This window comes from Dermochelys coriacea, chromosome 14 (assembly GCF_009764565.3).
Source record: "Dermochelys coriacea isolate rDerCor1 chromosome 14, rDerCor1.pri.v4, whole genome shotgun sequence".
NCBI lineage: Eukaryota > Metazoa > Chordata > Testudines > Dermochelyidae > Dermochelys > Dermochelys coriacea.
In genome coordinates, this window is record NC_050081.1 from 13,752,684 (window position 1) to 13,861,862 (window position 109,179).

General features: G+C 49.2%; 2 long non-coding RNA genes across 2 annotated transcripts; both read right to left on the reverse strand.

Annotated features, from left to right (window-relative positions):
• Window positions 1–46,666: 46,666 nt before the first annotated feature.
• On the reverse strand, window positions 46,667–50,515 carry LOC122456715. The gene is made up of 2 exons (XR_006275739.1): window positions 50,461–50,515; window positions 46,667–47,402 (listed from the first exon to the last, which is right to left on the reverse strand). It is a non-coding gene; the product is annotated as an uncharacterized LOC122456715 (long non-coding RNA).
• A 652-nt stretch (window positions 50,516–51,167) lies between these two features.
• Window positions 51,168–103,391, reverse strand: LOC122456714. The gene is made up of 3 exons (XR_006275738.1): window positions 103,308–103,391; window positions 66,666–66,804; window positions 51,168–51,273 (listed from the first exon to the last, which is right to left on the reverse strand). It is a non-coding gene; the product is annotated as an uncharacterized LOC122456714 (long non-coding RNA).
• Window positions 103,392–109,179: the final 5,788 nt, after the last annotated feature.

Genomic DNA, 109,179 nt, shown 5'->3' on the forward strand with positions numbered 1-109,179 from the left:
CAAACAATACCATGTGTCTTTTGTGACCCACTTAAGTGCAATGACACCCTCACTCCCACATGGGTTGTCCAGAGGGTTTCATTCTAGGATATTTGGCACCATAACACTCCACCACTTAAACTAAATGAGTCACTCCGTTAGCTAGTAACAGTAGCAGGTTGTTTTCCTTTGTGGATCAGCCACTAGATGAGAAGAGGACGTAGGTACACAACACAAACAACAGCCTGAATTCCACATAGCAAGCCACAGGGAAAATGAAATTTGAAAAATACTCTGACATATTTTAGAATATATTGGGGGCAGGGAGAAACCATCAATTCAGACGTTCCTTTAACAAACAAAGGTTTATCTAGTACCTTATTCAGAATGAATAATTCAATCTGGTCCAATGGCAAAAGACTTGGGGCACTGAGTGCCTTGATGTAGTTTAGGACACATACGTACTATTATTGTGTTGAAGACCTGGTTACAACAATTGTTCACCAATGAGGTTCTCTGTTGTAGCATAAACCCCTATAGGCTTTAATAGAAAATTATACACTTTATAGCGATTTTTTTAAAAAGTCCTATGATATCCTATAGCAGGCATATAACTTTTGATAGGTGGTTGGTTATTTTTTTTTAAAATCACCCTACAGAAAGGGTAATTACCCTATGGAATTTAATAGAAAGTTATATCCTTGCTATAAGACATAAAAGCATGGCTAACATTATATAAAAGGATTTAGGATTATAAGATTTTTCCAAAGGGGCTTACACTATAGGGTTCTATAGGAATTACTCTAAAAACCTATTTTATTTTTAGGGAAACCCTTTGATTTCATGGCTATTAAGTTCTACAGGACTTTGCCAGAAGCACACTTGTTTTAATGGTGCCCCCCCAAAAAATATTGCTGTCTTGTTCAAGGGAATACGGTCATTGCTTGTTTACATGTGACAAGAAGCAACAAGCGTAGCAGTTTTTGTAGCAAAGATGGGATCTTAGTTTCAGTTCATTTCATTAGTCTGGTTCGTATTCAACTCATGCTGTCTCTGGGCCACCAATCTTATTCTGGTAGGCAGCAGTCTGGAGTGCAACCAGCTCAAAGTGAGCTTGGATTGAGCCTCCTTTAGTATTACTTGAGATTTTCTGATCAGGACATGAACATGGAGGCTCTTCAAAATAAGCATAACCGCCGTGAGCAGAGGATATGAAGCTGCCACTGCAATATGCTATCACCACCCAAGTGAAACGGACAGAGAACGAAGATCTCACACCGGACCAGTACATTTAATGGCCTCACACCAGGAAGAGTTCCCAGATCAGAGACCAGGAGAAATGTAGGACTCGATTCTGCTCTCATTCACACTGGCATAAATCAAATTTCCCCAATGAAGACAAGGGAATGACATCAGTGGAAAAAAAAATTCTAGTGAGTGCAGAATCCGATCCATTATCTCCACCGGTATCATAGGCAGTTACCACAGTTTTAAAAAAGAAGAGTTTCCATAATACATTCTCATCTCTTTAGAGTCAACCACAGATGAAAATGCACACAACACACACCCCTCCAGTGATGATAACCTACACAAATGCTTTTCAGAATTCAGAAAAGAAGGAGGGGAGGGAACAACAAGACAGACGACGGGAGGAGGAGGATCAACAATGCTTGCGGAGATGCCAATTGAAAGAAGTTCCACACATCTCCCACTCTTCCAGTGCTTGCTACCGCAAATATTAGATTGTTTTAAAATAGATAAATCACTACACCAGAAATGACCCCCTGTCTCTACCACAGATCTGTGATAAAAAGTTTCCTTCAACTGTTGCCATAGAGATTTCTTGGCTCAGCCCAGGATACCCAAATCATCTCTAAAAAGGAAGAATTTAAGATTTTAATCAGGCAAACACAGGGGAGGCCACGAGCATCAATTTGTGTACTAGCTTGAATGGTGTCCACTTACAAAGTACGCTGAGAAGTTGGAGGAGGGGGCGGGGTGGACAAAAAGGTTGAGTTCAGACAGCTGAGTATCTACAGCAACATCCCTCTTATCCAGAGCTCAGAGGGAACTGGGAAAAAAGCATCCGACATATTCAGCCAGAATGCAGGTTTAATTTTTCCTCTAAGCTCCTGATTTAAATGCACCACAGACAGCCTGGCTTCACTAAATCAACCCTACTCTCTGGCATCTGGACTCGATTATTTTGTAGTTGAGGTGAGGAGGTAGATGGGACAGGTGGCTCAAGAGAACCAGTGAGAAGATTCAAAGGTGCCTGAGGGAAAAAAGGGAAAGCATTGCCTTTCAGGAAGGGCAGAAGATGGAACAAGGGAAAGAGAAAGGAAGGATTTTTTTAAAAAAAGGCAGAAAATGAGGACAGAAATATTGGAGAGCTACTCCCGTGCTGAGCTGCTCCACACTGCTCCAGCCCTAGCTCAGTGTGCTCGGCTGCACAGATAAAACTGCCTCTCAGCAACCAGGTCCCTCATTAGTATCCCCACTACTGCTTCCTAAAACCACAAGAGAGGGCGAGTGGCCGGCTGCCCTCTCTGCCGCAAGCTAATCATTCTGGGTAGGGAGTCGCTGGAAGGACATTCCAGCCAAGCCACAAAGCCTCAGTGAACAGTTCTGAGATTGTCTAACATACAGATTACCCCTCTCCTCGACACACACACACACACACACACACACACAGTGTTTCTCCTGGGGCGATATGGATGCAATAGTCAGTGCAGCTCAGCAGACAGGGCACGGAGCTAGGAGCAGGGTTAAGCTTGGGGCCCAGTTTTGTTGCCCTGTTACCGTGTGCAAAATGGGCCTACAGTGACCCAATCAGAACAGCAGCATTCTACCCTCACCAGCTGGCATTCACTTTGCAGTGGTGTGAGGGAGCAGAGAAGGTGCAGGGCAACAGCAAATCCAGCCCCTGGGTCCAGTCCCCAACTCTGTCGCTGACCTGCTGTGCGACATGGGACAAGTCACTGTGCCTTTGTTTTCCCATCTGTAAAATAGCGATGTGATTGTAACACACTTTGAGATCGATCGCTGCACAGTGCGAATATTACCACCAAATTAGCTGTAATCCCAATGTGCTAAGGGCTGCAGGGCCGGGACCTACGTATCACATCCTGTTACCACCTCTGCCTCATCAGGAGGGCAGGATGCACATGTTAATTGATTGAGAAAACCTCTTGGAAATTAACAAACCAGCCCTTTCACTTAGATCCTATGGTCTCCACACCTTGCTCATGGCATCACTGTGCATGCCATTGCCCCTCTTGTGACATTTCAAAGATAATTGGTTTCATTTTCCCCTCAAATGGTTTAAGCTTCATGATATCATCTCTGTTTCTAGCTATCCTGCCAAGACAAGCCTCAGGCATCAGACTATCCCACTTGCAGACAGAGAGAGGTAAAGTCAAGACACGGGGGAGGTCTTTCCTTAAAGGGGCAGGGCTTGCCTGGGAGCCTTAAGCTTCTCCTCCTGTTTTCAGTAACTGGAGATGGCTTTTCAACTTAGCTAGGTTTTAGTCCTGTTTGTTTATTTCTCCTTTGGCATTTAGCTGTCAATCATTCCCTTGGCATTTCCAAGTCACTGCTTTGATGTCAGTGACATTAGTTTAATAGCAGTGGTCATCTCCAACTTCTCAACATAATCTCCCGGTGTCACTGGGGCAGCACCCTGACGACAATACTTACTACCCCGTGGTATCAATCTAGCTTAGGGGGTTATATGGCTGCCCATCTCCTTTGTATGCAAGCAGTTGCCTGGTGAAATAGATAACGTATCCCTTTAACGTCATCTCTAAGCTCACGACATTATTGCCCAAGATCTCTTCCTGCCACTTCCATCTGCTTTCTATTATTAGAACTTTCACCATCTCTTTCCCTGTTCAAATACTCCTTCCGACCAGGGTCTCTGCTTGTGCATGACAATTTTAACTCTGGGGAGGCCTTTTAACAATGGCCATTTATAATCCCTTCCCCCACAAAAAAAATAGTTTTTAAGCATATAAGGGGGGAAAACCCTTGTTTGAATCTATCCCTTAAAAGAGCCTGTTGCTGGCATAACATCTGGAATCAGGGCCTGCAGCTGAGCCAGTCTCTGGGCAACCTAACCAGTGTAACTGGCCTGCGGTAGGCTGCCTGGTTGGCTACCACTGCCTGCCTCAGAGAAGAGTCAACAGACCAGCACCAGCAGCTGCTCAAAGCATTCGCCCACGGCTGCAAAAGCGCCTGCTTGTCCCAGCCCTGCCTCACTCCAAGTAACACAGCTCTGATGCTCGACTCCGATTTCTGGCTACCAATTCCTGCTCCAACCACTAGGCCTGATGCATGCTTGAGCCACCATCCCAGGCTCTGATAACAGCCACCTCCTAACCTCAGGCAGGGAAAACTCAACTGCAACATCTAACACTAGCTATTTCCATCACTGACTTGAAATGGTCTTTTCACCACATCTTCTGCATTTGCACCCCACCCAACCGCAATCACAAATCCAGCCACATGGCGTAAACTCACCAGTCTGGCAGTCTTGTTGTTTGACACAGCCCCGGCTTCAGCAGTGGCATTCAGCTAAAGTAAACGTTTCCGGAGTTACATTTGGAGGCTGTGTTTTCAAAGCACACACGCAACACAAACACAGCACAACAGGCCGTGGCGGTGGTGGAGTGTATTTTAGAGTGAAAAGAATGTCATTGTGATGCTGGAAGAGCAGGTGCCAACCCATGCCAAGGTCCCCATGTCTCAGCGGAATCCTGACGAATGCAGAGCTGGGATCAGTCTGGCTCACCTGTGTGTTACTATTGGTAAAATGGTTGCTGGGGTTATAAAAGCATATGTTTGGATTTTATTGAATGCTTATGAGTTGGTGCATGTGTTAATCTCACTTATAACCTCTGTATCCCATACTGTAAGGCAATATTTAAGCATTTGTATTGTATGCCTCAGTGACTGTGTAAGTCACCAGACAGGAGAGAGACATTAACAGGTGTAAAGTGCTGGTCTCCAGCAGAAGGGGTTATGTTCTGGCCAACAAGGAAGGCCCATCAACACCAGGTGGACTATTGTGGAACATTACAAGAGAACAAAAGACGTTGTTGTTCTGCTCTCCCCACCCCCACCCCACCCCCATGAAGACGAGTCATGCAAGTGAATTTCTCCCATCAGCTGAGTTTGCAGCTCAGAGCACCTGGGAGGGAAAGGAATAAAAACCTTTAACAAGAAAGAATTGTATCTCTATGCTGCTTGGACTCTGTGGGGGCAAGGTTTTTTTAAGCATAAGCAAGGGATCCCCAGCTGCTTAGCCTGGGTTAGCCCTAAAGGATATATAGAGTTTGCTTATTATAGAAGCTTTTATTACTTTTGGAAACTTAAGATTGTAACTCAGTGGCGTACATATATTTACCATAGGCGCCGACTCCATGGGCGCTCTGGGGCTGGAGCACTCACAGGGAAAAACTGGTGGGTGCTCTGCACCCACTGGGAGCTCCTGCCCCGCCCCCCCACCCCACCTCCGCCTCGTCCCCTGAGAGCACCATCCCTGCCTCTCCTCCCAGCGCTTGTCACTGTGAAACAGCTGTTTTGTGGCGTAACGAGCTGTGGGAGGGAGGCGGGCTCAGGGGAGGAGGTGGGGAAGAGGCGAGGCTGGGGGCGGGGATTTAGGGAAGGAGTCCAATAGGGGCAGGGAGGGGGTGGAGTTGGGGTGGGGTCTTTGGGGAAGGGGTTGGAATGGGGGCAGGGCAGGGGTGGAGTCGTGGAGGGACCGGGGGGGGGGGTGCGAGCACTAACTGGCGTCAGAAGTTGGCGCCTATGATGTTTACCGACATTAACCCTATAAATAACTCATTTTCTTTTAAATAACTCTTTACATAGCTTATTTGAGGACTGGCTACAAGCATTGCCTATGGTGTGAAATCTAAGGTTTAACTGACCTGGGCTAAGTGCCTGGTCCTTTGGGGCTGGGAGTAACCTGAATATTGCTGTCATTCTTGGTATAAGAGACCATCTGTCACAAAGGCAGGCTTACCCTGTGTGGCAAGACAAGACATTTGGAGTGCCCATGGGGATTGTCTGCAATTCCATGGTAAGGCTGTCATAGTACCTGAGGACTTTACACTTGATAATTCGTTGGTGAAATCTATGTGGGTTTGTGTCCTGGCTCTTGTACAGTCAGCCCCGAGGTTGGTATTCACATCTGGGAGCCACTGCAGGACAGCTTGATAATCCTCTCACCATAATTTAAGACTTTTGGCAACCTCAGAGGCTGGTGACTTCTGCTGAAGGTCTTGAGACAAAGCAAGACAAACATCCTGGCTGAAGTGCTGGTGGTTTAACGGGATGCCTCATTGTTCAGAAAGGTCTTACGTAGAAGCTGTTCTGGGATGTTAGAACTCCTCTGGTTCCCATTAAGGAGGAGATTCCAAGTTTCTCGGCAATGTCACACATCATGCCCAGGAATGTAAAGTTTGAGAAATATCAAAACAAAGAAACTTGGAAGGGGGAGAAATATTAGCCCCAAGGAATGGTATTGCATGAACTAAGCGTGTCTGGAGTAATGGAATGAATCATCAACCTGAGAATAGCTTTTCAGGGGAATGAATATCTCATGGGACTAGCAGTAGACTACAGAGTACCTCTCTTCTACAGGGATGGTTTGAGTCCAGCTCGGATCAGTAGTAACTTAAAGTTGCTACCCTCTGTCAACTGGCCTATGTAAAGAGCTGGGAATCTCTTATTCCAAATGCACTGGACTTGACATTACAATCATTGCTCATTACCATCTTTGCTGGCATGCTAAGTAGGCAGGCCAAAGATTGATTCTGAGGACTGAATTATTTGCTCGCTCCTAGAAGCAGTCTCCACAGGGTAGGGTTGAGGAATACTGCTGCTGAAGCTGCACCTGTTCTGTTGACAAAGACAAATTTTGTTCTCTAGAACTGTCAGCACAAAACCTTTCATCAACCTTAAATTCACATGTGCTCATCTGCTCAGCCAATCCACCCACAGTAAGCTAAGCTGAGGCTCCTTTATCTTCGTGTGCACCCATTGGACCTGGAAACCTCATACAAACTCTTAACTAACCTATTCCCTCTTCCAGAGAAGCTCCACCTTCAAGCCCCTCCAAAGAGAAGAGTTGGGTTCAGGTCCAAATTGGGGGTCACAGGGATACTGAAATTTTTTTTGTCTCTAAAGCCCCCTGCACTATCAATTTGGAGCCAAGGGAACTTGGGCCCAATGTTCATTTGAGCAATGATCTTCCCAATTCTGTATTGATCCTTAGGAGTCTTTATTCAAGGCCCTGCCTTCCAAGGCAGAGACTTCATTGTCACACACTGCTGCCATGTACAAGATCAGGGTCAGCCAAAGTGCAGTCATGTCCACAGAGATCTACAATGCAGCCTACTGCCCAGGCATTTAACATGGAGGTGTGGCCTGAAGAGACAACGGTCTCATTGTTTCGGCAGGCTGCTCCCCCTTATTAAAAGAGGAAAACACATGCAATCTAAATGTGGCTTTGAGGCTCCAGGCTCCCTCTTATTGCCAATACAGCCCTCAGCCAGGAGGAGTCTGGCTGCCCCTGCTCTAGGCTGAAAACTTTGACAACCAGTTGGCCTTGAGTTTTGGGGTGCATGCGGGGAGGGAAGAAACGCCAGCTTGTGTCCCTGATTAAAGGAGGAGAATCACCTCTCTGCACACCAGGCAGAACTAGTGCAAGGCATATCCTTCCAGCTCAATCAATCATCCTACCCCAAAACTGGAAGGAGTTTGCAATTACATCACTTGCCCTAAATCTCTCCCAATGTCACACAAGCAAGCTTGCTCTGTCCCCAGTGGCACATGACGTTCTCATGCCTTGACTCAGCCATTAAGGGGTCAGAAAAGCATGGGTTGATCTTGATGTTAGGTTGCTGACATTGCTCAGAGCCATGCAGACATGCAGCCACTGCTGCTCACTTCCAGGGGCTCCCAAGTTTTTTAATAGGGCATTGTCCCCTTTTCTTTTGGAATCTTGAGCTATAAGCATGTGTCCCACATACTCACCCATCTCCTATCTTTCCCTGGCATTTCATTCTCTGTGACTCTCCCCCAGTGCCTCCCCGCCCCAACCTCCCCATCCCCCTTGAGTCTCTGTCTTTCTTTCTCTCCCTCTCTTGCTGCGTCTGTGTGTGGGTGTATTTGGAAACGAGATCTTTCCAGCTGAACTGCAAAATGAAATGCAGAGATCACAACTCCTTGAATAGATTCATCACACACACCCCAATCTCCATTCTGTCCCCAATGTAAAGAATATTAATGGAAAACCAAGTAAATAATTTAAAAAAGCATAGAGCTGGAAAACAAGGACATTAAAAATACAATAATTGAATGCAGTCAGGGTATTTGTGTGTGTATGGAGGGGGGGGAACAGTTACATTTGTCCTTCTACAGCAAAAGGTTATGATTTTGAGAGATTTTCACCTTGACTGTAACTTGCTCATCCATTTTTAAGATTGCAATCTACAATCACAGGTAGCTGAAGACCTAGTTTTGTAAACAGGAGGTGATGACTGTTTGAACATCCGCTCAAAGACAGATTCCATTTACAGGGACAAGAGGTGATAATTCAAGGACCCTGGATTGTTCTTGTGCTCTTCCATTGTTTCTGGACAGGTACCAGGCAAACCTTCCCATGCTACATCAAAAGCAGTTTCTTAACAAGAGGGGCCTTTGATCATTCAGATTGTTTTGAATACTCACATGGGGTGGTAATATCAATCTGTTAATGTTTGGACAGTGCTTTGAATATGTAAAACACTATATTGAGTGCTATGTATTCCTTGGGGGTATCAAATTAGAGCTACATATCTAAAAGGGTCAAGGATGCTAGAAGAGAAGAGGACATGGCCCGTTCCACCTTAAGGGAAGAGGTTACTGGAGGAACAGTGATGATAAAACAAAAGCCTCCTAGCAAAGACTGTCACCATAGCAACATCTAATAAAAGGTAACTAAATGCACCCAGAGAGGTGGAAATAGATTGGGAGTTAAACAGGAAACACAAGTGAATGGTGATCGTGTGTCATGAGGTTATTGATTCACTCTTTCCTAACTAAGGGAGTTCAACACACCTTCCTGCCAAGAGACTGCTTTTCAGAGGTTGTTAATTGCACCAGGGAGTTGTGCTTATCTGAGGTCTTTGGAACTCACCGCATCCCTAGTTTGTGTACATTGGAGCTGATTTCCCTTGCGTCAGAGGTGTAGCTCTTTGGTTCAGGATGGAGTATGGCCTGCTGGGACCTGTCATCTCCATGCACCACACCTCCATACCTGAGATGGAGGGCAGCCACAAGACACACTGTAAAAGCACGTAGCCCACATTTAGCCCATCAGATGCAGCCATGAGAGGCTTAATCAGCTTTCGTCGCTTTCAGTTCAGAGTAGAGTATGTTCAGCAAATGACAGCTGCTAGGACCTTGTGTGTGCCACTGTCAGAGCCTGAGCCAAAAGGACACTGCAGTCAGATGGTGTCTTTCCATTGTCTTCAATTAGCTTTCCACAGAAACATAGAAATTACTATACTGGGTCCGATCTCTAGTCCATCCTGTCCAGTATCCTGTCTCCAACAGTGGCCAGTACCAGATGCTTCAACAAAGGAGCCAGAAACCCCACAGGAGTCAGAGGTGGGGTAACTCATCCCCCACCATGAAGATCTCATCCCAGCCCCTGATAGAGATTTGGGTGAGCGAGTGTCATTCAGGCTCCTCATGTGGGAGCAGAGTCCTTTGTAAGCTCAGACCACACTCCACACTGGCAGCTGAATTACCCTCCCTTAAGAAACAGCATTGGGTTCCCCACTCCTCCCTAACTTGCCAGCAGACTCTCAGTGCCACCAACTCCCAATAAACACAACCATCCAGGCCAGGACCTGAGACCAACCAGACAATCCTGGGAGGTTCTAAGTGCTACAGGTGAACTATGGTGTTCCGTGCTTAGCAGAATGGGTCTCAGAAAGCACGTGTGTACATGGGGACAACCACCCCCTGACCTGAGTACTTTAGAGAGAGAGAAGATATGCAGGCGTTTTCCTTTTCCTGCGTACAGGCCTTGTTACTGGTTACCTGAGCAGCCTCTCCGGGCCTATAGAACAAACACAACCCTCTGCCAAATGCCTCTTGCTCTTTAAATCTGGCATTTGGTTGTTTCCAGATGCCCATGCCCCACCTTGGGCTTGTACACCAACGAGAGCCTGGCTTGTGCCTTGACATGAAAAGAAGGGTTTTAATTCAAAACCAAAACAAAGGCGTGCCAGCCGCCCCCACACCATACATGGTCCAAGCCAGCTCTGCAACGGCAAAGCCTCTTCTGGTACCTACACAGAAGGCCAGCAGCCAGCACACATGGTGTCTTGGCCACAGCAGGGGAGTAGATAACCTTTCCCCCATCACACCTGATAAAATGGCAGAGCTTACACTGCACAAAGGCAGAACACGCCACATCAATTCTGCCTTGGAGAGAGAAAAATAAAAAGAGGGCAATTTCTTGTGACTAGACAAAAGGAGATTGCAAACAGAGAGCCAGTAGGACGCATTTAGAGAAGGGAACAAACCTTCCCTTTGGATCTTTCCCCATATTTATTAAAGTTGCTTTAGTCAGAACGAAGGAAACACCATCCACGGTCTTTAAGCATATACTGCTAAGAGAGCAGACCAGTGTCTCCTTCCCTCAGGGAAACAGAGAACTACCAAGTTCCCAGCATGTGATCAGGAGGATACATGAGCACAAAGAGTTAATCCTTCCTCATGCTAACAACCCACAGTTGTTACCAGATGCCTTTACAAATGGCAGAAAGAGATCAAAACGTGCACAGAGGATTCCACTTGGAACAGGGGATCCCAGGAAGGGACCGGATGAAGGAAGATGGCAGAGGAAGAGACAGCTGTTAGCAGATGGCAAATCCCCAGAACGGCTCTGAGTGGGGAATGCAGAGGCATGAGCGGCTGGGGGATTCCCCCAAGAAAAGATCACCATGGCCTTAGAATGGGGATGCAACAGCACTAGCAGACGAGGAGGTGGGGCATTCTACTGAAGGGTTGGAGACACACACACCCCTGAGAGATTTGGGAAGTTTGGGGCTCGCCCCATTCTGAGGAGACAAGGTCAGGTTTCCCTTTCATCCACAGTTGATAAAATTTAATGCAGAAAGTAGAGCAGAATACAAATCTCCTGCTATTGAAACAGACATAAGCCTGTGTGAATGGGCATGTCTAAGCCCCCTGGTGACCACCATGTCCAGCAGAGTAAACCTCCCTTGGAGATGGTGCCTGAGCATTTCTTATCCCAAGCACAAGAAGAGCATGGGCCAAGTACTCCCCTGCAGGGGGTCCGTCGCCTGGCAGAGAACCGGCATGTCTTCCCCGAGTGAACAAACACGCAGCGAAGTGTCCAGCGAAGAACCTGCAGACAGGCACAAAGGTCTCCAGCTGGAGAGCTCCACTGCTAGGCAGGAGCTGAGCTGGTTGGAAGATAGCGATTGCATTACACTGCAACGTCCCAGGTTCCGGCATTTGTTTTCATTCTGCATTAGAATGAACACAAAACCCCTCACAAAAAAGGGAGCTGGGGCAGAAAGGGTGCTTGTCTCCCTCTATAGCCTAGTGGTTAGAGCACTCACCTGGGATGTGGGAGATCGAGGTTCAAACCCTTGCTCTGCCTGAGTTGGAGCCCAGTTTTTCATCCCAAATCAGTCGCTGCAAGTCTCCCACGTCCCAGGCCAGCAACCACCCTCAGCCACCCAGTGGTAGAGTCCCTCTCTCCTCTCCCTGATCCAAAAAATCTTTCGGATGAAGTCGCCATGGAAATGAGATGTCCCCGCTAAATGTGTCCGCTTCAACAGAACAATACTTTTCATTTTGGTGGAAACGTTCCTGCCGGCTCTACCTGGGAAGCCCTGCAAAAAAGCAGACACTTACCAGTCTGTGAGCGAGTAAAAGGCATGATCCTGAGCATCTCCAACTTCTACTGAGATCATGCAAGATGCTGAAGTCACTGGTGGTTCTGGGTGCTCAGCAGCTCCCAGGATCAGGCCCTCACCCCAGAGCTCAGCAAGCTGGGAAACACAAACCCCAAAGTTGTGACTGAACATCCCCTCTTAACTGTTAACCCTGAATTCTTTATGATCATGAGTAGTTACATTATATTCATTTTAACTTTGAATTCTCTACCCTATAATTTATGCCACAGCAACATGTCCCATTTTTCAGGTGTCCATGACATACCTGCAGTGGCAATGCAGATTTACCAACAATGCCTTGCCAGGATTGCTTGTAAAGGATGAGATATTATTTGGCATCACCAGATGCTGCTATTACAGACATTCTTATGAGTTCTGTTTAGCTGAAACTATAGGCAGTTAGATCTTGGGGGAAATGCTTTGATGCAGTTCTTTTTATATACAAGTAAAGTTGCCTCAGTGCATCAATAATTCTGACCAAAATCATTTCTTCGGTGTGAAGCTGCTGCCTGCTAGATATATCCACCCAAACAAAACCATCGCATAGAGTCAAATGTTACAAAGAGGTGAAGGAAGTTCAGTCTCCATTGGCTCATTCAGTTACGGGCCACTCTGCTGGGATTGCCAACAAGGTTTCTGGCCACTAGGAAGTGGACTGAGATCACCTAACTCAGTTCCTAGAGGCCATGGGTTCTCAACCTTGGAACAGGTGTCAGAGATTGGTGGCTTCTCATCGTACTACATGAGATCAGAATCCCAGTACAGAAACCTCCAGATGCTCTAACTTATCTGGGCTGCAAATGAACCATAGACCTAGCACAGAAAACCTCAGTCTGTCCCTGAGCCAAATCACTCCCACATTCCTTTCAGGAACAAGTCATCCAGTTAAGGTTCTAAATGATAGGTTATGCAAAAGAGATCTCCAAGATTTGTGGGACAATACCATACCGAGGAACATACTTATTCAGATTTACAATTGGCTAGATACAGAGTTCAGCTCTTTGCTGAAAGAATTGGCATTCTGACCCTAAAGTTTGTAATAAATCTCGAAAGAGCTTCAAAATGATCCAGAGCAGAATATGATCCTAAGTTTATGTCCTTAGATGTGCGTGTTCCTATAGCATGAGATAAGTCAATAACCAGGTACAGTAGCAGTCAGAAGTCAGATATTAATTTAATTCTACCCCTGCCTGCCTACCCAAATAGGCATTTATTCAACAGAGCAGGAGGGCTAGATAATTCATCATTTTTACTGGGATTTTTGCTTTCTCCAGTTAAGGTGGAATCATTGCATCAAACAGCTAGTGTTCCCAACACTTGGAGGGCATCTGAGATGGAAGAAGGCTGAATCAAGACACTATGTGTGCAAAGCCTCTGGTAGACAACGGTGGTGAGAAGGAAGCTGAAAGTGAGAAAATCACAGAAGCTGAGATCCTGTACAAACATCATACCCCTCCACATGGGGACCCTTATGGATAGACCCACTCAGAAAGAACAAAGATACCCTCTGATCTGCAACTTGGGTTAAGGTGGGGAAGAAGAGCCTATTTCATTCATCTTTAGGGGCACTGTTCCTTTAGAAAGCGAGGGACGGGGAATAACCAGATGCAGTATTAGGAGCTACCTTGAGTACAAGCAGTCCAATTCTATGGGCAGGGCTTTGCAAACCATTTTAAACTGCTTGATCCGGAGAGATGCCAAGCACCCTCAGCTCCCATCCAAGTCAATGCTCAGCAACACACAGCATCAGGCCCTATATGCAAGAAGCTATATTATTGGCCTGGTCCTTGGATGCAGTCAACCCCCCTATAACATCTATAAATATCCCCACACTCTGTCTGTGCTGGAGTGGATTGGGGCTTGGAAGGAAGAGGAATTCGGCCACCAGACCACCCAAGGCTCAGTCAATGCACATTACATCTCAACATCTGCCCCCATCTTTAAACACCTCCCCTACGATCCCATGGCCCCTTGGTTTCTGCTCTTGGTGAGCACAAGAGGAAAGGGAGAGGAAAAGGACAGAGGAAAAAAAACCTAGTGGACGAAAAAGTATTAGGGAACATGTTAAATTCAGAGAAACTCAGAATGACTGGGGAGCTGGTAGGCAGAGCTGAGGCACTCCGGGGCCTGTTCTCGAACAGCACAAGGTTAAAATGGACAACCAAGAACTCCTCCGATGATCTTAACATCACAAGTTCCTGCGCACAATTCTCCGCCTCCATGCGCATGTGCGTGCCTCCATTTCAAGAGTTCACGAGCAACCCACTAGGGAACATTCAGCCTTTGAAATGCAGGCCAGGATGGTTAGTTACCTCAGATGCGTTGTATTGTTTCTGCTCACTGATCGGATAATGTGCCATCTGTAAAACACATGCACTGTACACAACCCCGCATTAGAGACGAAGATCGCGTCTGAAATTTGCTTGCAGTGAATATTCAAGCTTAAAAAAACCCATGCATTTTGGGTATTCGCACTAATGGAGCTTGTTTGCTAGAAAGTTTGTAGGCACCAAATATGAGCAGGGTCCTAAAGACTGATCAATTGAGATTCATTCGGTTCTGTATACAAATAAGTCATGGGAATTTTCCTCTTCCTTTTTTCTTAGTGCTCGGCCAAATTCACAGATGAGGGTCCAATCAAAATTTGCTAGTAAATCCGAACAGATGTGCAAGGACATTTTCCTCACCCCTTTAGCTGTAGCTAAAGACTCAAAATAAAGTCGAGGCTCCCAGCAGCACTCCCACTGGGAAGGGAAAGCACTGGTCTGCCCTCTGTGTCAGAGTGGGCCAGAAGACACTCTAGCCTACTTGGGTCACAGTCAGCTAGAAGTCTGCCCCTTGCAAGCCACAGTCATCCCAAAAATCCCTTCATCTCAATCTTATGGGATCTCTTCAGACAGCTTCCTACGCCATAAACCCAGGCTCCAGGATAGGCCCCCAGGGAGGGGTGATTCTAGTTTATGCATCATCCCATGAGTGGATCAGGGGCCTCTTCCCTCAGGGGCAGTCCATACATTATATAATACATTAAGGGGGCGGAGGAGGTGTCCTTAATTTTGCATTTGTTTCGGGGTTACAAAGTGCTACAAGAGAGGGGGCGGTGGATCTTGAGGGGGGGCGGGAAAATCACCCAAAACGTGTTACATATTTATGGACAGCCCCTTAATCCCTGCTTTTAGGCAACGAGAGCAGGGACGACCCCTCTGGAGGTAGAGAGAGAATTCGGGGGGCCAGTAGATGCAGCTAAACATTGCTATTAGAGCATTACCAGCCCTGGCTGAGTCATGAGAATGGCCATTCCGGGTCAGACCAATGGTCCACCTAGCCCAGTATTCTGTCTCTGACAGCAACCACTGCTCTTCCTTCAACACAGGGAATGAACAGGACAGGGCAATTTACTGAGTGAACCATCCCCTGTCATCCAGTCCCAGCTTCTGGCAGTCAGAGGTTTAGGGACACCCGGAGCATGGGGCTGCATCCCTGACTACCTTGGCTAATAGCCATTGATGGACCTATCCTCCATGAACTTCTCTAATTCTTTTTTGAACCCAGTTATACTTTTGGCCTTCACCACATCCCCCTGGCAAGGAGTTCCACAAGTTGATTGTGTGCTGTGCGAAGAAGTACTTCCTTTTGTTTTAAACCTGCTGATTATTAATTTTATGGGGTGACCCCTGGTTCTTGTGTTATGTGAAGGGGAAATAACACTTCCCTATTCATTTTCTCCACACCAGTCATGATTTTAAATACCTTTATCATATCCCCCACTTAGTCATCTCTTTTCCCAAGATGAAAAGTCCCAGTCTTATTAATCTCTCCTTGTCTGGAAGCTGTTCCATACCCCTAATCATTTTTGTTGCCCTTCTCTGCACTTTTTTCAATTCTAGTAGATCTTTTTTGAGGTGAGGCAACAGGACTGCATGCAGTATTTGAGGTGTGGGCATACCAGGTATGTATATAGTGGTATTATGATATTTCCGGTCTTATTATCTAATCCCTTACTAATGCTTCCTAACATTCCATTAGCTTTTTTGCACAGTGAGCAGATGTTTTCAGAGAACGATCCACCATGACTCCAAGAGCTCTTTCTTGAGTGGTAACTGCGAATTTGGACCTCATCACTTGATATGGATAGTTGGGATTATTTCTTCCAGTGTAGACTACTTTGCACTTATCAATACTGAATTTGATCTGCCTTTGTGTCACCCAGTTTAGTGAGATCCCTTTATAACTTTTTGCTGTCAGCTTTGGACTTAACTGTCCTGATTAATTTTGTATTCTCTGCAAATTTTGCCAGCTCACTGGTCACCCTTTTTCCAGATCCTCCATTGTGAAAACAGACAATTGATTCCTACCCATTGTTTCCTTTCTTTTAACCAAAAAGAAAAAGGAGTACTTGTGGCACCTTAGAGACTAACAAATTTATTAGAGCATAAGCTTTCGTGAGCTACAGCTGTAGCTCACGAAAGCTTATGCTCTAATAAATTTGTTAGTCTCTAAGGTGCCACAAGTACTCCTTTTTCTTTTTGCGAATACAGACTAACACGGCTGCTACTCTGAAACCTTTCTTTTATCCAGTTACTGATCCATGGGAGGTAGGGTGACCAGACAGCAAATGTGAAAAATCGGGACGGGGTGGGGGGGTAATAGGAGCCTGTATATAAGAAAAAGACCCAAAAATCAGGACTGTCCCTATAAAATCGGGACATCTGGTCACCCTAATGGGAGGACCTGCCCCCTTATCCTGTGACTGCTTAGTTTGCTTAAGAGCCAGCCTTTGGTGAGGGAGCTGGTCAAAGTCTTTCTGAAAGGCCAAGTGCCATTTTGACTGGATCACCCTGATCCACATGCTTTTTGACGCTCTCAAAAAATTCTGAAGTGGTCAAAAAGCCAGCACTGTGTGATCTTTAAAGATCCCCTAGCACCTCTCACAACAACAAGAGCAAACATTTTCACAGAGCAAATGGCTGGGCTGGTCAAAATGTATTCCTTGAAAAATTTGCCCCAGTGGAAAAGGGCTTTTTGACCCAAATGAAAATTTTCACAGAAAGTTCTCATTCTGGTCAAAAATTGCGAGGTTTTTTTTGTCAAGAGACCAGAAACTGAAAGAGAAATATTGGTAGGAAAAATGGAGGGGTGGGTGGGAAGGTTTTTTTTGTTGTTCAAATCAAAAACATGTTTTTTTTTTTTAAAAAAAAAGTTTTTAAAAAATGGAAACATTTTCAGTTTTTCATCCTGAAACCAAAACATTTTTGTGGGGAAAAACAAAACAAAAATAAATCTTTGAGATTTTCCGTGCACAATAACTGGCATTTTCCCAATCATCTCTAACAACCAAACCTGCCAAAGCACAGTTTAAATACAGCAGAGCCTATAGACTGGTTTGGCCAATCAGCATAAAACATGGCTTTGAAACCTGTTTAGAACAAATCAGCTCCGTCTAAAAGAGCCAGCCAGACCAACCTGGGTCACAGGCGTGTTTAAGTTCTGCAGCAGCTCGCTTGCTAAACATGGTGGTTTGTCCTGCGCAGAGAGGACTATAGAGTGCTACTTTCAGTGGCTTGGCCAAATTCCAACTTGGTTAATTACAATCTGCCTCTCTCAGATCTCCCTGAAGTGTCATTTGGAGACTATTCTTCATTCTCACTCCTAAGGAAACCGCAAAAAAACCATGTCTATAGCATTGGTGCTCCGGAGCAGCTGCTACATTTCTATGGAGAATGAGGAGAGCAGGCATGTGCATGTGTTTAGTTATAAGCACACCCTTTCTCTCCCATCGCTGAAATGTGGCAGCTCTTCTGAATCACTACCACATACACATAGAAGAACCTTTTATAGTCAAGCTACTTTCCCTCCTCACTCCTCAAAAAACTTAATTCTTGTAGAGAGCCATCGTGGGGCTTTGGATACTGGCTGGGGCCCTCTGGGCACTATAACAATACAAATAATTCAATCATAAATAGGAACTGCAATTTGTACATTGCAATGCGCTGGAACATTTCAGAACGTTCAGCTTACTTCACTCCCAGCAGAATGTCAGCAATAGCATTTGCTCTGTCCACGAGCCCCTGTAGCATGTGACTGTATTTAACAGAAACACACACGCACAATCTGCACAGTGCTAAGTGCTCTGGGACGAAAGTCTCTATGCAGATTCATCATTACAAGTATGGATGGGAGTGAGCACAAGAGGTATCTGTCTCCCTGTCAGGGAACGCTCCAGGGCTGTGCAGCTAAGGCCCTGTCTACATTAGAGAGGTTGCACAGTATAATAACTCCAGCGATGCAGAGGTCCTGCGCGGATGTAAAGCAGGGTCCATGCCAGTAAGTTACATCAGTGCAAATTCCTTCCATGTCGACAGGACCAACAAGAGGCAGGAATAGGAGCAAGGGGTTCCGAGAATCAGGCAAGGGATCCCACTCCAGGAATTCCTCTTACTCTTTTCCAAAATTAAAACCAGGCCTCTGGAGATTCTGCCTTACTCACATCTTGTGGGAATCCTTGTTCCGGATTTCCTACAAGGAGGCAAGAAATCAAGCCAGACTGTCACCGACTGAAGAACAAAAAGAAAAGGAGTACTTGGGACACTACTACCTCCTTCAGCTGGAGGAGCCACTAGCCTCCTCTGGGCTCCGCCCAGTACCCCCCAAAACAAGCCTGCAGCTGCTAACTCTCCCATCGAAATCTCAGACCATTAAGATGCCAGCCTGCAACACGGGACAGGTGAGAGCAACGTAACCACTAACTGCATTTGAGTCAACTCTTTGTACATGCACTATTAAAAAAAAGAAAAAGAAAACTTCTGGAAGTCATTACAATTCCTCTGCTCCAGCCTCCCCTTTGGCAGACAATCCTCCCCCCTACCCCTGTTCGAAATGCCAGCCTGTGATTTTTAAATGAGAAAAAGCTGTACTGTACTCCAGCGCTTGGATAAACTCCTACACAAACTTCCAGATGTGACACAACTGCCTGGAAGAGGGAATACACAGAAGGATTGCCTTAAAAATATGCACACACGCACAAAAGGCAAACAAACCATGCTCGCGCGCTCGCGTCTCAGCCATGTAGTTGTGTCTGCATGATACAGAGATGAGGAGATACTTGTCGAGATGCAGTGCGTTAGTTAGATTAAGATCGCACCTCTGCTGGCTTTGCTTGGGAAGCAGTAATTAGAGCTCTGTTGACTGCAGTGTAGTATCACAGGAAGCAAATACCATTCCCCCCTCATCCTTTCCCCACCTTGAGGGTTTTCAAACACCATGAGATGCCTCATGATTACTTGGCTGGTCCTCCCCTGGAGCAGCACTTTGAAAGAAGTTCCATCTTCTTTACTGGGGTGGGTTGTCCATCTTACCCCCACCCACAGCACAATTCACGCAGAGGTGCCCCACCCAATGATCAGCACGGGGCTTGTTCCAGGAGTCATGCTTGGGCAGACCTCTCCTGGCTCCAGAGTCTGAATTCATTTATGCTGACCTGGATCTAGAGAGACTTCACAGATTTCAGTGGCGTTCCTCCATATTTACCCCGGTGTAACCCAGGGCAGAGTTGTCTCTCGTGGCCCTTTGCTGTAGTTTAGCTACCCAGCATGCCTTCCAACTAGACCTGGGTGATCAGATGTCCCGATTGTACAGAGACAGTCCCAATATTTGGGGCTTTGTCTCAGATAGGCGCCTATTACCCCCCACCCCGTCCCAATTTTTCTCGCTTGCTGTCTGGTCACCCTACTTCCAACAAGTTGCACCAGGGAGCTGTTGATGGGAACAGACACCACCTTAGACAAGCTTCTCTCTTTGTGAATGGCCCACAGGTCTGGGTGTGGGGGAAGAGGGGAGAGAGTGGGAATGAGCAGATTACCTCTCCTCACGCAGCACAGACAGGGAGCTGCCCATTGGCTTTACTGCAGAGTTTCGCTTTGGAATGGGCCCTATAGACTTCACGGCTATGAAGTGCAGAAGGGAGTAAGGTGGGGCAGAGTCAAGGATGGCTCTGCAGCGTACTCCCTCCCCCCCAGTACCAACCCCTTTGCTAGGAGGCTGCAGAATTGAAGCCTCCCTTTCAATTCCACATGGTCGGGGCTCTCTACCCAGCATAGTCCCCTAGGTAATGATACTCAAAACAGGACAAGAGAGGTTAACTTTACTTAGTCCCCTGGATAGGGAATAATAAGCAGGCCTGGCAGAGGTAACCATGACCTCTTAGGGGATGGAGGTGGGATTTGGAGATCAAAGGGAGTACCTAGAACCCCTAGGCCCGGTTCAGGGCCCCTTGTGCTACGCATCGCATAAACACAGAACAAAGGTAGTCCCTGGAGCCAAGAGCTTACATGACTCCCACCTCACCATCTCTACTGTATTTATCCTCACAACCCCTCGGCCAGGTAGGGCAGGGCTCTTATCTCCATTGCAGATGGGGAACTGAGGCACAGAGAGGCTAAGTGACTTGCCCAAGATCACAAGCAAACTCTGTGGCAGAGATTTTGGGAACTGACCCTACATCTCCCAAATCCCAGGCTAGTGTCCTAACCACTGAACTGCCCCTCCTGCTCGCCTTTCAGTGAACCGAAGCAGCCTCAGGCATTGCTAGGAGAGGGTTAGAGGATAAAAGGAGGCACCGGGGTGGATTGGATTTTGGACTAGGGTCAAGGAGGTGGTTGTTCTACACCCCACCAGCTTACCCTTTGCACCATCACACAGGATACTTCAGCTGTAGGAAACTTTGGCCACTTTCCCTGTCTGTTCTTTTAAGCGAGGCAATTTAAGCACTGAACACAGAACAGGCTCAGCTCCTCATGGGAGTCTGGCTGCAGCACATATAAAAGCTGGGTTTTGGCTCAATGCCCTGACAGTTTAGGGCCCAGACCTGCAAGAGGCTGGACACCTGCAGCTGCAAAGACTTCCAGGGAGAGCTGAAGGCCCTCGAGCACCTCACCAGGACAGAGCCTTTGTACGGCAACGTCTCCAATGGAAAGGGTGCAGAGCGGTGTGGAACTGCCAGAGGGGAGACCCCCCCAGGCCAGGTCAAACTCGCCTGATTGCATTAAAAAGCCAAGGCTTGGAATAGCTTTGCCAAGGCTCATGAATCTATTGGTGAATCTGGGCTGCGTTACGGCAGCACTTGCAAGATTCTGTGGTATTCCATCTGGTTTTAAACCCCCAAACCCTGGCAGAACTCTGATTTTCCATCTGGGTTTTAGGCGCTATAAATGGATCAAAACCAAAACCAGCAAAGCCAAACACCGCCCTTGAATCTTGGGGGTGGGGGAATTTCAACACTTAGATCTGGGTTCAGATGTAGCCAATGGCGCCCCCATTTTTACAGCAAGCAATTACCAGGAGAAAAGAGACTGCAATGACCAGGAGCCACCACAAGCAGGACTCAAAACATTTCCCTTCTGTGCAAGCCAATTCACAGGCTACACCACCACGTGTTTTTATCCTATTTACTGGGAAGGGATGGGGGAGCTGTTAACAAGTTACAGTGCCTATCCCAGAACTGGCACCTTCTCCACCCCTAAGCAGTTAAGGAAATACACTTTCCTTGTCTTCTTACTTCTATGCACACGAGCTTCACTTTCCAGACAAATGCTATCTGGACAGGGTGAGGAGAGACTAAGAACTTGCCATAACAAGGGCCCAGGGTCCCCTTCAGATATGCTCTGTATTATTTTCCTGTGCAGAGCTCTTTCAACACTAAGCAGTTTCCATCCTCCTTATTCGCTCCATGCCTGCTCTTCAGACACTCCACAGCTCTTGGAAAACATCCTAATTCTCTGGCTCCGATCAGCAGAGCAGCCTTGTTTAGCCTCTGTGACTGGCTCTCATCCTTCCAAGCCTGCATGGTAGATTCAATTTCACTTAAAAATAAAAGTTAAGTAACTGGGCTTTTCTCCCCTTTTTGTGTGTGACAAATACACATCTCTGTGGTGAACTCTCTGTTACAGAAGGCCCCTTAATGCAACACACAAGCCCTAGTTTCTGTACTGGAGGCTTTTCTTAACTTTTTTAATGTCAACTGTAGGTCAAAAGTTCCAATACAGTACTTTGATTATAAGCCTGTATGAAACACAAACATTTGGCCTTCTCCTGCCTTTAAACAGACATTCCTCACACAGAACAGAGTGGATCCTTTTATCACAGTGACGAGGTCAGGCCTCAGTAGCACCTTCTCATATACAGACAATCAGACAGATGCCTCCAGTATGTCACTCATGCTCCAAAGCACTCTACCTTTCCCTCCCTTAAGCTCAGAAAGTGCCTGTGCATCTTACCCTCATCCCAATGCCACACACAGCTGATTTCTCCTATGCATGCTGCAGGGGCCCTGCATCACCCCAAAACCCCCTCCCATGTCACACAGAATCCCCTTGCCAGAATTTGACACAGCAAAGACACACTCATGGAATCCCAGAACTCCAGTGAAAAGCGCCTCTCTCCCTCTGACCTCACGTGGACGCAATGATCTCAGTAAAGGGAGCTGCACTCATCTTTGATGCAGGCTCGGTTGGGGACACACAATTTGGAAGCAGGTTCTGCTGTACAGAAGACGTGCCAGATTCTGTCATCATTGAGTAATACCTGACCCCTATCGAAATCCATGCTGGTCCTTGCAGGGTCAGCTACTACACAGTACAAGTAAGGCTGGCAGAATTTGGCCCCTGAATTTGGATACTTTAAAGTAGAGAGAGATGGGGACTTAAATAGATTTGGAATCAAGACACCAGATCAAAACAACCCCCAGCTTTGAGTTGTGAGATCTGGATCAGTCCAGACCTTTCTAAATTTGAGAGAGAGAGGAAGAAGTTTCCTCCCCCAACCCAGATATAACAACTTTGCTCTGAGAAACCAAATATAAGCCCTTATGGCCCAGGAGGTGAATGGTTCAGACTGAAACACTACAGAGAACACTGTGGAATCATTCTGACATGGAACTTTGCATCAGTGCAGGATTAGTGCTAAACACTCAGCTGATCTACTATTTCCCTGCTCCTTCCCCCACCCCAAATCCCTCTCATCACCTCGAATATCAAGGTCATGTAAACAGCTTGGAGAGACAGGCCAACATCTTTTGGATTAGTGGTACTTCAGCCTCGTGTGCAATCACAGGCCACGCCAGCAAAGGAAGCTTTGTTAATTCAAGCTCTCTCCCTAGGGAGAGAGGAGAAGCCAAGAGCACAGGACCAGAATTGGCAATACACAGTGATACCCCCAGTAAATGGCAAAGTTTATCAGCTAGATTAGTGCACCGCAAACCCCACGTTGAAATACAGGCCCTGCCAAGTCAGGACTCGGTACCTTTCCACAACCTGTCCTCATCTGACAAGTACCAGGACTGAATTAATTGAATTAATAAAAAGGGCACTTGGGAATTGAAGAAATAGGAAAGGAGCAGACACAATTAAACAAGAGTCCAACCTTTTGAACTTGCATATTCAGTGACTGCCAAAAGGTAAAACAAAGATAAAATACTGAACCACACTATCATCCCTCCCCTGTCAAAACCACTGTGGATCGGAGAGGATTTTGCCAGCCATGTGACCCAAACCATTGTCACTCTATCAAGAACAGCTGGTGGCAACAAAGAATTTGGCCAGATGTGATCTGCTTTTCTGATGATCATGGGGCCTCAGTTCTTAAAGGTGTGATAAGTCACTTTTCTGAACAACCAAGCTAAAGGAGTAGAAAAAATGTCAACAGGCAGACAACTAAACTCCCAACACTCCAGCAGCAACCAACCGACCATAAAAGCAAAATAGAAGCAAGCTTGTTTAATAACATCTATAATGTATTGACCCTCAGCAAGTGATCAAACTCAGCCAGTACTCCAGGGTGAAGAAAATATCCCTTTCACTCACTGTTTAGCAGGTTGAGTCACATTTTCAACTCCCTGGTTTCTGGGTCAGCAACACTGAAAACATATTTAAAAAGAAAAGAAAAACCAAAAAACACACCAGAGGGCCACAGCACTGCTACCCAGTGAGGACCTATGGCTCCAAGCCCTGTTGTTTTTTCTCTCAGTATTGAATAGAGAACAGGTAACCATCAGTGGAAATTCCAGCTTCCCAAGCTGTGATTAGTGGCTGAACTCCTTTTGAACTGGTGCCTGCAGGTGCTTGATGGGAGATTTTTATTTTTTTTTTAAACAACACTCATTTTCCAAGGACAAAAGTTAACCTGTTTGCACTGGCAGACTTGTGTACTGAGATGCTTTTCAGGTTGAAATAGACACCTCATGTGAGCAAGAGAGGCGGGAGGATAAAAAGGAATCCACTGAAAACACCTGCACATTTTTGAAATGCCACCTGTCTCAAAATGATCATTAAAAGAGGCTAGAAAACACAGTGAGATCAGCAATTGTAAATAATAATATTCATAATGGTAGATAATAAGACCATTCTGTTTGGCAGGCTGACATTAGCAAATATTTCCTTCCCAAAGAGAATGCTTTAGCAAGTTTCAAGATTTCCTAAGATGCTTAAATAAGTGCAGCTTTGAACTGCTCAGTGAGTGTGAATGAGATTTAGGGAAACCACTGGAAAGTACTCTTGTGATTGGAAACTGAAATCTCCTTTTTCCTCCTCGGGGATAGTCTAAGAATGAGACAGACTGTTTATCAGATAAATGATCCTCATCACAAAAGTAAAACTGCAATCAAGACTATAGAACAGCCCACTTTTCTCTGACACACCAGACTTAACCCTGATTTAACCCCTCACTGATTAGCCCGAAATTGGGGCGGGCTAAGGGGAACCAGACAACAGATGTTAATCACCTAATCCCTCCCCTCTACACTACAGCCTCAGGTATTGGACATGTGTGTAACTGACTAGCTCTCTCGCTGGAAGATCTGAATGGATTTAATAACTTCCTCCTGTTTACTCAGGAAGATGCTGTCTTTTATGTACACGACTCTGCTGGCTGTCAGACAGCTCTGATTAAATTGAGTTTGTGTTTTTATTATTTATTTTAAGATACATGTAATGAGTTTGGAGGCGGTAAAGCGTCTATAACGCTACAAAGAAAAGCGTTGATCGCAGCTCTGACACCAGGGAGGGTTTTTAAAAAGGGGCTAAGAAAGAAAGATCCCTAGCTAACAGTGCTATTTTCCCTCCTCTTAGAGGATTAGACTTGACCAAAGCAACACAGCTCTCCCGCAGTCCTGGACCAGGAAGAGGGAATGCAAGCAAGCAGGTAACTGATATGAATCATGGCTCACTCTGATGAGTGACCTCTAATTTCTTCCATTAGACCCTGAATAGTCTCTGATTTTTAGCGGAATGCTGCAATCTATGATTCCCCAGGGCCCAATTCTGTGTTCTTTCTAAACCCCACACTCAAACGACTCCTTAATGGTCTTTTACATCCAGCACAAGAGAAAAGAAAGCAGCTTTTTAGAAGAAACAGGCCCTTCCCCAGATCCCCTTAAAGTCAATGGAGAAATCTCCCATTGGCTTCAATGGGCTTTGGACCAGGTCCTTTGAGCTCCCATTCTTCATTTCCAGTAGTGATTGAAAGGGGGATGGGTGAATCATCATGTAGCCCTTCAATAAATGAACAGAGAATAGTAGGAAAAACTTGTAAATCCCATGGAAGGCTCCTGGAACATTGCAGTAAAGCAACCACCCCTAAATTAAATACGAGGTTCTGTAATTACACTACAGCTAAGGCACCTGGAGAAGAGCATAAGTGATTGATTTAGAAGGATGGGTTCCTCCCGGAGTAGTCAGCACAACCATCATCTCCGACTGTCTGGAGGCTGCAGAAAGCACCAGCACTCAGGATTGCATGAAAAAGAAAGGGGTTTGTTTGTTTGTTTGTTTTTGGCCACCACCTGCCTTGCACAAGCTAAATTATTTAAGAACACCAGAGCCAGGCTCAAAATCTACAGTAAGATTCTAAAAATCTACAGTAAATCTCCCCTCCCTACCCCCCGCTTTATTTTTGTTTCCTGTCCCTAGTTAGCGTGTCTTAGCCATGCCAGATCTAACATTTCAGTAATCTACCCCCCTCTTTAAAGGCTTGCCATTGATTCATTTTTTTGTAATGTAACTATGGCATAGAAAACAGGATGAGTGAGAAATGAGCTGCCACGAGCATAGATTTGCAAGAGAGAGGCTCCTTCTGTGGTTCTTTTTGTCATGCAAATGTTGTAATTATGCATTTAAAGTATAAACCACTCTCCCGTCACTGTAGTAGATGGAGCGGTCTGCGCTTTCCTAGAGTCTCCTATCTAATCTGCGCACAGGAGCGCTTTAATAAACACCCAGTATTGCTCCCTTTCCTTTGTTCTTTTAAACAGATGTCTGGTCGCTGAGAGAGAGAGAGAGGATGATTCTATCTACTGCTTCCCCCCCCCCCAGTTTAATTAGGGGTGAAGGTGTCTGAAATCTGGCAATGTTTGTACAATAGATGTAGGGTTAGGGTCCATTGTGGTATCTAAGCAGCTGCTGAGCTGAAAAGGATGTGGGGAGAGAAATCCCAGGCTGGGTTAACAATAAATGCAGGCATACATCCATGCAAACATCTCTCTTGGGGTGATCTCTCAGTGGCTTTGGAATATGGGCCTAGCAAAGGAAGTGCTAGCCAGGGGGCCTGATCCAAAGCCCATTGAACCCAGTGGGAGTCTTTCCATTGACTACAATGGGTCATGCACCTAGAGGGGATGGGGGGAAAAAGAGGCTAAAGAACAGATTCCCCCACCCTACACACACACCCCTTCGCCTCATCAGGGCCTCCAAGTGGAACTTGCACCAACCCCTTGTGTGGAGGGGTCTTCTGGGACAGCGCAGTCCAGAATTATCTATGTTCAATTTCTTTTCACCTCCTCAACTAAAAGACGGGAGGGGGAGCGGGGTGAGTGCAACTCCATCCCACAGACAGACCTGCTCGGCTGGTCTCTCCAGAGCGTTACATATTGTTTCCATTCTCTCTAGTACTTTTCTGGAATCCCATGTTATGACTTCAACCCCGGAGAAATCCCTGCCTACCAAGGGAGGAAACATTGAGAAACCCCTTCAATAGATTCTGGAAAAACTTCCAAGAAATGAATTGGAGACAGACAAATGAAACCGAGGGAGCTGAGCGGCAGGCACACACACGTCCACCCTCCAGCCCCCTCCTCCTCCACGGGAGGAAAAGCTGCAAACTTTGGGAAGGAACGCGGGGAGAGTCTCCTCGGAGCCGGAGTCCTTAGCGCAGCAACTAGCAACTCCAGTGACTGTTTTCGTCAATATTCCTGCCTTTGTTTTATCAATATTTGCGTCGCATCTCTGCTTTCTCCCCCGCTCCAAGTTCCTTCTCCCTTCAACCCGGAGTCTCCGGGTAATTTTACAATATTCACCAAGTCCAGGCTCTTTTTCAAACAAGCCCCCCCCCCCCGCCCTCCCCGCCAGCCCTTTCAGCATCTGGAGAGCTTCCAGCTCTGCAACTGCTGGTGTCCAAGGGTGCTCCCTGGATCTAATAAGCCTTGGCCTTGCAAAGCTGCCTTCATGGAGATAACTTCTTGGGATGGTGGCAAAGAGGTCCAGGGAGCTCTCTAATCTGCAAGCCCCGTGAAAGGGAGGCAGGGTTGGAGAGGGATGCCCAGGCTTACCTTGGCAGTTCCACCTGCCAGCTTGCAAAGGATATGGGTTGCACACCACCCGGAGGCACCAGCTCCTGGGTCTGCTCTCCTGGCTCAGATAAAAGAAGACGACCGGGGCCAGAGCCGGGTAGGGGAGCCCCTCCACCTCCGAGTCCCCACTTCCTGCGTCCTTGTCCCCTGGACCCGAGCGACCTCCATTCCCGGACAGGTCATTAAGGCGGATGAAAGTCTTGGATTTGCCCGGCTCTGGGTCCTGCTCCTCGGCTGCTCTCGGTCCATCTTCGTCCATCCTCCGGCCAGCAGACCCGGGTCCGAACCGGGAGAAGGAAGAATGTGCCCGGGGACGGAGGGGTTTATTAGAGGGTCAGGGATATACAGGGGACAGCCATGCCGGCTGGGGTTAGGGGAACTGCGGGGGGTGGGATAAGGTTCTGGCTCGGTTCGGTGGTTCGGCTCAGGGAAGCTTCAGACCCAGGGCTGCATCCTCTCTCCCCAGGTGGGCGGCTGGATGAGCGCAGGTCCCCCCTTTGCAGGCATTCGGAGCCGAGCCGGGACCTGGCTGGCCCGATTCTCCTTCCCCCTCCTCCGGTGCCGGTGGCTCCTCCTCACTTTGCTCTCCTCTGCCTGCCTCCGGGATCCCGCTCCAGCCCGGCTCAGCCCCTGCAGCGGGGATGGATTCCGTTCCCCCGGCTCCCCTCCCAACTCCAGCGCGCACCAGCCGCGCAGGGGCTGCTCCCAGTCCAGCCTGGGCTGCGTTTAGCGGGTCCGCATCTGTCCCTCCAGCCTGCACATCTGGCCGTGCCAATGGCAGGGCAGGGCAGGTCCTGGAGGGCGAGAGTCGGGGGACCCCCCCCGGGGCAAGGAGGGGGCTTGGGGTCCAGGAGCCTCCTCTGAGGGCTGGGCTCCTCCTGCCCTGCAAGGGTTATCTGGGGGGAGGGGGTTCGGGGGGGGGAGCCCGGGGAGGATGCTCCTCCTTAGCGCTGCCTCTCGGACAGCAGAGCGAGCGAGGAGCTGAGAGCTCCGCGCGCCTCACAGCTGGATCCCTCACTCCAACTTCCAGCCCGGGCACCGCCTCCCCAGAGCCACCGTGGCAGCCAATCTGGGCTCGCCTCTGGCCCCTCGGACCTTCCCCATTGGCTCCGGGAGGTGGCAATTAAGGGATGCAACGGCGGGGGCCACAGCTGGAATCTGAGACAGTTACTAGCGCGCTGGGCACCCCTCCCACCCCAGCCCCGGCGCAGGGGCAGCCAATGGGGCTGGAGGACGGGGCGAACCCCTCTTCGGATTGGCTGCCTGCCTCTGGGACTCCGAGCCCGAATTGCACGGGGAGCGCGCGAGCTCCGGCGAGTTAGCAGAGCGGGGGAGGTACTGGGGCGGGGGGCCTGCACTTGGATCCCCGCGCCGGTTTTGAGCGAGCCCGGGCCAGCCCGTCACACACGGGGACCCTCCCCGGGCCGGGCAGCGAGCAGAGGGGCCGGCGGCGCGGAGCTCCCAGAGCCCCTTGCGGGGAGGGGCGCTGCACTGGGGGTGCACTGGGAGGAAGGCGAGGTTCTGCAGCGCCCCAGCCGCATGCTGGAGGTGGGGCCCCGTGCCAGGGAGCGGGCAAGCAGTGCACCCCTCGGGGCTTGGGGCACCCAGCAGGGGCCTGGGCGGATCTGTGCGTCGGGGGGCAGAGCCTTTGGGGAGAGGCCCGGAGAAGCCGAGACGCGCTGAGCGGGAAAGGAGGGCAGAGGTGAAGAGAGCGGAGAGACCGAGGGCCCGGTTTGTCGTCGACTTCAGCGCTGGCTGGGTGGGGCGGACGCTGCCCCGCCCCAGCACCTGCCTGGAGCTGGAGGAGCCGGCTGGGCTGGGACCAGGCAGCGCTCGCTCTCCCTGCGCTGCCAGAGGAGGAAGCTGCGCAGAAGGGGGAAGCGGAGGGTGCAGTCGCCTTTAGCGAGGCCCCCCAGGGCGCGTGGTCCCCGGGCTCTCTAGAGTTCGCGAGAGCAGCTTCGGGCTCTGGCGAGCTTTACCATAGACTCCGCCACATCTGGGCAGAGACCCCGAGCTGGCTCCGCTCTGACTCTAGGATCCGCCTTGCGCTAGGGTCGGTTCCGTTTCTCCCCTGTTCCGTCTCCTACTCACCCCCACGGGCGAAGGAGATATTGCTTTGGCGGGGGGCTGCCCCAGCGCACCCCGCTGCGCTCGCTTCGGCCCCCCCGCCCCCGCCCCTGCACAGGTGCAGCTGCTCGGTGCGCTCCCCTGCGTGCTCACGGGCGCCCTACAGAGCCCGTCCTGCAAACACGTCCTGCCACACGCCACGGCGGAGGTACCAGTTTTCCTTCCCTGCAGTGACTCCTTGTGCAGACTCAGGGCAGCCCTGGGCAGGAGCTGACACGGAATCGACTGGGGAAAGCGAGGCGTCCAGGGGAGGTTTCCAGGGTTACAGACCCCCGGGTGGTGCAAGGGCAGAGGGAGGCATATGTCCTGAGCAGACGGCGCAGCTGGGAGGAGAGGAAGGGCTGGATCAGAGGTGAAGCGGGACTACAGCCTGGACCAGAAAGTGGCGTGGAGGAGCGTCTGCGAAGGAGAGAGGTCAAGCTCTAGGGGCGCCCTTCCTTTGCCAAGACCAGGGCAGAGCTCCCGTCACTCCCCTGGTTTGGGTAAGCCCTGCTATCCCCGCGGGTCCCCCTGCGCCCTGGCTGGTGCGGTGAGAGCGCCCCCTGCTGGCTCGCTGTGCTTTCACCACTCAGGAGGGCTCTACAGAGAAGCCAGGGTGTGTGGGGGGAGGAACTGGTTATGGGAGCAGAGGAGTGGGCGGGGAGGAAATGCCACTTGGAGAGAAAAGGAGTACTTGTGGCACCTTAGAGACTAACAAATTTATTAGAGCATAAGCTTTCGTGAGTGAGCTGTAGCTCACGAAAGCTTATGCTCTAATAAATGTTAGTCTCTAAGGTGCCACAAGTACTCCTTTTCTTTTTGCGAATACAGACTAACACGGCTGCTACTCTGAAACTTGGAGAGAGACACACAGCTGGGCTGGGGAAAGCAGGATAAGCACAAGCCTGAGCAAAGCAGGCTCCAGGGCAGGTAACTGACAGGTGAGGCGGCTGGGATCTTTCTGATGGGCCAAGGAAGTAGGGGATTAGGTCTCTCCGCCCCAGAAGGGATGGAACAGCCAGGGTTTAAGGGGGGCATAGTGAGGATGCAATGCTGAGGGACATGTGATGTTGGGAGGAGAGCAGTTATGGGAGTCTGCCAAGGGACAGGTTGTGGATGGGCGTCTGGGAACTGGACTGCTCTGGCTTGAGAGGTAACAGGAGTACCTGGCTAGCGCTGTACAGTAAACTGATGAGAAGGGGGAGAAGCTCGGGATTCTAGTACTGATTTGCACTCCAGTAGTGCCAAGATGGGGCCTCCTGCGGTACAGTCACAGAGTAAGAGACAGTAACTGCCCCAAGGAGCTTACAGTCAAAGCAGACCAGACAAAGGGTGGGAAACCAATGACTTTCCCAGGGGTACACTGCAAGTCTCTGATAGAGCACGGAATAGAACCCAGGTCTTCCAATTCCTACCCCATTGCCATAGCCACTAGGTTCTCTTACCTCTCCCATAGGTCTGCTGAAAGAAAACAGAAGTAATGGAAGCTTCTGACTCCCCAGACAGGGCTGTGTCACAGGGGTGGCTGCCAGGCACTCTGTGGCAAAGAGAACTAGGACAAACCATGATGTATTGCACCCCAAAGTAGTGATGCTTTCAAACACTCCCCTTTAAACACAGCTACCCGAGTATACCTGCAAAGCTGCAGACCAGGTTGAGTGAGGATCCCCTTTTAAAATTCGCTCCTGGAGGCTTTTAATTGTTGCATCCCCTCACCCCATCTCTTCATCCAGTCTAGTCCCCCTGTTTTCTTTTAATCTCCCAGAGTCCTTTCCCCCTCCTCATGTCACATTATCCTCGCCTCCATCATTGGAAGGGCTGATTGCAGCCCCTTATAGAGCCTGCCAGCAGCATGCCCTCAGCAAGCCAGAAGCCACCACTAGAGAGCAACAGGCAGAAGTTCTCCCTGACCTAGCACCCCCCTTTGTGCTCTGAAGACTGCTAGCATGGGAGCAAGCTTGATCTTGGATTCAGAGCTTGTGCTGTCGTGCCTAGGACAGAATATTGCATTTATTGGCAAAACTCCAAGGCAAACTAGGCTCTGTTCCAGAATTTGCAGAGGGAAAGTGTCCAAAGAGGCAGAGGAAAGTTAAGTCACACTCAGAGCCATGCTCTTCCCTCAGGTGCACCCCCAAAGCTACAGTCCCATGGACATCAGCCAACTTGCCCCAAGGAAACTCATGGAGTTGGGCAGCTGTAAGGGAGGGGAGTGTGGAAGAGGTGGGGGAAAGTGTACTGGAAAGAGGAGATACTGATTGCTCAAGTATATAGGATGGAAATCTGGATCCTTTCCCACATCTGGGACAGTTTGAGGGGATCACCCCCATCTGGGACTGCTTGAGCGACCCTCCTGCCCCAACTGAAGGCCATTTCTCCCCCACCAGTTATACTGGATTGGGGGGGAGGGGGGAGGGTAGGTTGGGCTGTCTTTGCTGATCAGATCCCAAAGAAGGTGTTCTCAGAGCTGGGTGGGTGGGAGCTGGCTAGTAATACACTAAACTTCTGGGTTACCATCCTGGTGTAAAATACCAGACTGGAGTCCCTTATCCACACCACACACACAACACCTGCAGCAGCTGTGTGTGCTTCTGCTACCCTATTTGCTAGGGTGACTAGGCTGATCTGCAGAGAGCACCTCAAGGGCGTGAAAGAAAGTCAGTCACTCTTTGGCCTCTCTACGGAGCCTTGTGACAAGCCACCAGTGAGTACCAGTCACGCTATGGGGCTTGTGACGGGAATGCCTACCTGCTAAGAAATGGATTGCTAAATCTCTTCCACACAGGCCCCTGGACAGCAGTCAGACAGTAACAAGTGTCGCTCACTAATGGCCCAGTCTGGCGAATCGAAGAACGAGGCTCGGTTTTAAAACCCACGGCAGCAAGCCTCAGAGGCTGGGTTTACAGGGCTCACTCTACAGCACTAAAAAAACCAACGCCCACCACAGCTTCAGAGCCCAAGACCAAACCTCTACACAGCTATTTTTAGCACCATTGCGCAAGCCTGAGTCAGTAGACTTGGGCTCTGCGACTCACTGCCATGGGGTTTAAAATGCAACTGAGACATACCCTGTTATCCTCCCTCTACCATCAGGGCAAATATGTTTACACTCTAGATAAGGAATGGTCAAACTGTGGCTCAGAAGCCACATGCGGCTCTTTTACTGTTAAAGTGCGGAGGCCCCCCCGCCCTTCCCATTTGCCACCTACCAGACTGGCAGGGGAGCTTGGGATCTCTGTCTTGTAGTGGGGTAGCGGCTTCTGCCCAGTGGGGAGGGGATTCTCAAGGCTTTTGCCCAGCAGAGTGCACCTTCCAGGGCTCGGGGCTTCAGCAGGAGTGGGCCTGAAGTCCCAAGCTCTGGCAGGCACCTCCCATGGGGCTGAAGCTCCGAGCCTTGGAAGGTGCGCTCTGGCTCTTGAACATCTGAAGATTGTTGTATTTGGCTCAGAGGGTAAGTCTGCCCACCCCAGCTCTAGATGCACACTACATGCGATCCCATTGCATAAAGCTAGGGGGAGAGAAAAGCCACACATGCCCCTCCAATTTCATTGTTGGCTCAAAACTCTCTGTGCCTGTTAAATAGCAAAGGTGCAGTGTCTGAGGAGCACTCCTCACAGCACCCAGACACCCCTAGTTGAGAACAGGGCTCTATAGTGCTAGGCTCTGCACAGAGATGGCCCCTGCCCCAAAGAGCTTACATTCCCAACTGAAAGGGTGGGAAGGGAAACAGATACAGAGGTGACTGGCCCAAGGTCACACAGCATGTCAGTGGCAGAGCCAGGAACAGAACCCAGGTCTCCCAGTGCCCTCTCCATTGGCCCACACTCCCGCCACCCCTCAAACACGGACTTCCTTGAATAGTGTAAGATCTGGATTTGTGTTAGTGCTAACACAACCCTGGCTCTGTGCCTTTACGGCTCCCCAGTGAATGTTATTCCAATAACACCATTCTAGGTCTTTATACTAATATTGTCATTTACAGAAAAGGTCCACAAAACACATTTACATGCGCAAGGTTAGATCAAGTGATTCTCCACGCTCTGTATGGATAGATGGGACACATGCTTTTGATCTGATTCTCTTTGTATATTGATAACGCACAGAGGACCTTTGTGTGTCATGGTTTGCTCCAAATCCATTTAAACAAATATTTTTAGGAGATGAGGCTCAGAGCCTTTAAGTGGGTTACCAGATTACACGCTGCCTCCATTTTAATTACAATTGATTCATTGGATTTAATTTGTACATTTTGTCAAATTACGTTTCTTGTGGGAATTGGAAAATTTTGCTTTTAAAGATACGTTCCCAATCTGTTACCTAGGCAGCCCTGCATCCCCCTGTCTCTCGTGGAATGGGGGAAACTGCACATGCAGGAGGTCTCTCACTATTCCTGGGACAATCCAGCTATTTATTTTTTTTCAAACAAGAAAAGGAGTGCAGGTCCAGGCTGTATATCACAAGACACTGAGTCCGGGGGAGGATGTAGGAGGAGTTGTGGATCAAATCCTGAAACACAGCAAAGAGCATAGCAGCAGCAGCAGAAAGTAACAGAACCTGGAGATGCATGTTAAGGAGATTTCAGATGTAAATGAGAGGACATCATTTCAATCCTGCAAAAGAAACTAATGAGGCCACGTTTGTCTCCCCTACACAATTCTGGCCACCTAATTAGAATAAGGATAGTGCAAAGAAGGAAATGGGAGAGAGCAGAGGGCAACCCAGATGATACAGGGCCTGGAGCACCTGAGCCATTCAGAGCAACTAGAGAAACTAGGTCTCCGCTCTTTAGAGGAGGAAGAGGAAGCCAGACTCGGCGAGGTATTGCAACATCTGAAATTAACCAAGTGAAGAGATGCCACATGTGCCCTACAGAAGCAGCATGGCCCCATAGGTAGAGCAATGGACTAGGACACAGAAGATCTAGGTTCTATTCCTAGCTCTGCCACTGTACCTGGGCAAGTCGCTTCTCCTATCCACTGTAAGCTCAACAGGGCCCTGATCTTGGTTGAGGCATGCAATGTTAATGTAACAAGCAAGCTTCACCTACAAAGGTCAAAGCTTGAATTTAGAGAACAGTCCATGAGCCTGCAGAGTTTATTTACACCAAAGTCCGCTCCCTTCACTGCACAAACTCTTTTGTGCTAGGAGGTCTAGGAGCTGCACACAAGTACAAAACCAAGAATGGCACATGATGCTCACAGAGCTCGCTAAAGGACATTCTCACAATGGATAAAAATGTGTGTACATCTCAGTATAACTTGCACATACTTAATGGGGTCTATGTGGTGGGGCGGGGAGGTTGAATGAGCTCTCAATCTCAGCATAGACATTGTACGGCTCCTGGATTTCTTCACACATAGCAAGAGACCGGCTGTGCCTCAAAGAACTTGCAGCCTACACAGATTAAGTTCAGGAAGGGAAACAAAGGCAGAGAGGGGTGAAGTGACTTAGCCAAGGTTAGTCAGCTAGTTAATGCCAGAGCCAGAAATAGAATCCACATCCCCAACGGCCAGGAGGCCATGTTGCCTCTTGAGATAAGAGCAGGTTGTTCGTTCATGTTCCCTTGGCCAATGTTTCCCTTTCACTGCACTTTTCTGTTTAGTTCTGGATGCCTATTGTCCAACTGCTGTCCAGCCCAGAGGTGGCTGGATTTCAGCAGGGAAGATGCTATTTGTTAAACCTTTTTGGCTTCTTATGGGTACAAGTTATTATTGCACAAATGTGGATTTCAGAAGAAAAATTGCATGAGCCGTGTTTCATGTTCACGGGGAAGCTTTAGATGAACAGATATTTAACAAAAACAACAGGAGTACTTGTGGCACCTTAGAGACTAACACATTTATTAGAACATAAGCTTTCGTGGGCTACAGCCCACTTCATCGGATGCATAGAATGGAATATATAGTCAGATAGATAGATAGATACACACACATACAGATAAGTTGGAAGTTACCATACAAACTGTGAGAGGCTGATTAGTTAAGATGAGCTATTATCAGCAGGAGCAAAGCCTATTCTGGTTCTGTGATTGGATTTGGAATCAGATATCCAGGAGCTGCACTAGCTTGTAATGGCAAAAAAAAAATCTACATCTGTATCTATTCTAGCAACAGTAATATTGACCATACGTTAACAGAAAGACTCCATTCCTAGGAGAGCTAGTCACTGTTTGTTTTCCTGTTGACATGCAGCTGCGGAAGCTGTGGGTGATTTTAATAAGACAGGCTAATATTTCTGTCATCTCAGGAGCTATAGATTGAACCTATATAGGCATCTGGCTCAGCTGCTGAATGATAAATCGCATCAAGATATGAAGTTCATTTCACGCCTTAAAAATGAAAAGAAGATGAAATTTCATTTAAAATGTCACACTTTGTCCACAAGAGCAGGACTCTCATCACCACTTATTCAAATTTGGCTATATTATTAAGGAGCTATTTGATGCAGACAAACTGGCCTTGTTCTCAGAACAATGCAGCGAAGAAGACAGTAAATGCCACAGAGATCAGAACTGCTTTTGCTTCACATAGATGCTCCTGGTTGTAATAAAGGTGTGACACTCAGGAGTCCTGATAAGGGGCTTGACTGTCTTTCTTGGTGCGAGTCACCTGACCTGGGACTCAACATCTACCTTAAAGGTGACTGACTGCACAGGGAAGTGTTATGGAGAGAGAGGATCCGATCCGTTCCATCTTCAGACTAACACTTATGCCAGTCACAACCTTTGATCTCCCTGCCACCTGACCTCATTCCCTCCATCACTCCTCTCCTCCCTCTACCCCATTCCCTCCATCACTCCTCTCCTCTCTCTTTAGCGTACCTCACTCCATTAATCAAGCCCCCATTATCATAGTACCGAGTGCCTTGCCATCGCCAGCATGTTGATCCACACAGAAACATACTATTATCCCTATTGTAAGAAGTAAGACAGAGAGACTAAGTAACTCACCCAAAGTCACACAGGCAGAACAGGGAATTGAACCCGGATCTCAAGTCCCACTGGACCATCCTTTCCATTTTCCCTTCCCACATCCTCATCCCCTTTCCTATGACCCCGCCCTGTGAGAGACAGAATACAGCCCCAGACAGCAGGAATAACTAACCAAACCAGCCATGCTATCATCTCAGTAATGTCATACTTGTCTATCCATTCCCCATCTCTATGATCCATCTGCCATTGTTATGAAGAGTCTTAGTCTGTGAGCAATTTGGGACAGGTAATGTGGGCAAACAATTACATGGTACTGTATCAGCATAGCCAGTAAGAGTGCCAGCAAGCTGGAGGGAACATAAGGCTTGCAGCATGAGGCTCCAGGGTATTTACATATGCTAATGTCTACCACTTAAGGAGCACATGATTAATAACTTATTAGCACATTCTCTTAGAACACTATGTTAATAATCCTCTTGGAAAATCACCAGGATAGACACCCGTGTTCTATGCAGTGCGTGTGATGGCAGGCATCTCCCTGCATGCAGATAGGCACATCCAAGCAACAGGCCCTTCAGAACTTAGCTCATAACTTCTTTGGAAAGGGAGCTTATTCCCCTCCCTCGCCTCCTAAACACATATGATAGCACAGGCACTAGACACACAGTCTGGCGTGAGTGTCTCAGCCACAACATTCAGATCTAGCGCTCCGAGGCCCCTGTCTGACATTAATGTCTCAGGGCTCCATGATTTAATGCTGCATTTTCTTAACCTTAAGCATTCCCTGGGTGTTTCTTTGTGGGAAGCATTCTGGGAGGCTGCCATGAAAGGCCTAGGAGAAGTAACAGCAATTGTTTGATGGAACTAACTCCCAAGGGTAGCAAGTGGGGTTAAATCATTTGCTCTTTTGAATGAATATTTTTATTGTACCTCAATCATTTTTTAAATGAAGAGCTAGATAAGTAGTTGGAGAAAGAAAACACTCTAGATGGAGAGCAACCACTAACTCGATAGCAGGAAGGTTTGCTGCCTATGTAGTCTGTGGCGCACAGAGTGCAACTGCTCATTAACCAGAGGGGACGTTTGCTTGGCATATAGTCTATAGCCCAGATTTTCAGGAGTGACTAATGACCTCAATTTGAGACATCTTAAAGGACCCTGATTTCCAGAAAGTGCTGAGCACCCATCTTCTGAACACCAGACCTCCTCAAGGTGTGTCAAGTCGCACACCCACTTCTGAACATCTTGACTAGGATTCTCTCACTGAGAAGGTGGAGCGGCCCCTGGTTCGATTCCAGGAACCGGAGGTGTTTGGGTAGAGTGTGATTCATCATGAAATCTATAGTCTTTGATTTATCCCCTTAAATAAGACCTCGTTTCCCTTAAAGGCTGCTGACATCTCCAGAAGATTTACAAAAAGAAAGTCACTCTCTTTAAAAGAAGAATTCTGGTTTATTTTGTATGGGCCAAATTCTAACATCATCACCCCGCAACAGGAGTCAAAAGCACATTAGTGAGCAAGGCATCTACCTGTAGCTGATAGAACTCCCATCCATTCCAAAAGGGAAATCTTACATTTCAGCAAATACATATGCACTGTGAGACATTCTGAAAAGCCTTTGGGTCCTCAGACACAGCCCAGCCTGCAGGGGTGCTGGAACAATTCTGGGGGTGCTGAGAGCCATTGAACCAACTATAAACCCTGTATATAATGGAAACCACTTCAAACCAGAGGGTGTGGCAACACCCTCAGCACCCCTAGTTCCAGCACCTAAACCAGTTTGCAAAGCATAAGAGGCATGCCTAGAAACCTAAATAAGAACAAGTCATTTGAGAAGAGATTAGCCAGATGACCAACTTTTGTTTAGATTTATGAGATGGTTACTCCTGCTACTTTGCAGACTTTAGGCTTGATCCTGTGCCCCTTGCAAGGTCCTGGGGACATTTCTTTCTCCCTCTTCCTCAATCAAGTTAATGGATTGAAGACAAAACTTCAGTGGATGTTTTGCCATATTAATTAGAGAATCTATGGCACTTTTTGTTTACTTGTTTTAGCCGGACATACGGTCAATTACATCCTAATATACAAATTTTCTTTGCAGCTTCAGTTGCATATAGTATCCCTTCCATTTCTAAACTGTTGCTGTATACCATTTAACAGCTGTTACGCTTCACACCAGAGGTGACTGCATTTCACTATCAAGGGAAAGGTGCTACATAAGTAAGATACAGATTTCTGTATTACTGCTGAAGAATGAGAGAGTGCTTGTGCAAAAACACAGCACAACTTTCAAGAAGGCAGCACATTTCAGGTACATCTGATTTAAACACAACCTATTGACCTGCTGCTCGTTGGAGAGATAGTCCTGTTTGAATTATTTGCAAATTATTAGGAAGAAGGGTTTTGTCCTCAGCTTCTCTTCTGGCTCATGTCTGCAGTGACTCTATAACAGAGGAGAGCTCCCAATGCACAGCTTAGATCTGGATCCATTTTTATTACTATTGTTTATTATGTGCATTGTGGCAGCCCCTAGGAGCCCAGTCGTGAACCAGGGCCCCATTGTGGTAGGTGCTGTACAAACACAGAACAAAAAGGCATTCCCTGCCCCAGAAAGCCTACCTCCACATCTGGACCTCAAGGTCTCCAGGATTGGCTTGTACTCAGATCTATGAATTGGAGTCAAGGAGGAGAGAGGCCATTGACAGTGTTCTGATGTGGGTTTAGAGTCTGAATATTCCCACAGATTGGGTGCATTTGGATTTGCTTATACTATGAGAGATGAGCCTAGAAGTATTTCTGAACTATGCTATCCACCTGTCCCCCGACATATATCCTGTACCATCAGCTGCTGCTTACATCTGTGGGAGTCACTTCCAGAAAGCTCCAATATATCCAGGGAGCCCACTGGATCCAAATGCATCTGTAAACCTCAAGCTACTCCTCGTGCTTCCTGGGACTGACTCAAGCCCTTTAAACCCTGAAGGCTGCATCTCTTGCCTTTTTCTCCTTGTCCAAGGATTCCAGTCAGTGGAGATTCTCACTTCCCACAGTCTTTCTCTCCTACCCCATCATATCACTGTAAAGTTTAATCTGGTTCCCATGTAACACAGATGCTACAGCTAGTTTGCAGTCTGCGAAAAAGCAGAGAGCCAGCAACACTTCTATGACCAGCTCCCTCTATAAATGAATCTTCAAATCCGCTCTGACAGGAAGAGACAAGAGAGAAACGAGCTCATTGCAGGAGCCCTGGATGCTCTAGCTGCATTACAGTGAGCTGACAGAGCTCGACACAAGCAACTGGGGTGTCTCAAAGCAGTACCAGGCTGCATTAGAAAGCTGCTCTACAAGACAAACGAATGAGCCCCCTCCTGCAATGTCACCAAAGAGTTTCATACCCCTAGTTCATCGGGCAAGCACTCCTCCATAGCTGCCATGCCTCGCCGTGGTGATCGCAGAGCAACGCAGCAGAGGTGCTAGCAGAAGAGCTGACATGACCCCTGTGACCACGGAAACCATGTCTGTGGGTGACAGCGAAGTCTCACTACAAGCATCAGCTGTGATCACTGCCTACACTTCCAGGGGAGGATTTGGGGTTTTCACTAGAGAGTGGGCCCGCGCCACAAAGTTCACACCTAGAATAGATCTGATGCCTAATGCCCTCTCTCCCCATCAGTTTGGGGTTGTTTGGAGCTGGGTCCCAGTTTGCCCTATTATTGAAATGTACATGAGCCTCAAAGTTCAGATCCAAACTTCCCCAAAGCTCCAGGGGACGGGGGAGTGTCTGGGTTGGGGGCCCCAATTCTCTATTTTCTTAGCACATCAAGCTTTGCAAGAAAAGAACATTGCAGAGTTGTACAGTAGTATATCCATGACAATTCACCCCACAGCCCTGCCATGCCAGGCTGAGAAGGTTAAATTCTCTCTCACCCCAGGAAGGTGCTGTGTCCAAGGATATCATTCCACTCCCACTCCCCAATCCCTGCAAACAGGAAGTCCACCAACATTTGGACTCATCTACACAACCTAGGACCAGGGGCCTACTTGAATTCCCTCGGCAGATTGGACCATTCAACTACACAAAACACTTCCCTTCAGACCCGCAGCAACACTTCTTGCAGAAGCCGTCCGGTACTGGGTCTTGCTTCTTAGTGGCATCCTAACAGAGAAACACCTACCCAGGGACTAGCCACGGAACTTCAAGCTTCTTAACGGTGGAGAGAGCTGGGTTACTTCCAGAAGGGACAAGTGGGAGGCTAGCAGTAGAAATGCAGGTAGGTAGGACACAAAGGGGAAGGGAGATGAGAATGGTAAGCAGGAAGAGCCAGCACAAAGGGAGAGCAATAGGAGAGATGGGGCATCACATGTCTGGTGGGTCACAACTTGGGAGCAGAGAAGCACCATCCGTGGGGCTAGGCATCCAGATGATTTCTTGCACCTGGGTTTTTCAGAGTCCAGCCAAAAAGGCTCTATTCAACCTGGCTTTTAAAAGAAGTTTGCCCACTAGTGCAGCTCTATGTAACCCAGAAGGGCTTTTCCACCTACTCATTTCCACCTTCCACTCAGGAGGGTCTGGTTCTCACAGCCAGCTGGGGAATCTCTTCATTTACCCCGGCTGAGCCCTGCTGCCCTGGCAATCCCCCTACAGGTGCAGCCTTTCTTTCACTGGCAAAGAATATATTAACCCTGTCCCTGCTGGCCCTGGGCAGGGCCTTGCTCTGCAGTGAGACAGAAAGCGGAGGCAATAGGAAAGCCTGCACCGCTGGGTGTGGGAGAGACCTCATAGGAGGAGAAGAGAAACTGCACAGGAAAAGAAAGACAAAAGGTCCAAAGAACCCACTTCCCCTAGCTACAGCACTGGGCAATTTGCCAGTTGTACTCCGGAGATTTGTCACTTTCCATCACGTGCTAGCCACTATTAGGCTGGACGGACCACCACTCCAATCCCACATGGCACATCCTAGGCACAAAGGAGAAGGGGTTAATTGCCCAGGACTGGATGAAGCTGTGGATTTGGTTCCCCTTGAGCAAAGTGGGTGCATGATGCTGCCCAAGCAGAATGGTTGTGTTCTTACACCCATTTGGTGCAGGTTCCAGTGACACTACATGGCGTGAGACAGGGAGGAACCTGGCCCTAGGTGAGTCCCTTTGCCTAGGGTGTGGCCTGCTGTTACAGCTCAGCTGTGTTTGTAAAGCAAAGGGAGCAAGGGCCTTAGCAGTGTCCTTTCCTGGTGACTAAGCAGCATATTTCACCCTCCAGTTCTCTCACTTAAAATAAATGAGCTGAATGTATGAAATGAATGTTAAGTGAGTGCATGTCACTAATAAGGGACATTGGTAAACAAGAGGTAACTATTCATACCCTTTCAAGGAACTCCAAGCTGCTGCCAGGGCCAGAGGACCCACAAATGCAGCTAGAGCAGGTGACAGGACAGTGAGGAAAGAGGGTACAGTGGGGTGTGGGAGGAGATGTGTGGGGAACTTCCACAAGAGAAGGATCACGTCTAGAAAGAGAAAGGAAGCGCCACTGGCAAAGCTCAAGTCTGTCTCGTAGGAATTCACAGAAACGTGATGAATCAGTACAGAGCCGACGTTAGTGAGTCCATGACAAAAGAGGGCTCAGCCCCAGGCTGGGTTAATACAACAGAGACATATTCCCCAGCTCCCCTACCCAGAAATAGGGAAGAGAGTCTGGAAGAGAGGGAGGAAAATGGTCTCTGGACAACTAAAAATACCAATCTTTTGCCCTCCTATGACGTCTTTATATGAGGACCCCAGAACGCTTTCAAGAAGTCTCTGTGCCGGAGGAATTATTATGCCCATTGTACAGATAGGGAAACTGTTAAGTGATTTGTCTAAAGTCTTATCTCAAGTCAGTAGCAGAGGCAGGAATAGTATCTAGAAACCCTATTCCTCCCGGGGGTAGCTCTGTCCACATCAAGGGTTTAGGGGTGAATTTGGACTTAGATGTTCTGACTCCCAGGCCCAAAACTCTAATCACTAGGGCATCTATTAGCAAAGAGCTTGGGCCCATATTTAACAGTAACCACGTGTTTAAGTCTATCCCCATTCAGCATTAAGTCCCATTGAAATCAAAGGAAAGAAGCACCCAACACCCCAGGCAGTGACTCTTCAGATGCTGCAGGCTGCTGGTAAGTGCTGTTCATCTTTATCAGGTCCAGTTTTTGCTCCTTGATTGCTCGAGTACCAGCTCTGCCTGTTTGAATACTGCTTGATAATTATTCATTTTTCAGGCTCCCTGAGACAGCCCTTCATGTGGAAGGGTTTTGTTTTGTTTTTTAAGGTCTCTTCTGGGAAATCTTGGTAATTAATGGCCCTTTAAAGTAAAATATAATTAAAAATCATGTGGACCACGTTGAACTCCATTTGCAGATTGCAGAGTCAGAGCTCAGAAGATTGCTCTGAGCTGGGGAGGGAAGGGACTCAGCAGAAACTCCAGCTGAAGACTCACCCTTACTGATACGTGCCCAGCAAGTAGACAGTGTGGGACCTATTCATTGTGGCCCTGCTGCAGGGAGGGGGAAGGGCCCCCTCTACTGGGAATGCCCCCAGAACAGGATAACCCAATGCCCAGGTGCCAGTTCTGCACCGCTGCTACAGCACTTTGGGGAAGACAGAGGCAGGACTGGGGAAGAAGGAGACGTAGCCAGGGCCATTGGTGCTGCAGTATAGCTTGGGGCAGTCGTGAGAGCGGCCCCAGCCTGGGCCAGAAGCAGACACAGTCCCTGCAGCCCCTGATTAGGGGAGAGGCCCAAGATGCCTCCTCTCTGTGTCTGCCTTAGCATCCGCGCAGGGATGAATCTAGCTCTGTGGGTCTGCTCTACATACAGAGGCGTCTTCACACTTGCAGAGGCTTTGGCAGGCAAGGACAGGTCTGTACTTGCATATTCTCACACAAGCCAACACCTCCAGGCTCTGCCTCCCTGTATTTTTCTTCGCCTGCCTCTTTCCCCATCCTACCCCCTCCCCTGTGCCCTGGGGCCTAGATTTAAATATCAGCTCGGTTGATGGTGGTGCCCTCCTTCGCACTCTCTCTGGCCTCATTTGGATTTTAAAACCATTTCTAATTCACAGAAAGCGTCAGGAAAAAAAAAAAAAAAGAAAACCACCCGCAACTCGCTCCAGCTCTGTTTACATTTCCCTCCCAAGGGCCAATCAAATGGCCAGACACCTGCACAAGGCTGAGCGCTGAGGTTTACATGGGGAAATTTTTGTCTGGGTTCCAAGTTCTCTCAAATATCCTCAGTCACTATTCATGGCACCCTTTCGGTGCCCTTTTCCCCATTCAGTTCATCGCCCATGGACAGCCAGTTTGCGGGATGCTCTGACTCCCTTGGGCTGCACACCCAGATCACGGTGTAACAGTGCTTCCAGGACAGCAGCCTGCATGGGGCTGATATGTCTGTGCTCCCCCAGGGTGGGATATGGCAAGGAGTGGATGGAGCCTTGGCTCCATGCCCCCAACATGCTGGATAGTGTCACTACACCAATGTGCCAGGACAAGTGCCTTGCACTGGATACAGACCTCGGGCAGGGTACTTCCCCCTCGGAGCAAGGGGAAGCTGGAAGGCAGATTGACACACTTAGGACGATTGAACCCTAAGCTCCAGATCCTCAGAGGTATTTGGGTGCCTAATTCCCATTTATTTTGAGCATCAGGTGCCTAAATACCTTCTGAGGAGCTGAGCCTAAGATACTGAATTGTTAGGCCTTGCTGACACAAGTAGTCCTTACTCAACATGACAAATTCTTTGAAGTCAATGGCATTTCCCAATGAGTAAAGGTGCAGGATCAAACCCTCTTTTCCTGAGTTGCCTCGTCCTTCTATGTTAAGAGCTGGGGGAGAAATGCTGGATGCTCCGGTGCCATCTCTTGGGCATGACCAGAAAGGAGCCTCATCTAGGGAAAGAACAGGGGTCAATCTCAATGGTCATCGGTCTTGGGCCTTACCCATGCTGTTCCCAATGGACATCAATCCTGCTTGAGAGTGAGCTTCCTCCTCTCCTCATTAAAGAGAGGATTATGGAAGGGACATTCAGTCTGGGTTCTGCAAAAAATGACCCAGGGCTGCTCCAGCGACACATAATGGGGTTCCACAGGTGTAAAGAGAGAAAAATTTGGTCCATTGAATCTTTGGTGGAGTTACTTTGTTCCCATACTGGACCAGTTCCAATGGGAAGGATGGCACTGGTCTTGGCCTCAGGAGATCTGGATTCAAATCCTGCCTCTGCTGCCATAGACTCTCTGTGTGACCCCGAGCAGGTCCCCTCATCTCGCTGCACCCTCATCTATAAAATGAGAGGACCAGCACTTCCCCCACCCCATCCAGGGGTGATGGGAAGATAAATATAGTGATGCTTGGGAGGTGCTGAGATTGTGATGGGGTCACAGAGATAGGCAGACCTTTGCTCGATGGGGACTGAAATAAACTTATCTGAATGGATGGATTCTTCTAAGTATTATTTTATTGCTTTTAAAAATCCAGTGTAGGGGAACATGCTTCCTGCACCTCGGTCGACATGTTCAGTCCCAAGTTACCCGTTTACAGAAATAGAGCGCCACAGAAATATGCAAATGAACGATGGCTCATTTAAATTTAATGCTGATGAGAAGATCTTCCTTCTCTTTCCAGCAGAGAGCAGATGTTCTCATTTCACACAGGCAAAGTGCCTCTAAATCACTACCCCAGCATTGAGGTGGACAGGGATGTCATTGTATATAGGGTATTAGTTATTATTCTATAGACAAACCTGACATTTTGCCTTTTAAACACACATGCAGCTGGAGCCTGGGCTTCTACCACTGAAAATATCCTGGCAATCCTGTCATTAGCCTCCTTCCAAGCTTCAAAATGCTTTTTCTCGTTGCACATAATTAAAACAGCACTTTGAGTTTTCAGCAGCTTGCTACGGCTTTATGATATAGAAGAATCAAGGTGACACTTTTCACTTCAGTCTGGCTCAGATATGAACCAATCCTGAGAAAACTCATGTGTGTGTGTGTATGTGTGTAAGAGAGAGAAAGTGTGTGTGTAAGTGAGAAAAATGCACGTGCAAGAAAGAAAGAGGATGTATCTGTAGAGGAAATGAGGGGTGAACGGATGGACTCTGCATTAAAGGCAAACACAGTCCACATTCCATCAGGTCAGCTATTGAGACATGCATTTGTGTTTAATTTCTGGCTTGCTCCCTTGCTCCAACGATTCATGACTCAAAGGTTTGTTTTCCAGAAGCCAAGGTGGTGATGCACCTGTTTGCACTGAGATTTTGAGCTGCTTCAACATCATTCAGCTGAATTGCACAACCCAACCCTGTATCTTCCAAAGCATGAATCATAATCACCTTAATGAATTCCCTTGGAAACACAGGAACAACTTTTCCTTCTGTGTTTATAATGTGCAGACTCATGACACAGTGGAGCTGGCGGTGGGTTACAGCTTTGACTAGAAATACAAAAGCAAATGCTTAAATGGTGCTCAGTACAGAGTTGGAAGTGTGTCTAACAGTGGATTTAGGCTAGACAGGCAGGCAGGGGATGAAAGAGAATTAACATGTCAGGGAGATGCTTTCAGTGAGGACTAAGCAACTGAAGTGGCAGCTTTTACTTTGTTTGGAAGCTCTGGGACAGGGACCAGCAGTGTCCAGCACCTGGCACAATGGGTCCCTGAGCCCTGACAGGGATCTCTAGATCCTACTTCAATACAAATAATACTGTGTAGAATCTTTATTTTACCTTTGTAGAGGCAATTCCATTGATAAGGGGCCAGAATCAGGGTCCTTCTATAGAAATATATGTCATTAAAAGGCTGAAGGAGAGGAAAGTTAAATGTGGGTTGGAAAGGATGGGCAACCTCCTGGCTCTATATGGGTATGCAGAGTGGGTGAAATTACCCTCTGAGCAGAGAGCCAGCAGGAGGGCTTCAGTGGGGTTGAAGTGGTGTATAACCCTGGTGCTAGTGCTCTGCACATGGCAGAGTTTACTCTACAATAGTAAGTCTGTCTGCATGTCTCCACACGTGCCATGATACAGTGAGGCAGAAGCAAAAAGAGATGCTGAAAATCCCAGCTGTGCAGAGAAGGCTGGGTTTTTTTCTGTCACTCACCCCCACTTGGCAGCTCCTAACTCCTACAATAGACTGTGCAACAGTCTATGGATTCACCAGCCTGGTATCCAACACTAAAGGGAATGGTCATTGGAGGTTCCACCCTAGGTTATCCATCAGCCCTGCCCAGGAGCGTGATGCTACTGCTAATTGCTCTGGATGCATCCCACAGCAGTCATAGGTGCCTGGGGTGGCAGAGAGAAGGGATCAGCATTCCAGGTCCGTTATTTCTCTTCTCAAAGCAAAGCTGCTCACTAAAAGCCCCAGCTGCCAAACAAGATTAGGGCTTTTGTACCTCCCTGCCATGCAGCAGAGGCAGGAACCCTATAGGCCCCTAGGAGAGCTGTTCTTGCTCTCCTATAATGGTCACATTCCGTTGGTTTTTTTAAAGGTAACAAAAGTATTTGGTAATATCTGTGGAAATGTGACACTTTCCCTTGCTGGAGGGAATGGATCTGGAGTGCAGATCCAGCCAGGAATTTGGAAACAACCCCCTGCCCAAGGATTCCAGTGGAACAGGGAGTCCCACCTTCCCAGTGCCGTTTGTTGTGTCTGTTCAGTCTCGGAGGAAATTGAGAGGAAGATGTGAAGTGGTTCAGCCAAACCTTGGACTCTGCTTTGACTCAGAGCCTTTTCTTTCCTGGATGTGAATCCCTCTGGACTCTCTAGCTGGTAAAAAGGGAAAAATAGGAGCACCTAGAGTAGTATTTCAAATCCCCAAACCACATGAGATCACCTGGAACCAACTTACAGGAAACTTAAAACACCTGTGAGGGAATTGATTGGCTCCAGACCCACATGGAACAAGAAGGAATTCCATGACAAATCCAGAGAAACCTGAACAGAGTCCACACCCTAAAACCAGCTGCAACAGCCCGCCCCCCGCCCAGACATGGCAAAGTTCAATGGAGCTATGCCAATTTACTCCAGCTGAGGATTTGACTAATGCACACTTTCAGGAGGTGGGTGAGACCAGAAAGATGGTTGTGTATCCTCATAGCACACTGAGTAACTGACAGTCATAGCAGCCAGTGCTGGCTAGTTGTCAGGTGTGTAGAACCCGGTCGATAGGTCTGTGGTTCAAGAACAGGTTGTTCTATAGAGCTTTGTCTTGTAATAAAAACAAAACAGTTCTAGGTAGCCTTATCCAATGGCAAACCTGGTCCAGTTGGTTCTGGGTGGCACTTTTATTTTAATAGGTATCTCTGATTTCTGACATGCCTGCAACTGGAGAACCTTCAGCAGATGCGGGGAGGGCACATCAGAAAACATCATTGGCTGCATATTAGCTGGAGCTTGAGGAGCTCCTGCATCAAACTAGGCTTCATTCCAGTCTATGTGCAAGTCTGGAGCAATCACTGGAAATGTTTGATATCGATCCTTTGGTTCAATTAACCCCCCCTCCCCCATTAGCTTCTGGTTGTATTTACTGTATGTGCCAAATCAGACATAACAAGCACTGACAGCTGCTAATGGTGTGGTTCTCCCTCCCTTGTCCCTGCTCTCTCCCTAGCTCAGTGCTATCGCTCTGGCTTTACAGACGCTCCTGGTACAGCAGAACTGAAAGTGGGGGGGAACTATTTAATTTCTGGTTCTTTTCTCTCTTTGTGGAAGCAAAGCATGTCTGATTACAGAAAACGCCTGGCATTTGAGTTTAGTCACCTAGTTTCTGGGCCGTAAGACGCTAATGACTCTTTTCCAGGCTTTTAACATTTTATTCAGCCCTAAGCCCTTGTCTGTTCTCCCCTCAGTTCAGCAGCTGAATGGGAGACAGTCCAGACTGTATTTCAGCAGAAAATGGACTCCACTAGAGTCTCTTTTCAGAGTAGCAGCCGTGTTAGTCTGTATTCGCAAAAAGAAAAGGAGTACTTGTGGCACTTGTGCATTCCACCGAATGCATCCGATGAAGTGAGCTGTAGCTCACGAAAGCTTATGCTCAAATAAATTTGTTAGTCTCTAAGGTGCCACAAGTACTCCTTTTCTTTTTACTAGAGTCTCTAGCTCAGTGGTTCTCAACCTGTGGCCCATGGGGCGCTTGCGGCTCAATCAGCATAGAGCTGCGGCCCATGTGACATCCTTGGGGCCATAGAAGTAGTAATGGATGAGAACCACTGCTCTTGCTGCTCTGGAGCAGAGAGCAGGCCAAATGCTGGTAATACTTACAATCTGGGCAAAGAAATAGGCACTGAAATCTGCAGGAGAGAACAGAATGTAGGATTTGCCATAACAGATCAAACCAGCCAGTCCATCAAGTCTGGTATCCTGCCTCCAGCAGTGGCACCCACTCTGCTTCATTGGAAGGTCAAAATAAAATGAGCCCCAAATGCACCTGGCCCGTTGTGCCACACTAAATCGCACAGTTAAGCTGCCCATTGAGCCACCTGTGTTTCAGAAATAGGCTCAGCCTGTAGGAGACACTGGACTGGATCAAAAGTCAGGTGCTTGTTGCATCAGCTGCATAAACAGGAGCCCCCGCTGGCCGACCAAGGAGCTGCCTTCGTTGTTCCTTTTTGTTCTGAGTTCTGTTTTTTCATTGTTTTATTTGACTATGTCAGTGTTTCAACAGATGTGCTCAACCACCTGCCACCTGTTCTTTGGACTCCTGCCTTGAATGGCTCATAAAAAAGAGTTGCCGACTCTATTGGATTGATCATTATGCAAACATAAGCTTCTCTTTGACTTCTGGGGCTGTTCCAAGTGCCCTCCGAGACTGCAGTTGTTATTCCTGCCTTGGAAAAGCCAATTTTCTCACTTGACGATTCTGCTAATTTCCATCCCAGCGTCTGTCTCGTCACTCCTGGCGAAGGGCCCTGGAAAGGCTGTTCCTGAGCAGCTCATGACTTATTTACAAGATGAGGAATGTGATCGGTGTCAGGCAGGGGTTGGATTAGGCCACAATACTGATATTGTCTGGATTTCTCCTGGCCAGCAAAGCTCAGCATCTTCATTGGTATCCCTGGCTCTATGAGCTGCCTTAGAAACCCTAGACCAAGAGGTCCCAGTGAGGTGTCTTGATCATCTATTAGGAGTACTTGTGTTTTAACATTGCTGAATTCGTCTTAGGGCTATACAGCATCTAGATACCATGGTGATGGACATCTTTAGAAAAAACAGATATTTTTACGTCTTGCTTTGTTCACCCTTTTCAGATACATTAGGCTGTTCCTCAGGCCCATTACTGCTCTCAAATTATATGCTGCCTCTTGCTTAATTTTTTCCACCATACTTACAATAAAATGTATATCTATCCGATTGTCCGTTGAGAAACAATTTCCCTCCTCCGCCTTGTCATGTGCCATTCAGAAGCTTGTGAGCTGCAGATGTTGAATGTGGCTTTGGTTTTTCCATCTCTGTTAGCTGGTGACCAACTATTATGGTGGGCAGATCATGAGGATTCCTTACTGGCAAGGAGTTGGTTAACTTCACCTGAGTGAAGAAAGTCATAGGGCAGCTTGGGATGTTGGAGTTCTCTACCACACCCCTGTTCTATTTCCTGCTTTTGGTGGAAATAGCTGGAATTGGATTTTCTTGTCATTACTAACTCAAGTTGCTGCTGAAAAGGTGGAAAGGAGCAACCACTCAAATACACAACCACCATGTACTGGTCTGGGCACTGCCATGCAGAGATGCACGCAAAATAACGGCACATGACGTGTGCTTGAGATGTCGCCTGTCGTTTGACAGGTCCCCAGCTAGTCACAGTATAATATGCCATTGTCTTACCTTCACTACTTGACTATTCCTCTTGTCCAGGCCTGAGTCTTCAGCTTCATCTTTACTGCAGCACATCGGGCAAAGGAACTCAACTGAGTGGCTCAGAATCATTTGTCACTGAACGTGAGCAAGGCTGAAAAGTGGCGTCTGTGTGTTGTGTTCACAACCACCACCTTGTGTTCCGTTAACTTCTCACCAAGCAGACCACTGAGAGGTCTCATCCATACTCCACATGCTCCACTCAAAGCTAGGGTTAGGTCAACACATGGTGTAAATCAGCATAGCTCCACTGAAGTCAATGGGCCAGATCCCCTGTTGGTGTTAATGGGGGTCACACCATTTACTACACATCAGTGACTACCCCACGTCAGCTGTTGGAGCCTTGCTCAGTGAGTGGGAAAGCGCAGCCAGAAGGAAGCATGTCAGAGACAGTGGGGTGGTGGACTTTGCTCTAGTCTCATCCATTTTGGATGATCATAAATCTTTGCTAGCTGAATTACATGGCAGTGAGCTCTCAGGGCTTCAGCTTGTTCAAACAGCTGCAGCCCGGCTACAACTGACCCATTCTACAGAATCCTGCCCCCTCCACCCCCACCCCCACCCCCTTCACCCTGGCTGGCTGGTGGCGGCTGTTGTTTTGAATGCAATCAGGTGGCAGGGACCTTTTCGGTGCCCACAGTATGCTCTTGCCCTTCCAACAAAGAAGAGATAGGAAATCTTCCCTCACTTGGTTGGTGCCAGACTTTGCCAGTCAGCATTTTCCAGCTGCAGGCCCCACCTCTGCCCATCTTTCCAGGGGCTTGGAGCAGTCTCTCTCCCTCTCTGTTAGGAACGAAGCATGGTGCGAAGTTTATCTGTAGTGTGATATATTCCTGCTCACCTGAGACAGGCTATTTTAATGGCAGGGGTGGCTCTACCAATTTTGCTGCCCCAAAAGCTGCCGTGGCGGGAAGAGCAGTGGGGCAGCTGCCGAATTGCCGCCGCGGGCCACAGACTGCCTCCCCAAGCACCTGCTTGGAAAGCTGGTGCCTGGAGCTGACCCTGTTTAATGGTCAGCCTAAGCCTTGGCCTGACCCGCTGTGCTGCGTTGTTTCTTTGTAGTCTATTGCTTCTCCCACAGCACACTCACCCACCCTCCGAGCACTTTTCTTGTCAGTCAGGAACACGGCTTATGTTTCCTTCTCTTCCTGGAGGTCCGTGCCAGGGTGTACTGAAGTTCTGACACCCCTGAAGAGGGCTCCAAAGCCCTGACATGCTCCACTTGAGTCATATCCCCTGCAGAGACCAGCCAACTTTCAGGGGTCAGTTCTCAGCCAGGATTCAGAGGCAGCTCATCTTGATACTGTGGCTGGGAGCTAATTAAGTGCTGCTGAGGTTTGTAGGTTCTCCACTTTAAAAGGGAGTGTTACTTAGAGACCTTGTCTCCTTGTCCCCTTGCTTCTCCCCCGCCCCGCAGATTTCCTACCATTGCTGGAGCTAAACCAGTAGGAGATCTAGTGTAGACAAGGTGCCAGAGGCTGCCTGCACCAAGCTGGTTAGACCTGAGCTGCATTCGACAACACACTGGTGGCCCCAGAAGCTCTGTTTTCAGTGGCTTTCCTACCCACAATGGCATTAACTGTTGTGTTTTTTTTTAAAAAAATCTGATTTCCGATCTGTCATGAACATCACATTGCATAACCGGGGATAAATCTGAATGAAGTTAATACCCATGGAGCATGATGCAGAATATTCATGCGCTGGGAGCCAAAGGGAGGCAAATGCAAATCTTTATTACTAGTGGAGCCTATTAAATATTTATATTTTCTGTTTGAGACATGCTGTGACACATGAAACTCAATTATAATATAACTAAAAACCATTCTAAATTATAGATAAACGGCAACAAATGAAGGGGAGCAATCTGAACTTCACAATGCACAATCCTGGGGGAGGAGGGGATAATAAACTTGCGGAGAACAATGAAGTGACACCTGTCAGATAACATTGTCAGAGTTGCCTTCATTCTTCAGTGACAGGCCAATTAGAAATAATTAAGTGCAAGGCATCTTCAAAGCAGAGGTGTGGTACATTTGTGTGCACTCGTCCCTGTAGCGAGAGGCAATGGAAACACTAAGGAAAGTGCATAGAGACAGCACAGACTTTAGCAAGAGCCTAGGCTGGTGTAAACTGGTGTTGATCTATCGGCTGCAGTGGAGTCGCACCAATTTACACTAGCTGAGTATTTGGTTCCCCCCTCCATATTTGCTGTGGAAGGTCTAGGAGACACCCATTCAGCAGTGACACGAGACCTGGTCCCAGGTTTAAGATCCAACCGTGGACAGGTTCTGTTCTCCCACTGATGCATTTTCCATATCCTACATGGAAGCCAGATGTCCTCCTCAATTTTTCCCCTTCTTTGATTCAAAGTCCAACATCCTGGGCACCAACTATTCTGGTGTGAAAACTGGAGGAAACGACCTTCAGTGCCCAAACAGTGTCAGTCTTTAGTCATTGGTAGGAGTCACTTCTAAGTGTAAAGATGCCCCAGAGATGAGCAGGCCATCTCCACAGCTCTCCTAGCCCCTTCCTCTCCAATGGGAGGCCAGCAGTGGGTGAAAACCCAAACAGATAGTGATCGTGGTACCTGGGACACCAACTAGATGCATACAAACCAGGGTGCCAAATAGCAAGGCTACACATGTCCAGATTAGACTGAAAACACATTCTGGTTGATCTAGGTCCCAAACATGCAAGACCCGTAAAAGCCTCATCCGGTTCAAGAGAAATGGGTGTAAGTTTTTCCCAAGGTAATTTCAGGTCTCCAGATTCTGCAATGGAATTGGATCCTATCAAAATCCCAATTCTTAATCCAGAATGGCCAATCCAAATCGGTTCTGATTTAGGTTTTACCCAATTGAAGCTTGTTTAAAAGACCTGCTCATGCCTTTGGAGAAAGGCATTCTGTTGAGAAGGGAGAGTGCTGCTCTGGCATGCTGTAACAATGCATCCCCTCTTGGAAAAGCAGTAGATCATGTGTATGGGAATAATGTGCTTGCTAAAATACAAGAGTAAGAGATACAGTGCATCCTTGGTGTGATTCAGGTTGTTTAAAAATTTGATCTGGTCAATATTTTTTTTGCTTGAAACATTTTTCTATAAAAAATGTGAATCTGTCCAAATTTTCCCTGGGCAAATGTCACTTTTGATGATTTTTTTTTTATTTTGATTGGGGAAAATCAAAACAAAAGATTTTGTTTCAGTTCAACGTTTCCAAATGAAACAAAACATTTGGATTCAAAATGAAAATGTTCATTGCAAATGTCCCTATTTTCAGTCAAAATGTTGATTCAAGACAAAATCGTTCATTTACTAATGAAACTTTTTGTTGACATTGAAAATGTCAGTTTATCATTTTGACATTTGCTAATGGACATCTTTTTGGAATATTTCTTTCTGGAAAAAATGTTGATATTTCCTTTTTTCATTCTGAGGCACGATGAAAACAAATGCTGAAATATTGGGATTTGCCACAAATATTTTGCAACCAGCTCTATTAATTGGGAGATGTATGTGGCTTTTGGGTTGGGAGCCAACTAACTGTATGAAGAGCAGCCTTTTCTTGTTATGCCACCCCCTTCTTTTCCAACCCTACCTCAAATAGAGTGCCAGAGATTCCATGAAGTCCCACTAGGGAATTCACTATTGCTATTGATTGTACACAGAAGCTCAGATACCATGGTGATGGACAGCAGTATAAAACAGAGAGAGAGAGAGAGACAGACAGACAAGGGAGAGGGGCCTGGGAGAAAGCTATGGAAAGAGCCTTCTAGGAGTTTGGTTGTTGTATAAGCTGAGCAGTTTGTTTTTGTTTTTTTTTTTGTTTGTATATAGAAAAACATTCTTTTAATAGCTGGTTTCTTTCCTTTAGGTGACCCTGAGAAAAGCCATAGAGACAATGAAATCTGCTGGCACGAACAGGGCTACATGAGATGGGCAAAGATTGCCATTTCTGGAGAGTTTCCCACCATATGACAAGTGGGAAGCCCTTCCTACCTCCCCTTCTCATGCTCATCTGTTCCCTCTGATGAGGGACATCTGCAGGAGAACAGGATCCTTGTTTCCTGAGTCTCCCCCTGGGCTTCCTGCTGCTGTTGCTTATTCCTCACATGCAGTCACAATCTTCCATGATCACCGTGATCACACAGACAATTGTGATGCCAGATGGGGAACAAGCAGAGAAACACCAAAGAAAAAAAATCATGGTTTGTGTTTATTTTTAACACGAAAGAGCCTAGTAGTAAAAACCCCAGGGAAAGAGAGAGACAGACATGAAGCAGAAAACATATTAGACCCAATGCATCCCTTCTGGAACTCCACTGAGTCCCTTACGGATCGTAACATTGACCTCACTGGAGTTGCACTAGGGATTGGTTCTGTGCACTCTCTCTAAGCAGAAGGTTCTCCACAGGGACGCAGCAAAGCTTTAAAATAAGGTTCTGTCCACATGGGGAAAGCCTGCTCAAACAGAGCACAGGTAGACAATACAACTCCCCTGCATCTGAATCACGACTCCCCTTTCCTACCTCCAAAGCACCAAATGCTACCAGAATTCATCACAGAGTCATAAAATTTAGGGCTGGAAAGGACCTGGAGAGCTCAGCTAGACCAGCCCCTTGAGCTAGGAAGGAGCAAGTATATCTAGACGATCCCTGACAGATGGCTTAGAGAAATGCATGTTGCTCCCGTGGTTTCCTGAATTCTGTGGGTGCAATGGAACCCATGAACCTGTGCTAAAGCTGGCCCTGGTCTTCTCTAGAACTGTCTGAGGATGTTTAGATGACACAGAGATTTACCTGAATCTGGTCTACACTAGCGCTCCCTCCATTGCTACCGCTAGGGGAGATACTGCACTGGTGGCAGTGCATGGTGGGAAACTTGCCCAAAATTGCCAGGACAGACATAGCTTCAGTTGACTGGGGAGAGGAGGAGCCCCCCCCGGCCCCAGCAGCACAGAAAAAACAGTGAGTAATCTACCACTGGACAAGACATGTGAATCCCACCCAATGTGTCTAGATAGTTGTGTGATAGAGGCACTAGGGATCTAGACAATGGGGGAGACAAGCCACCCCCATATATACACACACGCCCCTTTGTACATGCCACCTGCTATCAGCCAGGCTAGGGTTGCTAATTTGGATTGGACATATTCCTGGAGGTTTCACATAACATAATCTTTAATTAAAGATTAATCTTTAATTCCTGGAGACTCCAGGACAATCCTGGAGGGTTGGCAACCCTAGGCTCACCTGCTAAAGCCCAGCTCTTCTCCAGCACTACATGCATCAGTTCCCTGTCTCCATCTGCAGCTCACAGCCCTGAGGTGATGGGACCAAGACATGCTGATTCAGGGAGGACTCCACAAATTACCATGGGTTAGAGCAAGGAAAAATGGATTTCTATCTTGGCTGTTACAATCACAAGGGTGGGCCTTAGGTTGTTCCCCCATGCCCTCAGAAGGATGAAACTGCATTAGCCCCATTTCCGTCCTCTTGCCGCACAGCAGAGCAGGGAAAGGAACTCAGCATAAGGCTTGGAAGTGCTAAACCCTGAGACGGTGCAGCTCTGCAAATAGGCTCCCTCTGGGCTCAGCCTGTGGCTATGAAGATTGGGATTAGGGGGCTGAGGTGGGTCCGGTGGGACAGGGCTGCAGACATGAGCTGAGGAAATTGGATGCTAAACTAAAGCCCTCCATCTATACCCCCCCATTCACATACATGCATGTTCATTCACACACATACATCCCCCCCATGTCAATCCATGTACATGCTATCAGCAGTCAATCTGCGAGGCACATTGTTACAGGACAGGCTGTTAGAAGGCTGCGTCAGCCACAGCTCAGAAACTCCTCTCTGATACCCAGCCCAGTACAGATTTCCTGCAGGGAGCACCTGAGATTCTTACTGCTCACTCCAGATTGCCCAGAGGCTAGAGAACTCTGAGCCTGGAGGCACAGTTCCTTCAATATTTGCCCCCAGCTCCCTCCCCACCGGCCTGCAGCTCATAACTCAGAGCTATGGTGCCCAAAGCAATGGCCTGCAACACAGGGATGGGGAAGCCATTTCTTGATCTCAGCTTGTTCTATTGCTTTTAAATGCACCCCCCACCCCAGGCAGGTCCATGCTATCTCCATCGCGCCCAGGCACTCACCTTGTAGGAAGCAGGCAGTAATTGCAGAGTAAATTATATTTGGGAACTAGAGGCTACATCAGCTCATCAGTCACCTCCCAGGGAACAGCCACATTGCGGTCTGCTCCTTCCCCTTCATCATTCTGCTAAGAAACAATCCCAAGGGGCTGGGGGAGATGACGCTAGCATTTGTGGGACCCTCGATGAAGAAAGACACATGGGGCTCCATCCCTCTCCAACCCCACCTTGCGACCCACCCAGTCTCCACCCTCCCACAGTACCACATCAATTCTAAAGGCTTTGGGGGCATAGCCTATCAAGAATGCCAAGGACTTGACAAACACAGTGGGGAAGAAAGGCGCTCTGACGGGGGCCTGGATGGCGCCAGGCCTTTGGTGGGTGGCAAGGAGCAGGGAGAATAGTTTATACGCTGCAGAGAGAGGAGCACTAGCCAACCAGGGTTCTGATGCTGGAGCCGTTGCAATCTGGTAGCTGGGCCTGGATGCACGGAGTCCTTTACGAGCATGTGGGTAGCATGGGGCTAAGACTGCCACTGAGAGTCAGAGACAAAGACGAGCTTGGCATGTTTCTATCATACAGGGTCTGCCGCACACGTGCAAACCCAAACATCAGCCTCCGTTCCTGTGCCAGGGTCCTGGAGCAAAGGGAGAGGCTGCCAGACAATGCCTTCTCCAGTCACCTCCCTGTGCAGGTGGGCCTGGAAAGCACAAGTGCTGACACTACATGGGTTCTGTCCCCTCTCTGCAGTATTCCTGCATCATCCATCTCCCGCTCAGAGTAGCAGCGCTGTCCCTAGTCACCCCCACATTAGGTGGCCAGGTGCCTGGTTTTCACCCTGAAAGTCTGGTCAAAAACTGGACCTGATAATGTCCAGTCAGCTGTACTTACCGGACACCCAAAGTCCTGTTACTGCAGGTGGAGGAGGCAGGGAGGCACTGGGTCATCACCTACACCAGCCCCTTTCTCAGCCAGGGCTGCCTCCTACCTGAGTCAGGCAGCTGCAGCTCCCAGCCCTGGCAAAGCAGGCGAGTCCCTCCTGACCCAGGCAGGAAGGGGGTGGAGGGGAAAAGCAGTGAGCGACATGGGGAAAGGGGAAAGAGGAGTGGATGGGGGCTGAGCCTGGGGGGAAGAGGCAGGGGTCAGGGCAGGGGAGGTTCCGGCATTCCTGCTGGAGTGTCCGGTTTATAACTATTACCAAGTTGGCTACCCTAGCCCACATGCAGGGGTGCAGTATCAGAGAGCCGCTGCCCCAAGAGGTGAAGAATTGGGGGGCAGTTGTCACATGATACCAAGGACTATGCTGAACCATGCACTTGAGGAAACACCCCAATAACCAGCCTCTGGTTTGCACTGAAGCCCAGGCCCAAAGTAAGCCATATAGGACAAGTGGGGAGACAGGGAAGGGCAGGCAGCCTTCTCCTCCACCTCGCAAGGCCTCTGACAGCTTCCCTTGCCCTCCTTGGGAAAGCTCTCCTGGAATCCATCCCCAGGACCTTCTCTTACAGCCCTTTGAGAGCCCCCAGCCCTTCCCCTTCCTCTGTTAGTAGAGCACCTCTTAGGCCTTCCCCATTGCCCCTACAGTCCGCTAGACCTCATCCTTGCCTTACAGTCCCACAGGGCAAACCTGGCCTTGTTCCAGTGGAAGGGGCCGCTCCGCTGTCCCAGTGGCCCGGGCCGCCAAGGCTGGGATGGGGCGGTCAGGCAAGCACAGCTCTCGGGAAAGCAAAGTGGCTGGAGCCAGAGAGGGGAGTTCACGTGTTGCCAGGGTCTTACATAACAGCCCTCCCCTTCCCTCCCCTCCGCCATCACAGACAGCTGCTGACAGATAGGCTGACGCTCTTAGGGGGCCGCAGGGACTGGGTGTTTAATTCCATATTATTTGCTCTGGGAGAGATACTTGTAATAATCACTGTGAACGAGCTGGGGGGCCCGGGGGCCGTAGTAGCCCAGGACGGGGATCTCCCATTCAGGCTGAGATCAAGGGTGGTATGTGTGTAACCTCTGCCATGGCTTTGGCCAGGGGAGACCAGGCCACCCCAGCCAGCGAGCAGACAGACTCCAGAGGCTCAGATGGCTTTTCCAGCTCTGCCGCTCCCCCGCGACGCTAGGCCCATGCTGGGCCAGGGGTTCCCTGCCTCCCAGCCTGTGCAGAGAGGATTCCCCTCAGCCCCGCAGTGCTGTCAGGTGCATCTCAATGAGCAGGAGGCTTTTCCTTCCCTCCCCAGGAGGCTCCACCGAGGGCTCGCACCATCAGCCCACACACAATGGAACGTTGCCATAGAAACAGGGCTCTGAATAAATAGTCTATGCAGTTGTGCACCTCTGGAGTCAGAGCAAAGGGACTAAAGGAAACACCCCCGCACCCTCCGGCTGTGACAGAACCAGCAGCCCTTGCCCCAGCAGCACCTGCCCCACTGGACTCCCAGCTCCCCACCTCTCTGGGGCTGTGGCAGAGCTGGTGGGAAACCCCCTGCCCCTCCCCATCCGTTAGCCAGACAGCCTTGAGGAGTGGCTGCCCAGTCCTGGACCTCTGTACCATGAACACAGCTATGCTACCATCCTTCCCAGGGCAGCTGAGTAGCCTGAAATCACTTGAGAGCCCCCGGTGAACAGAGGGGAAGGCAAAGCATTAGGCAGTGTCCAGAAATAAACCCCCATCCCCTGCCTGACCAGCGAACTGCACAGCGCCAGACAGGAGGTGCTTTCCTGGGGAAGCAAAGCAAAGGCTCACCCCCTTGGACACACGAGCACGTGCACCATGTGTACATCAAGCCTGGGCACACAAACTACCTGGGCACTCAGGCAGGCTTATGCTCAAATAAATTTGTTAGTCTCTAAGGTGCCACAAGTACTCCTTTTCTTTTTTGCGAATACAGACTAACATGGCTGCTACTCTGACACACACCACCCTACACCATGTTCACATTTGCCACCCGGATGTTCAGACAGGCACCCCGCACATACATGCATACGTGCCACCCAAGCACTCACACCTCTTGTGCACATCCCACCCTTACACACGCCCCAGGGACCCTTGTACACCTGCCTTGTGCACATATGTCATCAGGGCATCATTGCACACATGTGCCACCCACATGTAGCACCCAGGCACCCTCACACAAGTGCCTTGGGCACTCGCCCTTCATTGCACACACCCAGCACACGCATGTGAACATGCACTTCTCCTTTGTTTGACACAGCTCCCAGCTAGCCAATCACACACCAAAACCCTTCCAAGCATTTCAACAGGTCCCACACCCTTCTCCCACCCCTCTCACGCGAACACAGACCTAGGGGGCTGGGAATAGACTACAGGCAAGAACCACACCTCAGATAGTTCAGTCCTCCACCTCGGCTGTGCCCAGTATGCGTTTGCCGTGGGGAGGGAGAGGCCCATTCGTTCATGCCCTTCTCTCTGTTTTACGCAGCCAAAATACCTTTAACATCTGCATCGAGTCCCTTAGCCCAAATCTGCTTCCAATTTACATTCCAGCTTTGAGATTTCTATCTAAATACTTCAATGCAGTGGAGCCAACGCACTGGAGTGACTTAGCCAGCGCCTCGCTCACTGCCATTGTTTTCATACCCAGGGCCAGTCACGCAAACCTCTCCTCCGCCACTGCTTGTCGGGGCAGTGGCCACTCAACAATCCCACCACAAGGCAAACCCAGGGGGAGGTTCCGAGGTTCGGCTGTCGTCAGCTCCAGCCAGATGGCCCAGCAAACATGGGCAGTTTGCAAATACACGTATGCCTCACCCCCAAGCACCCACCAACGGCCGCACGCCCTTCTATTATTCAATTGCATCTGACTCCACATCTGGACTGGGTGCATTGGCTGTGGCTCCCTCCATCCCATTCTCTGCACTGCCTTCTGCTGGCTGGGAAAGAGATGACTGTCTCTTGTGTTGTAGAGGCTGGTCTATCCCTGTCTGTGCCATTGCTTCTGCCAGCCACCCTGAGACTCCCACGTGCCACAGAGCTCTCTAATCTCCCAGCCCTCCCGCACCTGCTCAGGCCAGCGTGTGCCGTTTCACCAGGCCGCTCCTCTCCTCTCCTCCTTGCTGTCACCCATGGCCAGAGTGAGGAGCTGAACGTCAAGTGGGAGAATCATTCCTGGCTCCACTTAACCCCTGGGCTCTCAGCGACTGGCACTCAGCTCACTGCTCTGGCCAGAGGTGTGGGGCAAAGTGGGAAGGGTTTCTCATTGCACTGGCAGAGAGAGAGGAGCTGGCCAGTGGGTCTCAGATATGCAGCGCTCCCACCCCATGGGAGGTTGAAGGGTGGTGAAAGGAGGCAAGAAGAAAGCCAAGCAGAATACACAAAACTATATCCCTTTTCAGCACCACACAGCAGACCCTCAGCCTCTGCCTGTCACCAGGCAGCTCTACTCTGCTGGCCTGAGTGAAGACTGCTTTGTCTCCAGTGCAACCCCATCTGCCCCTTCCCTGCAACACCTCCTGCTGGCTGGGACAGATGCTGAGCAATGCCCTGTGTGTGTCCTGAAGCAGCTCCAGCTGGCTGGGAATAGAGACTTCCGTGTTCCCTCCTCCCCCTTCCCTGCAGTGCCTCCTGCTGGCTGGGCTAAGCACTGAGCTATCTCACGCACTCTGTCCTCTTTCTATTCCCTGCTTTGTCCTTGACAGAGTAAACAAAAATCAGTGTCAGATGGAGGGCAAGGGTCCCTCAGTGCTGCGTTTGGGATACCCACCCTAGATTGTAAAAGGGGCAGCCAAACCCCTGCTCCTCCCGCCCCTCCCCACATGCTCCTGTTTTTATTTTCACTAGCCCCAGCTCTGAATCAGCCATTTCATTGTTCACTGGGGGACTTCGATTCTGGAAACAGCTCCATCTTGTTCCAGCAGATAAAAGTGATCTCGGGGCTTCATTAATTCTGGAAGGAACTCGATTAGAGACAAGAGCATTTGTTTAAAGCTCCTGGGAGGAGAGCTGTCACGCAGCCCCTCTCGGGCTATCTAGACAATCATGAAGAATCCATCTCGGCTGGCCAGTTAGTGAAAGTCATGGTCCTTCATTAGTGGCAGTAACTGGGAACGTCATTAAAGTCTGATGAGGAAGATTCAAGCAAAAGGACAGAGATAGAGAGAGTGAGCGGAGCAGGAGGGAGAAAGAACAGCTGCTTTGAGATGGATTTTCTCCAGCACAAACCTCAGAGCCTATGCTACTCTAAGGGAAACTTTTATTTGCTGTCCTTGGAGATTTGTCACCTCCAAACCCCCTGGAGCCTGGTATCTGCCTTCAGCAGCAAGTGGAGAGTCAACTGACAGGGAAAAGGAAGAGAGGGAGTAAACCGGCCACAATTCAGCAGGGTCCCTGCCAAATCTTTAGAGCAGAGAGGGGGCTGCGCAGTGCAGCTGGAGCTCACTGTTCTAACAGGGTGTCCTCTCTTCTAAGGCACCAGCAGAAGGCTAGGTGAGTCAGGCCCTCCCTCCTGACAGCTGGGGAGGCAGGAGCACACATCCCTACATCTGCCACGTAGTGATTATTAAGCATAGGGTTTGGAATACATCAGACCTAGTTTGTTGTTTAATCACAAGTGGCAGGGGGAGCTGGGACCAGAGTTGTTATAAACATGAGTTGTCAGGTCAAGGTGCTCACAATGAGGTAAGATCAATTGGCATTAATGTGAGAAACAGGCTTCTCCCTACAACCACAACTGGCCCACTCCGGCCGTTCCCTGCCCCTTACGGCCAACCACCTGCTCCAATCATCTGCTTCCACCCCCGGCCCCCAGGACGAACCTGCCCACCGGCCATCTCCACTCCCTAGAGCCTGCTCTTTGCTGGACATCATCTGACTTCCCTTTTGTGACCGGAAAGCCACCAGAACATCTGTTTCACATCAGCTGATAATCAGCAGCTGGTCGTTTAGGGCCAGGTCACCTCATCGGTCCATAAGTGACACAAGAGATACTGATAAGTAGTAGTATACTCGCACTCCCAAGCCCTCTCTCCACTATCACCAGAGCCGACACCCAGCTCACTGACTTATGGGTCGATGGTTCAGGACAATGCTACCACCCTTTGTCCTGCATGGCCCTATAGGAAAGAAGGGAGGCTGAGACACATCAGATCTTACAGGTGTCAGGTTTGTTCCTCCCTTCAATTATTGAAATACATCCACAACTTATCCTTTCTGAAACCAGTAGACACAGTACTGGATGAGAACACATACTGGACAACTCTTGTCCCTGGACATAGGCATGTCCCCAAGATCCTACATAGTTCAAGCTGATTCAAGGTGCACCACTGATTCCAAACAGCCAAATTGCCACATCACTCTGGTAGCAGCTCCGCGGCCTGATTGAAGGGCGATGACACTGCTGAGGAGAGGTCTAAGCAGACTGAGCAGGAGTCTACAGCTTGGTTCTGATAAATCCAATGAATCAACCTGCCAAGACCAGAAGATACCGGATGTAGCTGAACAGCAAAGCCAGCGACTCATCTGGATCTATAATTTGTTGTTAAATAAATATTTATTCTTGTTAAAGACTGTTAGTACAGGGGAAAAGGAGGGGGTAAGACATGCGGATGCATGGGCTGTTTCTTTAAATCTGTGGCAGGAAGCCAGGCAAGGGGGATCTGGGAAAGGCTCTTGGTGGAAGCTCTACAGTGACGCAGAGAGTGCACGGGTCTGGGGAGAACACCATTTCCCCCATTTGGATAAAGTTCCTTGTTCAGTGCTAGAAGAAAGTGATTCCCTCGGGGGTTTGCTGCCCAGTGGTTTCTGCCTTTGTCATCTCTCCCCACACAAGCAATCCGCACTCAGGGCAATGACAGCCCTGGGGGGAGGGAAAGGTCACAGATGCGCTCCGGAGTGTGACAAGGCGTCTGTTCAACCCACCAACAAGCTAATGGTTTTTGGCAGGAGTCGTCTGCTTCTCCAGGCAGCTCTGCCCACCTCCAGCCCCCAGCCTTCCCGTCCCATGGGACTTTTCTTTCACAGCCAGCACTGTTCTCATCTGCCTCTCTGACCCTCTGCATCCATTTGCCCCTCTCTCCTCTTCCTATCCCTTTAGACACCCTGGCTCTCTCCTACACTTCATCTCCCTCTTCTCTTCTTTCCTGTCTTCCCCTTTCTCTCCGGCTCATTCACCCCGTCACACTCTGCCTTAACTCCAACAAATCTCTCGCTTTCCCCTGTCTCTATCCCTCACCTGCTGCACCTAGCGGAGCTAGGAAAACACCAGTCTGGGACAGGTCTGGGCATGTCTTCTCTTCGCTCTCCCATGCCGCAATGTGTTAGCAACTAGCAGAACCTGCCAAGCTGTGGAATAGAAAAGCCTCTGCTCTGTGTGAACGGAGTTGCTGTCTTGGCTCTAGTTCGTACAATCTGAAACACATTTTAACACCGAGAGGCCGACACCTTTCTGCGAAGCAAGGGAGCCAGGGAAGGCTGCCCGGCAAACGCCTGGATGGCTTTAGATGGGTGGCTGCTTGGCAGAATGAGGCAAGATTTGCCGACAGATTATAATGTACAATTTATGGAAGAAAACAGCAATACAGGGGGACAAAACCTCTGGAATGTAAATTAAAGTTAAATTACAGCTTCGCTGAGGCTCATGACTGGAATCCATTAATCCTGTCTCTAGGTACATCCCTCTCATAGCTATCCTGCATGCACAGCCCCTAGTTCAAGCTCCAGAGCCCAAAGGATGTTGCAACAGACTGGGACAGGTCAGGACGTTGGAAGCCCCAGCCTGAAGTCTCTGCTTATGCCAGTGAAATGGGTAATGTTTGCATAGTGGCTGGACAGCTGAACTCCTGGGTTCTATTCCCACCTCTACCACTGGCTTCTTGTACAAGCAGGAGCCTCCATATAAACTTATAAATGCTCCATGCCTGTAGAATGGAGGTGATGCTCCCAGGGGGCATTGTGGTTCAGCCCTTAACTTTTGCCTGGGGCTTTGAGACACTCAGATGAAAGATGCTAGTGGAAAGTAAAGAGTTATTTGGTAGTGCCCAGGTCACCTGTGCCTGCCTCCCAGGAAACAGCTGCACTGGCAGCATGAGCTCTACAGCTGCGTCTAACCTCCAAGTAACCTCACACCTTTAAGAGACGACTTGCAGCCAAGACAAACAAATAGCAAGAGCAGCTGCAGAGCACGTAGCTAATGCAAGACGTCCAGCGGTGCAGAGGACCTGACACCCATGGGACGGTCCCAGTTAAGGCATTCCCCACCCCTAGTTTGTGATGTGCCATGAGGAGTTATTACCAGGCCCCCTTAGAAAATTGCGAAGTGCAAAAAGAGCTGGTCCCCACCCCCAGACTTCACACTGCATCCTGGCTTCTGGGAGCTGACTCCTGTGCAAAGCCAGCACTCCTCCCCTGAGCAGCATGTATACTTGGGGAGAGCCTCAGCACAGAGGAGGCCAACCTTAGCCCATACCCTCAGAGGGAGGTTGGGTGTGACCAGGTGCATCTTGAGGAATCACTGGCTGGAGAGGGGAAGGAGAGGAGAGAGATGAGCAAAGGGGGAGAAAGAGACAAGGGGGGGGAGGAGAAGTGGGAAGGGAATCAGAGAAGAAGAGAGAATATTTATACAGCACCTTTTGTCTGAATGAATCCTAAAGCAACCACTTCACTGAAATGCAGCCACCTCTGGGGTTCAGCACAGCAGCTGTCTGGGAACTGTACAGCCAACCATGCAATGGTCTGAGACAGAAAATGAAGGAGGATAGTGGATCCAGGAGAAAGTGGGGAGAGAATTTCCATATGTTAGTTCCCAGAATGAAATTTGAGCAAACTGGAACTGCCCCCCTCCCCCCTGCCCTGTCTCGCTCTTGTGAAACGCAAGCCAAGGCCCTCAGGGAGAACAACCCCATTGCAGTATGTTGCCTTAGGGAGTCCCATAAACACAAAGGCCCTGATTCAGGAACGCACTGCCACTCATGCTTTCCTGAATCGGGGCCTTCACCCTGGGATTCACATAATGCAGAAAGAAGATGAACCTGTCTCGGGAGTTTGCATGCCGTGGGAACGATGGATGGTGCTTGGGGAAACAGAGAATGATCCTCTGTGGCTCATCTCATGCTCCTCTTGTAGCAGAACAGCTCCTGCCCCCTTCCAGCAGGTACAAAGGCAGCTAACAGCGCCCCCTGCAGCCTACATTCAGGAGCATCTAACTGCCTGATGGCTGTCACAAATCGCTATGCTTCCAGGAAAGCCAGACTCAGCCTTGCCAGTGCTTTGCCCCAACAATTCACCTGGAATTGTGCGTCTCTGCAGCCGGTGAACCCTTCTCCCGAGGACCATGACCAGAACACACATAATTTTTATAAAGTGGTTTTAATACTCCAAAGAGGAAACATTTTTCATCTTTAAATATTGATGCCTTATATAAGAGGCTGTCTGGAGACTCCAGCTGCAGCTTGGCCAGAAACAGGAGAGAAATGGTCTCCTGGGTCTCAGGAGAGCTTCTGTCCCATCTCAGTGAAATCGGTTTTGCAATGTGTTGGCTCAGAGCCAGAGGGGTTGGACTGGAGAAGGAAGGACCAGCCCAAAACTCAGTCCAGCTCCTGAGCTGGACCTTAATCTTAATTTGTAGGTGCTGATAAATCCATGCCCAATGCAGACAGATACCTTGACCTTGGCTGAGGTCCATCTCAGTGGAACTAGCTACCACCTTCAACTCACAAAGCTCTCCTGGCCACTTCCCCACTCCACTCCACCCCACCCCAACCCCTGGCCTTGGAGAAGCTCCAGAACATATCAAATTGGCCCAGGCAACCTAGGCCAAGCCCAGTAATGAGTGTGCCGACCCATGAGCCCTCTTCTCCAGTGGAACACCACCCAAAGGAGGGGACTTGTTTGGGCAGGGCCTTCCAGTTGGTGGGGGTAGGGAGAGGGAATGGAGGCTTCTTTGGGGTTGGGTTTATGGTATTCAGCTATCCAGGGAAGGATCTCCTTGGTATGGAAGGAGGGAATAGAATGGGAGGTGGAGAATGGAGTCAGTGTGGATACAGTCAGAGAAGTTCTACATTTTACAGGATGGATTTTAACTCACCAGGAGTGAGTTCTCCCAGACACTGGCATGGCCCCGTGGGACGGTTCTCCCATGCACTGTGCTGCATACCTGGGTAACTCCAGGCCTCGGAGACAGGTTGTTGTTTCTTCTTCTGTCTGTTTTTGAGCAATTATTCTACCTGGAGTTGGAAGGGGGAAAAAAAAGTCACAAGGAGGAAGAGAAAGGTAACGAGTTTTCCTGCTAGAGACTGCCCCAGCAAATGTGATACAGTACATACACACACACACACACACACACACTTCAGCTTGGACCTGGGAAAAAAATCCCACCAAGCCAATGCAACAGCTCTGGTCCTGCCCCACATGGTCTCTCTGGAAAACAAGCCCGCACAAATGGGGAATTTTTCAGCTACTCAAACAAACGCTGGTCAAAGCATTTTTAATCAACATTTTCTCTTACCCAGAAAATAAAATAAAGTAAAATAAAATAAAATAAAATAAAAAGGGGGGAAATATTTTAAAACATTTTTGCATGGGGGAAAAAAAATAATTTTTTAATCAGCCCTGTTCATTACATCCACCTCTGTCCAGAACCAGCATATTGCTCCAAACTAATCAGATTTCACCCCTTCCTCTCAGCTCCTGTCTGATTCCACCAAACCCTGCTCAGGACCCAGTAGTTCTGCCCAAACTCTGCAGATGAGCTGGTTCCACCGAGGGCTGGGGACAAAAGCTGGGTTCTAATGGCTGTTGAGACACCTTGGCTTTTGCATACTGGCCAGTATGCATCCTCCTTATCGTTTGAGGGCTGGTCCTGCCACCAGTAGAGTCAGTGGGAGTTTCACATTTGACTTCAATGAGAGCAGGAATAGGCTCTACGTGAGGAAGGGTTTTGTCTTATTAATTAAGGTTGGTAAAATGCTTTGAGACCCTCATGGGAAAGGCATTATAGAGAAGTATTATTAATTATTATTATTATTATATGGCATATGCATATAAAGTAAGAATTTAGGCTGATATTACAGCCCCAATCCAGCAAGGTATGTTAGCACATCCCTAACTTTAAGCCAGGGGTGGGAAAACTACGGCCCATCAGGGCTTTGGATCCAACACGCAGGATTGCCACCCCCCATGGCGCCGTGGGCCCCGTGCCGCTCCCAGAAGCAGATGGCATCAAGTCCCTGTGGCCCCTTCCCCAGGGAGGGAAGGCCATAGGGCCAGGGCAGGCTGGGAGCCTGTCTTAGCCCCGCTGCGCGCCGCTGCCACCCCGGAGCCACTCAAGGTAAGCGGTGCTGGCCAGAGCCCACACCCCTACCCTGAGCCTCCTCTCACACTCTGCACCCCAACACCCTGCCCTGAGCCCCCTGCTGCACCCCTCCTGTGCCCCTCCTCTGCCCCAACCCCTTGCTCTGAACTCCTTCCTGCACACCACACCCTGCACTCCCTCCTGCACCCCAACCCCCTGCCCCAGCCTTACATTCATGGCCTTGCATGCAATTTCTCCACCCAGATGTGGCCCTTGGGCTAAAAAGTTTGCCCACCCCTGCTGTAAGCACATGTGTAATCCCAGTGGGACATCTCTCATGCTTTGAGTTAAACACTTTACTGAATTGGCAATTCAGATGCTTGGTGATCACAGTAACTGCATGCTTGTATTCGTATTTACAGAGTCTACCTAAACTCGCTATACAGGCAGAGATGAAGACACACTCCTGGTGACACCAGATCTTTGTCATGTCGGCTTTGCTGACAGCTTGAGTCACAGTTGAGATAAGGACACTTATCTTTAGCTACAAGCTGTGGAAAATGCTGTCACCTCTGCTTACCAAACAGCGCCTCACCTCTTGCCTGATGCTCCCTGCCACTGGGAACCTAGCGTACATTGGGTGTTTGAAGGACAAGGGAGTTTGAAATATGAAACTTCCAGCAAAGGGAGAAAGACCGTGCTGTGTGGGGATTTGGAAGAGTCAGTGCTGTTTTAGGGTATGTGTGTATAAGAGAGAAAAAGAGAACTAGTGTCTATTGCTAGTGGCTTTACTATAATTTTCTGTAGTATCTGGCTGGTGAATCTTGCCCATATGCTCAGGGTTTAGCTGATCACCATATTTGGGGTCGGGAAGGAATTTTCCTCCAGGGCAGATTGGAGAGGCCCTGGAGGTTTTTCTCCTTCCTCTGTAGCATGGGGCACGGCTCACTTGAGGGAGGCTTCTCTGCTCCTTGAAGTCTTTAAACCACGATTTGAGGACTCGAATAGCTCAGACATAGGTGAGGTTTTTCGTAGGAGTGGGTGGGTGAGATTCTGTGGCCTGCGTTGTGCAGGAGGTCGGACTAGATGATCAGAATGGTCCCTTCTGACCTTAGTATCTATGAATCTATGAATCTATAGTTACTGGAGTTAAAAGTCCATTGAAATTAGGGGATACCCCAGATGCAGGCTCTGTCTAAGAGCAGAATTCATCTTTGGGTTGGATATGTAACACTGTGCTGCTGGGTAGGTCATTGGCAGTGGGGAATCAAACCTGAGACCCATAGATCTTAAAGCATGCCACTCTACTGCCTGAGCTAAAGAGCCAGCTCTGGTAGCCAAGCCTATAGCAGGTTCATCAATAGAGCTGGTGAAAAATGTTCCATCAGAAAATGCTCAAAATGCTTTGGGAGAATTGAAAGGTTCCAAGACGGTTTGCCAGGTGGGCTGCCTGGTTCCCCGCACCGGCCAGCTCTCCAGCTAAGCAAGGCATCCAGACATCTGGAAAGCCAGCTTGCCCACCCAGAAATTTTTGAAAAATTCCATTTAGTTCTTACAAAAATGGAATTTTTAAACATTTCCATCCTGCAGAAAATTTCGTATTTCCAACTTTTTGTTCTAGTTTGGAATGAAAAACGTCTTGGAAAAGCAAAAGTTTTCAAGGGACCAAAATTCTGGTTCCTGCCCAGCTGTACTCCTCAACCGTTATGCGTGGCCCAGCCACCACTAGAGGGTGACAAAGCACCACACTGAGGGACTGGGTTACATATACCTGTATGTCCCAAAAAGGTTAAATGGCAGAAAGTCTGCAGCTAGCCTGGAAGTCTTATCAGAAGGTGCGGCTCACTTACTGCATTTTATCCCTTCTCTGCCTGATTTAAAGACACAACCTTGAAAAAAAATTATTAGAGCTGGTTAGAAAATGGTGTTTTCCATGAAAATTTTTGAAACAAAAATATTTCATTAACAAAACGCACAGAAATTTTCCATTTTGCAGTTAGCAACTTCACCCCTCCCCCCCCAAAAAATCCCAAAAATATTGGTTTTTGAAAACTGAAAAATTCATTTTTTCAAACAAAAAATAGAACATTTTGAAAGAAGCAAAGAGATTTTCTGCAAAAAATTTGTGTTTGGGGAAAAAAAGGCCATTCCCCATCACCACCAATTCTATCCTGCTCTAGTCATGAGGGAGATAAAAAGTAATCAAATTATTGGAGTTTGGGACAAGAGAGTTTGGATTGTTACTTATTCTATCCCAACCGGTTCTCTACTCCTCATCTGTTAACGCTGCCAAGTCTGCACCCAAGGGTGTGTTCTACCCCTCCCCCATCCCTGCCTAAGTCTCTCTGGTCTATTTAGATTGTATTTTTTTGGGGTAGGGACCATCTGCTACTCTGTGTCAGTACAGCGCCTTGCATCATGAGTAGGGGCTTATCAAATTCACGGCTGTGTAAAACGCATCACAGACCGTGAAATCTGATCTCCCCTGTGAAATCTGGCTATTGTAGGGGAGACCAGATTTCACAGAGCTGGGTGGCTGGAGAGCAGCGACTGCTGGCCAAAAGCCCAGCTCTGAAGGCAGCAGCACAGAAGTGAGGGTGGCATAGTATGGCATTGCCAGCCTTACTTCTGCACTGCTGCTGGCGCTACCTTCAGATCTGGGACCCTGACCAGCAGCTGCCCTCCGGCTGCCCAGATCTGAAGGCAACAGCACAGAAGTAAGGGTGGAAATACCACGACCTCCCTACCCTTGCCACACACCCCGCCCCACGACTCTATTTTGGGTTGGGACCCCCCACGGTTACAATACCATGGAATTTCAGATTTAAATCTCTGAAACTGTGAAACTTATGATTTTTAAAATCCTATGACTGTGAAATTGACGAAAATGAACCGTGAATTTGGTAGGGCCCTAACCATGAGGCCCCATCTTGGCTGGTCCAGACATTACCATAACAAACTAGACAATTAATCATAATGTCAGGATTTCCATTCTGGGCTTCTGTCGGTAGAGGTTAATTATTCAACTGTGACAGTTCACACCAGGCTGAAGTATGTTAAACAAATCTTCAGCCCAGGAACATGCTGATCATTAATCTATTGTGGAATGAAGCTCTGTGGTTGTGTTCAAGTAAGAAGGAGGTCAGAAATTGCAGCTCATCAGCACTGGGTGCTGCTCTCCTTAGAGACACTGTAGCTAAAAAAGTCCACAAGCGCATGATTCAAAATCAATTGTTCAGACAGCAAGCTGGTCTGTAATGCAAAGAAACCTCCAAAGACAGCCCACACGAGAAGGCTTTTTAGGAGGGCCAGGGTTATGTTTTTGGTGCTATGGATGGTCTTGGGGCTCAGATTTTCCCTGCACATTCTGTGTCTGGCCTGCAATGCCTAGGACCTGCCATAACAAAGGATTTAGAGCTTGGTCCAAAGCCTCCTGATGTCAATGAGACTTTTCCCATTGATCGGACCCTATGGCTTTGCACTGCATTCATCCTGGGAGATGTCTCTCAGCAGTTCACAACACAACGTGTTTGATACCAGCAGGGCAAGCCCAGGAGCCATCAAAGGCCAGACTTTCCCAAGAGCTCAGTTCCCATTTAGGAGCCTGTAGAGGAGTGGACTCACCACTGGTGCCCCCCTCATGGTCTCCTCGTCTAGCACCCCCTGCTGACAGGTGCTCCAGCCCTGCAGTCGTGCCTCTTGTCACGACTCATCCCTCTGGCCAGGTCACTTTAAAGTCTCCCCCTTCCAGGATAACAGAGTCCAGAGTCCGGTGGCCTCCCGTCAAGTCTTCAATTGAGTTTGGACCTGCTAATACTTCCACCCTTGGTCTCTGGGGTCTTCACCCCGCCGAGTTCAGTGGGACAGCATGGCAACCAAGGCCCCCCTCTCTGTGTTCCAGCACTGGGACCTTGGAGCGAGCAGGCAAAGCCTGGCTATTCCGACTCCCCTCGGCTTCCTCCCTGGGCTTCCTCCTCCCTCAGCCAAGCAGCAGGCCTTTCCCTAGCGCCCTCCTGGGCCCACTATGTACCTGTATTCTTCTCGGGCGCCACTACCCTTCTATCAGGTCAGGGGCTCCGTTCCCAGACAAACCTCATATGAAAATACAAACTTCAACCACTGCCTCACCCATTCCCAGCTGCGTCCAATCATTGCAATTAAGCCACCCGGCCGGGATCAGCTGCGGGATAATTGATATATCACAGGCCAAGCTGAGCCTGACTCCCCTGAAAGGGCCAGCCAGCCTGAGACAGCCCCAAAATGAGTAGCTGACTTTTCCAGAGAACTCAACATGTTGGGGGCCCATGGCATGCTGAGCACTTTGAAAGTCCAGGCCCAGTTGTGGGTGTGGAGCCCTTTTCTGACCTAAGTGCTCAGCAGTCGCTGACATACCATTTGGGAGATTAGGATTCATGTGCACCAAGAGCAAGTGCTGGCCAGGTCTTTATGGTTAACCCATACTCAATTTGCAACCTGCCATATCAACTGAGCAATCAGAAACATGCCTGAGGGGCCTCAGTTTAATGCTTCATCTGATGGACAGCATGGCTCACCACCCAGAATGCCACACCCTCACCCTCCACCCCAAACTAGCATTGAATCACAGTAGCAGCATTAAGCCTAGCTGCTTGGGGCACAGATGTTACCACCTGGCCTATATCTAACAAAGCCTTTACACCAGTGGTTCTCAAACCTCATTGCCCAGTGACCCCCTTCTGACAACAAATATTAGTACATGACCCCAAGAGGGGGGACCGCAGCCTGAGACCATCTGAGCCCCACTACCCTGGGAGGAGGGGAAGGGGGGCCAAAGCCCAAGCTCAAGGGCTTCAGCCTCACTGCCCAGAGCTGAAGCCCTTGGGCTTGGGCTTCACTGTGGGTGGTGGGGCTTGGGCTTTGGCCCCGGGCCCCAGCAAGTCTAACACCAACCCTGGTGATCCCATTAAAATGGGATCGCAACCCATGGTTTGAGAACTGCTGCTCTCTACCAACTCTGTTCTCAACCCCCGCATAGGAAGTGGATGCGGGGGCATCAAGAGGGGCCATTGAAGTGCATTTCATTATGGCTACTCTCTGCTACCCCCAGGCCATTGGGGACCATCAGAAATTGAGCAAAAGCTAGAGCATTCCTTGAGGCTGCTCTAACTTACACCAGGGACCAGACTGGTCACTGCACAATCACAGGTGGCTTGAATCCCCCTTTTCCTCCCCTCCTTGCCCCAGATGCAGGTATGGAGTATCTGAGACTCAGACCTGGTGTGCTGTGCTCTGTTAGCTGCAGTGTGTGGATTTGTTCCATTCTGTCTGAGTTTCTGGTAGGGAAAGAGACTCTGTCGAGAATGTCTCTCCTTTTAAATTACATTTTGTTTCTCACTCTGCTGTGCCTACCACACTCTCAGAAGCATGACAATATTTTTTGCCCCTTCCTCCCTTAACAGTTTTGTCCTTTTTTTCCTTTCGGCAAACACTGATTTACTTGCTTGTCTCCCTTCCTCTTAAAGTGTGAGACAACATGCCTGCGCCGGGCTCACGCACTTCCAAGCTTATTAAAACCACCATCAATGTCATGGCAGCCTGGGGAAGCAGATCTGTCAGCTCACTTGTGTTCCTTCTGCTGGCAGGATGGATAGCTTTGCAGCAGGACAACAACATTGCATGGACATGCACTAACTAGCTATTGGCTAAATTCATTCCTCAGCAACCGTGTTGTGGGTTTTAGAATATACATCTAGTAGACAGACGATAGACTAGAAGAGATGGAGAGAGATGCAATGGGAGACAGATGTAGGGATCTTGCTCTTGGTGTAAACCTGCAAGAACTCCACTGAAGTCAATGGAGTTACACCAGAATACATCTATTGTGTATGAGATCAGACTCTGGTCCTCAGGGGAAAGTTCTACATGGATCAGAGTCAGTAGAAAAAAGGAGGCATGAAGCAAGGGAGCGATGCTGAGATCCGGATTAGGTTTGGGGTTACGTCCAGGATTCAGTCTACAGGACAAATCAGGGGTCAATTTAGCTGCACCAAGGTTGCACAAGCCATTCCCAAGTGATATTAATGCCACATGGTGGAAATCTCACATGACTAACAATATCCCCCAGCAAATACAGCATGGAGGAAATGATGGTGAGCTTACTGACAGCAGGAAGTGTCAGAGGGAATGCCCCATGCCTCTCTTCCCCCCCACCCAGAAGAACTGGGACCTGATCATTGTTCAGGATGCAGACAGGAATCCTGGGCTATTTGGGGTCTGTGTTTGTACAGCCCCAGCCCCTTCAAGGATTTTCTTCTACTTAACTAGAACTCCAAGGAGAAAGGGGCCAGGTGTCCCTACTTCACGGGGAACAAAGGAAAAGGTAAATCTCTGCTGGGCTCAAAACAACAGCGAAACCATGCCACATCCCCAGGGCAGCACCGACCATCTGCCAGATCCCTTCTTGGGAAGCAAGGGAAGATGTGTGGTAAGGGAAGAGGCAATGTTGTCTAGTTGGCAGAGCAGCGTACGAGGAGCTGGTACTCTTGGGTTCTATTATCAGCCGTTGGAGGGAGTGTCATCTAGGGGTTAAAGCAAGAGACTGGGGATCTCCCACTTACAACGATCTCTTAATAGGACCAAGGGGGTGACTCGTTGCCAGTCAGATTAAGGTAGGGTGTACGGAGATTCAGGCTGTGCTAATAAGCAAGGGGAGGAGGTCTCACTAGAGGTCCTGTGTGTGAGGATGGCAATTCCCCACTCCTGGTTTTATGGTGCTGAGTGGCAGGACTTTCTCTCTGTCAGCGTCTGATTGAAATAAAGCTCCTTCTCCATTTGCCCTGTAACGTCACATGTGAGGTAGCTTTACCTGGGGACCCTGCCTCAGGATCTATCGTTAGGCAACCTTGAGCAAAGCGCTTTCTTGTGAATTTTGCAGAAACAAAATAGGCACAAACTATGAACACGCTGGGCTGCAAAATCAGAGGCAAAAGAACTGCACCCTTCTACATAGAGAGGCATCCTTGTGTTTTGAGAAGGTGCTGCTTAATTTGAAGCTATGCATTTACATCCAGATGCCTCTGCCTGGAGTTGCAAACAGTTCCCGGCTGCCATGGCGCTTTGGCTAGGGTGTGTGAGTACACACAGGTAGAGGGATGGAGCCAGCCCTGCTTGGCTGGATAAGCCAGAGCCTCTCGTAACGAATAATGGTGGCCAGCACTTCAATCACACCTTGGCCACAGCTCCACGCAACCTGGTATATGACAGCAGAACAGGTGGGTGACATCAGTGTCACTGTAATAAGCATCCTGGATCTATCCAAGGCCCCATGACTAATTCTAGATGTGGCAGACATTTTTAATATTCCCCCATGAATATTCATGGGCTGTCAACGATGAAAAAGGACCCTGGCTCTAGCCACTCTCCCCTGCCTGAAGGGATTGGTGGGGAGAAGGAGAGAAAAACTTCACTAGCTGCACAGGGAATGCAGAGATTACTGAAGTCGATGGAGCTTTGCTGATTTACACCAGCTAAAAATCCAGTGTCAAGGAAAGTCAGACTGGTCCAGGTCCAGTAACTGACCCAAGTCAGCTGCCCTGAGATGCAAACCGGAACCGGGAACGTTTGCCGCCCTTCAGAAAAATTTGAATAACCTCACTGATTAGTTTTCCAATTGAAGAGATGTACTTCTGGGCCCATGTACAATTTGCTGTCAGCTCTCTATGGGATCGTGCCTTAGAACAACGCTGCCTGCGACACGGACACTCCCCAAACACGAGCAGAAACTCAGCCCCCTCCCTAGCCCAGGTCAGGCGAAAGCCTGGATAAATAGGTAGGCCTGAGGTCAGTTCACTTGGACTGAGTCAGGACTGGAAGGGGCAGGGTGCAGAGGGGGAACTGAATCCTAGAAAACTTCACCCGGAAAACATCCTGCCCCAGCCACCAGACACACAGAGCTAGTGACCGACAGCGCAAGTGGCCCAGCTGATCTCACCGGTTGGGTTCAAATGCAAGGAGACAGGCAGCGTATGAGATCATAGGAACTGCAACACGCAGGGCTTTACAGAGTAACAAGCCAACAGTCTCAAGCTGAATCCCCATCCCTTAACTATATACCAGGAATGAGGCTGGCTCCTTGAATCCCCCCTGCTATTTTCTATTTACACAGGACTTGCTGCTTGGAGCTGGGGACGGACTTCCCGGATGGAGGAGTCAGGTGCTGTGCCACGGTTCGGCGGTTCTATTCCATCCCCGGCCTAGAGGAAGATCCAGCATTTCATGTTCATTTGGATCCTCACAATGCTAACGCTCCCTGGAAGGCTATTTTGGTCTGGATAGGTTCCTATACAGCGCTCATCGCCGAAGTCTCCAAGTGCCTCACATCAACAGCCACACTCCCATTGGCTTCCATGGGAGCAGGGTCAGTCCCACAGATAGTAAAACCATTTAAGTACTGGATTGTCAAGCCATTTATGGCCTGGTCCACAGCCCATTGAAGACAATGGGAGTCCAAAGGGCTTCAGACCAAGCCCCTAATGAGCAACACTCCCAGCAAATCCACAGTCCTCTTGGCCACGGTGTGTTCACTTGATGATGAAGAACAAGAGAAAAGGATTTGCTATATTCAGTCACGTCTAGTATCATGTACTGGGGATACTGGAAACTGTGTCCTTAAGGACTGAGCTTCCCAGATAAAGAGTCTGGGTGAGATTCTGTGAGCAATGTCTCCCAAACACCTTAAGCTCTGAGGCCCAGATCCTCAAAAATAATTAGGCATCTAAGAACCCCTAAATCCTCCTTTGAGGATTTGGGTCTGAGTGATCACTGGATAACAAAGTCAGTAACCGGGGCATCAAACCCCAAGTCACAGCCAGGCCCTCCAAGCGCCCCAGAGCACAGAGCATGCAGAGGAGTGGGTGGGGGTTACAACAAGGCCTGTTTATAATTGATTTTGCTGCCACCGCTTCCTGGATTTCCACCATTTGTGTCAGTTGCCTGGGGACAATCTCCCTGACTTTTGTATTGGGCTGTAAAATCATAGCGTGTCATCTAGAGCTGCTCCCTAGTTACAATCAGGGTGGGATTACCCATGAGGAGTTCCAAGGGTAAGGGGCATACAGACCAGCCCTTTGATTTATTGCTATTTTCTAACTCCTCATGCCTATGGGATCATTCCAAAGCGAAGGAGAAAAATAAGCAGGGCAACTATTTAAGCGGTCAGCCAAGGAAATGAATGCAAAGGCAGCAATCTGTGCTAAGTATTCTGAACGGAGAAAGTATCCACACTGACGCTGACTCCAGATAAACTGCTCGTCTGCCTCTGACGGGCCACACTTACACCTCCAGTAAGTGCATCTGCAGGTAACCTGGAACTAGCAAGTGCTTGCTTCTCCCAACCTCCTCTGCTGATTTGCTATTCATGATCCCATCCCTCCCTTTCCAGAGAGATGCATGTGACTGGGGACTCCTCCCCTAGAAGCCTCCTGTGAAGTGCAAGGTTCTCAGCATACAATCCAACAACCAGCCTCTCTGAGCCGACACTTAAAAGATGCTTTATGATGAATTGCATCTCCGATTTCCTAGCTAACTATCACCTCGGCAAGTGCAAAGACACCCACGGGACATTCCATCACCTTTCCCCCACTCTGATGCTCTCTGCCCAGCAGCCCTCAAGGCCAGAGGGCCAGGAACTGACCACTGAGTCAAGGTTCTTCCACCTTTCCCATGCACAAAGAAGCCCTGCTTGCCTGTTGCTGTGGCTGGCCAACTCCACTTTGACATGGACCCTGCCTGCACCTTAGGGGCAGCTGAGGATTCATTCGCCTCACCTTGAAACAGTCTTTGCACATTGGCTAATTACACAATACATCTTTTACTTCTGGAAAGCTATTGATTTCCCTCATATATTTTGCCTCAATCGATTGATTTGACCAGCCTCCGTAACTCCCACTAAATTAGTCGCTATTAGTCTGTCGGTAATTTGCTGCGAACCAGTTATTGGGTGGTTTAGATTTGCAGAAGCGTATGATTGCTGGGGCACTTACAGGCTCAGTGGGAAGGAAGCCCAGAATGCAGTGTTGAGTTTTCAAAAGAAAAGTTAAGGTTCAAAATCTTAGCAAATCACGTGCCAGTCCTTAAATGCAGGGGAAATCAGGTGCAATAAGAATTGCACCAAACTCAGTGCAACTCACTGCACCAGGCATAACTGATTCCTTGCAGTGGTTTTGCTGAGCAGTGGAGGCACCAAAAATTAGCTCTTTTTTACCTGGTATGGCCCCTTTTTCATAAGCACAACACGTAGCAGTTTTCATATTAGCACACTTGTCCTTTGGACTGAGCAGTTAGCCAATAGTTGGGGCTTTGCAAAACATGAATGAGCGGCCTCTACATGCTATTGAGGCAATAACTGAGGCTTTATGATGTCCATTGACCCTTCTTCCTCGTCTCTGAGATCAGTCACAATGGGAAGTAGGACCCTGCTGCTGTGTCTCTCTCATATTGTCCCTGGCTGGTTTAATGGGGCCATTCAGAGTAGCAGGGGCTGCATGTACTCCAGCCTCAGATGTATACCAGCAGTTTCAAAGTATTTGCACCCCACTCATGACCCAGTCTGCTTCTGAGAGCACCACATGGTTACGGGTTACAGGCCACATCCCCAACACTCCTCTTTCCTAGCTGGTGCAGTTTTTAGCACCACCTGCACTGTCCTCTGAAAGTGCCCAAGCAGGCATCAATTCCACTGGCACCTGTTGTCCAGGGTGCTGCGGCATGAGCCCAAACCTTCAGCAAATGTAGCACTGCAGCTCAGTGGAAACACACTCCTGGAGCATGGTGCAGGAAAGGAGGGGCTATTGTCGGTGGAAGTGTGTGCTATTGTGGGGGGATGCACCCGGCAGGTAGGGGAATGTCCTGCATGACAGGTGACTAATCATAGAACAACGGATGTGTGAGATGGAGCAGGCCTTGTCAGGCCCGGCTCAGCAGCCATGTAGGACTGTACTCTAGGTTGTGCTTTCTAGCCCTGGAACGGGGTTCCCATCTCTCTCTCGGGGACAGTACTTCATACTTTAATAGCTGAGGAAGGACAGCCTTGAGGTTAAGATATTGGACTGTGAGATCTGAGTCTGCTTCTTCACTGGACCACGTAGTGCCTGTGTGACCCAGAGTTAGTCACTGCATCATTCTGTGCCGCCATTCCAGTGGAGATGGCAAGAATACTCCTGAGGAAGGATGGTCCAGGGGTTAATACTATCCTGGGACTTGGGAGAGCTGGGTCCAGTCTCCTGCTCTGCTACAGCCTCCCTCTGCAGCCTTGGGCAAGTCGTTCAGGGCCAGATTGTTAAAGGGATTTAGGTGCTAAAGATGCAAATAGATGCTTAGTGGGATTGTTAAGTGGGAGTTAGGCACCAAGCTGCATCTTTCAGTGCCTAAATACCTTTGAACATCTGGCCGTTATACCCTCCATTTCCCATCTGTAAAATGGAGACAATGGTGCTTCCCCCTGGAACCGGTGAAGTGCTCAGATGCCATGGTGATGTGGCACAAAATCCTTAGATAACCCTCTCCCTGCCATGAACATTTTCCTGATTCTCAGCCTCAATCCATTAATCCAAACTAACCCCCCTAAAATAAAGGGGGCAGATCATTTGGTGAAACATCCTAATCATGGCTGAACATCCGGCCTGGCAAATCATTTCATTGCTCTCCTCTGCCATGTGTAAAATGGGGATAGTCCCAACCCCTGCCAGACGGGGTAGCTGGGAGATGAATTAATGTCTGTGAAGAGCTGGGAGATCCTCGGCTGGCAGGAGCTATAGAACCCCAAAGCAGCAGAAATACACTTGCCTACCTTGTAGTGCAGCTTAGTTAATCGTGTGTGAAGTACTTTGAGATTCTCAGATGAAAGGAGCGAAGTACAAAGTGTGTTAGAGGAAGGACAACACAGAGTTTAAAAAAAATCCTGCCATACATCAAACCACCAAAATCCCCTGGTAAAGAAACAATGGCTGAGAATCTCTCTGACCATGCAAAGGGATTGAAATGCAATTAAGAATCTGGTCCATTAAGTGTCTCCTAAAGCCAGGGGCCCAAGCTGGACAAAAGCAGTGCAACTCCATTGACTTGAACAGAACTTGTCCAGTTGACAGCAGCTGGGGATCCGGCCCAGGAAATTCACAAATTTGAGCCCTGATGCTGCTTTCTCTGAACTCAGTGGGAGTTTTGCACTGGATTTCAGTGAAAGCAGGACTAGGAACTAAGCAGCCGTGACACATTTAACTATTTCAGTGCTGCCTAATGGATAAGGCACCAGGGGCATCCTCACCTCTACATTGGTGCCCCATATCCTATGCCCTGTCTGCGATGCCGTCATTCCAGCAGCACTGTAATTGAAATACCTTCCCACCGCACAATAGGCCAGACCAGCACCTATAGAGTTAACTCTTTTTGATTTAAAATATAGAACATAGCAGGAATGAAGACTTGGTATTGAGTGTAGCATCCCCTTCCTCCCTCCCAAGCTGCAAGCCTCAACCACACACCTCGGAGTCTTTCAGATCCTTAAATAAAAGGGAGCCTTTTCCATTCTGATTAACAAGAGAGTCTTCCCGGGAGACTTCACTGCTGTTTGTTCTCTGCCACTGGCTTGTTTAATTTATCGGCCCATTATAGCGGCTAAGAGAATGAAACCACTCGGCTCCCTGCGGCCCCCTTGGCACACACCTGAGCCCGGAACAAAGCCACCAGCCGCCTTCCCCGAATCCTTCGGGTTGTGACATCTCAGAAGATTGGCCTGTCCAAGGCATTTGTGGCAAACCGCATTCTCCGCCGGCGCTTTCACAGGTAGGGAGAGAATTGGCCTTCGGAGTAACAAGGGCTGCACCTGCTACTCCCTCCGCTCGCTGAGGCCTTTTCATTTCCAGCGCCGCGAGAAATGGATTGTGTGGTTGATTGAGATGGATAAAGACCACAAACTAGCGGCGCTCGCACAACCGCCCTCTCCCTCCTACGCCCCTGCATGGCTTTATTGCTTCCCTCCCAGCCCCCCCGGTGAATGCGGGGGCTGGGCTGACCAGAGGAGAGAAAGGGAGACAATTGTACCAGAGCCCCAACCTCAGGGCCCGCACCCAACTTCTGCAATGTCTGCGTACATAAAGCGAAATGGGAAGGGGGGAAGGCCCCAACAAACATGATGCGTCAGGGCCCCACACGTCCCTCAATGGGCCAGAGCGGGGATTGGCTCCAAGTGCAATCACACCGCTGGCACCAGTAGACATCATCTTTCCCTTACAGCAGGGGCTCTGTAGGAACCGGCAAGATCTGCCAAGCAAGATCTGCCCAGATTTGTTGGACCACCCCAGCACCTGGGTACCACGATCCCGCTGCCTTCCTGGTGGCTTCTGGGCCTGCCTCTGGGCTCCCAAGCAGGGCTGCTGCCACGCTGTCCCCTCCTGGCAGGCTTTCCCCCACCAGGCATTGAAGCCTGGGGTTTTCCAGCTGCAGTGACTCAAGGGTCTGTCATTCTGCCCCACTTCTCCCCACTCCCTCCCATCGGCAAAGAGGCTCTTGTTCTCCAGCTGGACTCCTCTCCATCACTGGCAGCTCTCTGGTCGTCGCCTAGCTGCTTAGCCCCATGTGCTTGGCCTGGCTTTTTGCTGATGCTCTGGAATAGGCTTCCCCTGTAGAGCCTGGCGGAGCAGCTGGTCTCTCACCTAGCAGTCCAGTCCAGTAGCCACCCGCACTTGTGTCCCCCAGCTCCGGGTGCTGGAAAGCCAACTGGGAGTGGCACTGGGCACTGCGAGAGGGAAGGTGCTGAGTCACCCACCCCCCTGAGATAATGCCACATGTGGATCCTGCTCAGGCTCCAACCTCGCCCTCTGCCTGTCTCCTGGTGCACACGATTGAGCTCAGCACACCTGTCCTGTCACCTGCACTATGGATCGAGCGCCATGCGCCTCGGAGAGCAGGAGAAATCTTCCCAGAGCAATAATGCATGTGGGACATGAAGGCCAGAGCTGTTCCCATGGATAGCACAGAACTGCAGGCAAGGCATTGCCAGTCACCACCCCCACACTCCTATTTATCACCTTCCCTCCCAGTTCTCATCCATTCCATCCCTTCTCTCCCGCCTCACATCCTTCCATCCCTTTTCCTTCTCTCTTCACCCCCTTCTCCCCCTCCTCCCATGATTCTGCTCCTGCAAGGTACCCAGCACTGTGGAGGGATGTCCACCCCCTCTTAGCTCCCTCTCAGAGACGCTCAGCACCTTGCAGGGCTGAGCCCTGCGCTCCTTCCACCTCACTCTCCCCCTGTCCCTGTCCTCTCTCATATACCAATGTTCCCCCCACAAACATAACTCTGCAGCACTGCCAGGAAGTCTCTAAATAGCGCATTTAATCTGGATTCAATACGGCAGTTACTCAGAGCTGGTAAACACCAAAACCTATTTAAAGGGGATTAATAGCTATGTAATAGCCAAGTGTCTACTGCATGGTTGCTCCCACAAGGACCCAGCTCCCCACCAGCCCACGGCCACCTCCCTCCCTGCTCCCTTCTTCTCTGGCTGTCAGGACTTGACCCACCTCTTGCAGTCTGTGCCCAGTGCCCCTTTTGTGGAACTAACATCTTGCTGGGTGCCTTAAACTGTTGTTTTTGTTTCCATTGAGTGGCAGCCAAAGCTGCCAGCCCTGTGATAAATTAATGAGATTGCCGGGAAGCTCCCGCTCAGAAGATGGAGACCTTAAAGTATTAAAACTAGTTAAAAGCATCAACCTGTACCTGCAAAAAAATAAAAAATAGCAGGGAACCAGCCCTGGGAACCAAGCCTCAGGTCAAGAGGCAAGGCTCTCACCGCCTCGGTGAGTTAGTGGATGCGTCACTAACCAGCGGCTTGTTATCAGTAATGAGCTGAGCCAGGCATTCCTGGCCAGCTGACACCAGAGACAGAGTGCTGATGTCCCCATTCCCCCTCCCAGAGAAAAAGACATCCCTTGCCACCTAAATCCAGTTATCCCGGATAATGTCCCACTTCCTCAGCCCTTCGAATGTGGTCCCACATGAGGAGATGATCCCGTGTCTACCCCTACTGAACAATACAACGTAGCTCTCAGATAGAGCCTTTCATCAATGGATTCCAAAGGTCCCTGTCTGCCTCAGTTTCCCCACAATTGCCCCTCTTTGTGCTTCTGTTTCCCCTCCTGCCCATTATCTCTTGCTGTATATGTACAGGTCCTAGTACAGTGGGCCCAGATTCTACTATATCAGAATACTGAGGGTACAGGGAAGCAGAACAACTACTCTTCTAGAATGGATCTCAAAGCACTTTACAAAGAAGGACAGTGTCATGATCCCCATTTTACAGCTGGGGAAACTGAGGCACAGAGAGGCAAAGTCCCTTGCCCAAGGCTACCCAGCAGGCCAGTGGCAGAGCCAGGAATAAACCCCAAGTTTCCCGTGTCACAATTCAGTGCTCCATGAAGCGACACTGCTCCCTCTCCCCACCAATGTACATATTTACACCCTCCCAGGTCACAACTTCATGTGCCTGCCGTAAAAAGCAAATCAAACTGGCCAAAGCAATCAAACCAGCACCACAGCACCTTGAAATGTCCTGCGACAGCGAAACACACATAGTAAACGTCTCCTCTCTCCACCATTAGCGGCACTAGCTAGTCGTTGCCTCTCATCAATACACTGATCGCAGGCACAAATCTCTAGTGACACCACGGGGATGTCCCAGTCGCATGGCATCATGGCTCACATCCAACCCGCATCAGTCATTCCAACGTCACTTTTGAGGCGCAAGCCTTCCCCAGAGGAGCTCTCCAGCCAGTCGCCCCTGTAGCCATGAGGAACTCGCCAGCCTTGGCTTGTCGATAAATGCCAGCCAGTCCTAGAACAACGTGTGCCTTAGGGATCAATGAACTTAAGCTACAGTCAATGAACCAGCTAAACTCTTCCTGGGTGACAGGGAGAGGCGAAGGGGGAGGGGAGATGAAAGAGAGAGAAAGGGGAACAAATGGAAGTGGAAGGGAGCAAGAAGCAGTGTGTCCTAGTGGATAGCAGATCAGCCTGGGAGCCAGAAAACCTTAGTTCAGTTCCCAACTCTGCCACTGCTGTGCCAGTGGTCACGCAGCAAAGCACTTCGCCTCTGTTTCCCTTCCCTATCTTTGTCTGCATGGTCTACGTGGATTGTAAGCTCTTCGGGGCCCAGATACTATGTGTTTGTACAGGGCCTATTGCAATGGGACCCTGATTTCAGTTGTGCCCTCCAAGCATGACTAGAATATAAAGAATACTGCTAAGTGGTGCAGAAGGTAAAGGAAGAGGAGAGAGGGAATTCCAGCTCATTAAACTGCTCAGCCCTGGCTTCCCGCTCTCCAGTCCTGACCATGTTCTCTCTTTTTGCCTGGCTGATAATTATTACCGCTTCCTCACACAGCACCAGCAAACAGTCCCCTGTGCCTGCCACTTTCTGCACAGATAGGCAAACTGACGCAGACCAGGTTAGAAGGGACGAGCATGTTCGCATGTCTCTTAATGGTTCCCCTGCTCCCCGCACCAGGGAGAGTTGTATTAGAATGTGTTACACTAAATGTGCCACTGCAGCTCCTAACGGTTCCTGCTAATGCATTCGGTTGTCTGCGGCATCACAGTTCACCTCAGACGGAGCCAGGACGATCCACCCCACGCTCACGTTTTCATGGCTTTTAACAGGCTGGGAGGTTGGAGGTTTTTTTAAACTTTGGCTTGCTGCAATCATTGCTCTGGCTTGGCATTATTGGGTTCTAGTCTTGACTATCACAAACTCGCTGCACAAGCTCTGTGCCTCAGTTTCCTCATCTCTGAAATGGGGATGTTGACTGTCATCCACCTCAGGAGGGCCAGGGTGGGGTGGAGACCAGATTCTGTGAGGATACACTAATTACTGCATATAAAGCACTTGGAGATCTTTGGGCGAAATCATAATGGTGAGTGTGACAGCTGCTATCCTGGTCAACACTGAGGATTAAGCAATAACCTCCAGAGCTAGACAAGTGTAAAAGCCAGGCTCTGTAGCTGGGAGCTATACACCCCTGTGGATCAGACACAGATGGGATGTGATAGAGAGCTAAGAGGCCCACGTAGCCTGGTGCCTAGCACCCCCAACTTCTGGTCCTTTGCCTCTGTCAGGTCAGTGGAGGTGCCTGTTCCTGATCTTAGGCCAGGACTCTTCAGCTTTCCACCCACATCTGGGCCTCATCCTTATGGGCATGAGGTAGGGGGACCTGGGCCCTTCTTCTGCATCTGGTCCCAGCCCAAGGCCCTGTGGGAGGTGACCCTGCAGCAAGTCCAAGTTCGCTTCCCTGAGCTACTTCCTACCTATAGAGCCCTTCAGTTTGGGGCATTGCCCCTATAGCCCAAACAGTCATTCACTCAAAAAGAAAAGAGGGGTCCACAGAGCCCCGCCAGACCTGCTGGTCTCAAAGGAGGCAGTGATCAGAGAAGGCTCTGCCTGGTGCCATACCTGCTCTGTGGTCTCTCCTCAGGCTCCACCTCCTGTCCAGCTTCCCATAGAAGGGTTCCTCTCTGCTGCAGCGTGCCCACCCCCCTTTACCGGGGCTCCTGAGCTCCTTTCTAACCCGCTCCTCCAGTTGTTGCATATTTGGCAGGCCCGGCGGGGTGGGCTGCCTGGGCCCAGTATGATCTTTTAATCCCGTGGGCCAGGGAGGGGTTTGTATACCCCACCGCAGGAGAACATGTACCACACACACTGATCAGTGGGTTACACACCTCTGGGCAGAGGAAGCCCAAACATCTGGGGCCTACTGTAGTTTGAATCCCAGATGAGCCCCCCGCGCATATGACAGCCGCCATCTTGGATTGAAGTAGGGCCCTCCAGAGCTAGAACCACAAGTCTCTCTACAACTTGAATTAAAGATCCAGTCTCTCTAGCCGAGAACTAGGACAGACCCACACCCTCTGTGGGTTAGGGACCCACAACACACCCTAGCTACTGGGTTACACTAGCATTTATATAGCCCCGTGTAGGTACAAAGTGCTATACCATGAGGCAAAAACCAGCCCTGGAGTGACAGCAGGGCTTGGTAATGAAACAATTCTCCCTCTGAGCCAAATTTAGATCATCACCATGCTAGAGAGGGTGAAACTGACACACGGAGGTGACGTGACATGTGGAGTCTGTGACTGTGCCAGGAACAGAGCCCAGACCACTAGACCAGCCTCTCTTGGACTGCACAGAATCACAGCTATTACACAGGAATAATCTCAACCAAAACACTCCCCAGCTCACTGCCCCCTTTTCCACTGTCCAAGGCAGGGAACAGGGGCTTTTAAAAGAAGTCAGGAGGACTCACCCCGTGTCCATTGCTAGGTGGATTCTGGGCTCCTTCTGTGTGTGTCAGGCAGCTCCTCGTGTTTGAGGCTGAATCAAGCTGACTGTGTACTGAGCCAGCCTTGGGAGGGCGAGGGGGAAGAGAGGGGTGAATCTTGGCATTGGCTGGAACACAAAGCCGCAATCTGTACACTCAGCACCGCTGGCCACAAGCAGAGAGTCTAGCTGTGGCAATGAGACAGAAGGGGACTCCTCCATGTCTCATGGAAATGGCTTTCCTCTTACCAATTCCAAGGGGAGACTGATGCCCTGCAGCTGACAGCCAGAGGGCTCGAGGGGCAGGGACCATCCTCACTAAATCATGGAATGCAATCTTCATGCTGTGGGAGCCAATTCTGTGCACATTGAAAATTATGAATCAAAGCACTAGAAAACCCACCAGTTTAAAGATCCTAATGACACCCCAGAGACATAATATTTGCAATGAGCAGAATTATAGAAAGGAACAACCTCATCTTGTGTCCTGAGCAAGTCATTTCACCCTGCAGCACTTCATCGATCAAGTGAAACTAACCCTTCCAAGCACAGTGACAGCCCTAAGCTGCTCTGCCTCGCCCTGCTTATCCACCCTCATCCCCTGCCCCGTGGGGCTCTGCCATTTACACCAGAGTAATTTGTCCACTTCTTCTACAGCTATCTACAAGTTCCCTGCCATACCATCCCCTGCAAGGGGCACTTTGGTCTGGAAGCCCACTCCTCATTCAAATATATCCTTAAGATCCAGGTCTATTGCAATTCCTACATAAAATCCACCAGCCAATAATGGCCCAGGAGAAGAGCAGTTGGAGATAATCAATGAATGATTCATATAACATTTATATATACATATATAGAACTACCAACACATGCAGCCACTTTGCTTGGGGTTTTCTCCCCATCCCCAGCCTGTATCTGTTTGTCTTTCTGATCCTTGATCCCACAATCAAATATATGTGGGAAAACCTCTGCGCCCACTCAGATTTCATTGAGTTGCAGGATCAGGGTCACAGGGTCTACTTTTCAAGAGATCTCAGTGCCTAGGCAGGAACTGAAATAAATGGCCAGGTTTTCAACTTGCTCAGCCCCTTGGTTGCATTGGGTGATGAGCTCTTGAAAAATCTGGCCACGCTTATGGGCAATTGCAAATTTGGCCCTTTTTTTTGTAAGTTCTTGGGGGGCATAGACGATGTTTTCTCTCCATTTGCATTGCACATTGTGGGCACCACTCTAATATAAATAATGATATTCAATCGTCAGCAAATAATTCGTGACAACTTCTAGCTAATGAATGCTGCCTCTGATTGGCTGCAAGCAGATCGCCCTTTTCACAATTTATTTGCTGTCTGAAATTATTCAGTAATATTTTTCACAAAGCTTCTCTCCTATTTTATTCACCTTCCACAATCTGAGCCATACTGTGTAGCTGTGAAGGAGTGCATATAATAAATAATAAAATAATAATAATACTTAGCTCCTACATAGCACTTTTCGTCAGCAGGTCTCCAAGCTCTTTACAATCAAGCCAAGTGTCATTTTACAGATGGGAAACAGAGGTACAGAGAGGTGCATGGCCTGACAGCACACCTCTGGGCTAGGTCTCCAGGCACAGTGAGCCCAATGTAATCCTAGGTTGACTCCACTGACCAGTGGAATTATACCAAGGACAAATTTGCGTTATGTATTATTTGTATCACAGTTGCACCTAGGAGCCCCAGCCGTGGGCCAGGCTCACAATGCGCTCAGGGCTGTACAAACACAGACTATCGACAGTCCCTGCTCCAAACAGGGAGCAGAGAAGAGACAACAGGCCTATGCAGCTGGACTGAGTGGGAGGGCACAAGGAAGCAATGAGACAATATCCGTTGTCAAATGGGTAGTGGTCTCAGCACAGCAACTGCTGATCCAGTGTCAGGTTTTTTGTAAGTGTGGTGGTAAAGGAGAGTTTTAAGGAGGCATTTGAAGGGAGATAGCGAGGTGGCTTTGTGGGTATTTACAGGGATCTCCTCCCAGGCCAGCCCCAGAGAAAGCACAGAGATGCTTATTTGAAAGCTGAGCAAGTCGGCGATGAAGACTAGCATCACTGGTAGAATGGAGGAAGGCCAACATCTCAATAGCATAGGAAAGCTGACAGGCAAGTCAGAGGCAGGCTGTGAAGGGCCTTGAAAGCGATGCGTCTCTGACATGGAAGGCGTAGCAAATATATTGATCTTCAAAGCTATTGAGAAACAGGACTAAATCCATCCCTGTAAGTGGCGGTGACTCCAGCTAAGTCAGTGGAGTTCCTCCTGCTTACACCAGGGCTAAATTGGACCCATAGCACTTAGCTTGCATTGTTGGACTTAACATGGGGGCTTGTTTGGCAGCACAGCTCTAGGTTCTGGTAACCCTTTAATCACAGCCATGAAGGTCCATTAACAGAATTAATTAAAGCATGAAAAGCCAATCAGCGGTCCAATGAATAGCAGCACAAGCTGGTTTGGAAGCATTATAGCTCTCTCCCACAATACACCATGGAAGCATGGAAATTAACATGCTGTTCCAGGGCCTAATGTACTACATGATTGTAAAACCATACAAAATAATTGTTTGCAAAATAAGCAGCCCTGTTAATGGCTGATATCACTCATTAGGCAGCATCCGAGATGGCAAAACCAGCACAAGAGCAGGGATGGGTGCAGTTCTACGGCATGTCCCTTCCTCGTCGCAGAGAGCTTCCCGCTCCCAAGGGACATGAGGGAGCCTTATGTGGGGAAAGCCCAACAGCCCGGATGAAAAACGAAAGGGGCAGGCATTGAAGCAGCGGGGCTGGGATCAACAGTGCATGGGCGTACAATGCAAAGGAAGAGTCAACAGAGAAATCTGCTCCATTGCACTCCAACTTCCACCCTCACCATCCAGTTGGGGGGCCTTGCTCAGCACCGCTAGGCGGTTTAGTCCTGTTGCCTGACATCTAATGCAAGTCTGTGGTGCAGAGAGCAGAGAAGAGCCCACAAAAAGCAAGATGTCGCTGAGGAAATCTCTCCCCCCTGCTTCCACACAGCAGAGGGCCTGTTGCGTCCGGGATTCTGGATGTGATTTGACATCCTAGGTTAGGAATACATGCATCTGAGCAAAAGGTGGCCTGGAGGGATGGAGTCTGTACTGTAAGCAGCTTTGCACGGCTCCCGCCCAGGGGCAAAAAATCTCCCCTGGCCCCCTGCAGCTCTTAAATGGTCTTCCTGTACTAGGGGAAGAGAATTGGCCATTTAGCCATAACAGCAGTGTCACAGATAAGAGGGGAAGTTTTAAGGGTAGCTAATGCAAGTCGATGTGGGAGAACCCCACTGTGACTATTCTAGCAGGGGTGGGTTGGTAAGAGGGGTTGGAGAAGTGGGTTTCTTGTGTATTGCCCTGCCCGCCAAGGCAGACTCTGCCATGTCGTGCACCTTGTGCATCTGCGCAAAGCGAGTGCAGCCCCGGGAGTGAACTGCCAGGGACATGGGCACGCTCACTTCTCACAGATGGGAATGACTGCACCAGGGACAAGACGGGGGAGCAGGAGATCAGATGCAGATATACACACACCCAAAATGGCAAAAAAAAATTGAAGGGATAGAGGAGAGAGCTTCCAGCCAAAGCTCCGCTTCAATAGAGACAGAAGAACCATCCGCCCCCACCGCTGGTAGAGTGGGCGCATCCCAAATCGTGCTGGGGCTTTCCAGGCCTGAATAAAACAAGACATGGCCTGACCTCAGCCCTGAGAGACTCAGGCTGCCCCTCTAGCCTTGCTGGGTTCATTGCCCTCTAGGTTGGGTTTTACTATCTGATTTTTCCCCATCTCTGCACCTCTTCTCACACTCTCTCCTCAGAGGAATCAGGAGCCCGGGGACAACCGAGTTTGAGTCAAACTGTCCGACTCTCTGTAGGGCTGAGCGGGCTCAGAACAAGCCCCAGGAATTCCCCCAGCCCCTGGCTGCAGCGTAGGACAGCTGAGCTGGTCAAAGGGGTGCAGCAGCGAGTGGGTGGAATTCTCGGGCCTGGGTTACACAGGAGGTCCGACTACATGATCAAATGATGGTTCCCGTTACCCACCCAGCAATATTGTTAATCTATCCAACTATACTCTTAGCCCAGCAGAAGAATCTGTCCTATCTCGGGGCCTCTCCTTTTGCTCCTCCACCCCCACGAACATGATACAGTTCCGTGGTGACCTAGAATCCTATTTTTGACGTCTCCGACTCAAGGAATATTTCCAACACACCTCTGACCAACATATTAACCCACAGAGACCTTCCTACCAACACTACAAAAAGAAGGATTCTGGGTGGACTCCTCCTGAAGGTCGAAACAGCAGCCTGGACTTCTACATAGAGTGCTTCCGCCGACGTGCACGAGCTGAAATTGTGGAAAAGCAGCATCGCTTGCCCCATAACCTCAGCCATGCAGAACACAATGCCATCCACAGCCTCAGAAACAACTCTGACATCATAATCAAAAAGGCTGACAAAGGAGGTCCTGTCGTCATCATGAATAGATCGGAGTATGAACAAGAGGCTACTAGGCAGCTCTCCAACACCACTTTCTACAAGCCATTACCCTCTGATTCCACTGAGAGTTACCAAAAGAAACTACAGCATTTGCTCAAGAAACTCCCTGAAAAAGCAGAAGAACAAATCCGCACAGACACACCCCTAGAACCCCGACCTGGGGTATTCTATCTGCTACCCAAGATCCATAAACCTGGAAATCCTGGATGCCCCATCATCTCAGGCATTGGCACCCTGACAGCAGGATTGTCTGGCTATGTAGACTCCCTCCTCAGGCCCTACATTACTAGCACTCCCAGCTATCTTCGAGACACCACTGACTTCCTGAGGAAACTACAGTCCATTGGTGATCTTCCTAAAAACACCATCCTGGCCACTATGGATGTAGAAGCCCTCTACACCAACATTCCACACAAAGATGGACCACAAGCCGTCAGGAACAGTATCCCCGATAGTGTCACGGCTAACCTGGTGGCTGAACTTTGTGACTTTGTCCTCACCCATAACTATTTCACATTTGGGGACAATGTATACCTTCAAATCAGCGGCACTGCGATGGGTACCCGCATGGCCCCACAGTATGCCAACATTTTTATGGCTGACTTAGAACAAGGCTTCCTCAGCTCTCATCTCCTAATGCCCCTACTCTAGTTGCGCTACACTGATGAAATCTTTATCATCTGGACCCATGGAAAAGAAGCCCTTGAGGAATTCCACCATGATTTCAACAATTTCCATCCCACCATCAACCTCAGCCTGGACCAGTCCACACAAGAGATCCACTTCCTGGACACTACGGTGCTAATAAGCGATGGTCACATAAACACCATCCTATATCGGAAACCTACTGACCGCTATTCCTACCTACATGCCTCTAGCTTTCATCCAGATCATACCACACGATCCATTGTCTACAGCCAAGCTCTACGCTATAACCGCATTTGCTCCAACCCCTCAGACAGAGACAAACACCTACAAGATCTCTATCATGCATTCCTACAACTACAATACCCACCTGCTGAAGTGAAGAAACAGATTGACAGAGCCAGAAAAGTACCCAGAAGTCACCTACTACAGGACAGGCCCAATAAAGAAAATAACAGAACGCCACTAGCCATCACCTTCAGCCCCCAACTAAAACCTCTCCAACGCATCATCAAGGATCTACAACCTATCCTGAAGGACGACCCATCACTCTCACAGATCTTGGGAGACAGGCCAGTCCTTGCTTACAGACAGCCCCCCAATCTGAAGCAAATACTCACCAGCAACCACACACCACACAACAGAACCACTAACCCAGGAACCTATCCTTGCAACAAAGCCCGTTGCCAACTCTGTCCACATATCTATTCAGGGGATACCATCATAGGGCCTAATCACATCAGCCACACTATCAGAGGCTCATTCACCTGCGCATCTACCAATGTGATATATGCCATCATGTGCCAGCAATGCCCCTCTGCCATGTACATTGGCCAAACTGGACAGTCTCTACGTAAAAGAATGAATGGACACAAATCAGACGTCAAGAATTATAACTTTCAAAAAACAGTTGGAGAACACTTCAATCTCTCTGGTCACTTGATTACAGACCTAAGAGTGGCTATCCTTCAACAAAAAAGCTTCAAAAACAGACTCCAATGAGAGACTGCTGAATTGGAATTAATTTGCAAACTGGATACAATTAATTTAGGCTTGAATAGAGACTGGGAATGGATGAGTCATTACACAAAGTAAAACTATTTCCCCATGTTATTTCTCCCCCCCACCCCACCCCACCCCACCCCCCACTGTTCCTCAGATATTCTTCTTAACTGCTGGAAATAGCCTACCTTGCTTGTCACCATGAAAGGTTTTCCTCCTTTCCCCCCCCCTGCTGCTGGTGATGGCTTATCTTAAGTGATCACTCTCCTTACAGTGTGTGTGATAAACCCATTGTTTCATGTTCTCTGTGTGTGTATATAAATCTCCCCTCTGTTTTTTCCACCAAATGCATCCAATGAAGTGAGCTGTAGCTCACGAAAGCTTATGCTCTAATAAATTTGTTAGTCTCTAAGGTGCCACAAGTACTCCTTTTCTTTTTGCGAATACAGACTAACACAGCTGCTACTCTCCTTATGGCCTTCATATCTATGGACCAAGCACTGGACTGGGTCACAGCAGACCTGGGTTCAATTCCTTCCCCATCTTCTGCAATGCTGAGCAAGTCACTTAATCTACCCTGAGCCTCACCTGTCCAGTGGGGCCCCTACTTCCCTGGGGTGCTGTGCGGCCAGATCCACTGGTGACTGGTGAAGAGCTCAGATGTTCTGGCGATGCAGACCATAGAGATAGCTGGATTGCTAGTGGCATCTAGCTGCCATCCCCAATGCATTCACCTATGAAGTCACCCAATAGGCTTACCCCACATTTACTTCCCCTCACCCCTCACTGTGTTTCACCAGCAGCCTGCTTCCCGCTCTCCTGCTTTGTTGGTTCTCCGCTGCGGCTCCACCATCGCAAATAATAAACAGATTTCAAAGCCCCCGTTTCACATTGATGTAACATCAATACAAATGAAGATAAAAGCTCAGCGCTCCAGAAACAGCTGCCGATCACACAACGCCGGTTTTGCCATGGAATATTAATTGGGGTATTAAAGGGAAAGTCTCATTAGTGCAGCCTGAAAGGCCAGGTCGGCAGCACGGCTGCTCTGGCTCTGCCACTGGGGGACGCAGGGAATGGGCCTGGCATGGCTGAGGAGAGCAGAGGGGGATCTGCCATGCTCATCTGAGGAAATCTGCACCTCTCCTCTGCATGGACCACAGGGCAATGGGGGGATCACTGGAGGAGAGCACGTATGTGGGACCAATCCCCCCATACACAACCAAGATATCATCCCTACTCCCTCTGTGGCTCCTACATGGGAGCTCAGCCAAGGGGAGTGGGGATGACTGCCACATGTTCTCCTCTCACAGCAACACAAGTTACTTCTCCCTGAGTGGCTGTAAAAACCTCTCAGCAACATTTACCCCCCAACAGCCAGGCTGAAGGGGCCCAGTTAACAGCAGCTGTGGGATCTGGCCTGCAGGGCACCTGGGCCTTGGGGAGCAAGGAAAGTCTGAGCTCTGCAGGTTCTGACCCTTTCTGTGGATCCTCATGTTCCAGCTACACCACTGGCCATTCCACTCTGCAGTCGCCCCCAGCGGGGGATGCCTGGTGTACGGTGGGACTCAGCTGTGGAAGTGACCTGGACACATAGGGCAGGAACTGCATCCAGCAGATGGGCAGGTGTCACTGCAGAGGCCAGACACCATAGTAAGGCTTGGCTCTAGCTCAGCCCATGCAAATCGTGCTGCTCACCCTGGCCAGGGGCAGGCGAAGGAAGAAGGGAAGTCATTAGCCAGCTGCTTCTGTTAAGAGAAGGAACTGTGTCCAGGGTGCCACCACACGCCCCATCCTATGGATGCCAAGCTATTCCCGCCCCCTGCCACAAGGGGCTCCATGGCTCAGCTGATTGTTATGTGCTGGATTACTGTGCAGACATTATGTATCCACCCCAGCCAAGGACAACTGCTCCTCTCTGCCTACAAGTCAAAGATCCCTCTACATCCCTCGCCCACCCCATTCTCATGGCTCAGCCTTCCCTGCATCACATTCCCCAGCTCAGCTTTCCCCTCCCTCCCCTGCAGTCTGGGCCTCTGCAGTAGAATCTGTGCATAACCAAACCCCTTCCCCAGCCCAAAGTGGGTCACGATGCCCATGTGGTATGGCCTCTAGTTAGCAGCCACTGGGCCAGGTGGTACCTTGCACAACAGACAGGCTTTGGGCCTCCCTTGGTAGGAGTGTGTAGCAGGTGCAGCAGGAGAAGACTCCCTTTCTCCCCACACCTCCCCTGCAGCTGCAATGAGCCTGTCACATAGCAGCTCCACCATTCAGGTCTCCTGGTTTGCATTGATCTCCCTGCCTCTGCACTTGCTGTGCTCTGACATTTTTGCTAATGGGGGCAGGATGGCAGCAGTGTTCCTCCGCCTTCTCCCGGGGGCTCATTAGCAGACAGCTGACTAAGTGAAGAGGCCCCCATTTGTGAAGGGTTGTAGAGCCCCTTCTTCAGGATAATTGCCTCCCGGTGACTGACTCGAGGCATGGCTGCCAGGAGCCAGCTCGGCTTGTCTACACGCACATGCGGGCACTAGCAGCCTCCTCATACCGGCCGTGGCAAGCTCAGCCCCGTGTCTAACAGTGACACTTCAAGTACCAGCCTCTCATGAACTCTTGCCCCAGCTCTAGGACCTCACTTACATGGCCTCTCCCTCTGAGACCCACTAGTCAGTGCCAGGCCTCTGTTTATAAGGCCTCTGGTCTCACCGTTCCTCTCACACACTCCCCTCAGTGCTATGCCTGCACTTGGTTATAAGGTGTCTGGCCTAGGTGGCCATCCTCAGTGCGAGGCCTTGATTCACATGAAATCTCATTCTGAATTCCCCACAGCCACGGCTGGCTACCCTGGGCGGGGAGAAAAAGATGGGCCTGTTGGAATCAATGAGCATTTGTCCAAGGATGCTCTGCTGAGCATTATTTTGTAAATCTGTGTTTGTCTGAATACTTGGAGTTGGTGGGGTGGGGGGGGTCAAGGTGGGAAATCCCTGTTCTACTTGGCTTCTTATCCCCGCCATGCCCCGCCATGGTGTTTTATCACGCTCATGGCTGAATAGACATGGTCTTAGGCTCCCCTCCGCTCCCAGCCATGATGCATGGAGCATCTGCCCCGACATTTGTAACTGTACAGATCTCCTCAATATCACCCACCTCAAGCTTAAAAATCATGAGATTTTTAAAATAATAATACATTTGGGGTTCTTTTTCTTTGCTTTCTGGGTTTTTGAGTACAAGGAGGCACCAGGGTCACTTTTTCAAGTTTTTCTCCAAAACCAGGAGAGCTAGTAACTTTTTTGTTTTTAAGATAAAAGCTGAGCATGAAAACTTAGATTCACATGATTCCAGGAGTTGGGTTTTAAGACAAATACAAAATATCACAAAACTCTCAATAAAATCATGACACTTGGCAACAAGGTCTCCTCCCCAACTGTTTGCAATTCCGTAACACTCCAGCATCGATGACAAGGATTGTTTGCAGGGAAAAGTAACATTGAGAGATTATTTAATGCAGTTTTAGTTTCTTAACACCATATAGCAGTCTTAAACAAACACAAGGAACTGACACCATGCGACCTGCCAGTTCTTTGCAAACCACCAGCAAGGGAGGACCCCACAGACTACAGCCCGAGAACCATTTTTACAGACAGAAAAACAGACCTGGTTCTTTATTTCAGTCTGCAAGCAGCATTGGGCATCTATTGATCTGAGAGCAATTGATAGGTGAAGGCTGGAAATGAAGCCAGTACACTTCAATATTCCACCCTTACTATGAGAGAGAGACAGACTACAGAATTCCCCCTTTAGTAAATATGCTATAGTATCCAATATACTATAGTATGCCACTATTTAAAAAAAAACACACCACAATATTCTACAGAATTCCTCCTGTATTATAAAAGGCTTCAGAAGCCCACAAGAGGCCACCCTTATTAACACATAGCCCGGTACATCTCAATAGAGGTCTCTGACTTTATAAGTATCTGTGACGTTGCTAGACTATCATCCTGTCACAGCAGAATACTGTACCTTGACTTATAAGGGACAATAGCGAAGATTTTTAAAGGTATTTAGGTGCCCAAAGATGGAGACAGTGACCTAGTGGGATTTTCGAAAGCATGTCGGCGCCTAACTGGGACTTGGTCCTGCTTTGAGCAGGGGGTTGGACTAGATGACCTTCTGGGGTCCCTTCCAACCCTGATATTCTATGATTCTATGATCTATGATTCTAACTCCAACTGGGAGTTATTTATCTGCATCTTTAAGAGAGTTGGGGGGGAGCTACCTGTGAATGGGGGGGCAGAGGAATAGGAGGGGGAGCTACTGAGACGACTGGGGGATGCTAGGGGGAGGCAACAGATTCCAGGCTGGGCAGGAGCATCCTACCTGCTGCCAGACCCATTCCAGCCACTTCCTCCTCCATGGCCTGGTCCTGGGTGCCATGGCAACCGCTCTGGGTCCTGTTCTCACCGCTGAACCCCATCCCTGGGCGTGAGGGAGTTTACGCATGGGTGGAGCCCCAACAATCTTTCCATGACAGAGGCTTTAGCTTTCCCCTGCTCCCCTGGGTCTGTCACCCCCTGTTTAGCTGCCTAAATACCTTTGAAAATATGGCCACCAATCTGTTACAGAGGCAAGGCACCCCTTAGTTTTGATGGGCATTTGGAGGGAGGAAGTACTTCAGGATGAACACTGAAGCTAGTCATTCTGCAATGGCACTCTGCACAAGGACGAGTTGGATCAATGCTCTGTCCCCCCTAACCCTGCCCTTTAACACAGACCCTCCCACACCACAAGTTACCCCACTGACATCAACATTAACACCGAAGCTCATAAGCGCCATATGCTGGCATCCCAAAAGGAGACACCACAGGCCCCATTAAACACAGAACATGATCAGCATGGGAGTCACTGAGCAGAAACTTTTCACATCGCTGCTTCTTGTCATGTCTGTGCACCGCGGCTGTCAACAAAACCCTAATGTAATTGTGCAGACAAGCAAGGGGTGGAAAACAACAATTTCAGCAAATCAGCGTAATTTGCAAGGAAATTGGTGAGTTACTGGCAGGAACAGTAATGAGGAAGGAAGCTTCTTGGGGAGAGTTTAACTTTTTGCTTCTTATGCTGCTCTGTCTCTTGAGTCATTGGCTCAGTTGCTCCATGAATTCAGCCACTGACAGGAGAGGAGCATTTGACGACAGGACAGTTTGACACCTCTTGCCAAGCCCCAAGGGAAAAACTGCTACCCTTCTAGCGGTGCGAGCTTCCTCCCAGCAGTGCCTGGGAAACATCCCCTCATCTTGCAGCTTGCACCGTTTCACAGAGCCCTGGGTGATCTTTCCTCTCAGCTGTGACCAGGGCATACCTCCTTCTCCCACAGTGTGTTTGTTCATATTGCAGAGCCCTGGAGAATTCCTACTTCTCTAGCGATGTGAAGAATGCCTCTTTATGCACTCATTCACTATCATGCTCTATGGCCACTGTTCTCAAACTGTGGGTCGGGACCCCATTTTAATGGGGTCTCCAGGGCCAGCATTAGACTTGCTGGGACCCAGGGCTTAAACTGAAGCCCAAGCTCCACCCCCACTCAGGGGCGGTAGGGCTCAGACTGTGGCCCCCCGCCCCCTCCCACCAGGGACGGTGGGGCTCGGGCTGCAGACCCCCCACTCTCCACCGGGGGCGGCGGGGCTTGGGCTGTGGACCCCCTGCTCTCCCCACCAGGGTGGCAGGGCTTGGGCTGCAGACCACCCTCTCCCCACTGGGGGCAGCAGGGCTCGAGCTGTGGGCCCCTTCCCCACATGTAGTAACTTTGTTGTAAGAAGGGGGTCGCAGTGCAATGAAGTTTGAGAACCCCTTGCCTATGGGATCTCCCTGGATTTCAGCACTGTGAACTTAACAACTGTGCCTGGGAAAGATCCCCCCTGTTCCTGCAGTAGCGTCTGGCTGAAGGATTAATCTTACAGGTGCTGACACTGATGTCTTCCTCTGTTGGGAAGAAACCAAGCCTTTATAAAGTTTCAATTGAGTTAAAGTAAGAGGCTGCTTCCCCAGAGGCCAAAGGAACGGGTTGAAGCAGATTGATATTTGTGATTTTTTGGGGGGGTGGGGGGGTGTTTTCCTTACATTCAGCCTCACTGCACAGGTGTCTCTGTGATTTTCCCATCCACTGCCTGTGCTGGGAAGGCTCTGGTCTTCCCACCATTCTCTTTTTTTCTGACAGACCCTCCCCAACTCAGCTCCTGGCCCTTTAAAATAGACGTTTTGCCATAGTGCAGAGGGGATTATCTCCTGTCTTAACCTACATTCCTTCCTTTTCAACTCTGCATGAGCAATTAAAATTTAAACAAGAGGCTCTGCACTGCAGCAGGGACTGGTGGGGGGCCGATGGAGAAGGGAGCAGCCCTCTCAGCCAGGCTCCAGCGATGTCACCATCCTGGAGTGAGAATTTATTCAATTCCCAGCTAACAGCTCCAGGCAGGCATCGTCACAAAACGCTCTTGGGATGGCAGGGTCAGATGCTGCTGCTGCTCAGAGCTAGAAGGAGTATACCATGCTAAGGGCCTGCAGAGAGAAAAGCCAGCCCCAGGATTCTGCTCCCTACCCCCCAAACATTCAGCTGGTTTGGCCAGAAGGACATATCAGAGAGTTCTCAACAATTCATTGGCAGAACGGCATCCTGAATGCCCAGCACTCTCACCCATTGCCTCAAGTGAGTTGTACACAGTGGATGTGCTCTGGGGCAGATCAGTTGTGGAAGGGCACCTGACCAACTCTGCACTGGGCTGGCAGCAAGGCGGTGCTGAGCTGGACACTGGGGCATAGTTCTGGGGGTAGAGAGGGCAGCATGTACCATCCAATGGGTCTGGGATCTGGCTGAACACAATGGGGTCAAGTTAACATTTCCCCAGAAACATTTACGTGTGAATGTCTGGGCCCTTTTATTGCAACCCTTCCAATTCACGTTGAGTTCAGTTCAGTTTCTGCACTGACATTTTCGTCTTTGTAAATATACTGAAGGGAATGCTCTTGCCCAGAGCTAGAGTGGCTGGATTAGCAAAACTGACAGCATAGGTGCTGGAACTATGGATGCGGGGGGGTGCTGCAACACCCCTGGCTTGAAGTGGTTTCCATTATATACAGGGTTTACAGTTTAGTTCAATGGCTCTCAGCACCCCCACTATACAAATTGTTCCAGCCCCCCTGCCTGATAGGTCTTCTCCAGCGCTAACCTCCGTGATCTGAAAAACCAGAAGTGGACTCCCAGTCTCACTGTTGCTAATCCCAGGCATTCAAAAATCAGATTGGTTTAAAAATATAATCAAATGGGAGCTCTTTTTCCTGGCCTGCTGGCTTTGGTGGCTAGGGGGCACTCAGGTCACCTCTTCCAGCTTTTCTCCACAACAATGAGAGCTAAATTCTTTTTTAAATGAAAGCTGAGATTCTCATCTAATCACCAGAGTCCAAGACCTTGGGCTTTGAGAAAGATACCAAATATCTCAAGATGTGTGATAATCATGAAAGTTGGCCACACTGCCATCCTGATGAACTTCCCTTTATAAGGAGACGCTTGGGATTCAAGACCGGTCCCATAATAGCTACTGAAAGTCAGGCAAACTAGAGAGGAGCCCAAGTGGCAAACTTTGCATCCAGTGTTTGCCCTGAACTCCGCCCAAGCTTGGGGGGGGACTCCGGTGAGATCAGGGGGGTCATCTTGGCACATAGGAGCCAGCTATGAAGTTTGGGGGCTTTCAGATTCGAAGATCTGGATCACCTCATGATAGAGCTAAAGGCCAGATGTGAAAGTCAGGTCTTTCCCCAAGTTGAAGGGTTTGACCCTCTGTCCATTGGAAACAGAAGTTCCTGGGAGCAATCATTTTGCATGGCCCCACCTGCTAATGAACTGAAACAACAAGACAGTAGAGGCTACAGCAAATCACTGGAAACATTTAAATGTTAAGAGAAAAAACACACACACAAATCCAGGGGATCGACCATTAACCTCCCGAAGCGAGTGAACCATAAAGCCTCGGGCCTCAACATGTGAAAACTGAGTGCAAAGAGTTACAAAGGAATTTCATAAAACTGGGCAACAAAATGGCAGATGAAATTCAATGTCGATAAATGCAAAGTAATGCACATCGGAAAACAATTCCAGTTATAAATACAAAAGGAGGGGTCTAAATAAGCTGTTACCACTCAAGAAAGAAAGATCTTGGAGTCATTGTGGATAGTTCTCTGCTAACATCTGCTCAATGTGCAGCAGCAGTCAAAAAAAGTGAACAATGTTAGGAGCCATTAGGAAAGGGATAGACAGTAAAACAGAAAATATCAATGCCACACCTGGAATACTGCATGCATTTCTAGTCACCTCATCTCCAAAAAGATATATTAGAATTGGAAAAGGTACAGAGAAGGGCAATAAAAATGATTAGGAGGTATGGAACAACTTCCAGACAAGGAGAGATTAAAAAGACTGGAACTGTTCAGCTTAGAAAAGAGACAATTAAGGGGAGAATATAATAGAGGTTTATAAAGTCATGAACATATGGAGAAAGTGAAGAAGGAAGTATTATTTATCCCCTTCATATAGCACAAGAACCAGGGGGTCATGTGATGAAATTAATAGGCAGCAGGTTGAAACCAAACAAAAAGAATTACTTCACACAACCTGTGTACACTTCTACACAGCCAACCTGTGGAACTCATTGCTATGGGATGTTGTGAAAGCCAAAGTATAACTGGGTTCAAAAAAGAATTATATAAACTCATGGAGAATAGGTCCATCAATGGCTATTAGCCAAGATGGTCAGGGACACAACACACACCCTGGGTGTCCCTAAGCCTCTAACTGCCAGAAATAGGGACTGGATGACAGGGCATGGATCATTTGTTAATTGCCCTGTCCTGTTCACTCCCTCCGAAGCATCTGGCACTGACCACAGTCGGAAGACAGGATACTGGGTTAGATAGAACATTGGTCTGACCCAGTATGGCCGTTCTTATATTCTTATGATAGATGGCCAAAAACAGTTTGGCCTTTTTTTTATTATTATTCTCTTTCCCTCTTCCAGGATAGTAAAAAGTACTCACAAGATGAGGTGCAAAATTCCTTCTTGACTTCAAAGACATTTCTCCTGGCCAGTTCCTCCTGATTCCTGGCATATTCCATTGGAAAGCTCTTCTCACAACCAGCTGGCAACATACAGTACAAAGCTCTCGCTTCCCCTGTAACTCTCGCTTCCAGATTACAGCATCTTTTTGTCGAGGTGAAAAGGAAAGCAGGAAGCAGCCTGCATTTCAAAGGGAACCTGACAATATCAGAGAGGCTTTGAAAGCACTGTGCTTCCCTGTTTGCAAACAGAAATGGGGTAGGGGAAAGCACCAAAGTTTACATTCCACTAAGGGATCTCATGTCATTAAAGATGCCCCATTCTGCCTAGAAGGAAGAGATAATTTAAAAAATCTCTCTCTGATCTCCATGCAATAAATAACATGAACGCCTTTAAATGAACACCAAAACCAGGGCTGCCATGATGATGAAACATGCATCTTCCTTCCTCCATGTCATGGAACCTTCTGCTCAGACACATGGACTGCATTATGGTACCTCCCGCATCTGGGAGACAACTGCATTTCCTCTGCTAGGGATTGATCCTGCAGCATTCAAGTTTATGGGAGTTTTCCCATTCAATGGGTGCAAGACCAGTCCCCTAAAGCACAGTGTACGGCTGGTCAAAACTGCTTAGTGATGGGAAAATTGGGGTTTTTGACTAAACAAAATATTTCACTAAAAGTGATTGTTTTCCATGGAACTTTCAACTTTTCATCAAAAAAACAAGCACCCAAAAAACAAAATCTGAAAATTTTTGATTCAGAAATGCCACAGTGGTGCCTTATGGAAGTTATAGTTCAGGTTTCCCTTTCCCTGATTCTCTTCTATGTACAATGCTCCCCAGTTGGACTACATCTTCCATGATGCAACACAGCCAGGACTTCCATGATGCAGCACTACATATCCCATGACTGCAGCAGCTCAGCAAGAAGGGAGGCCATGGTGCACCATGGGATATGTAGTCCAGCTAGGAGAGAGGAATGGAGCCATGAGGTACCCAAATTGCAGTTTTCCTAAAGCAGCATGGTGATATTTCTGAATCAAAACTTTTCAGCTGAAAATGTTTGGTTTTCAGCCAAAAGTTTTTGGTTTTTGATTATTTGTGTGTGTGTGAGAGAAAAAGGCAGTTTTCTGGAAAAAAAGAAAATCAATGAAAATTATTTCCCCCATTTTCATTGAAATTTTCCATAGGGAAAAAACCCAAAACATTTTCCAACCAGCTCTAACACTGAGACCTTGTCCCACCCTGAGCAAGTAACTCAAGTACTCCAACACAATTGCATTACTGAGCTATAGCATAGTGTCTGGCAGACTAAAACACCAAGCTATGACCTCCTCATTGTCTCCCCAATAGCACAGCACACAGGAAACTACAACAATGACACAGAACTACATTATTTCTGCTCTACGATAGCATTCTGCAGACTACAGCACCAAATTACCTGTGCTAAAACATATGGACTGGCTCACCTGCATGTCTGCCTGCTACGTGTATACACACTGACTTATTACACCAAAACCCAGCTTCACTTCCTACTGGCCAAGCAACACAGGACTGTTAATATCCATCAGTTGCCTCCTGTTTATGTCATTTACCAGTATAACTCTGTGTATTCTCTGTACCAGTTTAAAAAGATAAATAAGTAAATAAAAGACAGGGAAAGCAAATTGGCTTATTGGAATTTCAACCTTAGTCCAGCATTCACTGTGATTCAAGAGCAAGGTAATTTTTCTATCCCAAAGGATTGCTGTCCCTATTTCACAAAGCCAGTAGAAGGGCAACAAGATACTCCTTTACACTACACAACACCCACCCTAGAGTGTAAATCTTCCTTCTGAGGGCAGGTAGCCATCGTGTCTTCCAAAAACGCTGCCTCTGAGCAAAGGGAGGAGTGAGCTGTTGCCTGCTTTTATAACTTATAGCCTGGTGTTTATAGGACGATTTCAACCAATCAGAATGGAGAATAAATAGGCACATATACTGAATACTCCCAGGTCTCTCTAGGAAGTTGGAGAATGCCTAGCAGTTAGGCAATTCAAGGTTCTGAGGGGCAGCCTAACGCCCTGAAATCGAGTGGATGGACATTATAGTCCAAGCAGCCCCTCCTGGTGGTTCACAGAACAGAACATTTCAAGAACTGCCCTACAGGGGATCTGTGGCCAGGAGCTAGGTCAATAAAACAGTCTCTCTCCCACACACTGGTCTGCAGAGTGAACCCCTTGGTCTAACAGACTGACCCCAGGATGGGGAGTCAGCAACTCTGCTTTGCTCTGTGATCAGGGACAAGCCATTGGGCCTCTTTGGGCCTTGGCTTCTCTGTCTGTGTCATCCCCCACCACCCCTTGGAAAGGTAGAGTGTTATTCACCCGTTTGTAAGTGCCAAGTGTTGGTTTCATTGCAATAAAGTTTCAGTAGCAATGGCCTGTCAGCAGCTACATTGGATGCACTGCCCACAGCTCCCCCAGCCTGGTGTCTGCTGCGGGCTCTCTTGCTGGCTGTTAGTTTGTGGGAGCACATCAGGCTGCTCTAACCTCCTTTTGATTGGCACTTCTTGAAGCAAATTGCTCAGTCACCAGGCTCAGCCGAGCTCCAGATATGCAGCATGTAATTCAAAGAGAGCTGCTAGGTGGAGAGTGAGGCTGTTGCCATGGGGTCCAGAAATGTCATTCGCTAGGTCCCTTGTAGGAACAGCCGCAGGGTTCGGAGACCCCACACCTCTCTCTATGCACCACCTTCCCAGCAGAGTCATTGCCTCTTCTCTCCAGTGTCACGCTCTCCCCTCCCCTTTCTACCTTCTGTGCAGACATCAGGCACAGGTGAGCATGCTCCTGAGGAGCTGAGCTGGGAGTCCAGGGGGCAAGCAGCTGAGACTGGTATCACCCGGGCGGCAACAGGGGTGATAGGATGATGGCCAGGCCAATGTATCAGGTCCTCATTCTCTTACGGTGGGCCCGATTCTGCTACACTTACTCAGGTCCCTTGCTCCCATGAATAACCCTATCACTGGGCTGTGTCCGTACCTATGGTACTAGCCAGCACAAAGGTAGCAGGTCAGGCCCAATAGGGTTAGTTGCTACAGTAGCATCCCTCCACCACAGCCTGTTCAATGGTGATGGTTAGAGGCCCCTAAATCTCTCCTTCCTCCTTTAATTAGGCAGAGAGCCAGCACAGGAGTAGGAGAGGCGAAGCAGATGGGAGAGCTACAGAGAAGGGAAAAACAAAGGGGAGATCAAGCAGTGCTGCAACTGGAAGTCCAAGTGCTGACTAATTCTCCCCCTGCTTTCCTGACACAGCTGCAGCTCCCAAGAGCAGCCCCAGCAGCAGGCAAATGCTGCTTGCGAGGGGCTTGCCCCAAGAACCCTCCCAGGCTTCACACCTGCTCACTCGGCCTGCTCTGCTAGCTGCCTTTGGTGTGGGAATGAACTGCCTGCTTGCACCACCAGTGTGGGGGGCGTGATCGCAAGGAAGCCTCCACAGCACTGAAGGAAACATCTCCTCTGGCCTGACCATGACTTTACTTTTAATGGGAGCCAGTGTCCCAGCCCGCTCCTGCCCCAGGCACCACACACCCAATTAGCCATGCTTCTATTTTCTACCTTATATGGTTTGAGCATGGTTTAAAGTGACCCATGTTGAACTTTCTGAGCCCCGGGAGAGTCAGCATTTAACTGAGGGATGCTATTAGCCCCAACCAGGCATATATGCTGGTCCCCAGTGGTGGCAAGAGGGAAATGGAGCTATCTGCTCCCACTGGACCAAAATCAGCAGTCGCTGCAGGTTGCAAAACTGATTCTTAAAAACCCCATTGCACATGAGCAAACGCCCCATGACATTAGACCCAGGATTCCCAAACTGAGGACTGCTGCACAGTGCCACATGGTCCACCAGCATAACTATATTCTTCAGTCAAGCTCTTAGTAAATCTTTAACTCCATGTGACCATGTGAGTAAAAGCTATAGTAATGAAACATTTAGAACTGTATATGCTGGACAGAGTATAGAAAAAACTTTATTTATAAAAACCCAAGCTGCAATAAATCAAGTTTAATTCTTGCGAGTACAATGATGCATTTCACTGCAAGGTAACCTAGCAATGTACACACAGTCCGCCACTTACAACTGTGAAAACGGCAAGCAGTATTTCTATCTGACCTGGCTGGATTTATTTTTCAGAAGCAAGAAGAATGCACTGGTGGAGAAGACGATGAAAGCCCTGGACCATCTACAATGACACAAATGAGCCAGCCAAAAAAATAAAGTGGTAAGAAAATATGATGATGCATGCTTGAAGTTTGGATTCTCTTTTACCGGATGGGTTGAGTACCTGTTGCCTCAGTGTGTTATAATAGAACTGTTATTTTATATTTTTATTTATAAATATCTGATAGTAGAGAGTAGGGTTCAGTCTTGACTTATACAACACAGAAATTCAGATTTTACACTAAAAAAATATTGAAAACACAATATAGGGTTCAAAGTTTAAAATTAACAAATAACTGTTTTTTTAACAATTTTGTTAAAATTGTTGTGTTGCTCATTCAGTTTTGTACATGGTACAGTTATGCACTGTTTGCCCTATTTGAACACCACATTTTGCTCTCAATGTTTTTTTAAAGTGTAGCTTTACTAAACCTGTTGGTTTCAAAGACCTTAAAGCCTATGGCTAGGGATTTCTATCCTTACAACTGTTTATATTCAAATGAAAAGAAAACACGGGAATGCTTTACTTACCGTTGTGACGGGGCAAGGCCAGATGGCTATAGAAAAGTAGTCTTATTGGGATCTGGGAAGTGGGCGGGCGAAGCCTGTCCACTGCTAAAGGATACCCCCCAGCCTAAAAGGGGGATCCACAGGACCTAGATACCCAAAAAATTCCGGGGGACAACTAATAAAATAACAGGGACAGAAGTGCGGTCAAAGGGTCAAAAGAAGGGAACCGGACGGGGACACCGAGCAGAGAACCCCGGACAGCGCCCACTGCTCCTCAAAGGTGTCAAGGGAGTCAGAGGACGCCGCCCAGAGGAACTCTGCCTGGATACGTGAACGGACCGAGGATCGGAAATAGGCCCTACAGTCACAGGAGACTCCATCGTTCAACCTCCTCTCTCTGGTTTTATAGATGGCCATTTTAGCTAGGGCCAGGAGGAGGTTGACCAGGAGATCCCGTGATTTTGTGGGGCCACGGATAGGGAGTGCATAAATGAGAAGGTGAGGGGAGAAGTGCAACCAAAAACATAATAAAATATTGGTGAGAAGCCGGAATAGGGGCTGCAGCCTGGCACACTCCAAGTATACATGTGCCAGGGTATCCCTCATGCCGCAAAAGGGGCAGGTGTCTGGGATTGAAGTGAACCGCGCCAAGTACACGCCCGTGCTCACGGCTCCGTGAAGGAGCCGCCAACTGACATCCCCGGCGGGCCTTGGGACTAAGGTGGAATATAGGCTGGCCCACCGGGGCTCCTCACCCTCCAAAGGTGGCAGGAGGTCCCGCCATTTTGTATCGGGGCGCGACACGAGGGTGCGGGCGTGAAGGGTGTGGAGCACGAGCGTGTAGAGATGTTTTCTTGGCGCGGTTTGAAAGCAGACTGGCTGCATCTCGTGCAGCTGGCTTCTAGTGAAGGAGTGAAGGGGTCAGTTGGGTTCACGGGGCAGGGGTCCAATTAAAAGGTCCGGCGGGCCTGGGGTAGCGGGTGGGCGGGGCATGCCCTCGTGCAGGACCCAGTCGAGATAAACCTGAGCAGCGGGCGGCAAAGCGGCCTTCACCTCCTGAAGTATGTGCCGGGGAGTACAAGGTCTGGAAAGCCCCATGCGCTGAGCGAGCGACAGGGGATCCAACCAGTCTCCCCGGTCATAGTCCAGGAGGTCTTCGACTCTTGTGACCTCTGCCAGGACCAAACTCTGGCGCACCGAGCGGGACTCCGCCACCTGCAAACGGAGCTGGGGGTTGTGTAGCAGGGGCTCCGTGAGGAGATCTGCCCCCTCGGTGGCCGCCACAGACCTGCTCGTTGTAAAGAGTTTCCAGGTCCGGAGGAGGTCCTGGTAGAAGACCGGCAGCCCGGAGAGGTCTTGCGGAAGATCTCTCGGATGGAGATAAAGGAGCTGCCGGTCGTATCGGAGCCCTCGGAAGTGGTGCAGGAAGACGTGCGCCAGTATGCTCCACGCCGGACTACCTGCACCGTAAAGGAGTCTCTGCAGGGTCTGGAGGCGGAAGACATGGACCTGAGTGAGCAGACATTTTAGGCCCTACCCTCCCTCCTCCAGAGGTAGATGAAGAACCCCTGCAGGGACCCAGTGCAGTCCTGACCAAAAGAACTCCAGAATCGATGTCCGGAGGTTGGCCAGGAAACCTGGGGCCGGGACCAGGGTGTTGAGCCGGTACCAGAGCATGGACAGGACTAGTTGATTAAGCACTAGCGCTCTCCTTCGAAGGGAGAGGCACCGGAGTAGTCCTGTCCATTTCCGGAGCAGCTCTATCACCCCGCCCTCTAAATTCTGCCAGTTCTCCGGCGGAGAGGGATGCGTGGCAGAAAGGTAAACGCCCAGATAGAGCAGCAGACTCGTGCTCCACCGGATGGCTTGAAGCGCGGGTGGGAGGGAGCTCACCTGCCGCCAGTCCCCTACCACCAAGCCAGAGCTCTTGACTCAGATGACCCGCGCGGAGGAGGCTGCCGAATAGATAGCCTGGCAAGCCTCCACCCGCGCGAAGTGGCCCGGGTCCTGGACCACGAGGAGCATGTCATCAGCGTACGCCGACAGGACCAGCCGCAGCTCCGGCTCCCACAGCACCAACCCTGTCAACCTCCTTCGGAGGAGACAGAGGAAGGGCTCGATCGCCAGAGCGTACAGCTGGCCCGAGAGGGGGCACCCCTGCCGTACTCCTCGCCTGAAGCTGACCGGTTCGGTCAGGGTCCAGTTGAGCCTGACCAAACACTCTGCGGAGACGTACAGCACCCGGAGAAAACTCACAAACCTGGGTCCGAAGCCGAACGCTTGCAGAGTGCTCAGGAGATACCCGTGATCCACCCTGTCGAACGCCTTCTCCTGATCTAAGGACAGGAGGGCGAACAACAGACCATCCCTGCACCCAAGTTCCAATAGGTCCCGGACCAGATATAGGTTGTCGAAGATGCTGCGGCCCGGGACGGTGTAGGTCTGGTCTGGGTGGACCACGTCCGCCAGCACGGACCCTAGCCACAGTGAGATGGCTTTTGCCACGACTTTGTAGTCCGTGCTGAGGAGCGAGACAGGACGCCAATTTCGTAAATCGCGGAGGTCCCCCTTCTTCGGCAATAAGGCAAGCACGGCTCGCCTGCATGAAAGAGGGAGGACCCCGCTCTGCAAAGACTCGGCCCAGACGGTGACTAGGTCTGGGCCCAGGACGTCCCAGAACACGCGGTAGAACTCCACGGTCAGCCCGTCCATGCCCGGAGATTTATTGGTGGGCATGCGACGGAGGGCTTCCGAGAACTCGGCCAGAGTGAGAGGCAGGTCTAGCCGGTCTCGGTCGCCCACGCTGACCGTCGGGAGCTCCTCCCGAAGCACTCTGCAAGCGTTAGGATCGGTTGGATCCGGGGAGAATAGGCTTGCGTAGAAGGCTCTCACCTTCTCGCACATCTCCACCGGATCCGTGAGGGGGGTGCCATCTTCTGCCAGTAGGCAGATGATATGTTTCTTAGCCCCCCTCT